The following is a 144,179-nucleotide window of genomic DNA, read 5'->3' as shown; positions in this document are numbered from 1 at the left end:
TCTCTCTTAGCGCGCTACGAAGACTCTTAAGTTAAACCTTAACTACAGGTTTACCTTTTCTAGGCGTGTTTCCTGAACTGTACCTTAGCGGGTTTCTTAAGGTATACCTTCTTACGTACGACGTTACCAGGTGCTGTCCATGGCGATGGTGCTGAATAGGTTGATATTGATTGCTCGACAATCAGTTGTTCACTTTATGTAATAGGTACTTCGCTGCGTTATGAGAGAGCAGTGTTATTTATTAAAGAAACATTTAAGAAATAGTTCAAGTTACATTTATTGGGAATATCTGGTAAAAATATTTCAAATTGCAAACAACTAAATATAAACCTTGTATATTTTATTTTATATCAAACCCATGCAAAACTCGCAACTTCATGTCCAAAAGTATAATGCATAAACTGCTCCAATGCATCCATTATTACTTCACTTTAAGGATAATTTATATTAGGGGTCGTGCAAGTCACCTGGCTTGGCATTACACTTAAATTATATAAAAACAAATTGTTGTTCATTAGTTCACCCGTTTATGTGCTTGGACACTGGATGCGCAGTTTACAATGCGGATAACGCTTAATGGACACATTCCTGGAGCCGCGGCTGTCTGTTTACCATAAATATAACATGAAATATATATATATATATATATTATATGATATATAAATATATATTATGATTGCTTTAGATTTTAGCTTTGATTAGTTTTAATGTGGAAATTTGTTGACTTAACATCAATAAAAATATTTAGGAAAATCAACAATTATGATTTTGTGATGAATGTGCTCCCGTGGCATGCGATTTTACTTGATTTGTTTTATTGCAGCTAAAATAACCGGTAACTAAAGTTTTAACGGATTTGAAATGCACAAAGTAACATTCGCTGTATAGCTACCTGCCATAGTTTCACTAATTCCTTCACCCAAAATGTTTTTTTAATAGTTTCTTTAGCCTGTAATAATAGTTCGAAGCTGATGTTCCTTTGGAAAAAATATTAAAAATCATTGTAATAATGTCTAATTATGTGAATGTTTTATTCTTTAAATAAAAAATGCCTAATTTAACACGGAGTGTACTTCAACTTTTTTTAACAGATATTTAGTTATATAGACTGCAATATACACAAGTTTTTATCACAGTGATGGCCCCTAGCGGAGTCAAGTGGGATAAGGTATAGCTAAGAGTGCTCCAGACCAACCTTCCGAACAAAAGACTTACAGAAGTGATACATAACTAACAACGTTTCGGGAAACACGTATTAACGATAAGGTACAGCTTAAGGTACAACTTAAGAATGACGTAGAGCTAAGAAGGTTTCGGGGAACGCAGCCCAGGGCTGGGTTTCCCGATAACGATTGAACTTAGCATTTAAGAGCGCTTTCTACGAGCTACTTAACGAACATTCGTTGTTCATTTACGTGTGTTTCCCAAAGATGCACGTAAAACGATCATTCGCAAGCTAGGTTTTAAGTGCTACTTACGAGTCACTATCCATTTGTCAAGTGCTGAAATGTCACCAATAGAATGACTCGAATTTGTAGCAGAAGCTTGTTTAGGCTAATGATCTTCAGCCGATGTGCACTAATATTTTAATAATATATTTTCATTATTGTTCAATGACTTTTTAAATGTTTTAATAATTTATTAAATATTATTTTCCGTATTTAGTTAGGACTCGTCCCACTGTGAAATGCCTTCTGCGTTTCTATTATAGTTTAGATTATTATTATTATTTGTTGTTTATTATCTATGTTTATTTATTATTATGGATTATTGCATTGTACCGTAAATATTTATTTGGTTTCTTTAATTAGATCCCATTTCCCTTCAAAACAATGTTTAGATGAATTATAGCAGCAATTGGTGTGAACCATTTATCAATTTGCTATACCAACTTTTACCAAAATACAAAAAACTTTTACCAACTTACAAAATACGTTTTCCTTCTTTATTAATTTATGTTTAGTCATTTCAATTTGATTTCTCATTTGAATTTTAAATATATTATATTATATATTTAATATAAAATAAACAAAGAACCCAATAAATAAATAAACATTTAAACCATTACATTATCGTCATTGCAGGAGTGTAATTTGCTGGTTGTCCTATAGGTGACCTTGTAACTCTGTTGTCTTACGATGAACTTATGAATGAACGATTACTCCAGAGCACTCGTAGATCTACGATGATTTTCAAGTGTGCAACTTTAGTTACGAAGCTCTTGGGAAACAGCCCGTAATTCTAAGATGATTCGTACGATCCTTTTTACGATCTACTTAGCCTTACGATGCTTTCGGGAAACCCGGCCCAGATTGTCGCCCTTTATGGTTTGTTTTCACTTTCAAATGATAGAAAAGAGGTCAAGTTTTTTTGCGCAGAATAAAAGCGTAGTGTCAATAAAATCATTGTATATATCATTTACAGCAGTAATCTTAAATTTGTAAGTTTTGTCATTTTTATGGTCATGAAAACTTTGAAGCTTTATTACACGACATTAGCCTTCACAGGCGGGGTCACAAATGATTCTGACTCTGACATTGAACCAAATGTGTTAACTTACCTGAATAAAATGCTGGAAGCAAAACTGAATGAGAGATTTGTCAATAAAACTGTCAACAAAGTGTCCATCTTCTTTAAGTTGTTCAAAATGATCCATCCAAAACTGTATGCACTGGCTTCTCAGTGTCAACCACCATCGTTCTATTATTTGGTTTCCAGTGCTTGGACCAAGTGTGACACATTCTTCATTTGCAGTTTCTTTGAGAAATGTTTGCATGTCTGCCATATGAGTATTTTCAGTTCCATGATCAATTCTAATTCTTTGTGGGCATCCTTTATTTTCATCAACAGCAGTTACGAAATATCCTGCAATTATTCGTGGGTCATTGTTAGTTTTGTAAGCCTCGAGCCAGATGATTTTTCTGGAAAAACCATCAGTGCATCCATTTATACATATTCTGTAAGGTTTTAATTTGTCATAGCCATCAATATGCCAAACATAATTTGGCCCGCGACTGGTCGACGTAGACGCGACTGGTCGACGTAGATGACCTCTCGAACGAAGATCCACACCTTGTCCATCTAAAAGTCACATTAATTGGCGAACCGTTTCTCGGTCTGTAACAGTGGTGGACAGTAACGAAGTAAATGTAATTCGTTACTGTACTTAAGTAGTTTTTTCGCGTATCTGTACTTTACTCAAGTACTTTTATTTTGGGAGACTTTTACTTTTACTTTACTCAGTGGATAAAAAAACGTAACTGGGCAAATTAAAGCTGCACAAAAAAACTAAGATGCACACGTGATGCGTCAAACCACCAATCAGGGGCTTCGTTTTGAACTTGTTTTTGTTGCCGCACTGTTTCACGTAAGCTACGCGAGTCACGCGAGTGCAGCAGCCAGCCAATGCATCGTTTGGAGAATGAAACTGCATTCAAAAACAACGGAGGAGATAACTGACCCGTCACAACAACAATGGCCTTATTTACGCGCGTTTTTTTAAGTCCTTGAATAAAAGAACGAGTCCTTCGTGTCTTCTCTGCCTGCCTTGAAACTGTGCTATTTCGTTTAAAAAAAATACTCTTTCAAATCTAAGGAAACGCGTAGAGGTAAGCCATTTTTATTCTGGTTATATTTTTAAATGAGCAATCTTAAAAGTAGCTTGCAGAAAACTGTTAATTGTGTTGCTAAAATATATACAACGTTATCATGAATGAACTTTAAGCTATGCAGGCTGAAGCTATTTTTAACCGTATAGTTAGCTGTTTCACTTAAGTTCATTGTATTTGAAGCTCAGTGTTCTGTTATTTTGAAATGACAATTAATCACTATCAACACTGTTGTAAAATATAAATGACATTTTGACTAGCCATGCAGTGTATGATGCTTAAACAGGCAGGTGGATTGGAGTGCTCCTTATTAACTGAGATTGTTATTAATATTTTCAAAAGTTTTGCTTCCAAAATATATAAATACATTTAATTATGTATTACAATATACATATGACATGCTAAAGCACATGAAACGTTTCTGAAATTATATTCTGTAAGGCTTGTTTTATTTGTCAAAGAAAGGGAGACTGATTTCTAGATAACGTTATGTATTTAATGTTTTGAAAACTATTGTGAACCTGTGCTTAAGTCAAGTTTTTATTTCACTTAAACTGTTAAATTATTTAACAAATAAATATTGAAATGAGACTTACTGCTCTCAAATCCTGTTATTTCATTTGATGCTAAAGGATTTTTTTTGTTTTTAAGGTTTTAGGCTTATGATAATTTTAATAGACATCAGTGTCTGATTTATTAATGTCCTTCTATTAATTGATTGGTTAGCCAAGAGAGTTATTTCACATAATTTTAGTTTTGTGACAAAAATGATACAGCCATAATAAATCTCAGTACTTTTGTACTTAAGTACATTTTGAGGCAGATACTTTTGTACTTTTACTCAAGTAAAAATTTTAAGCAAGTACTTCTACTTTTACTTGAGTAATATTTTACCCTGGGTATCTTTACTTTTTACTCAAGTACACGATTTGTGTAATTCGTCCACCACTGGTCTGTAATAATCCTAGACATCCAACATTTCTGGTGCATCCACCGATAGCCATGTTGACGCCCTGATGCCTGAAGCTGTTGGTGTATAAAATATGCCACTTCTGCATCATCTGTAACGTTCTTTCAAGAGTCCGGAGGCTTAGCTTTACGTTGTGTGACTCTTCCAATGAAATCAGGATCTCTCTATTTGTGAAACCACAACGAAAATAATACTCTATAATGGTATGCATGACCATACGCAAGATCCAAATGATTAATTGTGAGAAACTATGTCAGAATTATGAAATATATGGCATATTTCTGTAGAAAAATACAAGAATTGCAAGGGAAACAAAGTCGTAATTCTGGAATAAAAAGTCAAAATTCTGACTTGTGACTTTACATCTCAGAATTGTGACTTTACATCTCAGAATTGTGACTTTACATCTGACTTTACATCTCAGAATTGTGACTTTACATCTCAGAATTGTGACTTTACATCTCAGAATTCTGACTTAACATCTCAGAATTCTGACTTTACATCTCATATACTAAAAACCTTGATTATTCTGGTTAGTCACATTGTACTGCTATTATTTTGAACAAGACTGTATATGAAATATATATATATGAAATTGGAATTTATATTTATATGAAATTGCAATCAGCAGTGTTTGAAAGGCACAAGGCTGAAATCAATTGTGTTTTGAATGTGTGGTTCACAGTTTTGACAGCAGTGTGTTAGCATTTGAACAAAGTGCTGTAAATCCACTGTTTTGTTCAGGTTGTGGTTAAAGTCATGGGATAAGTGTGTAAAGTTTTGAAAACTGTGTTCAAGCAATGAAAAAACGAACTAGAGTTTGGTCCACATGAACTGCTGCTGTGCAGACTGTAGTTAGTGTTTTGCACATGTAGCTCCAGTTGTGCTCACTGTCGTTTAGCAATCGAAAAAAACTGTAATACACTTTTTACAGAACATATTAAATTGTTATGGACCCTAACATTTTGTGATCCATGACAATGGAATTAAAATAATGAAAAATGTACATGCAATTACATTAAAGCCCCACTGTGTAGGATCTACTCCCATCTAGCGGTAAAAATCTATATGACAACCAACAGATTATTACGCTCTAGCCCCCACCATTCGGAACGCGTTTTAACTAGTACGGTGGCCCTGTCATGTCAAGGTTAACATGGCTTCCAGTAGCTAAAGCTAAAGCAATGAAAAAAATGAACAATTTGCAATCGTGTGATCCGTCAAAGCACACAGATTTATGTTAAACATGTAAAAAGTCTGATTGTCATGATATGTCCGCTTAAAATCACATACAAAAACAACCATAAACGTAGCTTAGACACTCCTTTTTCATCCACGCGAGGAAAAATATCACAGGGGCTGTTACACTTGGTATTTAGATGTGTTTTCGTCGATCAGATCACAAGTGGACGAGAGAGACACGTACATTACGTTTACACTTGGTGTTTAAATCCGTCTCTTTTTGTCCATTTTCGACCGTTTCTTTCCAGATTACTGAGGAGATGGTCTGTGGACGAGTCCCTCTCCTGTCATTTAATCATCATGAGCTGGAGTAATGACAGGTTTAAATGGACGCGAAACTAATATGTCAGAGTCCAATGCTTAAGTAAACGTTACATGTCCGTGTATATGTAAGAGCTTTCTCTGATATTGGTGAAATTAGATTGGACAACTTTCACACGCTTGTAAAATGAAACGAACGACGCGCAGATCAGCTGCGTTTTATCAATGAAAGGCTAAAAATAGCGCTGTCACCGTGTCTTTGTGCTAGAGGTCAGAAAATATGAAAAACATTTATCTCAGTACCTCAGATTACATAAAGGGGCGGAGAGACGGCGTGTTCGAGGACACAAAAGCACATGCGTGTTTACACTAACTGCATAACCATGCTATAGTTAGCCAAGGAACTATAAAACTTCAAGTTTACAACATAGACTGTATAGATGTAAACGAATATGCTGAATTACCTGTGGTGAAGATATAAAGTAACTTATCAACGTCAGTGTCCACTGAGCCCCATCTTGGAAAACTAACTCCAATATTGACTTTGGTCTTGATGTTTTTCCTGTCGCGTTGTTGTTTAAAATCCCCGTTTCGCTTCCTTGGCGACTTGTTTTAATGTCCTCGAGAATATGTCTTCAACAGGCTTTCAAATCAAACCATTAGATCGCAGGTAACACGGCGTGCGGCCGAAGGATTCAGTCTACGCAGGTCGCAGGCTGCATACGTCATCAAGCCTGGTTTATTTAAATTAACTGAGCATTACATTCGCAAGTCATAAGCATATTACATCAATTTACAATTAACTAAGAATAATTGTCAGCTTTATAATTGTTAATATTCTGAAATAAGTCTGTCTTGATGACGTATACCGCCTATACATGCAACCTCCGTGCAACCAGTGTGAGTGTAGTCTGAAAGCGCGAAAGGCGGAGCTTGAATTTCAGGAATGTCCCTCGTCGGCGAATGTATTTCAAAGATGGAGGCACAACATGAATTCAGCCAGAGAGCGATACGGCGGTATGTATTTTAAATAGCAGATTCTACACTTACGAGAATACTTTGATTAGTGGGGTGGAAGTAATTACACATGAATGAGCACATACTTTTGAAAGAAAACATGGGGTTTTGCTAAGAATTAACTAAAAGAAGTACACAGTGGAGCTTTAACAAAAAATTGTCAAAATTTGTCAAAGGGCAGATAAATATAGTTAGATTCTGAACATCACTCCCTGTAAAACAACATGTAACCTCTAAATGATTACAATGCAAAAAAAAAAAGATTTTTAACTACATAAAGTATGCAGTTTTTCTCAAATATTTTTGGCCAAAAACTTTATGATTGTATTTTTTACCATCAGAGGACGCCATGGCCAAAGCATTCATGTATTGAGAAAAGTCATCACACCTCTTTAGACTCTTACACTTCCTGTTCAGCTCTCAACATGTAACCACAGTTTGGGTATCGAAAGAACTTCCTCTTTGTTGGTTTTAAAATGCTCATAGATCACTCACTAACATCTCTAAACACCTGCTTTACTTTCTATTCCTTTTATAACTCCTGAATTATTTGGAAAGTAACAATGAATTTTAACATTTAAGTTCTGCTTATAGATATTTACATAATACTGTACACCATAATACTGTACGGCAAATTAATGACACATGCTTAGTTTGACTCTTGGACAGCTGGCTTCTATCATTTCGGTCAAAGGAAGTCCCATGTCAAGTGCTACTGTAGCTCAATTGAGCCTTGTTTAAGTGCAAAGGTTGTGGGTTTTGAGGAACACACATACTGAAGAAATGTTTAAGTTAATGCACTGTTTGGTGCTTTGGATAAAAGCACCTGCCAAATGAAAACCTATGTTTAAAGGAGATTTATAAAGTGTACTGTTTCTTGATTAATCTTTCTTAACTAAAACAGAGCTAATATACTGTAGCTCTGTTGCGATTGAAGGGCAAAATCTAACAACTGACATGCCAGGACATGGAGCTTGCCCCACACCTCTTTATCAGTGAGCTGCAGTATATAAGTGGACACAAAATACTATTCTCAAAGCAGATTTTTTGTCAGAAGGACAGAGAACATATAAATCAATGTGGCCAACCTATGCAATACAGCTTACGTGCCACTTTCTTCGTCTAAGGGAACCGACGTTGTGTGCGCAACTGAAGATGTTTTCTTTCCATTATGATTCACTTGACATTGTTAATACCTAGTGCTTTTCTATTGGATAGTACTGTAGCAAAAACAGATAAAAAGCATTTTAGTTTCTCTTCCAACTGCCTTGGAGGAGGGTGCCCTAAATTGGGACCAGATTTTTGTGGTTTAACACAAACAAATGCTCAGGTTCCATCAGAGAGACTGCTTGGACAACTGACAGATATCTTTTATGGCTGACCTCAGTGCCAAAGCTGAATTGGTCCACACCATTTCTCCCTATGAGCCTTTCAAAACCCCTTCACCCTCATCCGAAGCCAGGTTGATTATAAAAATTCCTTTAGGAAACAGCATGGCTATGCAAAGTATTGGCTAAACCAAAGGACAAATCTTTAAATTTTTCAAAATGGACATAAAACCACCACCTATTGACTTCATACTCACTAGCATTCTGAATTACAATCTGTGTTACAACTCGGCGCAGTAACACCCTCCCTCTCCCATTATGAGAGTGAGAAGGGGAGCGGACTTTTCAGGCGAGTCGACGTACTCCCAAAAGTGCTATTACGCCATAAAATATAGTTCCTCTTTTAAATCCGCTTAGAAAAGCGCTATGTTTTATTTTGTACCACCAAACTTGCTCGTATAACTACTCGTCTTAAATAGGAAAAACGTTGACGTGTTTGGTCACTTCTAACTTTATCTCTAAATGGTACCATTGAATGAATGGGGCTAAGCTAAATCCTATCGAAGCGTTGCAGCGCGCTCCAGCGCTTACGTGCACGCACACAGATGATAGAGGGATGTATCAACATTTCTTAGTTAAGGTAATAACATATTTTAATATTGAAAATGAGTAGACTATTCCTTTAAAGGTAGTGTTAGGAACTTTGGGCACGTAGCCGGGCCGGGGTCTCAGGATTACGTAATAGTCTGTGAGCCCAAAACTGCTTGAATGAAGGCTGCTGCTGATGCTCCGTGGGAGCGGACATAGGAGGGCACCCTCAGCAAGGAGTAGGTTGAGGCACTGGGATGGGTGGATGCAGCAGGTTTCCGCTGTGGAAGAATGTGTGGGATAGCCTCAGTCTGCTTTTGTGCAGCTAAGAACTGCTGGGCAAAGTTCTTGACTGCATCACTGAAGAGGCCGGCCTGGGACACAAGGGCATTCAGGAAGAGGGTCTTCTCGGTGTCCCACATGTCTGCCAGGCACAGCCTGTACCACCGAAGTGGACATCCCACAACAAACCCTTGTGTGCAGGCTCGATAAGCACTGCCACTCAGACTGGACGAATGCTGACAGGCAGAGGAGATACAGCTTATCCCGCTATCTACAAGTACAGTGCAGTATTCATTAATCTCTGTAGGGAAATTGTGTTTGCAGCGAACACTCTGCAGCGAGAAGAATTTAAAAACTTGATTTAGGAACACAATATTGTCGGCCTGATGCTAGCAGTTCAAAAGTATTGGAGAGTGGGTGCCCTTATGTCATTCACAATGATGTTAGCCTTACTTAACACTTTTCCTTTATATATGTTCTCTATACTCTTAACTTTATTCCTAATAATTTACTTGCAGTTACTACAACCTTCCCTAATGATTTCCTCTGGGCCACGGAGGCATTCCCATACTGTACCAGCCAATTACACTAAATGACACAATGCTTTCAATAAAAGCTTCATAAAACATCAACAATATTCTACTATGGACATTTAAAGACAGTAATTTCTTTCAGAAATACATTGTTGTAGCTTTTTACTTACACTGTCAGACCATGCATCCCACTTTCATTTATTGTCCAGCATTACACCAGGGCATTTATAACTTTATTTGCTTCCCGTTAATTAGTGTAGGATGAATTTCACTTAGCGTTTTCTCTCTAAAATCAATAACCATTTCCTTAGTTTTTGAAATATTTTTTAAAATATTCGAATTTTCACACCAGTTTATAAAGACAGGCCCATGTTCATCCTCCTCTTCATTTAAAAGACTCACTAAAGCGGTGTCATCTGCGTACTTTACAATGTGTCTATTTTTGAAAGAACTCGCACAAGAGTTTGTATATAAATAAAATTATAAGGGGGATAAAACACATCCTTGGGGGGCTCCGACTGAGTTAATCAATTTATCTGGAGTAGACCCTTCTATTTTAACCTGCTAAATTTTAGAACTAAGAAAGTTTGTCACTCAACAAAAACTCTTTAGCCAAAGTGGCAGCTAATATACTTGGTGAGATACAATTAAAAGCTGAGGAGAAATCCACAAACAGAATTTTTGCATGAGTTTTTGGTTTCTCTGAGTGTAAATGCAGCAGATGCAATACAGTTATAATTGCATCCTCAACCCCTCCAGAGGCTTGATTTGCCAATTGCAGAGGATCTATGAGATGCTGTGTTACAGATACAATGTATTTCCTTATTAAATGCTCAAAACTCTTCATCACAAGTGATGTAAGTGCTATTGGACGGTAGTCATTTAATTCTAAGAACTTTCGCCACATTATTGTAGATGTTTTACATAAAACAGGGACGATATCAGAATTGTAAGATACTCTAAAAATTTCCGTTAAAACTGGCGCAAGCTGAGCTGCACAATGTTTTAAAACATTTCCAAATGTCTTGTCTGGACCTGGACTTTTCTGGGGGTTGCACTTTCTAAAAATTTGACTAACTTCCATTTCATTAATGTAGAAACCTGCAGAAGAAGCAATGGTTGGGCATAGTTGCATGGCGACTGACATCTCCACCAGGGGAACCACATAACCCTTGACTGCCCCAACTTGGAGGGTGGTGAGGGGGGAGAAGTTTTGAGCAGTTGAAGGTGCCGAGGCCCAGGATACACTGCACTATTTTTGCCATCCTATAAAATCATTACCTTATCACACGGTGTGACATGGAGCGTTTAAGATTAGGTACGACAAGCATGTAGACCAGGGGTGGGGAACCCTGGTCCTGGAGGGCCACTGTCCTGCAGAGTTTTGTTCCAACCGTAATTAAACACACCTGAAAAATCAAATTAAAGTCTTCAGGGTTACTTGGAAATGAAATTCAGGTGTGTTTGATTAAGGTTGGAACTAAACTCTGCAGGACAGTGGCCCTCCAGGACCCAGGGTTCCCCACTCCTGATGTAGACCATACAATGACACCTAATTGTAGGCTTTGACGGCTGCGACACATGTTAACGCAACGTCATCAGCATGCGTTACTGGTAAATAAATACTGGTACACAGGTCATACCAGCAAACACACTGTACATTTATCATGCTGAATTTCTGACACTTCTGATATTTCTGACATCATAGGCTATCTTTGGTCGCAAGACTGGGAAACGGACGTCTTTTAACCTCTCTCACTGTATGCAATAGGATGACCGATAAAGAGCCACGATCACAGAAATCGCGGTGATTGTTTCACGATGGCAATTTTTCTCTGGGACAGCCAATAATCTTGCAGTATATCCCGGCCTTAAGATGCAGAAGCAGAATAGACAACTGCTCGGCTTCAAAGCAAGAGTTGCATCTGCTGTGTATTTATAATCCCCCAGCCGGGCGAGGCCGGCAGAAGCAAATACTGCTTTCCAATATTCATTGGCCCTTTATAGTTACTTTCTAGTATTTTTAAGAGTGTGCAGTTTAAATTTATTACAGACATACCACATCCACCATGACGCATATGTTTTCACCAATGACCTACTAAGAACAATTTGAACCGGAAGTAAGCGATTACGAATGCAGGGCAAAATCACTTCCTTGCTTTTTCCCTAATTATCATCAAAACTGAATAAGCTTAGACAAAAAGTTTATTAATACAACAAATGAGCAAAACAAGATTCAAATTTAGAAATGAGCAGAATTTACATAAATATACAACTTTCAGAACTAAATTAGAACTGCTCTACTGATCAAAGAATAAAAAATAAATAAATAAACATTGAATTAAAAGCACAGTAGTTGTACAGTTTTGTCAATAGCTACGCTGCCCTTATAAATCTCACTAGAAATCACACTAGAAAACACAGTACTACTGACAGACTGTCTGTGTCACTTTCTCTCAGTCACGTAGAGCTTTGCGCATGCGTAGCTCATTTTATGCTGTGAATTACACAGGTGTCTGAAGTGCAGTAGTCGCTTGTCTCTTGAGTTAAAATGCCATCAATCATCACAGCCGAATCAGTCATGGGAGACGGGAGCAGTGTTCAGAACCAAATGGGTAAACTTCATTTCTACTATCAATCGATTTTTAAAAGGCATGTCTATTTACACAAAGTTGATTGATTGTTGGTTGATTTTGTGTACTTTTAATTCCTTTATAATGCATTGATAGCGCCACATAGTCATGTGTATAGTGGTGCGGTCTGAATAAAAAAAAATACAATTTCTTTTTACATGGATGGAAATAAATGTAATTTTAACTTCATTAGTTGTTAGTAGAGTCAGAACAATAACTATACATTTTCTAAAATGCAGTGTATTAAACACAGTAGCCTATTAAAGATGGAGTGTTTGTTATTTTCATAGTTTTTTAGTTTTGTCATGATTAAGAATGGACAATATGATATATGTATGTGTGCAGGAAATGTGTCTTTGTGTCGTGCGTTGTGAAATTATCGCGGTTTCTTTAGAACGGAAATGCAGCTGTGTGCTGTGCAGTGGGATGATGCACACATTTTCCTGTCTTTCTTCATTTTGTGTTTTAGCCAGACTGTTTAGGTTACATTATGTGGCAAAGCTAAAGACAATGTTATTTATTAAAAACAGTAAACAACTTAAATAAATGGTTACAAATTACACTATGTTAAACACTTACTTTAAACATTCTAGAAATGGTATATTAATAAAGTGTGATTAAATGTAAATTATTAACTACCAGTTTACAGCTTGCTTAAATAGGTAGTTTACACATTTGCATCCTGTTGAAATTAAACATACACACCATCACTTATTTTTAACAATAGTTTGGAGACGAAACAATGAATGTATTTATAGATACAAAATGCAATGCCATTCAAATGAAATAAAGCGCAAAGAGTAATTATGACCTCATGAATTATATCTTTATATTGTTATACATTTTGTGACCACTCATCTCTTTAGGTCAGTGTGCACCGCTGCTGTCTCCTGTTATCGGCAGTTTTATTGTGATTGCTGGAGATGGCACCAGTGTTGGCACAGTTATTAGGCTGCAGTGCCCCTCAAGACATCGTGTGGTCAGTGGCAGTCAGATGTCCTGTGTGTGGAGCAGTAATAACACACACTGGAGTGGTGGAATACCCGAATGTAAACGTAAGACAGTGACATACAGTACAAAAATATGCTCACAGACATACTGTACCATGCACTGCACTCTAAGCTGAGTATACTTAAAAAAATGAAGCAAACTTGTTGCCCTAAAAATTTAAGTAATGATTACTTAACAACTTTAAGTGAAGTTTACTTAAATATATAAACTGTTCTAACAACAATTTTAAGTTGAATAGACTTAATATTTTAATATTTCTTCTCATTTTCCTGCACTCTTAACCCGGATTAGTTGACATTACTAGAAATTTTCAAGGAAACCCATTGCACTAAATAACTTTATATTACTTTTGATGTTATAAATGGTATTATAACACAGAATTGATGACTGATTTTAAGTCAGTCATTGAATAAACGTGATTCTCCACAGAAACACAAACAAAACTGTGCTTTTGACATGCATTGTCAGTACTGTGGAGAGAAATACAATAAAATGTTCTGAAGAGGCTTCATGTACGGAAACACTGATCACCTGAACGGTGACTTTACAAAATTATAATTTACAACAAAACAACATCAATAATATAAGAGCTTAAACCTATATGACATTTTATTAACAAATTAAGTAGTGAAAGTTCTTATCAGTTTTTATTCTGTGAAAAAGCAGAAAATAATCAAAATATTCAGGCGCAAAGGATTATGGGTATTCCTCATAACATGAACTAATAATTTTAAGTTCATTCTACTTGAATGTTTTAGTTGAATGGATTTTGTAAGCTTAAAAGTTAAATCAACTAAACTTTTTTAAGCTTTGGCATCAAAACACAAAATATTTAAGTGATGTTTAGTTCACTACTTTAAGTAAAGACAATATCAGGGTTAACAGTGTGACACAAATTTGTAATGAAAAATATGCAATCACATTTACAAAAATTAGAAGTTTTTAAACTCTTTAGAATGATCTGCAGATTTTACCAATACTGGGGTTGGGTGATTCTCACGAAAACTTGGTTTTAAAAATGTCAAGCATGAAAATGTAAAAATTGCTTAAATTTACTTTTTTTCCCACCAGACATTGAAAAACAAAGTCTGGAGTAAATGGGAACATTAATTTAAAAACTTTTACTTATCATTTAACACTTTTTGTAACATAATTAAAAAAATTAGTCCTAAAAATCTCATTACCGCAACAGTCCGAAAACATCAACACTGACATATTTTCAAAATGGCATGACAAACCTTAAAGAACGTAATTTGGAGATTATGCACATGCATTTAAAATCAAAGTATTATGCTTCTATTAATTAAATTAACATTTAATAAGCATCTGTTGCGGTAATTATAATCAAAATGTCGTGTAAGCATTCTGACAAGACAATATTTCAAATTAACTGTAAAAAAAATGATCTTACCTGGTAGCCATCTTGAATTAACTGGTCCATGTGCTTGGTCACTCAAAATCAAACTTTATTAAAATTCTGTGTGTGTGCTTAAACTGCAAAAAGTGTTGTGGAGGATGAGAACATCAGGCATGGACACATAATTTCCCTAATTTTTCTTCATTTTTATTATACATGAATATTCTGTAAATATTTTAAATATTGTAAATATATACAACATAACGCATGTTCAAACACAGCAGGACACATTGCGGTAATGAGAATTTCAGCAGAAAATTAGATAAAATTTACAATTATAAATTCTTATGTTGAAATCACACATTGTGCAAGGTAGAACACAGTATTGTGTTAATTCTGATGCTTTTTAATGTTACTATATCACACATTTTAAAGCTAAAATCATTAGTGCCGTGGTGTTTCAATGGTTTCGTGAGAATCACCCGGTTACTGGTTTGATAAAGTTTTCAATAAGTAATGACAATATTATGTTATAATATTTTTATATATAATAATAATAATAATAATAATAATAATAATAATAATATTATGTTATCAAAACAAGTTAAGCATTTTTAACTTTATAAGTTACATCAATTCATCACTAGTCAAGATTTAAAATACTAAATTGAAATGACTTGTACAGCCAAGATGATTATGCTTACAAGTTTAAGACAAAAACATAACATTATATCGAGGGAGAAAGTGTATAAAATGCAGTCATACATTTACACCCTTCATACTGTTTATCCCTGTTCATCATAGCTTTTAGAAATGTGTTGTGATTTGAAATGTTTGTTAAATTGTGTTTAATTATGACTGTTGAAGTAAAATAGATTTAGAGCCAATTAAAAATATATCAGATATCGGTTTTGTACTTTTGGATCAACCAATAAAGTGAATTATAGCACTTTGTATGGGGAGGAAGAAAAATGTGACATGTCAAATATCAAAAAAAGAAGCGCTACCCGGACTCAAAAAATATATGTAAAAATCGAGGTGCTCTTTGGATAGGAGAATAGTGGTATAGCGGAGACGGGGAGGAACTCCAAGGCACTCTCTGGAAGAGTAAAAAGCCTTTATTAATCCGTCCTTATTGGTGAAGGCTTTTTACATTTTTGGAGAGTGGCTTGGAGTTTTTCTTTGTTTTTGCTAAAAATGTGATAAGCTTGGACTGATAAACTTAAACATTCAGGTCCAAATGAGATGTGTAAACAAATGCTTGATGTGTAGTTTAAGCTTTAGGTTTAAGCTAAATTCACAGAGTCAGGTATGGAAAATCAAATATTTCAAGTGCCAAAGAGAGTACTTTACAGTACATTCAATTAAAAAGTGATTCATTCCCAAGGTTGTGTGGCACATTCACCTAATGTGCAGTTTATTTGTAAAAACAAAAGCAAACATAAAAACTAAATTTGATTTAACCTGCACGACGTGGACATCCTGAAAAGTTGACTTGATTTAAAGCAGGGGTGCCCAAACTCGGTCTGGTGGGCCGGTGACCTGCAGAGTTTAGCTTTAAAGGTACATTCACATTAAAAGCGACTAGCAGTAGCAGAGCGACGCAATCTCATTAATTTCAATGGAAGCTCGGCGGCATCCCGCGACACGGGCGACAATGACAGTTGGCGGCTGGATGGGGCGTGTCTAGTTGCGCGACAAAGTTGAGAAAAGGCTTTGTGAAACACTGAAACAGTTTAATCAATTGTGCCGTAAGTTTTGAGGCTTCGAAACATCAATCCGAAACCGCCTCCACAGTGACACCTAGTGGTAATTTGCATGTCTTTACATGAAGCAGCCTTGGCAAGATTTTAGATGAGTGCTCACAAATTGTATCCCACAATCTTAGGATCGAACCAGGGAAATGCATGCGCTATACGTCATCGTAATAAAATTTAATGTTTTTTTGTTTTAACATTTGTTTGTTAACTACATGAGCTTTTAGGGTCATCATTGTCGATAACTATTGGCTATTCGGGACTATTTAATTAAAACATTGAATAGAGATATACCAAATAAATAATAAGAGATTCACAAAATATTAAGCCATAATATGCCACATTGCGATGTTTGTTCATAATTGTTCTGCTGTTGATGAACTCAGCCAACTTCTTTTTTACATATAATTTCTCAAGCCTTTGAAAAAATTCTCACACAAGGGACACTTGTTGTTGCTGACATGCATTTTTTTGTAAGTAGCCTAACTGTTACATACAAATGAGGACATTTTACTTCTTTCCAGTAATTGAGAGTATTTGATCTGAACGCATCTATGAGGTATTGTCAGATTTTTTTCCTACCTTGTCAGTCTAACGCAGATTCGACACGTACGCCACCTTTCGAAACACTTGTGAAATGCACCGCTTCATTTAGCCATAGTCACGTGACTTTGGTGTTTCGAATCACTTCATCACGTGACATGGGTATTTCGAATCACATTTCAGAGGAGTGTTTCGAAACATCTACGCTTCGGGATCTCGACACACAGTGTCGAAACGTCAGTTTTGCGGCAGCCATCCCTAACTGAAACACACAGGGCAAACACAGACAGGACTTGTAACAGCTAAGCTGCTATCACACATGTTATATTGTGCACTGTAAACACAATCAAAGCATCAAAAACACAGAAAGAACGGGACCTTTAAGTAACCTGAATCGATTAACATAACATAACAAACTTATCAACGAATAGACAAACAGTATCAAAGCTCGACCTGAGACAATGAAAAGATGATCAGGGCTACAGTACAGTACAGTATATCAATGACATTGAGACACACCTAAATGAATTAAGGGCATAATAACATGAAAGGACTACAAGAACCATGTGCATGACATAATAAACTTTACAAATACAAAACTTAAAGGCGGAGTCCATGATGTTTGAAAGCCAATGTTGATATTTGAAATCACCTAAACAAACACGCCCCTACCCCAATAGAATCTGGACCTTCTGTTGATAGACCCGCCCCACACATACGCAACCCGGCATTTGATTTTATTTGATTGGCTATAAGTGTGTTTTGGTAGTCGGCCCGTCTAATTTTCCAAAGCGTTTTTCAAACATCGTGGACTCCGCCTTTAAAATGAAAAAAGAAAAACAGAATTTTTTTTGTAAATTTTACTTATCGTGTGATATTTTTCGGGGTTTATACCTTATGTGATCATATCATACTCTTATTGTGTGTTGGGTTATGCATATTTTTTTCAGCTCTGACTCGGTTGGAGGATAAGGGGTTCCAGTTGGCTCTTCTTTTGTCTTTCATCAGCATAGTCATCATTATTTTCATGAGCATCATTTACATCACTTCCTGTTTGGTGAGGCATGTGAGACATGAGGAGAGGAGGAAGATGGAGAGGTAGGGAAAATACTGTGACTTTGTCTTAAAACGACAGTAGTGAGCTGACTCGTTTTGTTTGTTTCTGAACAGGGACAAAAACTGCATGCATGCTAGAGAGAGTTCACCCCCAAAAAAAATTTACTCACCTGTATACATTATTCCATAGAACACAAAAATAATTTTTAAGCAGAATCCTAGAGCTGTTTTTTTTCACAAACTAAAATGACAATATTCTGAAGCTGTTCCATAGCTTTGTGAAACATTTAAACGTAGAATCAGATATAATAACAGCGATAATGTACAAGCTTGGAATTACTTAAAGGTGAGCAAATGATTGCAAACATTTTATTTTTGGGTGAACTTTTATTTTAAGCAGCTTTAATGTAGACCTTTTTTTAACCAACATCAAGATTTTAGGTTAACTTTATTGTAATATGTTTAGGGGTGGTTTCCAGAAAAGGGTTTAGGACACTTAGTTTTTACAAACATACCTTACGAAAAACATTGATGTGCATCTTGGGATAAAACAATGGCACTGATCTATTTTAAGATATGTCAGTGCAAGTTGTATTTAGTTAAGACAGCATAAGCATCCATTTTAGTCTTGGACTAGACTTGAGCCTGTCAGAGAAACTGCCCCAAAGTGTTGAAGGTGTTGTATGTCAGCACCATTTAAAACGTCTTTTTGCCCTCAGTGTTTTATTGTACAATGTGTTATCTTTCAGGGAGTAGAAGACCTTATGCATAATAATCCAAAATAAATATCTCATATAATGTTATAAAAATAGATGTTTAGAAAACAAATGATTATAAAGACTAGTGATGGTGATGATGTCTGTTGCCATGTGTATTGTGTAGGATGAGAAAAAGGGAGGAAGCAACGTTTTGGCAACAAATGGATGGTGATGGTCTGGATCTTACCGGAGAGGTTCTTCACAGCCAGAAAATCAGAAATAACAACAACAACAACAACAACAACAATAGCATCAGGGAAGAGAGACAACACATGGAAACTACCATAACAACAGACAACCAAATATTTTCTCATGATGATCTGGTATTTCCTAAACACACTTTGAAATCCTTCTTTGAAGTCAAATAGCATTTAAAATCTGGTTTATTGTCTTAAACATTTTTTTTATTTTATATAAGAGAATTTTAATTTTATTCTTGCAAACTGATTGGATGATTCAAAGTGGTTTCTACTATATATGAGAGGTGTTTAAATGGGGTATGGGGATGAAAACATAATTTCAGATTTCTTTTCAATTAAGATTTCTTTTCAATAAAGTGCAGTAATAAATCATGCTTATTAAGTTAACATCCTTTTTAATTTATTGTTGATCTTTAACAATATTTTAAAGCAATTTTTTTGCATGCAATAGCATATCATTTCATATACAAATGGGCCCAAGCACATTCAATGAAACAAATAAAAAACTGCTGTAAGAGCAAGGTTCTGACTGTATTAAATTTTTATGCGTTACAGGTGCCATCTGCAGGAAACTACCTATATTCAATACATTCAGCCCTCTCACTGAGAACACCACTTTCCATAGACAACCAAACAGACATCAATTATCTCTCTCCTTTAAAAACTATCCTCTCAACTCAGTGAAAAGACACTTTTTTGTTTCCTAAAGAAGACACACTCTGAGATAGACAACACTTACAGTGCACATGTCCAAGTTCTAAAGACTATGATTGAATTATGCAAACTGGAACTTGTCATGAGACAAGTATTCAACTGAGAAACATTTTTATATGTTTTGAAAATTGAAAATATGTGTCGTTTAGCCTATCTGTCTTATTGTACTTTTGTTCATGCTGTGATCTAAACCACAAGCGGGTGTAGTGAAAACCCAGTGTCTAAAACAGTATTTATTGTTCAGTTAAATTTATTTTCACAATGTGGATTGTTGCTACAGAAGAAAACATTTGAGCACAAAACAGCAAAAGGGATATAGAATAATATATTTTGTGAATTGTGTATATTTGAAATAAGTTATGCATTAAAGTACACAATAAATGTTTTAAATTGTATATCTTACTGTTATCTATGACCCTTTAATGCAATAAATTGTATAGTTTGTACAGAAGAATAATAGCATTAGCTAATAGAACATTAAAATCTATGGAAGAAAAGCATTGGTTACACATTATTTCCCAGCCAATAGCACCACCATGTGGTTATTTGAAAAATTCAATTCACACTTTAGCTATGCTTTAGTTAGCTTTAAATAGAATGGTCTTTTATTGTCATTTAATTATATTATGAAACAAACACATAGCTTCTTATACGATTACATACACTGAACAAAATTATAAACGCAACACTTTTGCCCCCCATTTTATATATCCTAAGCTGAATTCAAAGATCTGACTTTTTATTTGTATACAAAAGGTCTATGTCTCTCAAATTTTGTTTACAATTCTGTCTAAATCTGTGTTAGTGAGCACTTCTCCTTTGCCAACATATTCCATCCACCTCACAGGTGTGGCATATCAAGATGCTGATGGCAAACAACTTAAAATGTTTAAAAACCAAGATCATTTGTCCTGGCAAAGACTAGTTTAAAAGAAAGGAGCTGCTTTTATTCATTTGTGTGTGTTGAAGTTTTATATTTTATACAAAACAACAAATACGCTGTGAAAATGATATAGCCTACCCTTATTCGCTTTATCCACACTATTCCTGGCGTAAATGCGGGTGACGCCATCTTGAGCTCAGATGGGTAAAACTTCCGGTGAGCCACTACAGCTAATAGTAGTCCTATTGCGAGGGATATGAGTCTGCCATTTTGACTGGCATTTTAATGCTTATTATGAAATCCAGGAAGGCCTGCATAATTTGTGCAGTTAGGGGGTTGCCATAATAGATGATACAAACGCAGTAAATCTCTACAAAATGGTTGTTTTAACTATTATACACGCACAAGAACTGAATGTTTATGTGGCGCACGTGCATCTATTAACTGTATCCACACATCCATCCAGTAAAACCTTTCATAGAAACTGGCAGTGAACAATAAATACAATAATTATTCAAAAACAACATATTATGCTGATAAAAATATGCTGATTTAGCTGGTTTATTTATTCTATATTATTACAAAAATGAGATTACAGTATATAGCCTATGACATAAACTGGTTATTAGTTAATGTTTATAATAGTTTGTGATGTGTTAACGCATACCGTTACTTTTGTTAAATGATTTTTTTAAACAAATAATTTCATAAGCTCATGTCTTATTTACTGTATAATAATATTTTCATAAGACAAAAACAATACTGAAAACATGTAATAGGAGTTTATATATATATAGGAGTCTCTGTATATTCCATGTATTAAACACTCGACTGACTGTCCCACTGTAGAGATACGGCATGTCTCTGTGCTTTTATATTTGATATGAAGACCTGTCACCCCCGAGGAACAACATGAAACGATTTAATTTATCTTGATGTATCAGGACACTTCTTAATTTCATCCTCACACTGGTTCATACATGAAATTATGGCCATAATCATCATGGAAATTGCCGGATCTGGTTCAGTGACAGTACGGGCTGGAAGTCGCACCCATAATTTGGGCAAAGCGTCATGGGGCGTAGGAATAGTGTGGATAAGGCCTTAATAAATCTTACTTGTTTATTATAGATCAGTGGTATTAGTCTAATACGACTACACTGTAAAAAAAAAATTTAAAAGAAATATACTGTATTATTTTACTGAAATTTTCTGGGTTTTTTACATTACGTGTAAATGTCATTAAAATAAAGAAAAAAACTTTTATTAAAAACATTAACCATAAAATAAAATTAATAAAATGTAATTTCACTTAATGAGAAATCATAGTTTTTTTAATTGGCTTGAATGTTAAATTACATTGAATTCTATGTAAAAATCACATATTTAAAATTAAGACAACTATATGTTTTATTAATATGAAACCTTAAATTTAAGGTAAATACATGTAAAAAAAAAAAACAATCGTAAAAAAACTATAAAAAGTCTGCCAGCAAAGTTGCCAAACACTTACCTTCAAATTACAGTAAAAAAAAAGTTATTCTACGGAATAATTCAATTTTTTTAAAATACAGATATTTACCGTAAAATGTTCTATATTTTTACAATTCCACTGCTGAAGAATGAAAAGAAAATCACATTAAAAATGTCTGTATAATGTAAAAGAAATGAATAAATCTGCATATAAACTGGATATTATTGCAGAAATACCTTAAAATGATACAATTAAAAGAAGTCTTCTTTTTTTACACAGTATTCTTTGGTAAATTCATAACATTATCAATTACATCCACAAGAACTATCTGTCAAAGTACAGATTTTTAGATGTAAAACACAAAAAAAGTTACATTACTTAAAATAGCGTATTTTAAAAGCTTTAGGCTTTTATTTTATGGGATTATCAAATCTATTAATATTAAATTCCTGTTAAATTTTGTTTCTGAAATGTAGAAAAAATAAGATCACATTATAATAGCTTGCAAAGCCATATTTTTATGGTCATTACTTTATATAAACCATATTGCACAGTAATTACAAGCACTTATCCAATATATCTATATACTTTTCCTATTAAAGTATAGGGTTTAATTTGAAAAAAAAAACCATACTTTTATAGTAATTAAAAGCAACTATCCAATATACGTAGTTATTATCCTATTTATGACCCTCTATGACAGGGGGCGGGACTATCAATCAAAAGCTGCACAAGCTGTCCAGTTTCTGGACTGTCGTATATTGCCTTAGACAGCGAGTGTCCGGACTGTGCTTGTTTTATGACGTGTCAATCAACTTATTGTTATTCCTCTGAGCGTGTGTGTTTTTTGTCACGCGAATGTTGTCATGTTTATTGCTGTCAAAAAAGTTTATTGTTTTAGACTGTCCAGTTTCTGCCATGTTTTATGACCGGGGTCTCTCTCTCCTCTCCCGGCCGCGCTTCTCGCCGCCCACTGCGTGTCTCACAGCGGGGTCCGGTGTTCAGCGGACCTGTGTGCTGCTTTAGACCACAATCTGTATATTTTAAAAAGTCTTTTCACGACCCCCGCTCACTATGTTCAGGCATATTAAAGCTCGCGGTGGTGATAGAGAACGAGCCGAGTGAGCGTTCATATCTGTCGTTTTAAAATAAACTTAATAAATGTAATTCTGTCCGCTGTTGCAAAATAAAGCGTTATTTTAGATTTAGGGGTTTCTTGAACCAAGTCTCTGATTAAAACATGTGAATGCGCGCACCGACGGTGACAGAGAACTTACGCTGATGCGCACGTATATCTGACCTTAATAAACTTTTAAATGTTTTAAGACGTTTTCACCTCATCTTCTGCGATTGTTTTTATTAATGTCTACTTAAAACCATGTGTGAATATGTGTATAGGCTATTACACAACTAATCTCATTATGTCTGCTCTGACAAAAATAAAGTATTAATTTAGATTTTAGGTGAAGTGGTAGCGTCCCAGCCAACATTGCAAGGTGGGGCCCACATATGGGCATCCTATGTGGGCCCTATATGGGTTTGTCCATGGGTTCCACTATGGCCCCACGTGGGTTGCCCACATGAATTTCATATAGAAACTGAGTGGGGCTTATGTGGGGCCCAGCTGGGCAACACACATGGGGCCCATATTGGCCCCACCTAATGAAGCCCACATTATTTACCAGGGCCCAGTATGGGTTTTTAATGGGTACTGGACTGGACCCTTATTATGAAATAATTATACTTTTAATGCTTAATTGTAATTTACTTAAATAATATATTTGTTTTAAACTGAAAACCTATAAAAGCAAATCATTTCAGTTCAGTAAATATCAGTAACATCACAAAACATGAAGGAGGTGCAATATGAGAAATCAAATAAAAAAACTGTAAAGGTTCAATATATCAAAATACTTTATTGTCAATTTATAACAATACAATGCTAAAATAATCATTAACATTTAAAAACTGCTAAGGCAGGTAATGACAAACAATTTAAAATAACACTTAAAATAAGCATTGAAAGAAGTCCAACTCTTAAAATACTTGAGACTAAAAAACAACATATATCAAACTCATGTGGGCAACCCATGTGGGCCCCATATGGGCTTCCTATGTGGGCCCTATATGGGTTTGTACACGGGTTCCACTATGGCCCCACCTCGGTTGCCCACATGAATTTGATATAGAAACAAAGTGGGGCTAATGTGGGGCCCAGCTGGGCAACACACATGGGGCCCATATTGGCCCCACCTAATGAAGCCCACATTATTTACTGTACTGGACTGGTCCCTTATTATGTAATAATTACACTTTTAATGCTTAATTGTAATTTACTTAAGTAATATATTTATTTTAAATTGAAAACCAATAAAAGCAAAATAATTTCAGTTCTGTAAATATCAGATTTCAGCATAAATATTCAACATTTCATTCATCTGTAACATCACAAAACATGAAGGAGGTTCAATATGAAAAATCTAATTGTAAGGTTTGGTGCTTTAATGAAAGCGAGTGGGATGAGAATCCATATGCAAAAGGTGTTTAATTGTAAAATCCCAATAAGGGCCAGCAAACAAATCCAATGGTAAATCCAAATCATAAATCCAAAGACAGGCAAAATATATCAGGGCAGGCGGCAAACAGGCATAAAATCCAAAATACAGGCAGAAGTGAAAAAACACAGGCAGATCCAGGTAACAGATAAACAGATAACAGAATACAGGCAGATATGCAGACAGGTATTGGCGATGTAATAATCAGCCAGGAACAGGTGAACAGGAAGTGACTTATATACAAAACAGACAGGAAGTGTGAAGCGTGACATGGCATGATGATTTCAAAATAAAAGTCAGAACAGAGCAGGATAACAAAATACAAGTACAAATAACAAAAATACACAGAATACAAAACAAAACCATTACAGAACCCCCCCTCTAAAGGGCGACTCCCGGAGCCCAACAAACAAATAATCAAGTCCAATAGAGGGTGGGTGGGCGGGCCAGGACCTCTTGGCAATGGCAGGGCAGTTCAGGAGAGGTCCTGGATCATGGGGCAGACATGGAGCAGGATCAAGGGGCAGACATGGAGCAGGATCAAGGGGCAGACATGGAGCAGGATCAAGGGGCAGACATGGAGCAGGATCAAGGGGCAGACATGGAGCAGGATCAAGGGGCAGACATGGAGCAGGATCAAGGGGCAGACATGGAGCAGGATCAAGGGGCAGACATGGAGCTATATCATGGGTCAGGAATAGACCTGGAACAGAAGGAGAGGAAGGGTCCGAGCACACTTCGGCCTCCGCCTTGGTGTCCTCTGGCTCCTTCCTGTGTCCGGGTACTACCCCCCCCAAAAAAAAAACTTGGGAGAGCTTCCACTGTCCAAGGTGGCGATGTCCCAGATGGTGAACCAGATGAGTCCTTAGAGCCAGGTGAATCGGATGAATTGGACGGGACCGGTGAATCAGGCAGGACAGACGAAATCCGATGAGTCGGGCAGATCAGATGAGTCGGGCAGATCAGATCAATCATAGGAGTCGAGTGAATCAAATGAGTCGGATGAATCGGAGGAATCGGATGAGTCGGATGAATCAGGCAGATCAGATGAGTCCAGGGGTTCGGGTTCAGGGCCTTGAGAAACACAGACCAAACGCACCACAGGGCTATGGCAAATTCTGAGAGTCTATAGTCTAGGAGACATACCTCAGTGGTAGATTCAGGCATGGCGGCCATCTTCTCGGCAGGTGCAGGGTGAATAATAGCTCTTCTAAGTGCAGGTGTGGTGGTGACGATGGCCTTCTGAATAACAGGTGCAGGAATGGTGATAGCTCTCTCACAAACGGGTGCAGGTGCAGAGACAGGCAGGATGGCGGCCATTTTGGGAACAGGCAGGATGGCAGCCATTTTAGGGACAGGCAGGATGGTGGCCCTCTTGGGAACAGGCAGGGTGGCGGCCATTTTAGGAACAGGCAGGGTGGCGGCCATTTTGTGAACAGGCATGGACAGAACAGGCATGACTTGGCTTTGTGTGTTGTGTAAATTCACTGGAGGTGTATCCGCAACACCCACAGTAAATGGTGAGCCACACAGCAACAAAGCAAAGTCAATATAACGTTCCAGGGACCAGGCAGACATATTATGGGGCATACACAAACGCAACCATTCATCCAGGGCATTGTAGAAAACTGGTTTTAAAGTGTCCTCATCAAAATGTACTTGATTACTCAATTCCAAAAAGTCACTTACATAATCCTCAATGGGCCGGTGGTTCTGAAGGAGTGCAAGTAGTGCAAAAACAGGTTTCATGTTGCTGGTGGGAAGTTACTGACCTTCGCTGGATTCCGGGTTATGGCTGATTATTCTGTAAGGTTTGGTGCTTTAATGAAAGCGAGTGAGATGAGAATCCATATGCAAAGGGTGTTTAATTGTAAAATCCCAATAAGGGCCAGCAAACAAATCCAATGGTAAATCCAAAATTGTAAATCCAAAGACAGGCAAAATATATCAGGGCAGGCGGCAAACAGTAGGGATGGCTCCCGCGAAACTGACGTTTCGACACTGTGTCGAGATCCCGAAGCGTAAATGTTTCGAAACACTGCTCCGAAATGTGATTCGAAACACCCATGTCACGTGATATAGTGATTCGAAACACCAAGCGGTGCATTTCACAAGTATTTCGAAAGGTGGCGTACCTGTCGAATCTGCGTCGAATCTTAAACTGACAGGGTAGGAAACAAATCTGACAATACCTCATAGATGCCTTTTTGGCAAGATCAAATACTATAAATTACTGAAAAGAAGTAATTTTTCCTCATATGTATGTAACACTTACAAAAAAATGCATGTCAGCAAAGTGTCCCTTGTGTGAGAATGTTTTCAAAGGCTGGAGAAATTATATGTAAAAAAGAAGCTGGTTTAGTTTATCAACACAGAACAATTTATATATTTGAATAAAGATCTTTATATGTAAACAATGTGGCATATTATGGCTTGATATATTTTATAAATCTCTTATTATTTATTTGGTATATCTCTATTCCATTTTTTTTATTAAATAGACCTGAATAGCCTATAGTTATCGACAATTGTGAGCCTAAAAGCTCATGTAGTTGTCAAACAGATGTTAAAACAACAACAAAAAGCATTTTATTATGATGACGTAGCGCATGCATTTCCCGGGTTCGATCCTAAGATCTACGCATGAGAGTCGAGAGCACTATTCACTCTCCCATCCTATCGCTTGTGTGTCAATCAAACAACATGTGTCATACAATTTGTCAGCGCTAATCTAAAATCTTGTCAAGGCTGCTTTATGTAAAGACATGCAAACGATCGCTAGGTGTCACTGTGGAGGCGGTTTCGGATTGACGTTTCGAAGCCTCGAAACATACGGCACAATTGATTCAACTGTTTCAGTGTTTCACGAAGCCTCGCTCTGCCCACCACTAGCAAACAGGCATAAAATCCAAAATACAGGCAGAAGTCAAAAACACAGGCAGATCCAGGTAACAGATAAACAGATAACAGAATACAGGCAGATATACAGACAGGTATTGGCGATGTAATAATCAGCCAGGAACAGGTGAACAGGAAGTGACTTATATACAAAACAGACAGGAAGTGTGAAGCGTGACATGGCATGAAGATTTCAAAATAAAAGTCAGAACAGAGCAGGATAACAAAATACAAGTACAAATAACAAAAATACACAGAATGCAAAACAAAACCATTAGGGGCCTACACAAATAAAAAACTGCAAAGGTTCAATAAATCAAAATACTTTGTCAATTTATAACACTTTCAATGCTAAAATAATCATGAACATTTCAAAACTGCTAAGGCAGGTAATTACTAACAATTTAACATAACACTTAAAAAAAGCATTGAAAGAAGTCAAACTCTTAAAATACTTCGAACTCAAAAACAACACAAACATTGCTCACTCTTTTGGAGATGGTCTTCTGATCATCAATTAATCTTTGCTCAACAGTTTTATGAAGAACTTCCAAAGCATCCACAGCCAAACTCATTAAATGTCCTTGCACGTTTGCTTTGATTCATCCCTGTGCAGTCCGTGAACTTGTACCGTAGTATTACATTTTCTAAAAACACAACTCAGGATAAATTACAAGTGTAACAGTTGTGAGAGACTCCTGCTGCTCCAGTAGAAACGGTATCCTTGCGCCTGAGCGGAAATTCTTGTAGTTTAAATGTTTATCATCTTTATAATTGTAATTTTAAAAGTCTGCCTATTTTAGCAAAGATTATTTAAAATATGATATTATATTATGTGAAAAAAATCACAATTAAAAACATTTGAAGGAGGACTACTTTGTCAAGCGTAATGTGTCGTAGCAGTGAGCAGATCGTAATGAGGTCTCCTTATATGAAACACCTGACTCCACTAATCAGGCTTCTTTCAGAATGTTTGAAACATTTCTTTATGTACACTAACAAACTGATGAACTTTCTGACATTTCTTATTTTCACTCATGCTCAGCTGTGCAAATTAAAATTAATAATTGGCAATAATTAACATTACAAATATCACAATTAAATGTAAACAATAATGCATTTTTATTTAAATGTTTTATACTGATCACATCCTATCTGTGATATTATTTGCTCTTTGTATAAAAGTGACTATCAACCAAAAGTAATAATTTTAAGAGTTTAAATGTATATAAAATGTATTTTAAGCATGAAATTATTTTGCCCATCCCATATGGGCAGAGCCGGATTAAATAAATGGACTACACTAGGCAGGCTGCATTTTTTGCCCCCCCCCATCGAGGTTATTTATGAATTGAAATCTGAAACTTACCAAAGTTACTAATAAAAGTTAATTCACATTTTACATAGCCTAGTCTTTGGTTACAAATTGGTTGTTTGTATGCCAAATTAAGTCATGTGTTGTATATTAACCAGTCTATCAGACATTTTTTTGCTAAATGTATTATTTATACGTCATTACACGGCTCTATATAATGTTATTAAATTATCCTCACCTTATCCATTGGGAGTGTCATTGTTAAGGCAGTAGTACCAGTAAATAACCAATAGGTGTCAGTAATCCGCGGGAGAGCTTCGCTGCATATTTCTCTTCAAGATTGAGAATCGCAACGAAATCCTCGTTGAGCAACAGGTCCACTGAGGTAAAGTTCCTCAAAACACTGGTTATTTATGTTTCAGTTATATGAATTATATAATAACAGTTTTTATACAGTTTTTTATACAGTTTTATCTCGAAGTAATAGTGCTAAAGTCTAATGTATCGTTTCTGAGGCTGCTAGATTTTTCTTTACGCTATTCACGTTTGTGAAGTGAATTTAAAGCACATATTGCTTGCATTTGACTTAGCTAGCCACTATCCATTGGTTTTGTTATCATGTTTGGTATCTTACGTGATTTTCGTGGGGCTTAAAGAAAAAAAATCTTGACCCCGCTAGTTCTGCCATTGCAGTCATGAATTATTATGCAAGGAACTGTTTTTTTTTTGCCTCGTTATTATACGTAAACATGCCTTAGGCTTCGTTCATACTGCAAACATTAATGCTCAATTCCGATTTTTTTTTTAAATTCGATTTTTTGGCAAGGCCGTTCACATTTCCAATTAAATTCGACCTTTTGTGATCTCCTGTGTGAACGTGAAATGACCCAGAAGTGACCCGCATGCGCAGAAGAGTACTCAACGGTCAACGACGTCACTCGTTGTTTGCGGAAGTAGTTAACGTTAAAAATGTATGTCAACAACAGTGTTGTGAACAGCGGTGCTCTTTTTGCAAAGTTATTTTCCCAACGGAGTCAGCACAGTTTCAATCTTCTTGCTTTAAGAAGAAAATTAAAAAGAAGGAGGAGAGCAAGGTTTTTGGCCATGGCGTTTTGTGGAGCAGTGTTAGCAACGTCGGTACAGAGAAACGTGTGGGTGCGGAGTCGCAGCCAGGAGTGGTGGGATACTGATGTGAGTGGCTTCACTAATACAGAATTCATCAGTAACTTTCGAATGACCAGATTCACATTCGATTATGTTTGTGAGCGCCTTCGATTAAATCTGTCAGGGGAAGAGACATGTCTGCGGCGGCCCATAACAGTGCAGAAACGCGTTGGAGTGTATTGGCTAGCAACAGGTGCGTGCTATCGTACGATAGCTAACTGTTCGGCATAGCCAAGTCTACAGTCTGCTCCATTGTACACGAGTTCTGCGAAGCAGTTCGCCGTGTCCTCATGCCCCAGTACATAAAACTGCCCAAAGGGGATGACCTGCAAGAGGTCATTGAAGGCGTTGAAGTTTCCCTCAGTGTTGAGGAGCTATTGATGGGAGTCATATCCCCATCATTGCTCCAGAGGATAACCACGCAGAGTATTTCAACCGCAAAGGGTGGCACTCAGTTCTGCTCCAGGGTGTCATGGATCATCGGTTTTGGTAAGAAATATAGATATTGTTTTTATAATAGTTTAAAAGTACTGTACTTGCCTCAATTTATTTTGGTAGAGCCATACATCTGCAAGAATATTATCCTTGAAAATACTGTACATAGGACACTGTACACTGTTCAGTAATTTAACACTGTCTTCCAACAGCTTCACCAACATCTATGCTGGATGGCCAGGGAGTGTCCATGATGCGAGGGTACTCCGGAATTCCCATGTGTACTCACTCGCAGAGAGAGGGGAGCTTTTTCCACCAGTGAGTAATCTAGTAATAGTGATTTATAACGTATACAATGTCTTTAATTATTTTGCTTTTAAATCTTAAGGACACTGAGGAGATAATGGGCGTTCAAGTGCCAATCATGCTGCTCGGTGACCCGGCTTATCCCCTTCGAAGCTGGCTGTTAAAAGGATACTGCGACACAGGGACCCTGACAGCTGAGCAGAATTACTTCAATGAGCGCCACAGCAGAGCCAGGATGACTGTGGAGTGCGCTTTCGACCGACTGAAGGGCGGGTGGAGGTGCCTTGCTAAACGGCTGGATGTGGACGTTTCCCTGTAGAGGCCTGCACTCCCGCGGGAGTCCCGCGGGACTCGCGGGTCCCGATGCAAAACAGTGCGGCGCGGGACAAATTTTGAATGGTCATTGCGGGAGCGGGCGGGATGATAGAGATGCACTTGCGGGTGTGGGCGGGAGGGATGATACGCTGCACTCCCGCAAATTAAATATTAGTTAATATTACAAATCTTTAGATTTATTTATGTTAAAAGATGGGTAAATGTTTTCTGTCTATTAGTTTTTGTTAAACGTTCTGTTTAATAAGCGAGTCATTTTACTAATTTTGTTCCGTTTTAACAAAAAATAAAAAATTAAAAAAATATTAAGCATTCGTAGTAGTAGCCTACTGGGTAGGATTTTAAACGTCTTTGCCAAATATATTTTCGTTTAAAATATGCGGTGTGTTTAATGTATTCAGAAGGTGAAAAAAATCCTCACCTGCATATCCCTAAATCCAACACATCTTTGTAAGAACGTAAGTTAAGTGTCCATGTTATTTTTACATTCTGACTTTAAAGAACAATTTGGAAAAAGAGATCAGAGCAGACGAGCGTGTAAATGCTGCAATTACACTTGCTCTGACAGCAGCTTATTTTTAAAAGACGCTGTATTTTATTGCTCTATTCGCCAAGTGTATTTTAATTGGCCACACTATGAAATTTATATATAAATTCAGAACTTTTTAAAATATTATTCAATTAAACTTATTCAAAAACTACTGAAAGGAAATAAATGTGTTTGTTTCTATTTTTTGGTGGGTCTTGAGATTACCTGTTGGGTTGAAAAAGTTTGTAAACCCCTATAATACATATGCAAGATTGATCAAAGCTTTATCAAATCTTTTTTATTTTTTTATTAGTAATTATACCATGTTATTCATGTATATAGGTAAATAACGTCGTAAGATACGCATACTTTGTGTCCAAAAAGAATTAATATAGTGGATTTTTTTTTACTTATAACATCATATATGAAACTTACTTTATTTTCCAATAAACTGATGAGTTTTGCAATAGATGATTTATGACTATTCACAGACGATTCATTGTTACATCTATGACTTTAAAAATTACGATTTGTATATCCTTTTCTTTTTAGAGACTGTTCGCATCAAGTTGCCAAGTTTATTTTAAATCTTGATGCGCGGCAAGCGCACTCAATTATAGACGCGTCTGAAACAAAACTCATATTTACAGGCGAACGCTTTGAAAAGAAGAAATTCAGTGCGTCCTGCGTTTTCCATTCATTTTAGATATTAAGTTAATGGACTCGAATGCAAAAATTCTTCCAATAAGTGGTCGGGACTCAGGACACAATCAATTTTGGGCATAAAGTGGTGGGGCTGCTGTGACTGCAGGCAGCCTATGACAGCAACCTTCAACCTGGTGGCATGACAACAACCGGCCTCGTTGCCAAAAAACAGACCGGCCCATCAGGAATTCTCCTTGTCCGATTAGCCATCTAGGCCTGTTACCATGTATTGGTAAGGAATTATATGTGCACGCAGGGCCGGTTTTTGCTATGGGCAATGTGGGCGAACGCCCAGGGCGCAATCTATGTGAGGGCGCACGAGCGCCCTAAAAAAATATATATATAAAAAAAACGCTGACTTCCATGTCAAGTTAGTGCTGAGAAACACAGGTTGTGTGCGTGTCAGAAGAGGCACGGGTGAGGGGGGCGGGGAATCAACTTGCGAATGCAAGTCCCTCGCTCGCCTTAAGGGGGGCGAGCGAGGGATTGACTGATCCCAGGGATTCCCAGGCCACACAACACAAACTGCTGCGTCTGCTTCCAAATAAATTGTATTTTTCATTCCTAAAATTAACATAGACCCATATACACCTACGAACATGTAATTAATTGGGTTATGTAAAAAACTTCTGTAGAGTCATCTACGTGACTCCGTCACGTGACTCCGGTTGATTGACGGGCAAAACGGACGTTGTTGTTGTCAAAATGTAATGCAAAGTTAATGATGTCGAGTCTTCATCTTCATCATCATGGATCAAATTAAAAGACCAAAGTAGCCATCTCAGTTGCCCGGTTTAGAAAAAGAAGAAAAGAAGATGAGGAGAAACGGGCAAAAGATAAAGGTATGCCGATTTCTATGAGTGACGACGTGAGTGAGTGACAGTAGGAAATAGGCTATTTATATTAGCCTCGCACTCTTGCTAATATGTTGCTATTAGCCACAGAATACGATTGTATTTGGTTTTAGTTTTGCTGAACTAGCAACTATTAGAATTGAGGCATCATGTCATGCAACTAAATTCACTCTATAGGCAACACAGTCTAGTTTATGTGTGCAACACAAAAAGTGCAAATTCACACAGACCTCCTGACTGTGTAATTTTTTATTGCTTTACGCTATATGTGTCAAATTAAATAACTAAGTTCTAATATACATTGACATGGCATTTTGTAAGCTACAGTGATATAGCTTTCTAAATAATTTGTAGTGTTTGCTTAGTTTATAGGATGTTAACAAATACTAATAAAATGTGTCATTTTAATTGTAACTGATGCATGTGTGAAATAAGTGTATCTAACTTACATAATTGTATCTTAATTGTAAATTCAGGGGCACTTCTGAAATATTTTAGAGCTAGAGCACCCACTGGCCAAAATGAGGAGTCAGATACTTCCACAGCAGCAACTGTGTGTGTGTGTGTGTGTGTGTGCGCGCGCGCGCGTGCGTGTGCATGAGTTGGTGTTTATACTGTATTACATGTTTTTCTCTGTTCTTGTTACCTTTTTGTATTTAAACATTTAAGTCAAATTATCCAACAAATCACAGTTCATGAAAACGATTTCACAGGACAATCACATAGATTTAAAAGAGAAAAATAACATATCTTTTTGCATTTTACTGTAATATGTTACAATAGCTGCAATAAGTTTTTAAATAACATTTTCAATACGGCTATTGCGGTTTCCTTTTTATTAAGAGAAACAGTGTGGCTATAATGGTGCAAACAAATACAATGCAACATATTGCATATCAATAACCTTCACACTTCAACCTGAACATTGTGCAAAACTGCATCATTAACTGGCATTAATGTTTTAGAACCATTCATAAACTTGTAAAGTGGGTTTCATCATCTTTAGACTGGAAAGGTGGCTGATGATCCTCGTTGTCGAAAGCCTGTTTATCCTGAGTATTTGCCGGTGCCTGGAAAAAGGACTGAAATGAGGATGTGTATTATTGAAGGGCAGTGGTTGATTTAAATCTTGAAAGAAGGGCAGGGGCTGGGTGGGAGATGGAGAGGAAGCCACAGGAAACCTTGTGGAATGATGAGTAGGAGGACGAATTGAGTTGTAAATCTGAGATGGCTGAATTGGTGCTTGGTAGAAAGCCCATAAACTGAGATATCATGGCGAACATTTTACTATCATGCTCATGCTGAGCTGCTTGCATCTTCAACAAAAGATCTGTGTCGTCATCTTTAAGGGCACTGGTAATCTTGTCAGCAAACACCTCCAGCGTTGCCACCATCTTTGATTTTCTTTTTCTGCTCCTGGCAGTAGTAGCTGTAAAAAAAAATCAGATCAAAATAAGGATTACCATGTTTAATTTTTTTATTAGTATAACAGTAAAAACGCCAAGCATTCCAGTTTATATCTAGTAGTAGTTATGATTATTTATGGCCATTTATAAACAATACTAAGCTGTTCAGGAGTGGAAGCCAGTTCAACGTTTAATTCAAACAAATTAATTTTATATCACATGTTTTAGGTCGAAGGTTGCCAAGACTTCTCACAACCTCTTAAATTCCACTTTACCTGAGTGCATTTTCTTGGGCTTTACCCAAATTTAAAAGCTTACACCCTACAGACCAGACTAACACCTCATTTGAAAGCTATAACACTGATCTAACATTGTCATTTGGCCATCAATTTTTGACTTATTTAATGATCACTAATCTGACAATTTTTTTGTTGCACTTTCATCATATTCTTATTTCGTTTTGTCACGTTTTAATCAATTTTTTGTCATGTTTTTGTTACTTTTAGTTGAATTTTTGTAAAATTTTCATTGCTTTTTTTCCAAGAAGCTTTTAGATTTGGGTAATGACAAACTGTAGAAAATGTATTCGGTTCAGGTGGGGAATAAGAGGTTAGTTGAGTTGGAAATTCAAAATACAGCCAAAAACATACAAGCAGTGGGTGTGGAAGATGCATGGCTGTTCACAGATGTATCTTCACTTGCTGTAGAACTTTCATCACAGGTAGAGGCAGAAGGCGAAAGAGCTAGAAGGGTCCCATCACCTGTGTATGCATTTAACAAACTGTCACACATCGTATTTCAATGTTATAAAGTTAAGTCACAGTAGCCATGTGCAAATAACCCACCTGTATCACCAAAAGAGCGACTAGCTACGCTGGCCGCGACAGCTGCGGGACCTGGGCTCTCCTCCTCGGGCTCTTCTTGGACAAAGCAGCTGTCCAACAGTTCTAGTGGCTGAACGCTGGGCTTATCCCCCAAAATGCGGTCCAACTCCTCGTAAAATGGACAGGTGATACGTTGACGGCCACTTCGTTTGTTCCAGTCTTTAACCTCCTTGTATTTGGCTCGGAGGCTTTTAATTTTTCGCTGGCATTGAAGCCAGGATCGTCTGTAACCACGCTCGGCCATTTCGCGGGAAATATTTTCGTATACCGCCCGGTTCCGATAAGAGCCCTCGAGTTTGGCCTGAATAGAGCTGTCACCCCAAATATTAATCAAATCTGTGACCTCGCTTCCCTTCCATTGACTGGACTCAGCGGCATCGTCCGCCATGGTTGTTGTTTCTTCCTCTCCTTCCCGCCTACTTCAACGCAGAATTATAACGTTTGTAGCGTATCAATGACTTACGGGTCAGATACATGTGGCCTGGTAGTTCAGACGGAGGTTGCATTTCAAAAGATCGGATACGTATCGGATTCAGGACCACATACCCAAGTGGCCTGGGTCACATTTGAAAAGATCGGATCTGTGTTGTTCAGACTGTCATGAAAAGATCAGATACAGGTCGCATGGGGCAAAAAAAAATCGGAATTGGGTCGTTTCAGCCTGCAGTATGAACGAAGCTACGTTCATACTGCAGGGCTTAATGCTCAATTCCGAATTTTTTTAAAAATTTGATTTTTTTGCAAGGCCGTTCACATTTCCAATTAAATGCGACCTTTTGTGATCTCCTGTGTGAACGTGAAATGACCCAGAAGTGACCCGCATGCGCAGAAGAGTACTCAATGGTCAATGACGTCACTTGTTAACTAACGTTAAACATGGATGTCAACAACAGTGTAGTCCAGGGCCGCTGGAGGTCATTTTGATCAGGGGGTGCTGTGAATTATTTTTTTAACAAAAAACTTATGAGCCTATAGGCCTATTTAAAATACATTTTAAAAATAAATACATTGAGTTTCACTACTTTATTGTCATATACACTTCAGTGCACACAGCCAGGGTCTGAAACACACAGACATCATCAGTTATCAGATAAATATATGCGCTATTAATCAGAAACAGAAATACTTTTAATAATCCCAGGGGGAATTACTTTAGTTACAACTTCAGATATACATACATACAACATATTTACATACAACATATAATATTATAACAACATATAATATTAATTAAACTTTACAATTTTTAATGTCCATGCGGACGAACATATTTTACTTTCGTAAGATCGTAAGATCTTTTTTTACTAAGTAGTACTATTACTGTCTTTTTTTAACTTATAAATAATTCATAAATTGAAAAAAAATAATAATGGGTTTTGTTCTGATATTGTATACTTTAAAAAAATATACATGGTGTATAATTACATATTTAGAATATATAAGGCTTTATATAAGGTTTGTACTCTAAAAATACTATTTGTTACAAACAAGAGATGAGTTCTCATCTCACCAAATCCACAGATTATATACAATAAATTCGTGAGGTAGCATTTAAAAACATTTAAAAATAGATGCATTTGTTTAAAGCAAAGCATTTATTTACTTAGCTACAGATGAAGCAGCTCTTTGCGCCTTCTAACGTCTCATAATCAGTCCCCATTTATGTCCAAGAGACTTAATAATAATCTTTTACATTTTAATCCTTTAATTTTTCATATTAAAAAGCGTTTTTATGCTGCTTCGCATCCATGTATGTGAAAAGCAAACCCGCGTTGTCATCCCGTTAATACTGTATGCGCATATTATCAACGCGCTCTTTACTCTAGCAAAAGACACTAGCATCGCGCATTGCGCCGGTTGTATAATAAATTCCAAAGTCTCTCATGAGCTAGGGGACGAATGCCCAGGGAGTTCAGAATTTCTGTGTGGGAATGGATTAGCCAAAGGTGTGTGAGTCTATTCTGGTTCATGGTGCTGATGCCCGTATCTTCAAAAGACGCAAGGCGGAGAAAGTACGCTCGGATGAGGCCACGGAGATGCACAGACAGTAATGAAATTAAAATCCAAAATACACGTAATAACCTACGTGTGTCAAAAATAATATTCATAAGTAATATATAAATTGTGCAAAAAAATCTCCCCAATAACAAAGGGGATCCTGCCTTGGAAACTCCGGCTACAATTCAGTGTGTTTTATTCAATTTGGAGATTTAGTGCGTCAAAGCAGTCATGACAAAAAAAACGACAAATGAGAAATGACAAATACTTTGTGATCGTTACTGTAAATAATAAAAACAAAGCTTTATATACAAATCATTAAACGTTAATTTATAACAAGAAAAACACTGAAATTAATGATTTTATAGACACTACGCGTAGCAGATATTTTCCGTTTCAGCACCGAAATTTAAAGAAACGGCTTACCTCTGTTTAAATACATTTAACATTTTAAAAACTTATACCCGTCGAAAAACATCTGTGTTTGTATGTTTAGTTTGATGAACTTCTAAATATGAGACGCAGAGCACCTAGCCCGTTCGGCTAATTGCATGCGCAAGCATTGCCAGCACGCAATAGCGCAACATCGATACAACGAAAAGCAATCCAAAATTTACAGACTTAAATTAGATCAGAATTTACGTTTATGATAAATAATTTTTTTTTTTATAAAATAAAGTCAGAAGTAACAAAGTGCAGAACAAATGTGCAAAATGCATCAAGTGCACGGAAACAAAACACATGCCAAATAGATAAATCAGATAACCCAGAGTGATTTAGAAATAAAATAAAAAAATTAAAGAAATTATTAAAAGAACGAAAGTATAACCAGAATTGCCAGCTTTGTCTTTTAATGTAGAAACAAAGAGGCAATGGTTTATTAACATAGAAACCTCTTATGGACGTGTAGCCCGGTCACAGGGGTTGTTGGATTTATTAACGCATTTTAAAAATATTTATTGAAAGCTGCTACTTCACATATTATTTGCAGCATTGTAATAATATGCTGTATATTAATATAGTGGGAGAAAGCTGTTATATGTGAAATCAGATAACGTGTGCACCCATATGGCCAAAATTGAATGATCCTCATTTCATAACACATCTGCGACGATACGACTGTGAGATTTGTAGTCGAATCAGGCTTCTCCTATCGATGCATTGAATCTTCGACTATTCGGGGTCACACCTACAATCTTCTTGTTTTAAAAAAAAATAAAAAGAAGGAGGAGAGCAAGGTTTTTGGCCATGGCAACGTCTGCCATGGTTGTTGTTTGTTTCAGCCTACCTCAACACAGAATTATGACGTATGGGTCGGATACATGTGGCCTGGCCATTCAGACAGAGGACGCATTTCAAAAGATCGGATACGTATCGGATTCAGGACCACATACCCAAGTGGCCTGGGTCACATTGGAAAAGATCGGATCTGTGTCGTTCAGACTGTCATGAAAAGATCAGATACAGGTCACATAGGGGCAAAAAAATCAGAATTGGGTCTTTCAGCCTGCAGTGTGAACGAAGTCGAGTTCCTTTAAAGGGCGTTTTGCAGGTAAAATTTTTCAACGAATTTGTGCAATTTGCTTGTTGATAATAAACATTTAAACTGTTATCCATTGTATTTTATGTTGTTGGGTATCACAAAACCCGAAAAAGTATGAAAAAGTACAGCAATTTGCAATGATTCTCCTCTCCCTCACAACGCACTGTATGACGTCACGCTGGGGAGAGAATTGACCAAAGCCGCCTTGAGAGCATTGAGAATGACTATAGAAAGACGAGTAAAGTACAGTTCTGATAGCGCAGATAATAGATAAATACATACATACATACATACATACATAGATAGATAGATACATAGATACATAGATAGATAGATAGATAAGATAGATAGACAGATAGATAGGCAGACAGACAGACAGATGGATAGGCTAGTATAGAGAGATAGGCAGACAGCCAGATAGCATAAGGTTAGCATATCTTCGTGTAGAAAGTAAACAAACAATTAACATACTCGTGCATGCTGGCTTGAGGGGGTCCATGATCCTGCCTGAAATGGGTGTAACTTTATGCGATCTTCAGCACAAACGGTTTTGGCAGCATGTCTCTAATCCTGGAAGGTGAGTGAAGCACGTCACGTCTGTTCGCGGGGACCAGCGACCCAAACGCACTCACTTTCTTACAGCCAGTAGCGGAATGGCAATCGAGAGAGTCGGGACTTTCCCGGGCCGATCTGATAATAGTTATACATTTCGAGTTATATTAGCAACACCGTCTGGCGGCGTGATGTGCGCCGGTTCCCGCAGCCCGCTGGTCAAACTGTGCAGGCAGCCTCTCTGCTCAATAAAGTATATAAAAGTGCTCAACCTGTTCGGCAGGTCCAAACATGTACAGGATTTATAAAAATACGGTGATCAATGAGCGGTTCCTCCTCAAATGGCTTAGCCTGTCGTGATGTAAAAAGCCGCCGAACGCCTGTTTATTACAGTATGTATGCGGTCGGATCCGAGTGTGCTGCAGCTGCTGACTGCTGCTGCGTATAAAATGATCGTGTGATTCGTTATAATCGCATAAACAATATAACAAAGCATCCTTTTATTTCACAATACAATATATTTGAGATATTATTTGATAGACTAGTAAGTGTGGATTAAGGATGTTTAAAAATCTCTAGCCTGGTGGTCAGGACATGAATGGATCAAATCAGCAGATTTGCGAAGTTTTATTTATCTCCACATATATCATAAATAATAATTAGCAAGGTAACTTTGCAGTATAACACATTATATATTTCCTACGATGTATATATGATTTCCAAATTATATACGTAAGTATTAAACAGCAATAAATGTCTCATCTATCTCTATGGCTCTGGCTGAGTCTTTCTCCACTTCTCCCCAACGTGACGTCATCGCAGAATTGCGTTAAAAAAACCGTTAATACCAAAAACGTAAAAAAAGTGGTCTTTAAGACCATTTTTGAGACATTTTAAAAATTATACACATATCTTGAGTGATTTATGTACCCATTAATCGACAGTGGTGGTTAACCTGCAACATACACTTTAAGGACACAGACATGGTTGCTGCAAAAAATAAATAAATAAAGGACAAACGATCATTTCCCTACGTTATAGGTACAGAGTGGAACGATGAACTTGAAAATCAACCATTCTGATGACTGGCGTCCCCATCCGAGTCACCACCTCAGACAACAACAGTCATAAACTCACAAACACAAATACACTCAGTAATGCACTTAATAAAGAAAGACTTAACTATGATTTTATTAACCTATGATATCAGTTATTGATGTATTTTAAATATTTACGTATCATAGGCTTATCGTACATGCATTGAAGTTTTAAAATGTATCTAATATAATACTTTAATTAAATTGAATGTTTTGGATACCACCATTAAATTATTTTGTGCATGTAAAACACAAGTAGCAATGTTTTTATTGAATTCAATTTTGAATTAAATTAAATGTTTTGCATACCACCATTAAATTATTTTGTGAATGTTAAACACAAGTAAATGTTTTATTTATTGGAGATAAAATGGCTGTTTAAATAATATAATACTTCTGTTTGTTAGGCACTAACAAGTGAAAATAGTTAGGTTTAAGTACATTTATTAAAACTCGATAGCTGTAATGCTTCTGTGCAGAAGGAAGCCCGTGAGCCACGAAGGTAAGTTTGCGAGCAGATTCATTTCCACTTATTAGACAGCAGTCCGCTCATTGTGTTTTGTATTGCATCACTTATAGATCGTAAACCTTTAAAATCGAGTTTAGTAAGATGTATACTACACTCAGCTTTGGTTAACTATTGAAGCATCGACTTTAAGGCTCAATGTGAACGCAGTATTTGTTGAACACTGCTGGCAGCGGCGACGTCTGTGTCCGTACCATTTTTATCAATGAGAGCATCAGCTCGTATGTCTCTGCTCCCGAGTCATAAAGCTCGTCTTTAATGAAACAATGTTTAATAACTTAAAAAATACGGCGTTTTTTAAATTTCTGGAAAAATAATGGTTTTGGAGATACGGGGATTCCGCTCGACAGCGGCGAAATTGTAGATGGGACATTTGTAAAAAAAAAAAAAATTCCCCCTCTGTCTGGGCCCCATCCCACCAATCGGGCCCTAGGCACGTGCCTAGTTTGCCTTTGCGTTAATCCGGCTCTGCATATGGGTCCCATATTATCATCCAACATGGGCATACCTATATGGGACCCACATAGCCAACCCACATGGGACCCATATATATTGCCCATGTTAAGCCCATGGTCACATGAAACCCATGTTGCCCATATGGGACCCACGTGGGGCCCACATATCAATGTTAATTAAATGTAAAAAAAAGAATGCATTTTTATTTAAAATGTTTTATACTGATCAAATCATTTCTGTTATATTATTTGCTATTTGTTTAAAAGTGACAATCAACCAAAAGTTATTATTTTAAGATTCTAAATGTATAAAGATGTATTTCAAGCATAAAAATGTTTTGCCCACATAGGTGCCATGAGGGGCCCACATTATTATCCCACATGGGCAAACCTATATGGGGCCCACGTAGGGAAACCCACATGGGACCCACATAGTCAACCCACAAGGGACCCATATATATTGCCCATGTTAAGCCCATGGCCACATGAAACCCATGATGCCCATATGGGACCCACGTGGGGCCCACATATCAATGTTAATTAAATATAAAAAAAAATAATGCATTTTCATTTAAAATGTTTTATACTGATCAAATCATATCTGTTATATTTTTTGCTCTGTGTATAAAAGTGACAATCAACCAAAAGTTATTATTTTAAGTGTATAAAGATGTATTTCAAGCATAAAAATGTTTTGCCCACATAGGAGCCATGAGGGCCCCACATTATTATCCCACATGGGCAAACCTGGGTCCCACATAGGGAGACCCACATGGGACCCACATATATTGCCCACGTGAAGCCCATGCCCACATGTAACCCATGCTGCCCAGATGGGACCCACGTGGGGCCCACATATCAATGTTGGCTGGGGTGTATTTTATGACAAATACAGCTTGATATAAACGTTTGTTTTGACAAGAGCTTCTTTAAAGTCACGCAAGAATCAAATATTTTAGTTGCATCTGGTTAAACTTAAATCTGGTATTTTCTATCGATCTATTTCTTTAGTTTTTCTGATCAGTCACAAACTTCCACAAGCTGGTCTGCGTGTGTGTCTGGGGGCGTGAGAGAATTCACAGCAGGGGCGGATTGTAAAGTAGTTAGAGTCTTTTAAAACCGTGTTGGTAAAATGTAATGCTGTCCGCTCTGCCAAAATAAAGCATTATTTTAGATTTAGGGATTTCTTGAACCAAGTCTCTGATTAAAACATGTGAATGCGCGCACCGACGGTGACAGAGAACTTACACTGATGAGCGCTTATATCTGATCTTAATAAACTTTTAAATGTTTTAAGACGTTTTCATCTAATCTTCTAGGTTTTGTATTTATTTAATTAATACTTTAAACCAGGGGTGAATACAACAAATCTTATATTGTCTGCTCTGACAAAAATAAAGTATTATTTTAGACTTTAGGTGAAGTGGCAGCGTGTATTTTATGACAAATACTGTTTAATATAAACGTTTTTTTTTTGTCAAGAGCTTCTTTAAAGTCACGCAAGAATCAAATATTTTAGTTGTATCTGGTTAAACTTAAATCTGATATTATCTATTTAAGTATTTTTCTGAACAGTCAACTTACAGAAGCTGCTCTTATGACCGTGTGTGTGTGTCATAGTTTTGCAATACCAATACATAAAATTACATCCTAACCCAAACCCCAAATCTAACCCCAGAAATAGAAAATAAACAGGAAAAACAATACTTAAAATAACATTAAAAATAAAGTTGTGCGATCCGGGACACGAAAAACTATTTATAGAAATAAATGTGGTCACACGAAAAAAGCAGAAAAGCGTGTCCATGAATACGAATAAATATAAAATATTTCGTAATTATACCACAGAATGCCTTGAGATAGGGTTGCAACACCAACTGATAAGGAATATAAATGAATATATTGACATTACTTATAAAATGTATTCATATATTTACAATAAATCTTTATAATCTTTTCTCTGGAAATCATGTTTTGAATGTTTTAGGTAGCCTAATTGGCTTCGTTTATTTACTATTTATGTATATATTTATTAAGGCATTCTAACATCTCTGATATATTCATGGCAAGAACCGGTTAATCTATACACAGTTACAAGGTGATCTACACACAGTCGAGAACAATTTTGCAATAATGTTTCTTATTTAGGCCTATGTTTTATTACTCTGAGTTTGGGAAATATGATTTTATGAGCAAAAATTTAAACTGTAGGCAGTTACTATAGCCCTATTTCGACGAAATTGTTTTCATGAGGATGTCTTTAGAAATATGTATGCCTCCTTCGTGATAAATCTAGTACGTTTGGATGAAGATTTCGCGGTGGATACGGGAGTTTCGAAACACCCAAATGCGCCGCACATTCATGTTGTTAATGATCATTCACATTGCTTAAAAAAAAAGAAAGACACTTCACTGAATCAGTGTAAACGCAAAGCGCGTGACCATACGGTGTTGATCTAAAAGGATGCGCTCTGTCTTACCAACAAAAATCCTGCAATGTTTGATAATTTTAGCCAAGCCAATGCGGGTGATCTCCGACAATAAAGAAACTTGAAGCTCAATCAGGAGCAGTTCGCCAGAACTGTTTCTGGATATTTTAAGTTTCACTGTTTTTAGAAATTGGTTAGTTATTATTTACTATTAGGTCTAAATTATTTTCTTTGTGTGTTTATTAAATCTGTGTACTGTATAAGAGACGGTAAGATTCTGTACACATCAATTATTTATCACATCAAATATAATAAATAATTCCGGACAATCCTGTATTTTATGTGATATGTGGCAACGCTAGCTGTTGCTGCAGCATCCATAAAACTTTTCACTTTTACCTCCATGACTTTAAGAAGTTTAGGAAAAGTTATGACTGTATTACACTTGGCTGAACATTTATCTACCTCCTCTAGTCGGCGCTGTATATAATGGGAAGCGCGCTTTACCAAACATCTAAAATAAAATAACATAACATGAAACAGTCCAGGTGCAGATAAATATTTCTGAAATAAATATTTATTCAAAACTTAGGTTACACAGAAGATAGCTCAATCTAGGACCTGTACATTTAGATCAGTAGGCTACAGCAGCGGAGGACTTTTATTTTGTTGAACAGACTTGAGGAACAACGGATGATGTCACATATTCACATTTTGGTTGACCAATTGGCGGAGAGGTGCGTCTAGCGACCGCCCACGTGTCACAACGAATTTTAGAGTGGTTTATTCGTTTTGTACCAAAAACCTAAAAATCAACCCGAAATCTAGTTTTTCGTCTTTCGGTAAAAAAACGAACAAAGGGGCCGTTTTCTCGTTTCTGCTTATTTCATTTGAAGTTGAAAAACAAACTATCAAAAGGTACACGGACCCGGTCCATGTAGGTTTTGATAGTTTGTTTTTTGTTTAAACAAAAAAACAAAAACCGCTAAAAAAAGAGCTGTTCTTTTGTTTTTGGTTTCTGAATCTAAAAACGAAAAACGACTAAACCAAATTCAAATAACGGTCCGATTTTGGTTTTTGGAAATTCCTTTTTTCATTTCTCCGTTTGAAGATCTACATTAAAAGAAAGACAGGTTAGCCACGTGACGCTGAAGTTATAGTAAATACAGCCTATCAAAATAAAAGCCGGTCATAATAATATGCAGCACTAACGTAAGACCAGAGTAACGTTAGAAGAAAAAAAATCAATAAATAAATAGGCTTAGTTGTTACTGTTAGCGCAGAGTTGTTACTGTTAGCCACCTGCTGGTAGAAAGGGGGAACAGTTTGGTGGAAACCACATTAAATATTAATTTAATTATATAATATAGCGCTAACAGTAACAACAAAGCCTATTTATTTATAGATTTTTTTTTTTCTAACGTTACTCTGGTGTTACGTTAGTGCTGCATGACCGGCTTTTATTTTGATAGGCTCTATTTACTATAACTTCCGCGTCACGTGGCCAACCTGTCTTTCTTTTAATGTAGATCTTCAAACAGAGAAATGAAAAAAGGAATTTCCAAAAACCAAAATCGAACCGTTATTTGAATTTGGTTTAGTCGTTTTTCGTTTTTAGATTCAGAAACCAAAAACGGAAGAACGGCTAATATTTTAGCGGTTTTTGTTTTTTTGTTTGAAACGACAAACAAAAAACGTGTGGTTTCTCGTTATTTTGTTTTTTGGTTTAAACGAAAAAACAAACTATCAAAACGTACACGGACCTGTTGTAACAGAGCGGCAGGTAGTAGATGTTATGAGTTTTCTTTGAAGCCTACTCCAGTCTAAAGCGTGTCAGAGATTTACACGGAGATTCACGCCACGCTATACGGACACATCGTCGATCTCGCTGTATCACCACTAAGCCTGCGATCTGCTGAGAAACTGGTCAGTGCCTCCCTGCATACTCTGTTTACACACACACACACACACACACACACACACACACACACACACACACACATACACGCACACATGTTTGCAGTATACTCACGTAAATAAACATTCACGTAAACTCCGCACTTTTTCCTCTATAAGAGTTAAAGCGTCAGTACTCTTTGAATATAGGTGTTTTGTATGCAAAATGTTTATTTGTTTACAATTGAAATTAGTTTAGTTTATTTATTTTTATTTTTCTCTTCTTTCCCGGCGTACATGCTTACTGTACATGAAAATAGTGAGACTGCTTCTGTGTAAAGGACACCCACTATTTCCAGCATTATTCTTCTTCTATACTATTTCAAGACTGTTTGTTGAGATGACATTTCAGAGACTTTAAAGGACTGTCTTGGGGTATTTAAAACCTTTAATTTTCTTTCCTGTATCTACATCCAATATCACTGTGCTTACTGTGTAATGTACTGGGTTTAAACTGACTTAAAATATGCACATTCATGTGAAACAATGATGGGTTAAAATGAGTGGTTATATTTTTTTTCCTGTATTTACATCCAATATAACCGGGCTTAGTGTGTTTGTATTTTGAGCAAGTCGTCAAAGGCCTAAACCCTGCTATTACACATCACTGTTTAAAGGCTTATCACTGTGTTGTGAATTTAAATGTTTTGTTTGTTGTTGTTTTTTTTTTACTCTTCCATATTATAAAGAAATAATATCATACTCTGTTGGTTGTTTTCTCTGACAAATACAAAGTATTATTATTATCATTTTTTGTATGTAACTGGTGGGTTTTTTTTTAAAACTGAGCTATCCGGAACATTACAATTGACAGTAAATGCTGTCTGGCGCCCGAACTCCAAATGTATTTTCTATAACCTGTAGTTACCGGGTGTTGCCACCGTTACAGAAGTGGCGCTCAAACAGGGACGTGAATAACGTGAATAACCTGAATGACGTAAAAGGGTTTGAAACCCATTGGTTTTGAATAATGCATTACCCATGTATATTTTTTTTGTGAACTAAGCATTCTTTGGAAATTGTTTTGCTGAATAAAATCAGTGTACAGGGGAAAGTGATGGTAAACTTTTGCTGAAATTGATTTAATCTTATTTTACTTTTGTTTTTGTTTGTGAGTGTGTGGGGTACAAAAAGGGGAAAAAATCAACTCAGGCACACTAAAGTGTAATCCGACTTTATTTCATTCCACTACATATCCCATTAATTTCATACATACATACATTACAAACATGGCCACTACTCCTCTTTCCCCCTCAACCTCTGTGGTCATAGATCCTGTAGACATAGCTACACCAGTCTGGCCACCAGTGCCACCAAAGCTAGTTCCCTTGATACGTGCCTCCACATCCCAAACACCGACACAGTTCAGTAGTTCCTTCCCAAGGCCTCAGGTGGACTTTGCCTCTGCACCACTAGGTGGCTCTATTCCTTTCCAGTCAGATCCTATGCAACTTTGCTCATCTTCTGATGGTTCCCCATCATCTCCAGTACTACAGCATGGACTGCCTGGTTATCTTCCCACACCTGGGAGAGAAATACCTCAGCTTACAGCTCAAGTTCAGGGAAATTGGGATTATGTGATGAATTGTTTGAAATACCAGAATAAAGCTACACAAGATCTTACCCATGAAGTCACAAAAACCATGTCTTTACATGATACACAGCTTACCACTCTGACAGCAAAAGTAGAGTCGAATCATCAGCACCTTCTAAACACCATAATGCGACATAAACATGATGAAGAGGAACACACAGATCAGCTGATCAAAGCCATAAAGGTGATGGTGACAGGAGAGCTACAGAAGAGTGAAAGTACCATGCTTTCCGAAATCCGATTTATGGTGGAACAAGCTCAGCTAGAGTTGCAGAGAGATTTTCGAACCACCATGGAGAACTCACAGAAGGAGTATCAACAGCTAACTAAAGAGATTCGTCAATGTAGCACTCAAATGCAGGACTTGGACAATCACTTCAAAGAGCTACAAATAGAAGTGGATGAGTGTTTTCATTCTCCCAAGGAAACTGTGATAAACCAACAAAGTACAGCAGCACAAACATCTTCTCAAACTCTTCCATCTTCTTCATCTTCAGTGACTGCACCCATAGTGCATCAAACCCCCATTGTTAAGACAGATCATTTAAGGTTAACTTTCCCAACGTTCGGAAGACCATCAGATGACTCTGATCCTTTGTTATATTTAGCACGCTGTCAGGATTTCTTGGTCTTACACCCCTTGGATAATGCAGATATATTGGCTACTTTCCGCACGGTTCTGTATGGCACTGCTCGGGACTGGTGGGAGGTTGCTCGATTGTCCGTTGCAAATTGGAATGAATTCGAAGCCGCGTTTCTTTCCGCATTTCTCTCTGAAGACTATGAAGATGAATTAGCAGAACGGGTTCGAACTAAAACACAAGGAGAAAGGGAATCAATCCGGGATTTCGCTTTTACGTATAGAGCTTTGTGTAAACGATGGAAACCTGCCCTTACAGAAAGTGAGTTAGTGAAATTGATACTTAAGAATACCAAACCTTACCTTGCAAGTCAACTTCGCAGTAGGGTAAACACTGTGGATGAATTAGTGAAATTAGGCTTACAACTGGAAAAGGATCATGCACACCAACTGCACTATGAGGGTCGGATGACACACTCCAATACCCAAAGACCTACCTCTAATCGGCCAACTGATAAACCGCCAGTACAATGTTGGAGATGCAAAGGAGAACACCCACCTGGAAATTGTCCATTATATTCTACTCTTCAATTTACACAGCCTTCCCATCAGCCTCAGACTACTGGGAATAAACGCTCTAGCTCTGCTCAATCTCAGAAGACCGGTGGTCTACAATCTAATAATGCCATGACTGTCTCAATTCCTACAGAGACATCAACTACATCTGAAACATTTCCTACCCCGGCCACAAATGAAAGTGTTCCTATACCACAACAGTTAGTTGTTCCAATTGGTATCAGAGCCTGGGAAGGAAAGGCTATCATCGATACAGGATCAAGTTATACTCTTCTTCATGAATACTTATGGAAGGAGCTTCATCCTCTTGACAAACTTCAACCCTGGACACTTGGCCCACTCTACTTAGCTAATGGTGAGGCTGAAGTACCCTTAGGTTGGCTAAATACCCAAGTCACACTGCACAACAAAGTTTTTCACTTGCGGGTTGCTGTTCTTACATCTAAAGCCCTAGCATACTCCGTAGTGTTGGGACTGGACTTCATTTTTTCCAGTGGACTTCAGATAAATGTAGCTGACCGAAAGTATGCATTTCAGTCAAATTCTAATGAAGAATATCCTTTCCAGCCAGGACAAGCTAGTGTTCCAAAGGAAAAATTTCATCAGACAAAAAGAAAACAACACTTCAAAAGGTCCAACCAGACACTTTCACTACTGAGCAGTATCCCCCCAACATACCTTCCCACAGTATCTCCTGAAATCGCAGATGACACAACTTTAATTTCAGCTGCAGTTTCAAAAGCACACTTACCACCAGAAGGAAAAGAACAGTTATTGCATCTTTTAACATCTAATTCAAAAGTTTGTACTCACCAGCTCGGTAGGACTACCGTTCTTCAGCATCACATTTACACTACCCATCCTGTACCCATAAAACAACGAGCATATCGGGTAACGCTTGAAAAGCAAGCAGTTATTGCAGAACAATTAAAGGAAATGTTGGAGAAGGGCATTGTGGAACCTTCACGTTCTGCATGGGCATCACCGGTTGTGTTGGTCCCCAAGAAAGATGGAACTGTCAGATTCTGTGTAGATTATCGCAAAGTTAATGCTATCACCGAAATGGATGCTTATCCATTACCAAATATCACTGAAATCCTAGAATCTCTTTCAGGTGCAGCCATATTTTCTACCATTGATCTGAATAGCGGTTACTGGCAGGTAATGATGGACCAAGAGAGCAAGACCAAAACTGCCTTCACCACTGCCTCAGGCTTATATGAATTTAATGTCATGCCTTTTGGGTTGAAAAATGCTCCGGCAACGTTCCAGAGGTTAATGGAAACTGTCCTGGGAGAGCTGCGAGGGAAGATATGCTTCGTGTATATTGATGACATAACCATATATTCACCCTCTCTGACTCAGCACTTTCATGATTTACAAACTGTTCTTACCCATTTGCATTCCGCTGGTCTAACCATTAACCTCAAAAAGAGTAAATTCTGTCTTCAGGAATTAACCTTTCTTGGACATGTAGTCAGTCTTCAAGGTGTCTCTGCTGATCCAAGCAAAGTAGAAGCTATCAGATCCTATCCGGTGCCTAAGAACCTAAAAGAAGTTCAGCGATTCCTGGGGTTAGCTGGATGGTATCACCGTTTCGTACCACATTTTTCTCAACTGGCTGAACCCATAAATGCCTTAAAGAAAAAAGGACACAGATTTGAGTGGACCCCTCTATGTCAGTCAGCCTTTAATCAGTTAAAAGCTTGTTTAATCTCTCCACCCATCCTCGGTCATCCAGACCTTAGGCAACCCTTTGTAGTATACACTGATGCCAGTGATTCTGGACTGGGAGCTGTGTTAACTCAAAGAAAAGGGACAACCCATGAAGAAGTGATTGCCTACGCAAGTCGTGCTTTGAACAAAGCCGAGTCTCATTACTCCACAACTGAAAAAGAATGCCTCGCTGTGGTTTGGGCTTTAGAGAGATGGCAACATTATTTGGAGCCTAAAATGTTCACCATTGTGACGGACCATTCAGCATTGCAGTGGGTAATGAACTCCACTAAAACAACTAGCCGACTGATCCGATGGGCTCTACGCTTACAAAAATTCGACTTTGTGGTTGAGTTCCGAAAAGGAAAACTTAACGCTGCACCAGACGCATTATCACGGATGCATGTCAAGCCAGGTTGTTGTATAATCTCTGCTCAGAAAGATGATCTGGAATTGCCCATTCCTCTTGATGTACTCTGGCAAGAGCAACACAAGGATCCAGAGATCACTGAGATTTTTCAAAAAATGGCAGAAATTGACTATGCTCTGAAAGAAAATTTTGAAGTGGTAGAAGACAAACTGTATTATGTCACTCACCTGAACAGCAACCAAACCCATTACAGAGTGTACGTTCCCCGCAGTTTAGTTGAGACCATCTTGCAGTATTACCATTCCCATCCATTAAGTGGACACGTCGGAATCTACAAAACCTACAAAAGGTTACACAGTGTAGCTTATTGGCCTGGAATGTGGACAGATGTAAAGCAGTATGTCAAGAAATGTGTAAAATGCCAGACTCTCAAGAGTGATAACAAAAAACCTGCTGGTAAAATTCAACAAGTTACTACAACACATCCAAATCACATGATCGGAGTTGACATTATGGGACCCTTACCCCGTAGTACTCACCAAAATGAACATCTACTAGTCTTTGTAGATTATTACTCACGGTGGATTGAATTGTATCCCATGCGGAAAGCTACAGCACAAACTGTTGCAGATCTTCTCCGAAGAGAGATTCTAACCCGCTGGGGAGTTCCTGATTTTCTCTTATCAGATCGAGGATCTCAGTTTATGTCTGCTGTATTCAAAGAAGTGTGTGAAAAGTGGGGAGTAACTCAAAAAATGACTACTGCTTATCACCCCCAAACAAATATGACAGAACGCGTCAACAGGACCTTAAAGCAAATGATTGCGTCATACGTCAATGAAAATCACAAAAAATGGGATCAGTACTTACCTGAGTTAAGATTTGCTGTCAACACAGCAGTCCAGGAAACTATCGGGATGACACCAGCCGAACTCCACCTTGGTAGGAAGCTGCCAGGGCCCATGGACAAATTGTTACAAGGTACCGATCTTTGTCCCACTGAACCCTCGTACGATCTGGTGAAACACTTAGCTCAACTGAAAAGCAGAGCAAACGAGTGCTGTAAAAAAGCCCAGGTACGACAACTTAGAAGTTACAACAAGAAACGACGTGACGTTTCCTTTAAGGAAAAGGATAGAGTGTGGGTGAGAGCATTTCCACAGTCAAGTGCAGCTCGCAGTTTCAGCGCCAAACTTGCTTCAAAATGGAAAGGACCCTATCGGGTAATCATGGAGTTGGGGCCATTGAATTATCGAGTAGCTTTGGAGGCTACTGGAGAGGATGTTCGCACAGTCCATGTGTGTAACTTAAAACCTTGCTTTCCTACGGCTGAAGAGTTGGAGGTCAAGGAAAAACAGCGTCTCTTTGAAATCTTCCAGGAATCCACGGACGATGAGGAAGAGTTCCAGGGATTTTGATGATACTTCCTTTTCTAACAACCTTGGGTTGTTTCTTTTAGGGGGGGAGAAGGTGTAACAGAGCGGCAGGTAGTAGATGTTATGAGTTTTTTTCATCTACCTTTTACTCTGCTAACCCGTCATGACGGGGGCGTGAGAAAGCAAAATATTCTGAATAAAAGGGGAAAATAGCACGTCTAGGTGGCAGTGTTCCAAAAGCAGATCTTCAGCAGGATACGTGATCGTAAGCGGGGTGACGTGACGAGTGACGCCTCACGTGAGTTCAGTCTGTGTTTCCGGACATGCTGCGGTTTGTTTGGAGAGGAGTGATGAGATCGGTAACTTTCCGAAAGAGTTTTCTTTGAAGCCTACTCCAGTCTAAAGCGTGTCAGAGATTTACACGGAGATTCACGCCACGCTATACGGACACATCGTCGATCTCGCTGTATCACCACTAAGCCTGCGATCTGCTGAGAAACTGGTCAGTGCCTCCCTGCATACTCTGTTTACACACACACACACACACACACACACACACACACACACACACACACACACACACACACATACATACACACATACACGCACACATGTTTGCAGTATACTCACGTAAATAAACATTCACGTAAACTCCGCACTTTTTCCTCTATAAGAGTTAAAGCGTCAGTACTCTTTGAATATAGGTGTTTTGTATGCAAAATGTTTATTTGTTTACAATTGAAATTAGTTTAGTTTATTTATTTTTATTTTTCTCTTCTTTCCCGGCGTACATGCTTACTGTACATGAAAATAGTGAGACTGCTTCTGTGTAAAGGACACCCACTATTTCCAGCATTATTCTTCTTCTATACTATTTCAAGACTGTTTGTTGAGATGACATTTCAGAGACTTTAAAGGACTGTCTTGGGGTATTTAAAACCTTTAATTTTCTTTCCTGTATCTACATCCAATATCACTGTGCTTACTGTGTAATGTACTGGGTTTAAACTGACTTAAAATATGCACATTCATGTGAAACAATGATGGGTTAAAATGAGTGGTTATATTTTTTTTCCTGTATTTACATCCAATATAACCGGGCTTAGTGTGTTTGTATTTTGAGCAAGTCGTCAAAGGCCTAAACCCTGCTATTACACATCACTGTTTAAAGGCTTATCACTGTGTTGTGAATTTAAATGTTTTGTTTGTTGTTGTTTTTTTTTTACTCTTCCATATTATAAAGAAATAATATCATACTCTGTTGGTTGTTTTCTCTGACAAATACAAAGTATTATTATTATCATTTTTTGTATGTAACTGGTGGGTTTTTTTTTAAAACTGAGCTATCCGGAACATTACAATTGACAGTAAATGCTGTCTGGCGCCCGAACTCCAAATGTATTTTCTATAACCTGTAGTTACCGGGTGTTGCCACCGTTACACTGTACCACAGTCCATTATAAATATATCAAATATTAGCAAATTGACATTGTAGGTTGTCATTATAGTACTGATATTAGCCATTATTTGAACTTGTGATAAAACACTGCCACGAATACTGTGTATATCACCCCACGTTGCACTTTATGTATTCTGAAAGTAATCATTATTGGTCACTTGATATACTTGAACACTGTCATGTGAAATTAAAATCCTTACTTATATTTAACCATGACATGGGGAAACTTTACTCTTGTTGGTGATTATGCTCATCTTATAGCTATAGCTTTTAAAGGACAAGTTCGGTATTTTACACTTAAAGCCCTGTTTTCATATTGTTTATGATGAAATAGAACGGTTTTGCCTGAAATTTGGACATATGATGCTGGCCCGAGAATTTATGGGTGTTTCTTGTATCACCTCCCACCTCTATAATGGGTTTATAGGTGCATTAATGGGTTTATATTCCTAAAATGCATTAAAGGGGCGGTGAATTTGTCGATTTTTTTGTTTTATACTGTTGTCTGATGTCTACTTATGATTTTTGCGTGGTTTTTACATTCAAAAACAATAAGTTATACATTATTTTGTAACATGGATTAGTGGCTCTCTGGAGAAAAGCTTTGTGTGAAGGGGCGGGCCGCATTGAAGACCTGAACGTAAACACCCACTGCTATGATTGGACAGCTTCATTACCCGTCATTACATGTGGGGAAATGTTATAAAAACATTCATGTGTAAAAATAGCAGCTGAACACATATGTTTGACCCACAAAAGATTCTGGGTGCTAAAGATGATACACATAAATGACAATACGTATAGTAAAGTATACACAAAACTTTAAACTGGACGTGACTAAAGTACCGTAAACAACACAGTAAGCGCATCAGAATCTAAATTGCGGCTGATAAATCCTTCTTTATCAATAACTTTGTATACAGTATTGTTCAAAATAATAGCAGTACAATGTGACTAACCAGAATAATCAAGGTTTTTAGTATATTTTTTTATTGCTACGTGGCAAACAAGTTACCAGTAGGTTCAGTAGATTCTCAGAAAACAAATGAGACCCAGCATTCATGATATGCACGCTCTTAAGGCTGTGCAATTGGGCAATTAGTTGAATTAGTTGAAAGGGGTGTGTTCAAAAAAATAGCAGTGTGGCATTCAATCACTGAGGTCATCAATTTTGTGAAGAAGCAGGTGTGAATCAGGTGGCCCCTATTTAAGGATCAAGCCAACACTTGTTGAACATGCATTTGAAAGCTGAGGAAAATGGGTCGTTCAAAACATTGTTCAGAAGAACAGCGACCTTTGATTAAAAAGTTGATTGGAGAGGGGAAAACCTATAAAGAGGTGCAAAAAATGATAGGTTGTTCAGCTAAAATGATCTCCAATGCCTTAAAATGGAGAGCAAAACCAGAGAGACGTGGAAGAAAACGGAAGACAACCATCAAAATGGATAGAAGAATAACCAGAATTGCAAAGGCTCAGCCAATGATCACCTCCAGGATGATCAAAGACAGTCTGGAGTTACCTGTAAGTACTGTGACAGTTAGAATATGTCTGTGTGAAGCTAATCTATTTTCAAGAATCCCCCGCAAAGTCCCTCTGTTAAAAAAAAGGCATGTGCAGAAGAGGTTACAATTTGCCAAAGAACACATGAACTGGCCTAAAGAGAAATGGAGGAACATTTTGTGGACTGATGAGAGTAAAATTGTTCTTTTTGGGTCCAAGGGCCACAGGCAGTTTGTGAGACGACCCCCAAACTCTGAATTCAAGCCACAGTACACAGTAAAGACAGTGAAGCATGGAGGTGCAAGCATCATGATATGGGCATGTTTCTCCTACTATGATGTTGGGCCTATTTATCGCATACCAGGGATCATGGATCTTTTTGCATATGTTAAAATACTTAAAGAGGTCATGTTGCCCTATGCTGAAGAGGACATGCCCTTGAAATGGTTGTTTCAACAAGACAATGACCCAAAACACACTAGTAAACGGGCAAAGTCTTGGTTCCAAACCAACAAAATTAATGTTATGGAGTGGCCAGCCCAATCTCCAGACCTTAATCCAATTGAGAACTTGTGGGGTGATATCAAAAATGCTGTTTCTGAAGCAAAACCAAGAAATGTGAATGAATTGTGGAATGTTGTTAAAGAATTATGGAGTGGAATAACAGCTGAGAGGTGCCACAAGTTGGTTGACTCCATGCCACACAGATGTCAAGCAGTTTTAAAAAACTGTGGTCATACAACTAAATATTAGTTTAGTGATTCACAGGATTGCTAAATCCCAGAAAAAAAAATGTTTGTACAAAATATTGGTTTTGAGTTTGTACAGTCAAAGGTAGTCACTGCTATTTTTTTGAAACCACCCCTTTCAACTAATTGCCCAATTGCACAGCCTTAAGAGCGTGCATATCATGAATGCTGGGTCTTGTTTGTTTTCTGAGAATCTACTGAACCTACTGGTAACTTGTTTGCCACGTAGCAATAAAAAATATACTAAAAACCTTGATTATTCTTAGTCACATTGTACTGCTATTATTTTGAACAATACTGTATTTCTACCGTTAAATTACAATCGTATTGTTAAGTGTTGTACCTTTATTAATCGTTTAATGTTTTTAGTAAATTAAAACAGTCAAACATATGTGTTTAGACACGGATGTTACAACAGGACATATTAAGCGATCTCTTCTAACAAAGCAATAATCAAACGCAGTAACTTAACTCATTCACCGCCAGCCTTTTTGAGAAATGTTGCCCACCTGCATTTTTGTGATTTTAACAAAATTTTCACAAAATTCCTTGCAGGAAAAATTATTTTCTATAAATATATAAACATACAAATTATATCAAATTAAAGAACACACCCTCTGCTTTCAAACAAACAATAAACAAACAAACAAACAAACAAAATGGGGAAAAAACGTTTCATTATATATTTACTTTTTCTACTTAATTTAACCACTGATATATGGATATCTCTCTTCAAAAATACAACATTTTGAGCAAAAAGCTTAAAAAATTGCGTTTTTGTAAAGAAATTTATGTTAGCGATCAGACTCAGAATGACTATCAAACATAAAGGCAGTTCAAATAAATCATTAAATCTTTTTAACTTCCGTTTTTGATAAATTCGGCATCTGGTGGATAAAAGCGGTATTACACTTTCACTTTGAAATTTGTACAGATAGGCATATTTATTAGTTAAATATGAATTCATAAATGACGAGATAACTCGTCAATGGCAGTTAATGAGTTAAATAAAGTAAAATGTCTTACTTGCTGTGTCATTTTCGTCAGATCCAATATTAGTGGTGCTTTTATCACAGTCTCTCTGCAAATCCAGCATCGACTTGCTTCTTTAAAAATGAATCCGCACAGTACACAAGGTAATCAAACACTCCCCACGCGAGCTTGAACTCCTTCATAAACAACCTTTATCCACGCATTCCTAATGTTTTGTTTCGAGCCTCCGAATTAAAGTATTTAGCTTCTGTGTTGTTCCCACGCGGTTCTTCCACAACCGAAGACTCCGTTTTCATGGAAACTCTATCATCACCACGTCAAAATAAAAGTCTCTCAGAAAAAATGTATTTAAAAGTTATTTTGGTTACATTTGGCAATCTTTAAAGACATGTTTACTGATTGTTGAGACACACGTGTGTCACGCGAAACTGTGGGCGGGGCTACAAAAGTGGTCATTGTATTTGGCTTTGGGGAGGTGCTTCAATTCTACTTTGACGTCATATTTTTTCGAATTCCACACTCTGGTGTAATTACTGGCTTGGTGCCAAAAACTGTTATATTTCAGTAGCATGGACGTTTTCAGTTTTCAAACTTGCAGGATGTTCATTTAACGATGAGGACCTCTCATATAACAAATTATCAAGCTAAAATTGAGTATTTGATTCACCGCTCCTTTAAACTTTCATTTACAAAAAACTCACCGAGTGGTCAGGGGTGTTCACTGATATGCTCACACAAAAATTGCTGCAAAAGACGCATTCCAACAGGTTTTATCGTAGTTTTTGCCAATTCCATTGACTTGTATTAGATGTGCTGTGAGGTATGGTATTACTCAGCGCCGGGAACCCGTTTGTATTCTTGCAATTGGCAAAGGTGGATTATCGCCACCACCTGGGCTGGAGTGTCTATTATTCAAGCTATTATTCACCCGGAGGAATATACGGGTGTGAGGAGTTTGGAAAAATAGGTCCACAAGTTTACAACGAACGGTAAAACACCTGTTGGAAAGCATCTTTTGCAGCGATTTTTATGTGAGCATTTCAGTGAACACCCCTGACCACTTGGTGAGTTTCACGTCTTTGTAAATGAAAGTTTAATGCATTTTAGGAAGGATTGTTCCAGTGCACCTATAGACCCATTATAGAGGTTGGAGGTGATACAAGAAACACCCGAAAAATTCTCGGGCCAACATCATATGTCTAAATTTCAGTCAAAACCGTTCTATTTCATCATAAACAATCTGAAAACAGGGCTTTAAGTGTAAAATACCAAACTTGTCCTTTAATCAATGGTTTTCACGTACATTGATAGAGTTACCATTGCTAACTTACCTGTCTAGGAGAAAGCAGGCAACTTCAGCATCATTTTTAAAACATTTGTCTTGTATTAACCCCATCCTTCTGGGAAATGCCAAGCAATATTTATCCTCGATTTATATCGTCGTCTGAACATGATCATCTTTTCTCTTCTGACAGGTCTGTCTTGCATAACACAATATGTGGGGTATTCCATTCGATCCAATTTCACTTCTCTTCTTCTAATAAGTTAAATATTGCTTCTAATAAACCATATTAAAACAACAAAAACAACGACGACTGCTAGTACTCCTGCTGCTGCTTCTTCGTGGGTTTTCAACGCGACAATGGGAGCTGTGGCAGCCACCTCCAATTGTCATGATTCTGCCATCTTGTCCTTTGTTTAATCTAGTCTTGTGGCAGGATCATGGCAGACCCATGTTTTGTGTCGGATCACGTGGTCTCAGTGTTGGTTTTACTAGACCACGTGTTCCCTGTGTCTTGTCACTTTTACCCCACTCCCATCCTCATCTTTATTGTTTAACCCATGTCACCTGTTGTCCTCATTAGTTCTCCTCTATTTAAGGTTCTTGTGTTTGTTGCTCTGTGCTTGTTCATTGTTGTTTCATGCTTGTGAGTACTTTGTCAAGTTTAGTCTAGTCAAATCCTGTGTATTTAGTGTTCAGTGTTACCCAGTTTAGTAGTGATGGGCAGTCCGGCTCTTTCCATGGATTCGGCTCTTTTGGCTCAAGCTCCGACTCTACATTTTAGTGATGGCAGTCCAGCTCTTTTCATAGATTCGGTTCTTCTGGCTCGGCTCCCTTAAGGCCGGGATACACTGCACGATAATTGGCTGTCCCAGACGAAAGATTGCCATCGTGAAACTATCGTCGCGATTTCTGTGATCGTGGCTCTCCATCGGTGGTCCTATGTCGTACAGTGAGAGAGGTTCAAAGACATCAGTTTTCCTGGTCTTGCGTCCAAAGATAGCCTACGAGAGTTTTCTGGCAGTGTCAGAAATTCGGCATGATCACCGCACAGTGTGTTTGCTGCTACGACCTGCGCGCCGGTATTTGTTTACCACGAGCACATGCTGGTGATGTTGCGCAACCTGTGACGCAGCCGCCGAAGCTTCCGTGTCATCATCGTACAGTCTACATGCCTCTCGTACCCGAGTTTAAACGATACATGTCGCACAGTGTGATAAGGTAATGATCTTATAAGAGGACAAAAATCGTGCAGTGTATTCCAGGCTTTAGAAGAGCCGGCTCTTACGGTCCCACCCCTGCCTGCGTCTGAAGATTCGGCTCTGCTCGTTCGCTACAAAGAATCAGCTCTTACAGCCGGTGTCGTGAGCAATTCGGTCCCCCCGGGCAATTCGGTCTCCCCTAGGACCCCGCGCGACTCCATTGGCTGAAAGAACTCCTCATGGGTAGTTTTCTTAGCGCCTTATTACAATTCCTACAAAATCGCGTTATGATTTATGTAGTTAGAACGTTGTTAAAATTACAATTGATGTCTTTTAAATGATATGTTTCATATAGTAGTATATAAATGAGGCTATAGGTGGGAGATCTACACATTGCTTGTGTCATTTTATTATTAAGATTATTATACTGCACCATTTACACTTTGGACTGTCTACTTATACAATTACTTACTCATTAATTACTTATACAAAACACGATTACTACATAGTTGAATCACACATTTAAATTATAATTATAAGCCATGATTACTACACTTTTACTATTAAAAATATATATTCCGTAAGGTATGTTAATAATTTACAAAAAATAAAAGTATTGTTTTTGTAAAGCAGATGATGACACAAAAGTACTGACGTGTCTGCAACATAAATATTAGTTTATTATATTGTTTTTTTTAGTTAACTTTTATTTTTTAAAAATGTAATGTTTCTATTTTATACAACATAATTGGCTTGCTAGCCGCGTATGCAGACGAGATATTGCAATGACACATTTTTGAGCAGGCATTAGTGCTAGATACCAATCGGGGTCCTAGGGGAGACCGAATTGCTCGGGGGGACTGGATTGCTCTTTTTTTTTTTTTTTATTAAACAGAAAAAAACAACAATTGTCATCATTGCCATGTTACAATAAAATAATATGCCAGAGTCCAGTCTTTCAGTCCAAACCAAGTGCCAAGTCCTTAAACACAGCAATTGTTCTCATAGCTTTCAGGTTTTTAGAGGATTCAAGTGTATCAAAATATATTTTCATTTCATGTTTAAATCTTAAGAAAAGGGGTTTGCACTTTGAGAATTTACACTTATGAATATGATATTTTGCTAGCAGAAACAAAAGGTTTATAAAATAAATATAATTTTTCTTTTCATTCTCATGAAAGCCAAAAATTACATTTCTGTATGAAAACTTAAAAGTTGGATAAATATAACATTTAATATAATCACACAAGTCACACCAGAATGTCATTGTATAAGAGCAATTCCAAAATAAATGTAGAGTAGTTTCAGGTTTCTTTAAACAGAAAGAACAGAGGTTATTAATATCATTCTTAAGTCTTTTGAGAGAGCATTTATCTGGGTAGACCCTATGAATTAACTTAAAGGTAATTTCTCTCACTTTGTTAATGATTAAATACTTGTGAGGTAAAGTCCAAACCTTTTTCCAGGGAATGTCACTTACAAGTCCATTCCAATAAGAAATTACATATGGCGTAGAAACAGATTGCTCTTGAAACAAACCTCTGATTTTCTTATTGTTTTTTGTCTTCGATAAAGAAAAGCACTGTTTACCTACAAATGTTTCACATAGATCCATTGGGTGACATAAAGATGAAAAAGAAAACCCTTTAAAAAGCATAAGAACGCCTTGTGGCACTGCATCAGCCACTATCGCAAATTCTTTTGGAGTAATAGGAATTCCATGCTTTACTAAAAATTCTGAATAATTACAGATTGAACCATTCTGATTGAAAAGCTGAGATACGAAAATAATTCCATTTTTAAACCAACTGTCAAAGAAAAGAGATTTACGTTTATACAGAAGATCCTTATTATTCCAAATTATATATGAATGAGGTGTAAAATTGTGTTTAAAAATTAGGGACCAAGCTAATAAAATTTGTCTATGAAAAAGGGATAATTTGATAGGGATTTTCATAATGCTATAATTACAGGTTAAAATAAACTTTAAACCACCAAGTTTTGAAAAAATAACAGTAGGGATCAAATTCCAGATAGAAGTGGGCTTATTAATAAAGTTTTTAATCCAATTTATTTTAAAGGTGTTGTTTAAAGTGGTAAAATCAAGAAAATTCAGACCCCCCTTATCAATGGTATTCATAAGTACAGACTTCCTAACAAAATGAGTTTTATTCTTCCATACAAAGTTGAGGAGCATTGTATCAATTCTTTTAAGAATGGCTGTGTCGACACTTAAAGAAAGTGCGGCATATGTTAATCTCGACAAGCCCTCAGCTTTGGCAAGTAAAATTCTGCCCTTTAACGACAGATCTCGCTGGAGCCATGCACAAAGTTTTCTCTGTGTACTCTCAATCAGTGGATTAAAATTGATGGAGCATCTTCCCAATTCATTTTTTGTAATGATAATACCTAAATAAGATACCTGATCCCGTACTTTAATATTACAAATTTCTGTCAAACTACATTCTTTGATGGACATCAATTCACATTTAGAAAGGTTTAAGGATAATCCTGAAGCCTTGGAGAATTGCTGGATATTCTTTAGTGCTAATGAAACTTGGTTAGCATCTTGCAAAAAAAGCGTGGTATCATCAGCCAATTGACTGATGAGTATTTGTTTGTTAGCAATAGATATACCGCGAAGACTACTATTAGAAATGTAAGATGCAAATATCTGAGAAACTAATAAAAACAAATAAGGAGATATTGGACACCCTTGTCTAATACCACGTGTCAAATAAATCCTAGGAGAAGTACCGTATTTTAATTTAATTGTACTATTACAGTTATAATAAAGAGTTCTTACCGCTTTACAAAAATATTCACCAAAACCAAACTTTCGCAATGATTTAAAAATAAAATGATGTTCTACTGAATCGAAGGCTTTGTAAAAATCCAGGAAAAGAATAAAACTATTATGTTCCACCAAATTGCTATAATCAAATAAATCTAAAACTAATCTAATGTTGTTCATTATGTGCCGGTCCTTCATAAATCCGGACTGAGTCTCATCTATAATACTATGCAAACATTCTTTTAATCTTTTAGCAAAAACTATGGCAAAAATTTTATAATCATTGTTGAGGAGTGTGATGGGTCGGTAATTGTCTAAAATGTTGAGATCTTTCTTTGGTTTGGGAATTAGTGTGATGATACCCTGCGTTAAAGGGGGACTGGATTGCTCATGACACCGGCTTGTTCGCGAACGACACATCACTACAGTTTAGTGTCATCTATCATATTTAGTTATCCTGTTTATGTTGTATTGCCCCCTCGTGGGTTGTTGATTTTCTGTTTGTCACAATAAATTCCCATTTTCTACATCCGTGTTTGCACTTGAGTTCCATCTTACACTCGTGACACCAATAACACCAACGAAGAAGAACAACAACATATTGACAAAACACTCTCTGTAGAGCAGTTTGTCCGCTCACGGCTTCTGTAGAAACATGATAGCAACGTCCATGTAAGGGGACCCACGGTGTATGTAATTAAAAACGTCTCGATCTAAGGTAATAAAAACATAGGCCTATTTGTTTTTTATGTAAGGTAATTAAACACCACTGAAAACATAGATATGTGTAATTAATTTTCTATCAATACAGCCTTCTAAATCTTCCACATTACACCATAAAAAGTTGAAATAACAAAATATATTGCTAATAAGTTGATCCAACTTTTTACAGTGTATATTATGCTAAATTTATATACCATTTAAGTAGGCTGTCAGTCTTGATACATTGTATGCCAATAAAAAATATTGGTACCGTTCAAGTACTTGAATACGTTTTGCTAATATAGATCTCATCCATTTTATATTATAATATACATTGTTTAAAAAACTATTCTCTTTATATTTCATAATGTTCATAATTCCTATTTACTGTCTATATACTAACATGTATTTGCTGCTGAAAATGCAACAAGAAATTGGTAAAAAGTGCTATAAATACATTTGAATGAAAATAATTCCAACACATTCTTTGTTGTAAAGTGCATGATCTACGCCTCTGCAGCCCTCTTGTTACGAAAATGAACTCTTTTTTTCTACAGAATTCAGCAGGGAAAGTAGCCTATATCTCCTCTAGGTGGCGAAATCATACTATTATTGCAAGCAGAAAATGCTCATGAAAATGAATTAGCCTATTACACGGCAACCAATTCAGAAAGTCCATGTTAATGTCACGTGTGGCAAAAATATTCATAAGGACTGTATTGGGATTTAAATATTAAAATTATATTGATGTTGATTAACGGTGATATTTTGATGTTCATCGGTGTTTGAAAGTCTCATTACCTGTCAGAAGGCTAAATATAAAAATATATTCAACAGATTTTGCGCAGCACAAATGCATGTTTTGACTCTCAAAAAAGAAGTGAGAGATTGAACTTTGTTGAGTAATGTCTGGCTCGTGATCCCAGTGGTTATCTGACCGGAAACAGATCATGTAGCCCAGTACAGCATTGACCCATATGTACTGCACCCGCCCCGCCGCCCCCGCCATTGTTTTCCATTTCCTACATTCTTACTTGATTTCTCTTAAAGTTACAGTTTTTATGCTGGGAAGTAAAATTTACAAGCTGGTTGGAGTAAGCAATTTCCAGGAGTATTAATAATTGTAACACTAATATTTTTTAATTAGTTTATAATTACATTAATACAAAACCTGTAAATATGACGGATTAAAATTGAGTCTTGAAAATTGCTAAATTGCACTTGGTCTCACCACATCTAAAATTTGTGCTTTATGCAACCTGTAATTAACTATTCTCAGTTTGACATACACATGTCTTAGAAGTATTTATGATAACAAAGAACATATCAAATTTTCTGTCAGACGATGTTAATGTTGTCGTGTCGGCAAGAAATTATAGCCACATGGTAACATTTTAACGGCTACGGTTTAGGGTTAGATTTCCATAAAATGACATCCTTACCTAAACAAACTCTAACCCCAACGTCAGGCGACAATTGGTTAAAGTTTAGAAAATATAAAAGAATAAGTCTTGTATCTTTTTTTTTTATAAACCAATACTTAAAGTGACAAATACTTAAAGTGACATATAACGGCAAGCACCAAATCTTAACCCTAAACCGAAGCGACAATGGTTTGAAAATAGGACAAAAAAGTTGAGTAACCAATACGTGACAGTGACACAAACAGAAAGCGTGACATGCTCACGTTCAAACACGGCAAAACGTGACATTTTCACGTTGGTCCATACGTGAAATAGTCACGTAATTGCGTGATATAGGGTTGCTCTGCACAGTGCTTAATTTGGATCTGTGTGACTATTTGGAAAAAAATAAGAAACGTTGTGACAATAGCAACAACTCACTTAGACATGAGCATAAGATCGCAGTTATATGACAACTTTCACATAATTTAAATTAAATTAAATGTGGGAAGCAAAGTCTGAAAGAACGCATCACATTGCATTCTTAAATAATCATGGAAATGTCAATGGTTTTTCAGATGTACCTTGATGTTCTTTAATAAATGTGGGACCTTTGAAATGTTCAAGCTGGAATCTTGTAGATAATTAAATTTCTGGTTTTCGCCATAAAGAGCTATTTCTGCCTGTTCTTATTAACAACTTTCATTGTATGACCCAATTTAGTCATGATACACAATATTAAAAATAATCTTTATTTAATGAAGCCTATGGATTTAAATAAAAAGTGAGGCACATTGAGAATCTTGACAAGGCATTTTACAAAGCACCCAATTCTTTTAAACATTTTAGAGTACAAGGCTCAGTTCCATGGTCCAAACAGTACCAAAGTATTACCCTTTTATATCCAGGGTGCCAGCATATAATTAAAAAATAACAGCCTACTCATAAAATTAGGGAACAGATGTGTTATTATGTTTCTATTTAAAGAAACTGGACAGATAAGAGTGTGTTAATGTGCAGACAATGTTGTGTAGCTTTGTTTTCTCGCCCTAAAGGAAGCTGAGACTCCTCAATCACGTCATTCGGTGCTCAGGCGTTCGGCAGGAAGCAGTCTTTCCTCCCGGAGAGTTGCGCTCTTTTCCGCTTGCTCAATGCTCTTCTCCGTCCATAACCCGCGGAAGCCAGGCAGAAGGAAAAATGCCGACTTCTATAACGGAGAGAGTGTCTCTTAAAGTCTTTTTAGCCGTGTTTTTAACGGCTGTGCAAACGCGCACGTTCAGTGCGCTTCAGATTCAACAGGCGTTTGCGTCTCCAAACGCCACCAATAATTTCGTGGTAGACGCGGTGTCACGCAGGGTTTACCTGGCCTCAGTTAACAGCCTGTACCAACTGAACGCGACGCTCGCGCTAGAAGTGGAGACGCGAACTGGACCCGTGCGCGACAACCCGCTATGCCACGCGCCGCAGCTGCCGCAAGCGATGTGCGAGTACGAGAAAACTCTCACGGACAACCACAACAAGCTCCTCGCGCTGGACCGCGAGCAGAGAGTGCTGGTTACGTGCGGTTCGGTGTACCAGGGCTTCTGCGAGCTGCGCAGCATGGATAATACGTCCCAAGTGGCAGTCAAGTTTCCACAGGAAGGAGCCACCGTGTTCCCCAGCATGCTCAACATCGTTGCCAATCACGAGAACGCGAGCACCGTAGGGCTCATCTTTCGAAGTCACGGCGGAGCGCCGCGGCTGCTTGTGGGAGCCACCTACACGGGCATGGGAACCGAGTACTTCCCCAAAAATCACAGCAAAGAAGACCTGCGCTTCGAGAACACACCAGAAATCGCAATCCGTTCTCTGAACATAAACGATCTCAACCGACTGTTTACCTACGACATCAACCCATCAGAAGATAACGTCTTTAAAATCAAACAAGAAGTTAAGCAGAAGAACAAGCTTAACTTTGTCCATGCTTTCATTCAGAAGACTTACTCCTACATCGCTATTAACAACGATGCCAACACCGGTCTCAAAGAAAGCCAGCCCAACAGCATCCTCGCGCGCATCTGCCTGGATACGGACGGTCCACGCAGGTCCTCATCCACGGAGAGCCGCAAACTCACCGAATCGTACATCCAAATGGGAATTCAGTGTGGATGTAGTGGAAATATATACAACCGACTCATCTCCATCTATCCAGTGGATGTCAGCACTGAAAAGTCAAGGACACCAGAACCCTATTTTTTTGGGGTGTTTGCCAGGGCGGGCAGGCAGTCAGCCGTGTGCGCGTTTCGGGTGGCGGATGTGGAGGAGATGATTCGGCAGGGCCGCCGCAACTGCTCAAGTGGCCCGAACAGCGACGTGCAGGTGCTGGACAGCGTCATCCAGGGCTCAGGGGCCGAGTGCGAGGTCAAAGGGGCCATCGTGGTAAGGGTGATTCTTTGAACTTTGGGAATACATTTTTCTTTAACAAACATTATTTTTAACTGCTGGGTATCGAAAATAAATATACAATAGCCCCATATGAAATTGTGACTTTAATCACATTAATATTTCAATGCACACCCTTTGTACACTAATGGCCATGTGTCCACATTGGTAACATTGCCACACATGCAACAAAAAGTGCAGGAAATCTGTGTTGCTGACCAGCCACAAAAACGGAAACAAATACAAAACATTATATACAATATGAACACAACATTCAGACAAAACATTATATACCACATAAAGACAACATTAATTTAAATTTTAATTTAATTTAGATCTAAAATCTCAATGCTCACAGACATCTAATAATATGACAAGCTGATAGCAATAACATATAATACACAACAAATTCTACTAAACCCCATCCCAATATTAAACTGTAAAGTTATGTATAAATCAGAATTTAGGGCACTTTGACTGATCTGGTGGTGTGCCTGTAAAAGGCCTTTTCATCAATAAGGACAATTGTAGTACTGTGAGGCACATTCTTACAATCAAACGTTTATTCATTTAGCAGATGCTTTTCGCCAAAGCGACTTACAAATGAAATAGCATTGTAGCATTGTGTCCATTCTTATTTTGTCAGATCAGTTAATGTTGCAGCATAATAAGATATATTTGAAATATCTATTTCAAATTAATTATGCATGTACTGTAAATTAATGTTACAAAACTTTCTTTTTATTTAAATTGAATAAGTGTTTGTCAAGAACTTTCTTAGATCTTTCATGATTAAATATAATTTAGTGAAATGCATAAAACATTGAACCCTGTGTGTTCTTTTATTAATTATCTTACTATGATTTTGGGAATGATTATCAATATGTGTGTGAGTTAAAAGCCATGTAGTCCATTTCCTGCATCACAGTATGCTGTGCACTCATATTATTTTCATTATGTGAACTTGAAGTTTCATTAAAACCATATGGCAATCTGATGCTTATTTAGAACGCTCTTTGTTTTCTTCTATCTGCCTTTTGGATACGTATTTTTTACATTATGCTGGCTTTCCCATGAACACTGTGTGCACACCCCCTTCTACTGATATCTATGTTATGACATCACATTATCCCCACTACACCACCTTATCATGTGCCATTGTAACGTGACGGTAAAACGTAGTGTTCAGAGAGACTGTTTATTTTTATCTGATAGATTACATTCTGAGAGCACAGGAGGTCACAGTGCTGAGGGGAGAAACTCGTGAGAAAAATCCACCCGCTGAATTCTTTTTCTCTCCCCCGCTTCAGTTCTCTTCACCCTGAATTGAACCTTTTACTCACATCAAATTCAACACATACTTCTCATTGAATGTCACTTTGGTGAAACGTGTTATAAATAAAGACTAAATTCACTCTGAACAATTAAACAATAGATAAATCAGTGTGTAACAAAGGTTCAGGATATTCTCATCTGTTCATAAATTCATTATTCCCCATAATGTCAGTGTAATCTTTTTTTTACTAAGGCCACCATGATCACTATTATTGCTTATTTTACGTCTATAACTTTTTCAGTTGCAGCAAGAACAGCTGAATTGTGGTGCCGCTCACCTCCAACATCCATTGGCTCTGAGAAAACCCTTGAGGGTCCAACCCCTCTATGAAGCTCCAGGGGTCACCTCTGTTGCTGTTGACAATGTGCATAACCACACAGTGGTATTTTTGGGAACAAGCAATGGGCGACTACGTAAGCTGAGACGCACATATTTACAAACCTGCAAAAGCATAGTTCTTTCTGTGTTTCACATTCACATCTGTGATTGTTTGCAGTGTACATACTGTATGCACACAGCATTAATGTCACAGTGCACAGAACACACAAGTGTTACGTTTAGTGTGCACTAAAAGATGTTTGCCTTGCCCAGTAAACCTTTTTAAAAGCATTCCTATCTGATCAGGTGGTTCAAGCCTAATGTCCTAGTGACTTTTCTGTGTTTGTCCTGTTCTTGTTTACACAGAAGCTCAGCTCTTTGAGGTTAAAGTAACAGTTTTATTTTCTGAATTGTGTATCGCATGCAGTTGGGAAGGCCCCTTTTTAGGCAAGATTAACTCAAGTTTGTATGGTGTTTCCGTTAAATAAAAAAAACATGCAGGTGCGACTGTACATTACAGTTTTTTACAGATGCTGGGACACATTTCTCAATGCTTGGGTCACTTTTGCAAAACTCTTGACACAGTTCTCCTAACAAACTTTCAGCTTGGCAAAGCAGTTCATTTCACATTCAAAATGCACTACAACTACCAAAACACTATATTCAGGTCTCAATTCTCAAATCAACTCATTCTTCCAGAACACTAGCAAAGGTTGACAGCCAATAAACACACTTTGTCACCCACAAAACAATGACCTAAAACACATAACAACATGTAGCATTATACAATGTTTTCTTGTGTAAAACAAGGACACATCTCTGTTTGTAATTCACTGTAATATATGTTACTGGAATGAATCGGACATGATGCAGAATTCTTCAATATTTTATGTAGTTTATTTTTAATTTTTTTGCACTGAGTAATTTGTATTCACACCATCCACAGATACAGATACAGTAGTAATGCTAATCTACTCGGTCGTCTCCATTTGGCCAATTATTTTTATAGCATTTAATTTTAAGATTTAAAATATATTTCACAAAAATATTACTGTAGAAATGTAGTGAAGTGCTGTCTTATTCAGTTTTGTATTATGTTATTGTTTTGAACATATGTTTAACAGTTTTGAAAACAGTATGTAAGCATGTGCAAATTGGCCTTTATGTATAAAGAGTTTTGGCAGTTGTTGTGTCTGAGTGAGAAAAGAATTCATGAAATTTGAAAGATGTAGTCATTGAATGCATTTTGTGCCAAAGCAATGATCACTGATCCTCAGTTTAACCCACATAGACTTCTGTTGTGCTCACTGTGTGAAGAGTTTTGCGAAAGTGACCTAAGTATTGAGAAATGTGTCCTAGAGTCTGTAAAAAACTGTAAGATCACTGGTTGAATGGCCCACTTGGAGATTATTTAGAGAAAGAGGGTTGGGTGTTTGTTAATAGCTTCTGTAGTTTGTGTCTTTCTCAAAGTCCTAACATCGCTCATCAGTGTCAAAATGTTTACTATAACCATCACATCAAAGATGTTTTTTATTTGTATGTACACTGTATGTAATGTAAAAGATTTATGATGCATAATTTAATGATTTTGATTTAGCTTCTGAATAGAATGGTGAATTCAAGAATTTGCTTATATATTTATTTATTAATATTCCAGTTTATTGTGAAGAAATTGACCAATGCTACAAACATCCAGCAAAGCATAGTCATGCCCCTGGTTGCTTGGCTTTCCTTATATCCTTTCAGTAAATTCACTTGGCCTAGGAAATGACTCATAAACTTAAAGTGGTTCATCATCATCCTCTAGAAAAGTGCTTCACATCCTGATATTTTAATTTTATTTCAATGATAAAGGTAATTGTAAATGTAAAAGAGAGAAAGAGAGAGAGAGAGAGGTTGGGGGGCTCAGCCTGTCGTATACAGTATGTACGGGCCCAAGCAACATGGTACTGCTCAAGAACGTAACTGCTTTGATTCTGATGTGTTGTTATAATGTCGCACATTTAACACAAAGACATTTTGCAAACCCAAAGCTCTGCCAAAAGATTATTCGTATGCATGCATGCTGCAAAACATCTGCAAGCAGCAAAACCCCCAAGCAGAAAGAAAAAAAAATCCTAAATTAGGGCAAAATTCCAGGAACATGTGTCATACTTGGTAATTCACCTTTCAGTAGTTATTTAAAATCTATGATTCAGTGCTGCTGTGTAGCCATGGAAAAATGCTCTTGAGTCTTGCAAGCTCTTTGTGAGCAATGCTCATATTCAGTATTTACTCACAGATAAGGAGTATGTGGCTGCAGGGGGCCCGTAAAAAGGTTTTATGTTTCCCTGGCGGAACACAGGTGCGTCTGTTACAGATGTAATGGGTTGTAAGAGTGTGTTTACCTCACACAAACTATTAATAATAAATATAATAAATAAGATTAATAAAAGGTTTAGAAGTGTTGTTTATTGTCAGTTTGTGTTAACTAATGTACTAATGTAACTATTTAACACATTAATTGATACTGTAATTATGGACATATTTAAATGAGCCATTATTTTTACTTGTTAAATGTATTAACTTTTTTCAGAATTGGTCTTGGACTTTGAATGGTTGAAAGTTATAGTTATACACATTACACCAATCTCTTACATTTACTCTATGCTTACATAAACTCTTTCATTGCAGGTAAAATGCCTGTTTTGCATAATAGACCCTTTTACAGTTGGTAAACATTGTGACGTATTTGTGTGGGCGGGGCTTAGCTGGAGGCAAAAGAGCCGCAGAGGCAGGCTTAAGATAGCACGTTTTAGGAGGGATTTATTAAACATGGATGCAGAAGCAGTTTTGGAACTGTCCGAATATGTACAGTTACTGATTCAGCGGGACCGTGACAGCTATTTTTGTAAATTAACTCTTGCAATTTTAACCAGGTTTTGGATATTTCCTAGACAACATATGAATTACTTACAGGTGGTTTGGGTAATTTTGTCTAGGCCAACTGTCTAATGTAACCTATCGCTGGGCTAACTATGATTAGCAATGTGGATTATTTTAAGAGACTATTCAAAGGATGGCACACACATCTATCGCTGTATGTTTGTTTAACATTTAAGCTAAACAATAGCGCGGTTGGCGACTTTTCACCTATAAAACAGAAACTTGCTGATTTGTACTAGATAAAACCAACACAACAGTACATATGCATAGATTATTTTACCTGGGGGCGCCACTGGATATGAAGTGTGCACTGCAAACACGAGCATTATTTATGATCGTCTCCGTCTAGTCTGTATGCCGTATTGCATGCAACCACAAATGTCTTCTTGATTTCTGTGAAGAAATGTCTGCCGGGATCCGGTAAAACTTTATTTTTGAACCGAAAGTGCTGTTCATTCTAATCTGGCAGCCAAAAACACAACAAGATGACATTTTAAAGTCAAAAACGCAAACTTATAGCGCGCCGGCTATGAGTTGCTACTTATTTTTGGCCTCCAGCTAGAGCGGTGACGTCACAATGACGTGGGCGATTAAGGGGTCTATAAGGGTGTATGCGTGTGTGCGCGCTAGGGCTGTCAAAATTATTCAAAAATGACGTTTGAATATTCTCCCTAAAAAACCCACGAATATTCGAACTATTCGAATATCTGGTTGCCCATTTTTTCAACGACGTTAACGACGCATTACGTCAATAACAGGACAAATTAATATAAAGAAACATAATTACTTCTATAGGTAGTCTATTTAAGTTTAAACATATTTGACAACGTATATTACAAACACAAAACAAGTAAATCAAGAGACATCAAAATGATATGGTACCTCGGTTACATTGCTTGACAAAACTCCCTGAAGCCTGCTCCATCCACTACACTGATCAGTCTCATGTCCTTACAAATGAACGAAATTAATTTCTCCGTTATGACCTCTTGTCCTGTGGCAGACAAATAGCTTGTGGCGGGTGATGCAAAGTAAGTGTTAAGACGTGACTGTTTAGCTGGAGTTCCACACATTGTTGTCTTGTACACACTGCAAACTTTCAGGACTGACAACCGCATTTAAATGTGAAAATGTGATGATTGACACGGAGATACCCATAGTAACGGTCTGCCGTCTCACATGCTTATCACTCACAGCTTTGATGAAAATAATTTAACAGCATTATGTTTAGCAATAAACCTCCGTCGTGTCGTTGTGTATTGTACGCAGTTGTGAGGCTGCACGCGCTCTTGCAGTGTTGCCAGGTCCTCGTCTTTTTTGTACTCTCATACCATTTTAGCGCTTAACCGTTTATGGCTTTTGGCTCATGAAGCGATCAAGTTTTTGGTGTTGTTAAAATGTGAAGGTGCCAGTCCGAATATTTTGATTTTTGAGGTAAAGCGTTTGGATTTTTCTTGTTCGCTGTTTTTCTAGTGCAAGATCTGGCAACACTGAGCAGCAAACGCTTGTGCCTCTGTCATTCTCTGTACTGCACATACAGAAGACTTTTCCCCCTTGTAATAATTTATTTCTTCAGAAGAGAGACCTGTCATGTCCATGATGCACGTTTAAACACTTTCTTAACTACTAGTTGTTCAGTTCGGTTATGTAGGCTACACACTATGCAAAGGTTCTGTAAACGCAGTTGTCACTGCAGTTTGCAGGAGTTAATGCGGTTGTAGAATGCGATTGTCAGTCCCGTAAATTACTGAAGTGTGTGTGTACAGAACAGGATTAAGCATTAAAAGTTGAAGTGACAAACGAATTAATATGCAGTGTGTACAAGATGCAATGCTCATTTGGGTGCACATTTTCGAGATGTGACATCATGTTGCTAGTGGTCGAATGGTATGCTAACAACTTTATCTCGCGGCTCAACAATTTTACCTCCTACCGACCAAAATCCAAAGTACTGTCAGACATAGCTTTTTAGATTTTTGGGGGTTAAAATCGCTTTCTCTGCTGCGGTCGACTTTCTGCCATCTTCCATGCAAGACGCCAACTTGTAACAGTGACAGACAGTGTGACTACTGTGACCTGTCCCTGAACCAGGCGAACTAGTGCGCCCACTCACAAAGCAGACAGCCACGCCTCTACTACCGCGGGCTTTAAAATTTATTCGAATATTAATTTTCATATTCGAAATTCGTTTTTTTTACTATTCGAATATATATTCGAATTTAGAATATTCGTTGAGAGCCCTAGTGCGCGCGCGTGTGCAGGGTGGTTTCATGACAGTGCTGATGGGAGTGTGTGTAATGTGATTTGGGATAGTGAGATAAGCTTATTTGGGGATCTGTGTTAGTAGAGTCAAATTAAATTTGAGCCCAACCTCTGCTCATGTACCAGCTTAAAATCTAACCATCTATTCTCCTGTCTGTTTGTCTGTACATACTCATATAATGTATACCAGCAAATTAATGAATACAGGCAGCTGCACAGTACAGATTTAAGCAAGCTTTGTATTCTTTTTTTAAACAAAACTTTAATTTTTAACATAACAATACAATAGAATAATAATCACAGGTAACATAACCGCTACAACACACATGCATCCGATGAAACCATCTATAGACTCTTTGATAAGGAGATCTGCTGATAGAAGACAAGCTGCTGTTATTACTGTCCTGTAGGTGTAACCCAGCTATTCCCATTTATGTGGCGTATATGTGTGTGTTCAGTTAGGTCGACTCACAAACACACTTTCTGTATGTGCTCTCTGTTTCCTGCATCTGTGTGTATGTTTATGTGCTCATTTCATAACTGTGATTGTCTGGTGGTCATATCTTTTCATAAATGTAGAAGAGACTGTAAGAAGAATGGACCAATATGACACCAGAGCAGTGTGAGATATTAGTGATGTCCTTCAATCGCAGATGTGTCATTGAAAGCAAAGTCCTCTACACTTCCTACTCATTTTTGAGAACTGTACCCCTCAAAATCTTTAATTGTAATCTTCTTCTGTGCTAATGGCTACTATTCTCTCATTTTAATTACAGTGGTTTTTACAAAATAAAGGCTTTTTATAGGTTATACTATTAGAATTAAAATTTTGGTGAAAATTACATAAATATGATTAAGAAATGTGTTTAACAGTGTGTTAACCATTAGGCATTTCTTTTACAGCTGTCTCTGCTGGGTAACCTCTCTGTAGCTAACCAGTGGTCACTGAAACTTCCTGCTAATGACCCAGTGCATCACATCATGACCTTTGATCCCATCGACAAAAACTACATGTATCTCATGACAACACACCATGTGAGTATGCCTTCAATTGGAGTTGGAAATATCATAACTACAAGTTCTAAACCCATGAAACATTTACTAGTGGGAAACTTGAGATTATAGTCGATACATGAGTTGTGAAGTTGTACATAGCATGTTGTTTCCCAGCATAATGGAAGGCAAGCCTGTTGTTAGTGATAATAAATTATTATTCAGTATTACATGCTGTATTTCAATGATTTTAAATGTGCAGTGTTTAAAACGCCTTAAGAAAAATAAATAGTTCAATTGATTCCCTATCAGTGTATGAGTGAGCAAAATAATTCAGTGTGACTTTTGTAAGGCGAACCTGTCTGGGCACTTTATAGTTGTTTAAATTGATGTGACATAAATGAATTATTCATAAAGTCCACACGAAAACGTTTTTGTTCCATTCTGCATAGATTTGTTAAAATTACACTACATCCATGTAATTTGATGACTTCACTGTGATTCATGTTGTTTTAACAAACACACGACACAGAGTGAGTTTTCTAAGTGCATCTGAAGGCAGCATAAAACCTTATTACAAAATTATGCATTGTGCACATAGTTTTTATTTCTGTGAAGCTGCTAGCTGCAAAAAAAAAATGTGACCTCTGCATTTAACACATCCCAGTGAGTTGTGAACACACACACCTGGAGCAGTGGGCAGCTATCACTGCAGCACCCAGGAAACAACTGGGGTTAAGGTGCCTTTTGGATTAGAGAGCCCAACTCTCTAACCAGTAGGCTATGAATGCCCCAAAAAAGTACATGTAGTGAATATGTACTCTCACAATGTGAGCTCACAATGTACAGTTCCATTTAAATACCACAGGATTGTAAGTTTTGTTTGATTTAAAGTTTTTGCTTTGTAAAGAAATGTATACATACCTGTAGGCATAACATATATTTCCCTACAATATTAATATTATTATTATTATTTTAAATCAGTCAAGTGTGTATGACATGCCGCCATAATTTTATGATAATTAGCATATGCACACTATATTCATCAAACGAAGATGTGAGAAAAGATGAGGTGTTTGGGGTGTAAATTTGGCACTTAAGGTGATAATAAGAAGTTCTGTGTATAATCATATAGGTGAGAACATTGATGGAGGGTGTAAAGCTGAACACATGACTGTGTAAGACAGCAGCGTGTTAGTGTGATACTTATGAGTGCTTGCTTTATAGTGTTAAAATGTATTTGTGCTGGTGATTGAATGTAACACTGTGTTTATCATTGCCCAGCTCGTGCGTGTGAAGGTGACGAGTTGTGCCCAGTACAGCTCCTGTAGTGAGTGCCTGAGTGCCAGCGATGCCTACTGTGGCTGGTGTACATTGGAGAGAAGGTAAATCAAGTTGCTTCAGAACCAGCTGATGGTGATATGGTTATTATTAGATTTAGTACCTACCTTTAATAATAGCACTGTAATTTATGTATACGTGATTTTATCCTCTCTTATTGATCGAGTTTCTGTATTTGTAATTTTGGCTTGTATGTGAATGCATTTACTTTGAGATTGTGTCTGTTTACGTCTATGATGGAACTGTAAGGACCATACTGAAAAATGAAAAAAACTATTTTGAAAGACGCACATAATTTAGTCTTTAGTTTTATACGCAAATAATGGCAATTTAGTATTTAAGCCATCAATATATATTCATAAATAAAAAATTTATTTAACATTTGTAAGAGGAAAGATTCATTGGCAGAATTTATTAAAGGAAAACATCAGAGAAGTTGTGCAGGTAAGCAAGTGTCAAAACCAAAATGAGAAAATCTAATATAAACCGGTATAGTATTTATACAGGAGGTAAGGATCTACATTGGAAATAGGCATACATGATAAGTTCAATATTCAGGAAAAACTGTGAACCCTTGTGTTGTAGGAGTTTTGTACTCTACTGGATAATTGTAAGGCGACTGGATTTGAATTGTAAGTTTTATATATTGGGGATTAATCAGGGGGTCCCGGGAAGATAGTCACACTGTTTGTCTGTTTGTTAGATGATTTGTTGAATATAGACTACTGACAGATCATCAGCCTTTGTATTCTTTATACAAAGAAGCGCTCCAGCGCTTACGTGCACGCACACAGATGATAGAGGGATGTATCAACAGTTCTTAGTTTTTAAAGTAATAACATATTTTAATATTGAAAATGAGTAGACTATTCCTTTAAAATGTTCGGGGTTTTATGATAATTATTTGTTTTTACCAAAGCCATTTATATCCCTCCAGAACACTTGGAATATACAGCAGAAATTTCATAGAATTGTTTTAGTCACAATCCAATTCATTTTAACTTACTATTAGTCTTGACAAGAGATGAGTTACTTATTTCAACTACATTTTATAAGTTATAACAATGAACGACCAATGTCGCACACCTGTGTGTTCCGGTTAGGTGCGTTGGATAAAGAGACAATAATAGTCCACCAAACATATATACACAAGAGATATCCCGCAAACTAATAACTTGCAAAAAATGCCTGAAGAAGATCTTACGATCGAAACGTCGCAATAAATTAAAATTTTGCAAGTTATTAGTGTGCGGGATATCTCTTGTGTATATAAGTTATAACAACTCATCTTTAGTCAAGATAAATAATAGTAAGTTAAAATGACTTGTACATCTGAGTTGATTAAACAAGAATATTTAAGACGGCAAATTATTTTTTAGTATTAGTAATAATTACTAAACATTATTCATGGACTAAATTTTATTTATGACCTGCCTTTTGTATAAATTAGTCAACATTTACTGTTGGGCCTCATTTACAGTATGAAACACGAGCAGAATAATTTTTTACTCTTTATTTTGGGAAAAACACAGAGCTCTCTACTTCCTTTTTTACACAACCGTCCAATCACAGTAGAGGAGAGGGGCAGGACAAACACTACATTGACCAACCATCAGTAATATTCTTCAAAATAAGATACTAGTAAAGTTTACTCATATATTTACGAAGGTTTCATAAATGAGGCCCATTGTTTTGTTGACTTTTGTGTTACAATGTTAGCAAGTGCCAGGGTCAATTTGCATAGCTAAGACGTAATGTTTTCTAATGGCTGATAGGTTTGGAACTGTTGCAAGTTTGGTGCATTGCAAATATTGTTTCATTCTGTTTAAAACATCTTTTTAAACAGAAAAAGTCAGATATGTCCATGACTGGACAACATAATGTTTCTAGTCACCATGGTGTGCTAAGAAAATGTTAATATCCATGGGAATATACTTCAGAGATAGTTTACACAAAAAATTACTTTAAAGAAACATTTTTTTTATTAAAGCTTAAAGCAACACTATGTAGTTTCCATGTAAAAATGACTTACAGCTCCCCCTTGTGGTTGAAAAGCGCAACAGTACCTGGTATCAGACACTCTTCTGCAGGCAGGGGGACGGGCGGGGCTGTGTGCTCTACCCTCCACCCCCACTTTCAGAGTGTGCTTGTAGCAGCTAGGAGGCTGCTCAGGTTGCAGCAACAGTACAATTTGTCCAGTTAAAAGTTGTTCTATCACTGAAATAATTTTGGAGAAATTATTTAAAGGTAAAAAACTACATAGTGTTGCTTTAAAAGAAGAAACATTGTAGATTCATTTTCACCGCTTTCTTTGCCCAAGTTTGCCACCACTGTATGTAATCAGGAGACAGATGTAAGTGTAATATTCAAATGATTTGTTGGTCTAGTCCAGGGGTGTCCAGTCCTGCTCCTGGAGGGCCAGGATCTCTGCAGAGTTTTGCTCCAACCCTAATCAAACACACCTGACCAAGCTAATCAAGTTCATACTAGAAACTTTCAGGCAGGTGTGTTGAGGGAAGTTTCAGCCAATCTCTGCAAGTCACTGTCTCACCAGGACTGAGTTTGGACACCCCTGGTCTAAAACATTCACTTAAAAAGTAAAAAAGAAATCCACTGTGAAATTTCCTGTTTATGCCATGCTTGCAAAGGTGGTTCTATACGATCCCCATGTTTTTCTACATTTTCATTGAGTCAGGCTCAAATTGACAATGCAAAATCGACACTATTGGTAGTGTTGAAGCCTAAAAAGCCGACCCTATTGTAGTAATGGGAAGGACATTTCAAAAAGACGCTCAAAGCATGTGCCAAGTCACAACAGACTGGGTCAGCTTGACCAGTAATAGTAGACTGAGCATCGGAACTACAACAGAGTTTTGAGATGGGAAGAAAAATGCAGGGGTTTTTCAAACCATTTACTAACAATTAATTGTGACAACCTATTGTAGTAGACCCCAAAACAAAATATAGGACCCTTATACGCTTTGGGATCTGGTGTTAATGTCAACAAAGAATTCCAGGAAAATCTAACAGCTGAAAAATACCAGTAACAAGCGTGGGTGATTTGACAAAATGCACATTTGTTTTGGGCTAGATATCCTGTAGCCAAGATTATCATTATGTCAGTGGTTTTCCTGAATGTTTGGAATTTAAAGAAAAAGTTAGTGGGTGAAAGGTACAAATAAAGAACTGTTTTTATCGTATTTCATTTTTGGGGATATGATATGATAATAATTTATGCAGTGATCTGCATTCTTAGATGATACATTTGTAAATCGTGACCTCAGTTTGCAATTTGTACTCACAGATAAATATGAGTTCTGGACGATCCTGAGTCATGGTAAAGTTTGGCCAGCATGTCTAGTAAAAAAAAGTATTTTTCATAGTTGTAGGTTGTGCTTTTTTAGTACACATTTATAAACCTCACACCTTTTGACACACAGCTTTTGGTAAAAAAAAAACTGCAGTAATTGTGCATCAGTGTCTGCTGTTTTAGCAAAATGTGGCTAATACCTGGAAAAGTTTAAAGAACTGGAAATAATAACAAATGAGCAGTTAATAAAAGGAATTCTCCACCAAGTGAGATATAGGAACACAAATCATGATAATGTTTATGTGCATAGCTGAGCTTATTGCCTAATAAAATGCTGTAGGAGAATGTTCCCTCTGGTGATTCCACTTCCACAGCGATATAAACAGAAACTCATGGTTCACAGCTTTGTGGGTGACAATGCCCTTGATATATTTCACACCACCTTGTTTTTAACATGAGTGTTAAACATGGGACAACGCAATTCTTCCTTTTTCCAAAACGCACGTCTTCCATTGCTAAGCAACCATGAGCCAGCCCTCCATGACAGCGAGGAAAACGGAACATGGAATCGGATTTTAATCGCTCATCTGCACCTTATGTTAATCATATCACTTTCAACATGTGATCAATTAATCTGGTTTGGACTTTGGAGTGTTTGCCCAGAAAAGAGCTGTCGCTCAAAATTATGAGAAGTAGGGGCAGGGAAGTAGGCTAGTGTAGTATGAGAAGTAGTTTGCGTCAGCTTCCAATGGCGATACCTCAGGAGCATGCAACACATACTAAACTATGGATGCGAAAAAGACCAGATTAGAAAAAGTTCAAGTTCGAGTTTGAACATGTGTGAACATACAGTGGAACAAAATGCCGTGTCTCGCAGGACCGCGGCACTACATAAGTAAACATAAATGTAAACATATAACACTGGACGTTCAAACAATTTTGAATAGAAAATTATTATTATTATTATTATTTTTATTGTTAAACAGGAAAAGATTAAAACAATCGAGCCTGACTCAGTATAAAACTGGTTTTCAGCAAGTTCCTGCTCTGCAGAACATAAAAACCACACAGACAACAAACTTCAAAACAAGACAACAACCATACAAACACACAGACTAAGAGAGGGAGCATTAGGGTGAGGCCATAGAACCACATCAGTGGTCACAGATGTACTTGTCCATCAGGTGGCGAGCATATGTTCTTTTAAATAGTCTCAGTGATGTTATGGTCCTGATATACTGTGGGATCTCATTCCAGGCTTTGGTAAGCACATGAAAAAAGATCTCTGTCCATAGCTGTTCCTAAAAGCCGGTAAAGGCAAAAGTCCATTTTTGACAGATCTAGTCATACGTTCAGACCTATAGCTAAGTTTTGGAACCAACGCAGTAAGCGCTACTGAAGTGTATCCATTTAAAATGTTATAATACAGGTTTATCCCATGGCTTATTGTGTAGTTCTGAAATGTCAAAGCATTAGACAGGGATAATGCAAAACAATGGTGAGTCCAGCCTGGTAGCTTGTTGTGGATCTTATGAGCTCTATTATAGAGTCTTATTACTTGTTCAAGGATTTCATTTGTTGTAAGTGACCAAACAGGCAAACAATACGACAGAGTGGACATAATAATGGCATGAAGATATGTTTTTCGAAACAGAAAGAGACAAATATGGTCTGATTTTACAATAAACAAATAACTTTTGATTTAACTTTCTGGTTAGAATTTGTACATGCTCACAATAAGTGAGATGTGAATCGAGAGAGACTCCCAGATATTTGTACGTGGATACAACTAAGAGCTTTTGATTAGAAAAGATAATGGGATTGGCTACACTGTTAAAAATTTGATGTAATTATGCAGCTGGTTGCCAGTAACTTACTGTAGAAGATAAAGACTGAAAATGTTTCATGTTCATTTAACTTTGAACAAACTGTTGCCAGTAAATAACATACATTTAAAATCTACAGTAAGTTACTGGCAGCTAGTTGCCAGTAATACGCAGTAATACTGTAATTTTTACAGAATTTCTTTACAGTGTATAGATAGCTTTCTCCTAGACGAAAAAAATACATACATTCTGTTTTCTTAATATTAAGTGTTAAATGGTTATCTTGCAGCCAGTTATGTAAATGTAAGTTTTTGATTAATTGTGTCAATGTTACAACCAGACAAAAGAATAACAGTATCATCAGCATATAACAAAGAAGTGGAAAAATGAAACACATGTGGAAGATCATTAACATACATACGAAAAAGTAAAGGACCTAAAATACTGCCCTGTGGAACTCCCATAAAACACGCTCGTGGCTGTGATGTTACTGAGCCAATTTTTACAGTCTGACATCTGTCACTTAAGTATGATGTAAACATGTCTATTGCAGAAGAGGACAAATGAAAAGATAAAAGTTTATTTAACAAAATTTGATGGTTGACTGTATCAAAAGCTTTTCGAAAATCTATATATATCGCTCCAGTGACCTGACCCTTGTTTAAAGACGCACGTATATGCTCAGTAAAAAACAGCAGAGCAGTTGTAGTTGACCGCGCGTGTCAAAAGCAATGCTGGCAATCATTGAGCAGGTTATTATTTTCAAGGTAATTGGTTAATTGATTATAAAGTGTTTTTTCAAGTAACTTGGAGACAGTTGGGAGAATTACAATAGGGCGGTAGTTGGAAATATTAGTGGGATCATCAGACTTAAAAATCATGGTTCATACTAGCTGTGTGGGATAGAAACTACTGTTTATATTTTAAGTACTATTATATGTTACATAATAGAATATAAACAGTATGTTTATAGAAATATTGTGCTTTTTGAATGTTAAAATAGCTTTACACGGGTGTTTATAGCAAACCATGCAGTGTATGTGTGTGTGTGTGTGTGTGTGTGTGTGTGTGTGTGTGTGTGTGTGTGTGTGTGTGTGTGTACCTGGTAATTATCACGTTGTGGGGACCAATTGTCCCCACAAAGATAGGAATACCAGTGTTTTTGTGACCTTGTGGGGACATTTTGATGTCCCCATGAGGAAACAAGCTTATAAATCAAACAAAATGATGTTTCTTGAAAATGTGAAGTAGTAGAATGGTTTCTGTGTTGGTTGGGGTTAGGGAATGGGGTAGGTAAGGGGAGTAGAATATACAGTTTGTACAGTATAAAATGCATTACGTCTATGGAATGTCCCCACAAAAGATGGAAACCAGAATGTGTGTGTGTGTTTGCAGGGGATGGTTCCTGTGTGGGTTTGTTCCTGTTGACCCAATTATAGATAAAATAACATAGCCAGCATTTTTCTAGAGTGCAAAAATTTGAAATAATAAACATTTTATTTATTTGTTTAGCAGACATGATTATCAAAAAACATCAAAAGAAATTTTTAATAGCAAGATAAGTTTTATTGTGAAATGTAATGAGTATCCGTTTATTGCATGTGTATTTCTATATTGAATGAACCGTCTGGCATGTATATTCTCATGTGACCTGCAGGTGTTCGATTCAGAAGGACTGCTTTAGCGGATCTTTGGCACGTTCATGGATCAGCATTGGGGACGGTGTTCATCAGTGTCCATCAATGACCATCACTCCATCTGAAATCAGCCTATCTACTAACATCACGGTATTTTGCATTAATACACATAAACACACAAATAACAAAAGGGCCAATTAACCAAACTGCATTTCAATGCTTTAATACATTTCACCTAAACATGAAAAGCTGCTGGTAGCAATATCAACAACAGCCCTTCTTTTCTAAAATCTTGACCTCAAAACACATATCAGATGAAACAAAAAACAGATAAAAACTGAAATATCATCATTAAGAGCTTTAAAAAAAATGACCAAACCAAGTCAAATTTATGAATAGGAAACTCAGGTCTATAGATAATGCATGAGTTGCTGAGTTGTGACGTTGTATTAACATTTTGAATTTGGTGGCTTCTCAGTTCCCAAAGCCTCATTGCATAGAAGGTTAAGGGATTGACATGGAAGCAGTGCAACAATAGCAAATACATCAATCGCATTAATTCAAAGTTTGCATTACTTTATTTATGAGCAATAACTCTCCAATATGCTTATTTTACTGTTGATGTAGTTTATATAACTTTGATTTGTTTGGTTTAGCCACATTGTTTTTCTTCTCTTCGTTGTCTGTGTAGTGGGAGTTTTACACAGAATTAAGGTCATTGGGTTGAATTTTTTGCTCTGATGGATGGAACAAAGATTTTAGATTCACTCTGTCAACTGCCACAGGATATAATGTTTTTTTTTTATAAACTTCATCTTTAGCTAGTACAAATCTTTAAAACATGCTTTTGAGTAATATGCTAACTGTAAAAGTGCTGTGATTGTTTTGATGTGCTTCTCGTGCTCAATTAAAGTGACAGTGAATTGTTTTTTTTTTGTTGCTTTTTTTGACTTTTCATAAACAGGGAAACATAAACAAACACAAGCTGTTCAATTATAAGTGTCAGAAATAATAAATAAATTAAAAAATTAAAAAATAAATAAATATATTTACATATTATACATACATATTTAAATAGAAAATATATAATATAAAAAAAAATTAGTGTATGATTGTCTGCGTAAATACATGCATATTTAAACATAGGAGGAAAGAGATATAGATATAGACAGTGAACGGTCAAATAAACATGTAAAATTATCAATTTCAGGACAAAAGCATAAAGTAAGCATATCAGATCCAGGAGGCACCATGGTCCTTTTAAAGGTCATGTTCTTCCTGATCCCATTTTTAACCCTAGTTAGTGTGTAATGTTGCTATAATAGCATAAATAATACCTGTAAAATGATAAAGCTCAAAGTTCACCACCAGGTGATATATAGGCCTTTCAAAGCCTACAACGAACGGCCGGTTTGGACTACAGCCCTCTACTTCCTGCTTTAATGATGTCACTAGACATGGGCGCGGGAAGTGGGGGTGCTGTCAACGGTCCGGCCCGGCCAGAGGATAGTAACAGAAAATAACTATCCTGGCAGAGAATCTAAACTCTACTGTTTTGCAATAGGCTATATAGTTTGTATGTATGCACCGTCAGCTCAGCTGTACATTATGGATGGGAGTTGCGAGTGAGTTTTTAAAAGAAAACATAGGTAGAGTGGTCTGCAGAATTATAAGCTTGTGAACAACTGAATTCTATAATTCCTATAACTATAACCATTTTTGCATGGTAGCTGATGTTGGCTGTGAAAAATGAAAATGAACACCAAAAAACACTATTGCTAGTTTATTTTTGCCAGAATCACAAAAGCATGTTTAAAATATTTGGATTGTGTTTAGCCATTTTAGCTAATCTATGTTTTTTCTTACTTTAGGGAAGTACAATATTTGTTTCACAGTCTGAGAATAATGTTTTTAGATACCTATTCAAATAAAGGCCATGCAGACAAGAATGTTATTTATGTATTTATTTATTTATGTATTCATTCCTAATGCCATTCCAGCATCTATTCCCTGTATTTGAGTTAAGAATATTTAAGTTTATTTGAGAGTAATTGGGTGAGTTTCTGTTTTGGAAGATTCTAACAGCTGTTGATTTTTCTGGCCAGAGGAAATGACTCTTAAGCCCAAACAGGAAATAGGAAACAGGAAGCAGGCGCCACTGTCAGGAAATCTACCATCCTGATGACAATAGAGTTCAGTGTTGTGTGTGATTGCTAGATGAGTGTCTGTTGAAAGAAGGTTTATGGCCTAGTTTCTTATTCTTCAGGTTTCCAGTTAAAGTATTTTTTTCCCCTGTAATACGTACTGTAATAGATACAGATATATCACTTCGGGGTTCAATATCAATTCTCATTATTCATTTCTAATTCGTTACTCATTATAAACTCATATTTAAATGTAACAAATACTACTATTATGCAGTTGTCATTAAAATAATGTCACAATGCAATTAAATTTTAAAAAGCTTCTAATCATCGCCATCCCTGTCAAAAATGAAATGATGATATTAATATGCTCTCGGCACGTGTTATACCCTCATCAAATACTTTCACTTCAACTCCGCTAAATCACGGCCTGAGGCCATTCAGAAATACCGGTTTGCAAAATCCATAAAATTTTCATTTACAAGAAAACATGTGAGACTCACTTCAAATATTCACATCTTACATTTAAAAAAATATAACACATACATGGTCTTGTGAGATTTGCCATACTGTTGAGCCAGTAATGTTTAAGAATGGATCTGAAATTGAGAAGTAATGATAAATTTAGAAATGTGTCATATGCTCATCTTCCCCCCTTTTTGTTTTCAGGATGTGGGCATTCTGATCAACGGAAGTGTTCCAGATTTACAGGGTCTTAGGGTGGAATGTGATTACGGAGTTGGCATAACTACAATTGCAACTGTACATCTGGACTCTAGCACTCCTCAAATCCAGACTTGCCCTCTACCCCATCCTGACACATATCCCACAATCCCCTTTGGCGAAGGTATTTTTGTTACAGTAAGCACATGTGTCAAATAATGCTTTGTAAGAGTTTCTGAATCTTTGTATGAAAACTCTTATAAGAAAATATTTCACTTAAAGACAGAAATTAACAGAAAAAATATACATTAAGAAAAATGTTTAATGTTCCATCCTACCCTAATATGTTAATTTTTAAGCTTCTGTTAGGCAACCTAAAGATGACTGTGCAAAGGAACTCCTCAGGGTATTTGTAAACAAAGGTTAGAAGGTCCAGAGACTTGTTTTAAAAAGAAGGTTTAGTGAAAACTCAGTATGTTAACTCTGAAATGAGGGAAACATTTGAGTCTTTTGTTTTAAAATGAGAAAGCAACCTGAGAAACGACTCCAAATAAAAAACACAGACTTAACATTACGATGGGTTCCAGTATTAAGAGAGAGGTTTACTTCCTGCTTTGTCCAAAACAATCGCATCCTAAGGATGAAAGCGCGCCCAAGCTCGGATCGATAAAGTACAGCGTGCGTGCGTGCGTGCGTGCGTGCATGCTGCTGGGGGAGTAGGGAGGGGGGACAATCACGCTGGGGCATGGTTTGGTTTGGTTTGGTTTTTTGCTATTAAAGGTATAACCACAACCACGGATTTGTTTCCATATTTTGCTTTAAATTATGACATTAAATTTGTCTTTCATTAGATCACATTACAGTGCCTGTAGCGATCAAGGTTAATGGCATTCCTGTGGTTTCTGGAAGCTTTATCATTTATGAGTGTGAACGGACTGGACAAATTCACTTCAAAACTGCGTAAGTTGAAGCATGCACCATGACACACTAAAACACATGCACCCACTTATAGTGAATATTTTTCTCAGTTTGAGCGTGATGTTTTTAGATACTGTATCTACATAAACAAAGGCCATGCAAAGATATGCTGACTTTTTGATGTATAGCTGAACACATCCCCATTTTACAATATATGACCTTTTCATATATTTCACTCTTATGAGATATATGAAACGGTCATTTATTTCAACAAAAAAGTACAAATAATTTATTTATTATAAATAAAAGTGATATTACAGTTAACAGTTAACACAATCGTTTTTGCAATCGAGCTTGTCAGTCTGACCAAGGCAGTCTTTGCCTGTTCATTTTTTAGTTGTTAGCATACCCACACTAGACATTTTTGACCGTCACTTTCTCTTACTTTTTTGAACCTTGGTCATAAACTATTCAATGTATTTAATAATTTTACTGTTTTTTATTTTTACTACATCTATATATTGTACTGTTAACATCAATACACAGTATTGTCTGTTTGTTTCGCCATGTGTTTTTATAGCTGCATTGCAACAATGCAAAATTGTGAAAAACGCTAAATAAACTTAAATTGAATGAGCACCAGAAATGTACCAAGCTTGACCAGTAAGATTAGACTGAGGGCACGTGCACATTATCCCAACAAATTAATCGTGCCCTGGCCGGCTTCCAGAAGTCGGCCTGGACAAGTTTCGCTTGGGCTCACAACGAGCTGTGTGATCGCAAATTGCGCCAATGAGCGTTTCAAAAGAAGAGACGACAATTGTGCGACCACTCACCTTCATCTGCCTTAATAAAAACCTTCTGATGCACGCAACAGGGTTACGTGAATGTCAGAGCTGCACATGCAACAGATCAACTAAGCGATATGATGATGAGGCATGTGAGAGGATTTGTGTCATCGAGCATTAAACAACTCAGAAAACAAAAAAAACACAGACTTAACATTACGATGGGTTCCAGTGTTAAAGGTCCTGTTCTTTCTGTGTTTTTGAAGCTTTGATTGTGTTTACAGAGCGCAATATAACATGTGTTTATGTTTCACATGTAAAAAACGCGGTACTTTTCACAAAATTGACTTATCTGTATAGCACTGTTTTCACCGTCCTCAAAACGGGCTGATGTCTTCCTTATTCTATAAAGTCCCTCCTTCAGAAATACGTAACGAGTTCTGATTGTGTAGTTTGTTTAGTGTGTTGTAATTCTATAGCAGCTTAGCTTGCCGTTAGCTTAGCTGGCGACTGACGTATTCCTGTGGGCGGAGTTTAGTAAAAAACTGTTCTAATGACGTCATTAAAGCAGGAAGTAGAGGGCTGTAGTCCAAACCGGCCGTTTGCTGTAGGCCTTGAAAGGCGAATTCTGTTAAAGAAAATATATCGCCTGGCAGTGAACTTTGAGCTCTATCATTTTACAGGTATTATTTATGCTATTATAGCAACATTACACACTAACTTGGGTTTACAAAATGGGATCACAAAGAACGTGACCTTTAAGAGAGCGCTTTACTTCCTGTTTTCTTCAAAACAATTGCATCCTAATGACGAAGCGTGCCTGGGCTCGGATCGGTCAAAGTGTTTCTGTATAGCTCAGTGGTAGAGCACTGCGTTTGCAGCGCAAAAGGTCATAGGTTCAAACCCAGGGAACACAAGTACTGATAAAAAAGTATAGCTTGTAATTCCCTGTAAGTCGCTTTGGATAAAAGCGCCAAATGCATAAATATAAAGTGTGTATTTCTGGGGGAGTAGGGAGGGGGGTCAACACTCGAACTCGTCAGGCGGGACTAAGATCCCTGCGGAAAGAAAACCCTCTAGGGGTCTACCACTAAGGCGATGGATAAAAAGACGCGAGGTCTATAAAAAATACACTCTCATAGCAACACTAGAGAGGCTCGGAACGAACTCTGCTAAGGGAAATGTGGTAAATCGGAAACTTTCCACGGAAATACTCACAAAGAAACCACTAGGGGGCGCAATGTGGGCGCTAGCCTCACCCAGGTTCTAAAGGATACATCTAGTGAGAGGCTGGCAGCTGATGCTCCGCAACATCGGCCACCAAGCGGTGGAGAAGACAAAAAACAGTTTTTTGTAACGTTTTTGCCTTGATGGCCTTCCATAATAGTGCGGTTGTGCAGCACCATAAAAAGAAAGGCTCCAAGCCGACACAGGAGCCGTTCCTCGATGTTCTCACTGATCTGACGAGAGTACTCGAGAGGATACCGGCTCAACACGAACACTGTAGAATCTAGTGAACGTATTGGGTGTCGCCCAGCCAGCAGCTCTACAAATATCTGAAAGCGAGGAACCACGAGCCAAAGCCCAAGATGAAGCCATGCTTCTGGTTGAATGGGCTCTCAAACCAAAAGGGCAAGGAATGCCCTGTTTCTCATAAGCCAGGGCGATTGTGTCTACAATCCAATGAGACATCCTCTGTGTAGTGACAGCTTTCCCTTTCTGCTGACCACCGTAACAGACAAAGAGCTGTTCTGAGGTCCGAAAGCTTTGAATGCGATCCACATACACACGTAGTGCACGTACAGGACATAACAAAGCCATGGCTGGGTCTGCCTCCTCCGAAGGCAGCGCATTTAAGTTCACCACCTGATCTCTGAAGGTCACACCCGACTGCCCCTGAAGACCTGGAGGAGGAAGAGGAATTCGCTCATTTTGTGGTTTTGTGGGTGCCGGCTGAAAAGCCGGCGGAACGGAAATTAACGAAAACCAAGGATTCCCCACCCGGTCCTCCTCCGGGGGGGGAGTGGTGCGTTCACCATCTCCCGAAAAGCGATCCCCTCCACCTCCAGGTCGCCTGTCTCAGAGCCGCTTAGATTTATGCTTTCAGCGGGCAGGGCGGGCTGCTGACGGCCGGTTCCTCGCTTCCTAGGACGGTCCCTGGGTGGCAGAGACCTGTTGTGCGAAGTCCTCCACCGTCTCGCCGAACAGGCATGCCTGGGACACCGGGGCATTTAAAAGCCGGGTTTTATCGGCGTCCCGCATGTCCGCAAGGCACAGCCAGAGGTGGCGCTCCTGGACCACCAAGGTGAACATAGCATGACCGACGGCTTGTGCGGTGGTCTTGGTCGCACGTAGCGCCAGATCCGTAGCCGCACACAGGTCTTTAAAGACCGCCGAATCGTGACCTCCCTCTTGCAGGTCCTTCAGAGTCTTAGCCTGTTGAACCTGCAACAAACCCATGGCATGTAAGGCTGAGGCCACCTCCCCACAAGCCCGGTATGCAGACTCCCTCAGGGCTGACAAATGTCTGCAGGCTTGCGAGGGAAGGGTAGGACAGTCCTTCCAGTAGGAGACCCTGGCAGGACACAACTGCATCGCTACCGAACGCTTCACTGTTGGGATACCGGCATACCCTTTAGCGGCCCCGCCATCGAGGGAGGTGAGGGGTGATGGCTGATGCGGACGGTTCCAGGAGGAAAACGGGGTTTTCCACATCCGAGTCAGCTCATCATGCACCTCGGGAAAAAAAGGTACCGGTGGGGAAGACTGTGAAGCCCGTGCAGCCCCAAAGTACCAATCATCTAGGCGGGACAGTACAGGAGGGGGAGGAGCTCTCCACTCCAACCCGACCGCCTCCGCAGCCCGAGCGAGCATGGCTGTCATCTCCGGGTCAAGATCGGGAACCGCAACCCTTCCCAAAGGAGGGAGAGAATCCGGATCAACGTCCGAAAATGACGCCCCCCCCCCCCCCTCCGATGTTACGACAGACACGGTATCCTCAGGAGGCCCGAAAGAGGTAGAAAGCGATGCAGAACACGCGCTCTCCGTCTCCATCGGAACCTCAGATGGTTGCGGATCCAGTGGCTGAGAGCTCTTTTAGGGGAAATCACTCTTTTAGCTGTGTAGTTGATGAAGCACACAGGGAGGAGAACGCACACACTCAACTAAAAAGTTTGAAAGAGATCACTAAGATCAAGAGAAACAGGTGGAAACACTCGCGAGCCCCGCTGTGGTGCCTTCGCCCAACCAACTGACATGCAGAGATCTATTCCTTTCTTAAGATAAAGAGCAGCTTCTCGTGAGCAGTGTCACTGCCAGCTTTCGAAGCTAAAAAGCTGATTTGATAACTGCACCTTCGGTTGTTAAATACCTGTGCGGCGGGGCGGCGCCGGCAGATGCAATTATCTGCATGCCAAGTTCATTGGCATTTTAAAGGTTTCTCGAAGCAGATAGGTCACCCGCGAAGCGGTTCCCAATTTGCCGGTCACAACGTGATGTCGTAGTGACTGACTGAAAGGGAACAACATAGCATTTGAGACAAACTGGGTAGAAAGGTGCTGCAAAAATGTGAAAAATAATGTGTAGAAAGCAGAAGGCTAATTCTAGTATGTCGCAAAAACAAAATCAAGACTTTGTAAAGCTGCCTAATAGGATAACTTTAAATTGACAGCCTATATAATACAAATTAACTATACTCTAAAGCAGGGGCATGCAACGTCAGTCCTGGAGTGCTGATGTCCTGCAGAGTTTAGCTCCAGCTCTAATCAAGCACACCTGAAATAGCTAATCAAGGTCTAAAGGGTCACCTGAAACTACACGTAGGCAAGGTTTTATAAGGGTTGGAGCTGAAATCTGCACGACATCGGCACAGGACCGACGTTGTCTACCCCTGCTCTAAAGTATGATTGGATAATCATGCCACCCATATGTGCCGTATACAGCTAAATAAATTTTTTTATGTTTAATCTGATTAGTCTTCAGTGGTGAACTTTAAATGGGAATAACTATTATAAAGTTTTGGGATATGCTACATGACAAACAGTTGTGCTTCAGTGTGAATGCATTTACATGTGGGCATTTACAGATGTGCAGTGTGACACGATGAAGGTGATAATGAGCTCAGAGACACAGGAGAGGCACATCGCTCATCTGAAACAACATATACAGTACTTCATTGACTTCATGTTAGGGCTGAAACATAAGCACCAGCACAGGCTTTTTTCTCAACTCTATTATCACTTCATTGAGTAGTTTAAACACTCTATTTAAACACAAATACACCTGTACACCTAATATTCGCCTTTTTAAGATGTTATACAAGTCTCAGGTGTCCCCCAGAAACCAGAATGTGTCAGTATATGTATATTGAAATCAATATTTTACTGATTTATGAAAGGTGAGACACTGTCTGGTCATCTGGGATTTCAGTATGGAGAGAAAGATAATGTTTGTGATTTTCCATAGTTTTAAGGCACACTGTGGAGTGTATTGCATTGTTAGTTATTTGCTTTAGGCACCTAGTTGAGCATTTGTACATAAAAGCGATGACTTAACAGGCAGATTGCTATGGTACACCACTGATGGCATTTCACTCAGGATCTATGCTAATAGGGCATAGTTTATTACCAGTCCTGGGTGGGGTTTGTTTTACTGTGACATCACATTGGACAGAAATCTTGCAGGAAATTTTGTGCCCCTGTTTTTAGTTTACGGGGGATTGAAAAAATAGGAGTGGGTGGATTTTTACTATTATAGAGTGGTTGTGTACACTTTTATTTTTTAATACCAATTTGCAGAATAGGTCCTTTTTTAACAAAATTAAATCCATTTATACAAAAAAAAATTTTAAATTATTACAAAAAAATTACTAATAAACTACATTTTTTGTTTAAAAGTGTGTACCGGACTGAAAGAGATAAAGTAAATCAGCTATTTTCTTCTAAAAAAATATTTTTTTTAGAAGAAAATAGGTTATTTGAGGAACATTTGAGTTATTATTTCTTAGAAAGAATGGCATGATAGCAAACTCTGTTTGTGATAAGGACTTTAAATATGACATCTGGTTACTCTCACACACATATGCACACACACAGTCAGGTCCCCAGAGAGACACAAAATACATCGAACAACCACTCACTATCAGGAATTACTCACCCTTGTCATAAGAGATGCTATCTGCCATCTCAGTAACATTTGCCACACCCCACTGAGTCAAACGCACATTCACACCCTCACAGTGGTGCTTAAGCTTATCTTAAACAAGCACACACTGCCTCTTGCTGCCCCTAATAGCATGGTAATGAATGGTTCACTAAGTTTGTTGGATCCACTTACACTTTTACTTGTGTATGTGAGTCATCCTGTGACTCCATTTGACCTTTTCAAACAATAGTTCATCCCCATTTGAACTCTGACCCTTAACGTCTTAGTCTAAGCTTTGTGTCTCTATCACCTTATTCACACAGCACTTTGGTCCCAGAAAATACAGTAAAATTGCAAACAAGCTTCTTTGTAACAGAAAAAAAATCCTGTAAATGTTCTGTGATCACTCCCAAAAAGAAGACCTAGTAACATTGCCGCAAGATACCCGGAAAGCCCTCAGTTTGAATGCGACGCAGAAACAATGCCATAAGGGGCTCTTTTAAACCAGGGGTTTACATGTAGATTAACATTCACAACGAGAAATGTCTGTAAAACTGAACTAAAGCAGACAGCTCGTCACTCTCCACGCTAAAACAGAGATCATTCAGCAACATAAAAGAATAGCAGGTCACTCGCTCAAATGAGCTTATAAAAAACAAAAATGCCTGTGCGTCATCGCAACGAGATATATCGTTCAGCTCTTCAAAATGTTTTTTTTAAAATGCACACTTACATTCACAATGAGAAATGTATGCAAACTGGACTAAAGGGGGCTTGTCAAATATCCACTCTGAAGCTAAGATCATTCTCCAGCATACTAGAATGGCACGTCACGTTCTCCTTTATAGTCTTATCATAAACAAAAATGCATGCGAGTGGTTTCTGGAGAGAGAAATAATGGATAATAAGCAAACTTCAGACGCTGCAGAGAAATCTGCCGAACGCAAACACAGATTCCAGCAAATCATTGGCAGTGTGAATTAACCAAAAGTGTTAAGTTGTGTGTACTGTTTCAATCATAATTGTCTGTGTCTTCCTTTCAGGTGCACAAGCTGTTTGAGCTCTGCATGGCGTTGTTACTGGGACCGGCAGCTCAATTCATGTTTCTCCAATAAAAATACTACACAGGATATTATAGAGGTGAGCACTAACTCTGTCAACCACATCATTGTAGCATTATTTCATATGACTGTTATTTCATCAAACTGTTAACGTTAGGTTACACCACAAAAAGAGCTGCACAGCTGTTTACACTTTATATATTATTTGTACCCTATGGTACATATTGAATGATACAGATGAGTTTTGTTCCAAAAGCCTTCCAAGATACCTCATTTTATTAAAGGCAGTGCGGCTTATATCTTTTGTCAACAATCTAATCCCAGAAATGATTAGGATGGCCAACAGCACACATGATATATTGTTGATTATGAATAGGCAATGCTTATATTTCATTTAATACTGACTGGTATTATTACAGTTCAAAGTTAGCTAGGTTTCTTGTGATAATAGTAGTGATAAAAACAAAGTGCCTATTTGCAATTTCGGTTGCAAGACAATTGCTACAACAGTTTAGGGAGTCAGTCAAGGAGAAAGTACTGCGTCCACGACTCAACCAAACCTCATAAAACATAAACCCACCCACCTCCCCCATGTCCAATAAACCACATGTTGACACAATGAGCTATGTTACAAGCTGCAAGACTTTCAACACGCTGACAAAAAGGGTTTTGTGCTTCTCTGAAAAAATTCTGGTGAATTAATAATCCATACACTAGCATTAATAACCCATGAGGTCATATAGAGAGAGAGAGAGAGAGAGAGAGAGGGAGAGGGAGAGGGAGAGAGAGTTTAACGTGTTAAAGAAATAGGTATTATGTTTCTTTACTAATTCTCTTATCATTTATCATCATGCCATACAAATATACATGTTTCCTTTCTTCAGCTGAACTCAAATATTTTTTATAAATATCTCTATCAATAAAAATAAATCTCTTTATGTGTATGTAGTGGGAGTGAACAGGACCCAAAATTTTGATTGTCCAAGAAGCTAATTTGGTGGCACGTAACTTCAAATTACATTTACAAATTACACACTGACAGGAATGTATTAATTATTCGTAAAAATCCATGAGTCTGGCTATTTTGGATTTTATTATGGAGATAAAAATTAGGATCGGGTGTTTTTGGTCATTTTAAATTATGATACGAGTGTATATTAGCATGATTTTTTGTTAATTCCCTATGAAATTTGAGATCGGTTGAAACTGGAAGCGCTGCATGATGTCAGACTTAATAACCCCATTGTGGTAAGGGTTGATTTCTGACACAAGCTCTAATTAGAGTATTAACCAAACACAACAAACTGGGCCAGCGTGACTAATCAAAATAGACATTGGGGGGTGGCAAAAGAGAGTTTAAAACAGACTGGGAAGAGAAATGCAGCAATACAGTGTGAATTAAGTATAGTTTTTCAAACATTGGTGACCATTTCATTTTTTTCTCTCCAGGATTCCACAGCTTGTCCCAGTATGGTGGCTTATAAAGTTCTCCCATCACCCACAGGATCATCTCAGGTTTTCACTTTGGATCTCAACAACGTAGAACATGTAGGAATTAAAAGCTTATTTTTTTTTACTAATATGAACCCGCTAGCATCACTTTTGGTAATATGGTCTGGAAGCTATTTTTTTTTTTTTTAAGTTTTGATGTTGTGGGGTTCGCAGGGCTCACATCTCCTTTTTCTGTTTAGTCACTATTCAAGTCTTTGTGGCTCTGTAAACAACCCATTAATCTGAGGGCATGTTAACACCACAGTGATTGTAGTAATTAAAAAAAAAATGTGTAAACACCACAAAATTGTCAAAATGATTATTTATAATAAACTAAGTACTCTTGCATGCCTATAGACAGAATGTTTTATAGGCATGCACATGACCATTTTTCTGTTTTCACAGATTTGCATTTATAACATTTACACGGAAACAATAACATTGTCAGTTTCAAAAACGTGCACTTTTTAAAAGTTTGGATTTTTAGGACCCCAACAAACTGCCAAAAAGTTTCAGTTTTTTGTTGAAAACACTGTTGTTGGCCCCACGAGCGTTTAAAAAAAAGGTGTTAAAAAACCTGTGTTCAGTTTTTTCCCTACTGGAAATCAGAAGTTTCCAAAATTTTATCCATATTATTATTATTATTATTATTATTATTATTATTATTATTATTATTATTATTATTATTATTATTATTATTATTAACTATAATAATATTAATTATTATTATTATTCGTATTATATTAATTATTAATAACACTTATGCTGCCCTTTTGATCTACATTGTAAAGTTTGTCCAAATATTTTTTTAAAGTGTGCATTTATATGGCAAAAAACAAGATGGCATTACTGTATGTTTTTGCCAGGAGGACTGGGCATAGCAATTTTGGCTTATCCAATGCTGTGTGTTTGGAGCCAAGTTTCCATTCAACCTTGTGTCATTCCAAAGCCATTTGACAAAGGAACATTTGGGATTTTCCTGAGCTTTTCTATTCAGTGAAACTAGATATGCATATGCAGAAGCAGGTTTGAGAATTAAGTAAAGATAGTTATCAATAAACAACAATGTGAAGCTATTATATGACTTTAAAGAGTAATAAAGGCTTAATTCATAAAGTTCAAAGATGTTTTTTATTCGTAAATGTTGTGAGAATCATGTAAGACAAAGAGAGAAAACTTTGTACATTCCAAACTTGGAATATAAAAAGTCTGGTACAAGCTTATTCTGTTTCACCAAATAAAAAGCATGTACTGAAGCTGAGGAAATAGGAATCTAGACATGAGAGCGGTTTGTTTGAGAACACCAACAGCGGTTAGTCAAGAGAGTTCTTTTGTCTGTGTGTGGGTCTTGTGATGTTGTTTCAACATGCCTTTATTCCCTCAGGAGACTGATTTGATTGGACATAGCTATGGCTCTGGTTGTCATGCTACTGTGTCTTTGTGTGTGTAGGGCACTGAGATGGAGTGTGACTTTGGCAACGGGCAGCTGTACACGGCTGAATGGCATGATGGGCAGTCATCTGTGAACTGCAGTGGAGTGACAGTAAGTTCATCTTATAACAGCAGAAGCCATGAATAACTTTATAGTCAACATTTTGCTACATTTTACAGGTTGTCCTGAGTTCATGTTATTCCATAAGAAAATAAATAGTAGCTAGTTAGTTTTTTTAAGGATGTGGTATGTCAACTGCCAACTTTCCAATCTATTTCCTGGATGAAATCATGCCCTGCCTTAAAACTTGTTGAAAATAAGGAATCTTACTGTATGTCACCTGCATCACAAAGCCAATTTGCACAGATTTGCAGATTATTTGCTGGAAATAATGTAATTAAAAGTAGTTTACTGACAAATTAAATGTGTGTTTAATATGTTTTGTACAGCTGGAAACTACATTGTGGAGTGAGACATTTTATTTAAACCTAAGAAGAAAGGGAACAGGCAAATATATAGACAGCCCACAACCAATGACAGGTATGTAGCCTACTTACTCTCTCCTTTACACACACACATATAATATGTTGATAAATGGAACACTTTGAGAAACATATTAATCCAGAGGACAAGATGATGCAGGGCTGAAAGACTTGGAGCACTGAATGATTGGTATTGGGTGTGGCAGTTTCCACTTTTCAGGGGATCGGGTGATGTGTTATAGTTATCTCTGTGTAAGCAGTGCAAGAGCTGTGCAGGGGTGTGCAGCAGAGGCAATAGCTTTATCTAAATTTGTATCTGACACACTGTCTGCCAATTATTTCCCTCTTGTTCGTAAGAATTTGTTATATGTTTTAAAGACATTTCTCTATTGCCTTTTCCGAAAGCACTAGTACTGTAGGTTATTTCTATTGAGCGATGGACTACAGTATGCCCCTTAGAGACTGTTCCTTATCACTGATTCAGTTTTTTTTTCATAGACAGGATCATAAGGTCAAGTTTGGAGGCCTTATGGTGATGTCAATGCTACAGTGTATTTGTAGATGATGTTGTCCTGAGGGCCTCATCATGAGGGCTGTGACCTACAGCACTTGCTGAAGTGGTTTGTGGCTGAGTGTGAAGTGTCAGGGATTAGGACGAGCACCTTCAAATCTGGGTGTCAGCTAGAAAAAGATGTATTGTTCTGTTCTGGTAGGGGGTCAGAGTGTGAGGTTGTTAGTTGTATCTGTAAAGGGATGGCAATAAAGCAGTCATTGTACGGGACCTTTACAGTGAAACTAGAGCTGAAAAGGGATTTAGCAGTTGTTCATATCCTTGTATATAGTCGTTGATGTTAAGTCCAAAACTTTGCAGTATAGCCTCTCCTTTCAATGCTAAAAGAAACCGGTTGAATTAGTTTGGAAATCTTGGGCCATATTACAGAAGTTTATATCTTAAGTCTTAAAGGAATAGTCTACTCATTTTCAATATTAAAATATGTTATTACTAAGAATTGTTGATACATCCCTCTATCATCTGTGTGTGTGCACGTAAGCGCTGGAGTAATAGCACTTTTGGGAGTACTTCGACTCGCCTGAAAAGTCCGCTCCCCTTCTCACTCTCATAATGGGAGAGGGAGGGTGTTACTGCGCCGAGTCAAAGTACTCCCAAAAGTGCTATTACGCCATAAAATATAGTTACTCTTTTAAATCCGCTTAGAAAAGCGCTACGTTTTATTTTGTACCACCAAACTTGCTTGTATAACTACTCGTCTTAAATAGGAAAAACGTTGACGTGTTTGGTCACCTCCAACCCCATCTCCAAATGGTACCAACGAATGAATGGGGCCAAGCTAAATGCTATCGAAGCGTCGCAGCGCGCTCCAGCGCTTGCGTGCGCGCACGCAGATGGTGGAGGGATGTATCAACAATTCTTAGTTAAGGTAATAACGTATTTTAATATTGAAAATGAGTAGACTAAGATCTAAAACTATTTGTTTGAAATGGCTTTTAAATTAAAATCACCATGGTTACTTAAGGAGATAAGATAAGATTCTGAGCAATGTTGTTTCTGTAATACAGATCAGGATGTCTTGGTGGTATGCAAGTGGTATTTCATGCCTTGCCCACGTACAGATTATTCACATTTTACAAACAGCTGATGAGTTTAATCTTTAATAACTTAAAGTATGTTGTTGTTTTTTGCGTTGAGTTTCAGCCACTAATTCAGTAATCCACAAATCGTCCATTACTCGACAATGTGGAGACAGTAAGAAAGTATTTGCAAATGTGGATTACAGATACAAAAGCTTATTGTTTGGGACAGATTGCTGTCTGGATGCTTTCTGTATCGCCCATCACCGTGTGAATTCTGCTGCCATTTGCACTGATATCAGGCCATTCGGCCATCAGTACAAAAATAATGGAAAGGCATGCGCCACTAGTCCCTACTGGCAGTGTGAATGCAACTGGGAAATCATCCCAGTTCTCGTTCTGGTAAATTAGTACCCAAACTATGCGGTCCGAAAGCCCTTTATTTCTTATGACTTTCCAGGGAATGCCATGTCACTGCCCAGAGAGTCACAGTCTGAGAGAAAGAAGTGCACCTTGTACAATGGGTTTTGAAGGCCAAGGGATAAAACCTGATTGCCTGAAGCTGATACTGAGGCTAGGGTCTCTAGATCTCCATTAACAAATGAAAACACAAAACAGGGCCAGAGCAAAACAGGGCCAGATGAAGCCAGCATGCACACAGAAATTAGATGAAGGCCATGTGCTTCCCCACACTGAACACAGGATTTAGACTCCATGAACTAAAGTTACAAGAACCATTCTTGACAAAACATGAAACAACACTGTTAAAAATAAACCGTACATTTTACGGTAGAAAACCGGCAGCTGTGGTTGCCAGATCTTTACCGTCAAAAATACGGTAGCAATGTTATTGGTTTTACGGGATTGCACCCATTGTACTGTATATTTTACAAATTTATAAATGTTTTTTTACAGTTTATAACTGTCTATTTAACATGTTTATGTTGCTAAAACAGTTTATATCTGGCAAATTCAAGGGTTAACATTGTAATATTTATGGTTCATTACCATTTTTACAGCTCAAAACTATTTATTGTAAAGGTTTATGTTGTACAAATGACATTTCGGTACCATCTATTTTACAGCTCAGAACTGTCTAATTTAAATGCTACACTGTAAAAAAATCTGTAAAATAGATTACCAGTATTATTTCCATTATGTTTATAGACATTTCCTTTAATTCCTTTAAAATACTGTAAATTTACAGTACATTCTCCGTAGTCTTTACAGACACTTTAATCCGCCTATGAAACGCAACAATGGTGACATTCAACAACAAAGCTTCATGCTGCAATGCATGCTGGGTACCAGGATTGTAGAAAACTCATTCATAACTCCCATCATGCATTGTGACATGACAAAATTGTGCAACTTTCTTACCATTTACTGTCACCATCGTTGAGATTTGTATCCAAAGTGTTGATGTCTCTCTGAAGCAAAAAAAAGAAACTAACTAAAGCATTACAGCAGTCTTGTTCAAAGCAGTGTCATTTTTTCAACTGAGCATCACTTTTTTGTGCTTTATATCTTTATTGTTCTTTTATCATTTTATGTTCATAAAATATTTATAAAATTTTATGCATGTAAAATTATATGCATGACATACAAGCAATCAATAGATCACATGATAGTTTTTCCTACTCCCTCTAGCAATAAACAAGTGGTCTTAATAAAGCACTGTTGCAATTGCTAAAAGAGGAGAGCTATGTCAATAAGGGGCACAAGGACAAATGCCTAACTAAAGGAAACACTAATTACAATAATGGTGACTTCAAATGAATCTTAAACAACCACAAACTGGAGATTTAATGGGATAAATTTGGTGGAAAATATCCATTTGACTTGTGATTACATCACGTCAGAAAGAATATTTGTCTACTAAATCACGTGTGTGGATGCTGGAATAGTTGAGGACTTGTATCTTGTTTTGACAGCAGTTGTAAACTTATGTTTAGAAAATAATTGTAATTTTATGTTTAAAAGTAAATTTAGTGTGATAAAAGTAGAAACTTGATGACAAATGCCTGCATGATGACCACTATAGTGCAGACTGATATTATTCAAATTTTTAAACTCTATCAACAAGGATTTAGTAAAATATAAACAGATGGTTCAGTATATTGGTAACAAATATATTCTCTAAAAGTTTTAATGTTACACCAATAACGCATAATGCCATATCTATTACGCTGATATTGCTCAAGAATTTTTTTTTTCATTTTTATGGTAATACAGTATCTTGTTAATTTTACTGCAATAAACCATATTTTTATATGTTTTTTACTGTTAAATGTAAGGTCTTAGTCTGTAAAACTAATTAAAGTTTTTCACAGTGAATCCTACGGTTATCACATGTTTTGTGAAATACGGTTTTATTCTGTATCACTTATACGGTATTTTACTGTTTAATTTACAGACATTTTTTACAGTGAAGAACATTATGGAGCATGGGAGTCAGGATTCCAACCACATGGCAACTTAATAGTGGTGGAATCCAAATTTGAAGCTCCAACACAATTGAAGCAGAACAAGGAGATAAAAGAAGTCATGTGCTGACAACAGACAAATCACAGCCATGCTTATATAGAGTCCTACACGAGGGATATATTATTTAATTTCAAGATGTATACAGGCAGAACCTCAAAATACTTGAGTATAAAGCATAATTGGTTTATGCTCAAGAAAAGTTTAAATGTCACCACATTAATAATGTACTAATGTGCGGTCAGTCATAAATAACTCTTCATACATGAATGCATTCAATTCCTAACTTTTCTCTATGTGTTTGCATGCTTTTAGTGGAGGTATACAGCTGCACTGTGGGGGACAGTGACTGCTCGCAGTGTTGGGGTCGTGAGACACAGGGTCACCTGTGTGCCTGGTGTGATAATAGCTGTCGCCCGAGAGACCAGTGCCAAATTATTACAACACACTGCCCAGACCCTCAGATACAGAAGGTACGCCACTGTCACAACACAAACATATAGCTCCACAAGGCATCTCTTTAACCAGTTTAACGGACCAGCAATGAGATTAAATGTAGTGAAAACTGTTTTGTAGTGAAAGTTTTTGAACATTGTGCTTAGATTTGCTTAGAACAGTGGTTCTCAAACTTTTTACACATTTGGCTCAAGTACCACCATAGTGCAAGTGTAATAGGCCTAACTATTCAGAGCTATGAACAGTTTAAAAATAAAGTTTTATTCCTAATAAGAATATGTATTATTTATTTTTATTTCTTATACAAATATTTATTATTGGCAGCCGTTAAAGCGTTTGAACATTAACACTGCACTCTGCTAACAAGTAAATAAAAACTTAAATAAGATTAATGATTAACTTAAAATGTGCCCAAAAGTTAAATAAAAACTGTACTGTACTTAAATGTTAAAAATCTGTACTTAAATATATTTATAGATTAATCACACCCCACTTGTTAATTAGCAACATTAAGAATATACGGTAATATTTTTGTTAAACATTTTTTGTTAAACATCATTTACTATATGCCACAAAGTAAATCATCAGACTGAACAAATTCAGTAACTTTGTGCATTTAAATGTAAATACATAAATGTGGTGCATTTTAAAAGTAAACTAGTCACTAGATTTATGAGGAATTTTATGTTCTTGTAAACAATGTCATGCTCTGTTAGGAAACTCTTTGGTTGCATATATGAATGGTAATAATATGACAAAGAAAAATTACAGAATAATTAGTGAGAGCATTTAATACAGATTTATTATCGATTTCTAAACTCCACAGCAATTTTTGCTCCCTGAAATTGAAGTGGATACTGTAACATGCATAGTTGATTTGGCAAAGCATCTGTCACATTCAGAGCCCTGCGCTTCACACACGCAGGAAAATCAGATCCATGCGCATGCTTGTGTGTTCATCTTGGCGCGTTCATCTTCACGGTAGAAGGTTGGAAAAACACGGGTTACAGGTTGCCTGGAACGCAGCATTAATAGGCTGGCGAACTCGTGAATTTACATTAAATTTACTGATTCCTAAGCATACCACTAGGTGAGAGCTTGCGTACTACACTTTGAGAACCACTGGCTTAGAAAGTTTAAATGTTGCTGTGTAAAGTGACAGATAATACGGTCTGTGGAACTCTTACTTCAAGAATGGAAGGGAATTTTAAAATGTTTTAGTTTTTAGTAGGCTGAGAGCCCTTTTGGAGTCAATCTGAACAGCTGTTAGGCTTTTAGACAAAAAGAAAGCCATACTTCAAAACAGCAGTATCAATAAATAAAGCTCTAACACTTTTGACCCATATTTCTTGGATAAATCATTATGACACACATTGCAAACCACTTTGTAAGCGAGGGGCTCGGTATGTGTGATCTAGATTCATTGCAGCTTGGAGAGAAGACAATAGAACCAAAACCACACAGTATTAGAGAGTGTGTTTGTGCTGGCTGCATTCCAGTGTTTTTTCATCTTCTCATAGTTTATGTTAAGAATGCACTTTAAAAATAGACTACAATAAAAATTGTCCAGCTCCAAGCGATTGAAAATGCAGTTAAGCTGCTTTTTTGAAGAAGTATTTAACTTTTGGGAAGCTTTAGGGAAGTGATTCTGTGTGTCCTAATAATACATCAGACTTATTTTCTGGAACAGATTGCTGAAAACAACAGCCTGCATTCTGTCATCTTTTCACAGTTTCTCTTTTTACCCTGTCTCTCACTTCAGTACGAGGTGTAAATGAAGTGAAACGTAGTTAAAATTATGTGAACTGGGTATAATTTTACCGAGAGATATAATTATAACTTAGAAGTGTAGGCCTTCAGAGAGTGTGTTTGACAGGTTTTAATTTTACAGATGTGTTTTTATTTTACGCCTTGAGTATTAGTTTAAAATGCAGTGCTTTTTTTGTGTAAGCAGCATTTAAACTTCTTTTGCATTTAGGCATTTGGTAGATGCTTTTATTCAAAGTGACTTGCATTGCATTTAACCTTTATATTTGATCAGTCCCCTGTGGACTGAACCCACAACCTTATGTGCTGCAAAAAATGTTACCCACAGAGCTACAGTAAAACTTCTTAGTGCACCCCCTTCTTATGTTAACTAATTTGACTGAAAACTCTATAGTATACAGTTATAGAATAACATTTCATATCAATACATTTAACAATATATGGATAAAAATGACTAATTTGATGTTTGAATAGAAGTAAAGTTGTTTATAATGTAAAAGGGTGTTGGTTTAATAACCTTTCGTATTTTGTGTATTTTAAGACAGACAGAAATATTTAACCTCCTTTAAAGTGTGGTTATTAGTGCATGTTTACAATGCCATTCATGTGTGTATATGGACACAAAGATACATAAACAGTAACATACTGTGCAATCATCACATGCACATTATTACTCATCGACGATTCTTGTGATTAATGATCTTGCTTCTGCTAATATTAGCCTGAGGTCAGCACAGTCTGCCAAGCATTACTGTGGGAATTTTAGTCTAGACATCACTTTCTGTGTTCTCTGCTAAAACTTACTGAGCTGTCTTACTGTCTACTGTCTCCTAAAGGCATCTTTAACTCCGCTCTATATAGCAACTACTGTATATAGCACTCAACAAGTGAGGTGCCATAAACACCTCATACTCAATACACACATGTTGGCATTTTTTTATCATCTTGGGTGCACTCTTAAAGGTCACATTCTTTCTGATCCCATTTTTTAAATCCTAGTTATGATTGCATAAATAATACCTGTAAAATGTTAAAGCTCAAAGTTCACCTCAGACGATATATTTTCTTTAAAGGCGGAGTCCACGATGTTTGAAAGCCAATGTTGATATTTGAAATCACCTAAACAAACACGCCCCTACCCCAATAGAATCTGGACCTTCTGTTGATAGACCCGCCACACACATACGCAACCCGGCAAGGATGTCGGTTTATAGACACGCTCCTTACTGCTGATTGGCTATAAGTGTGTTTTGGTAGTCGGCCTGTCTCCTTTTCCAAAGCGTTTTTTCAAATATCGTGGACTCCGCCTTTAATGTAGTTCTAAACGTAGGTTCAAGAGGAGCCTAAACATTCAGGCCTGTCAATCATCATCATCATGGGCGTATATAAGTCAGTCTTCTGGCCTTCGCGTCCAGCTGCAATTTTATCCGGCATCCCTCCTCCTCCCCATCTCCTTCACTCTCTCTTTTTTCCTCTTTGCATGTTATATTGCACACTGTAAACACAACCAAAGCTTCCAAAACACAAAAAGAACGGAACCTTTAAAAATTTATTTTCACCCAGTGTTGGGTCAAAAAAGGACAAAGCCAGCCAGACACACAGCATCCCAACTTGAAAAACCTCCACACACCCCTCCTTACATGTGATTAAAGGTAATTTCTGTTGTTGCAAAAATGACACAATATTGTTTAAGGAACAGTATGTAAGAAATTGATATCAATTAATCATAAAATGGCCCTGATATGTCACTAGACATTAAGAAATCATTTTCATTTAAAAAACTTATATTACTGACAACAGTGAAATTGCAGCCCTCAACTGATGTTTATGTTGTCATTTTGTGTATTGGCCACCAGTTGTGTGATCGCAGTACAAGTTTTAGCCACAAGTTTTGTGATTGCAATACCAGTTTTGGCTACAATCCTACATACTGTTCCTTAAATTAAGTCCTGTTGCATTTTTTTGTATAGATTGAACCTCTCAGAGGGCCACTGATGGGCGGGACGCTTCTCACAGTGCAGGGTAAAAATCTTGGACACAGCGCAGATCATGTGAATGTGTCTATTGGCAATGTGCCCTGTAAGATACTGCCTGAATACTACACTGTTTCAGTAAAGTAAGTACACACTCATGTGTATATGAGTTGCAGTTTTTCCTTTATATCTAAATACATACATACAGTATTTGCAAGTATCTTGAAAATGTTTTCCGACTTCTACCCATTACTTGCAATGTACTGAATCCGAAATTACTAAATATGTGACAGTGAACTGTTATTATTTGTTATTATATCAAATTCATTATTGTACAAATCTGTTTTTTTTTTCAAACTACGATTGGCTTATGACAGTTCAAAACTGGTAAGCTATATGCTGGTTCACACTACTCCATCAAATCCATCAACATTTCAAACATTCCTAACTTGGATTTTAACCTGTTATTTTCACAAGTGCCTCCACAAATACCAGTAGGGTTATCACACTAAGCAGTATTTGAAGGGACAGGGTCAACCAGCCTTAATTTGACAATGTTATTTTAAAGAACATACTATTATGTTTATTTTCAACTAAACTTAACTTAGCACCCTCTTCTATATGTTACATTATTAATACGCTCGCTTGTAAAGTTTATTCATAGCCGCTGTACTTTGCTACTTATGTTGTCTGTCACAGAGAACTGATCTACAGATCTAAGATTTGTGTGTTGCCACAGGTTGATTTGTGAGACTGCTGCATCATGGAAAAGTATGAGTGATTACGTTACAGTGAGCATAGACAGTAATGCTGTTGGCGTTTCAAAGGAAATGTTCTCTTTTGTGGTAAGTACAAACCTGATCTAATTGTAGATCAGCATCTACAATTATCTACATATTCTATGTATATTTCTACTTTTATTTTATAGACAAGTCTCATAACATTATTTGTGCATCTTTAAAAGCTGCCCTAAAATTATACGTATTCTAAAAGTGTTTTGACTGCTAACATATACCCATAAGATTGTTTGGTATGCATCATCATTATTAAAAAATTTTTTTTGCTTGTCTAAATGTGAATGGGCTGGGTGATAAATCCGTGGGCATCCCCTTACTAAAGGCGGTTAAACTGACAGTAAACTAGGGAATATCAGGTTAGTTACTGCAGGTGACTCATCCGTTTTGCCTAGCTTGTTGGTGAACTACGGCTCTGTGTAGTAAATGCCGCCCCATCCAGTTTAATTAACCGCTGTATTCGGCTGCTTATGTTGTCCATCAACGATTTTGTGTTTTCTCCTGCATCTATTAATGTAAATCGAAACAATTAAACAATTGTAAAAGCGCTATATAATAAAATTGAATTGAATCTGAGAGCAGGTAGTGTCGATTTACTGTACTACTAATCAAGGATCCGGCTTTACAGATGAGATACGCATAGAATCGTAGACGGTTTATTGCCAACCCCTACTATATGTCAAATGATGCCCTGTTTGGAAGCATACGCACAATTGAGGTGACTGATTAAGAATATTAATAACACACACTTAAAGTCAGTTTGATTCGGTACAATAGGTCGTTGTGACCTGAATTTGCATTGACACTGAGGAATCTGATCCCAAATCAGATTTCTGGGTATGCATGGTTCGACTTTGTTTTGTTGCATGTGAGAAGAAGGGAAGTTTCTTTCGTTTCTTCTTTTTGCAAACCTTTTGTGTAGTGACATAAACTGTGCCATAGGGCATCACAAGCATGTTTTGTCACAGTGCCACCTACTGGTCAATATGATATCAAAAGCTAAGATCAGCCAAATACTGTGTTTAAATGCTGTTAAATTTCTGTGAAATGCTAAATGTGCGTCTGCAAACAAAAATATTTTTGACATGGCAATTCTCAATGTTCCTGTATTGTCTGCCTATGCCACAGGAGCCCAAACTATTAAACGTTATGCCCAGACAAGGTCCCCTCGCTGGTGGAACTAGACTCACTATTGAGGGTGAATTTCTGGATGCTGGATCCACGATTAATGTCAAGGTCAACAGTACTCAGAACTGTGTCATCTTGATGTGAGTGTGGTGTTTTATTACACATGGATTTCTCTTTTTTTCTATGTGTATAGCATTAGTACAACATTTCTCTGTGATTCTTTAGGCAGTCTAGTTATATGATCAAGTGTGTGATGCCACCAGTGGTGCCCCCTGTCGCAGAGAGTGTATCGGTGTGTGTGGTGTATGACGGCCAGCCATGTCACAGTGGTTCACCAAATTTTACATTTTCCTATGAGAAAAACCCTACAATCAATGACATTAAACCCACCAAAAGCTACATCAGGTGAGACAACCGAACAAACAAACAGCAATAGGATGTAATTCATTGTTTAATTATACTGTATATACTGTATATAAGTTTTATGTACATAAAAATAAGCCCTAGTTATACTGGTCCTGACTGCTTTTAAATTACACAATGATTTTCTACTCATGTTATTTTTTCATGTGGTTGTGTTGTAGTGGTGGTCGCAACATCTCAGTCATTGGACACAGCTTTCATCTGGTCCAGTCTGTGACAATGGAGGTTTCTGGAATAGGACAGACGGTACTGTAATGTGGTGATATTTTAGTGAATATGTGTTTGTGTATTTAGTCATGCTCATGTCATTTGCACTGTGTTCTGTAGAACTGCTCCTGTGTTTCATCTACTTTGATTGTGTGTCAGTCTCCTGCGGCCAGTCAATCCCAGCAGGCCACGGCTCAATTCTATTTCAATGAGGTGCTCTACAGAAGAGATGATGCATCTTTATCAGGTCAAAGGCTAGAAGAGGATGATATGCCCCATACCGATCACTTTCGCTTTGACTACGTTGAAGACCCACAGTTTTATACGGCAAACAAAGAGAAACTCATTAAACATCATCCTGGAGAACCTCTCATCCTTATCATTAATGTAAGTGACATTATATGTGCCCTTCTACTGTAGACACACATGGAATCTACTGTTTAATAAAATGCACACTTTAGTTATTATAGTTTAAAATTTTCAATTACTATGTACAGTGTTTTTATATTTATACTTTACACTGTAATGCCAGATAAGTTGAATTAACTTAAAATTTTACCTAAAATTTTCAGCTTTTCCAACATTGATTTGAATTTCAATGCACTAAATTCCATGTACATTTTGTAAACTTGAAAAAAATGTGTTATATATCAAAATGATCTATTAAATTGTTCCACGTCGTAGTTTCAAGTTTAATGAAGAGACGTGCATTGTGTTGTAGGCTAGTAGCTGTGTCTGTAAGTCAAAATGCCAAGGAGTTGTTGCGTGGAAAATAGTACCAACAGAGTCAGTGCTGGGTGCCTGATGTTAACATACCAGTAGATGCGACTATTACATTATAATTCATACATGTATCACAGTAACGCTGCAAAAATAAAGACAGAAAAACAGATCCAACTAAAATCAAGTTTTATTTATATACAAACAATAAAGAACGCTTCAATAATTAAGGTTGTTGCAGTAGTGGATCAGCTCACCAATCGGGCTTTCTGCCTCCTGGATGCGCGCACCCTGTAATGTTTGTGAACCTGCAACCTGTCTATTGGATGCACGCGTGTTGTTGCGGTTATGTGCCTGAACCGAAGTTAACTTCTGCTCTGTATTTATTTATGGGTCTGGCTAGTGGCTAAACTGATCTCTGAAACAAATACCTTGTCGGAAATAAAATGTTTTGGTTTGCTAAAGGCAGGGGGAGACGATGAGCATGAATCACAACTGTGTGGAGAGGTTTGGCAGTCAGGCAAGAATTGTTTTTTTCCCTGGTAATCAGAATTCTATGTGATTCTATGTGGAGGTTTACCGGAAGTTGCGTTTAGTTTAAAAAAAGCTGTTTGTTTATGTTGTTGTTGCTGAAACCATCTATACAGTGGGGAGAACAAGTATTTGATACACTGCAGATTTTTCAGGTTTTCCTACTTACAAAGCAAGTAGAGGTCTGTAATTTTTATCATAGGTACACTTCAACTGTGAGAGATAGAATCTAAAACAAAAAACTTTGTATGATTTGTAAATAATTAATTTGCATTTTATTGTATGACATAAGTATCTGATCACCTACCACCAAGGAAGAATTCCGGCTCTCACAGACCTGTTAGTTTTTCTTTAAGAAGCCCTCCTGTTCTCCACTTACCTGTATTAACTGAACCTGTTTGAAGTTGTTACCTGTATAAAAGCCACCTGTCCACACACTCAATCAAACAGACTACAAACCCTCCACAATGACCTGTGTAAGGACATCAGGGATAAAATTGTAGACCTGCACAAGGCTGGGATGGGCTACAGGACAATAGGCAAACAGCTTGGTGAGAAGGCAACAACTGTTGGCGCAATTATTAGAAAATGGAAGACGTTGAAGATGACGGTCAATCTCCCTCAGTCTGGGGCATCATGCAAGATCTCACCTCTTGGGGCATCAATGATCATGAGGAAGTTAAGGGAACAGCCCAGAACTACACGGCAGGATCTGCTCAATGACCTGAAGAGAGCTGGGACCACAGTCTCATAGAAAACTATTAGTGACACACTACGCCAGGGTTCCCCAAATCTTACCCTGGAGGGCCAGAGCACTGCAGAGTTTAGCTCCAACCCTGATCAAACACACCTGAGCAAGCTAATCAAGGCCTTCACAGGTAGGTAAGTTTGATTAGGGTTGGACCTAAACTCTGTAGTGCTCCGGCCCTACAGGGTAAGATTTGGGGAACCCTGCACTACGCTGTCATGGATTAAAATCCTGCAGCGCACACAAGGTCCCCCTGCTCAGCACATGTCCAGGCCCTTCTGAAGTTTGCCAATCACCATCTGGATGGTCCAGAGGAGGAATGGGAGATGGTCATGTGGTCTGATGAGACAAAAATAGAGCTTTTTGGAGTAAACTCGACTCGCCGTGTTTGGAGGAAGAACACCATCCCATCCCAACCGTGAAGCATGGAAGTGGAAACATCATTCTTTGGGGATGTTTTTCTGCAAAGGGGACAGGACGACTGCACCGTATTGAGGGGAGGATGGAGGTTTTACATTGTTTTACATTCAGTCACAGTTGAAGTGTACCTGTGATAAAAATTACAGGCCTTTACATGCTTTGTAAGTGGGAAAACCTGCAAAATTGGCACTGTGTCAAATACTTGTTATCCCCACTATTTTCCCAATATTTAATTCAGAAATCTTGCTTTTACATTTATGCACTTATTTCCATATTTAATCCCCATGTTCTTGATATGAAATATATATATATATTAATTTAGATTATTTGATTTTGTTCATTTTCCTAGTTCAGTTTTTAGATATTAATTTAACCACAATAAAGACCAGTTATATTTGTGTGCGTTCTAAGAAATCTTTAGAAAGAACATTCTAAAAAATCCTAGGTTATTTTCAATCCAACGTTGGGTCAAAAAGGGACGACCCCAGCCATTGGGTTAAATTAACTTCCTAAGACCTGGTGTGTCCACATATGTGGTGGACATCACATTTTTTGTTGTTTGCACCATAATACCTAATTCTGTGTAACTGGAACCTGTTGTACACAAACTTGGACAATTACACTGCTTCATGTACAAAGAAAAATATTGGTGATTTTATTTATTGGTTCTTCCTAACCCCAAATAGCTGGAAGAAATCTAAAATGCAAGCCAAACCAAAGCTCGAGTCTTAGGAGGTTCACCAAGAAAATGTTAATGTGAACCCAAATAACGAATGTCCCTTTAAAACCCAACGTTTTTATTAGACAGCATATAGCTGATGCGAGTGGTTTTACAGATGTTCAAGAATGTTCTTCTGTCAAAGACAATTAAAAGGTGAAAATGTTTAAATTGCAGAAAGGGCCAAGTGAGTTGGATTTGACACCAGAGGAATACTCTGTGACGATTGGCAGGGACCTCTGTGACATCACGTTCCATAATGACCAGCTCTTCCATTGCACCATCAACAGATCATTGAGTGCCAGCACTGGAGATCTGCCCGTAACTGTGAGTCTCTCCTGAAAACCCCGTCTCACATACATCACCTGTAGTCTCAACCTCAAGCGAAAAATTTGGGTGTAACTCTTTTACCGCCAGCGTTTTTTAAAAAAGTTGCCAGCCAGCGCCAGCGTTTTTCATGATTTTCACAAAAGTTTAATGCCTTCCAGAAAATGTTCTTCTTCAAATATATAAACATACAATATACCAAATGAAAGAACAGACCCTCTGCTTTCAAACAAAAAAAAACGTATCATCCTACCTTCAGTAGTTTTTTTGCAATCAGCTTTTGAATATGGGTAGGTTTCTGCAAAAACACCACATTTAGAGCAAAAAGCAGAGATAATTAAATTTTTGTGATGGACTTTTCATAGAGATCCCATTCAGAGCGATCTTTAAAACAGACACGGACATGCAGCAGCTTGTCATAGGGCAATACTTCCGGTTTTAAAAAGTTGCGGAAGGGTGCCACCTAGTGGATAATAGCGGTATTGCAGAAAGACGGATATACTCGTCATTGGCGGGGAAGCGTTTTCTCTTGATTGACAAGATATCATGTCAGTGGCGGGGAAAGAGTTAAACAGCATGTAAAAACAAAATGCTATTAGTGTGACAGTAAGCACATGTTAAGACCTGCTCATCACTCATCTCTTCATATTTTATCTCTGCAAAAAAATTTAATATGAAAACAAGCGTTAATAATGTGTCCACAGACATCTGGGCTCACCTCATATCGGCATTTGTTTTGATGTCAGAAATTCCTTGAACTTTGTTTAGTCTAATTATGACTCAAAGACAGTTATTGGTATATCTGTTGGTCACAGTAGTGAAAAGGCCTGAGCACTGTTAATGATACATTTCAACTGAGTCAACAAGCAATGAAAAAAATGTTTACTCTTTACTTCAGTTTTTTACACATCTTCCCCAAGTAAAGTCTGTAGCAAAACCACTTCACATACAATATCAAATGAAACAGCATTTATATGTATTATATATTAGTGCTTTGAATAGATTTGTTATTTTACTTTCACATTAAAGGAATGAGGAATGGCCCAGGCTGGGTTTATACAGTACTTGCATTACCCATCCATAAGCAGTAGTTTCATTCTTACGGTGAAATCTGCTAAAAAGTCTCTCTTATTTGCTCCGATCTATTTCAGTAACTTTTTTGACCATGCTGCACATTGACAACACTACGGTTTATAGACTTTAGAGAAACCACACAGTTCCTTTCGCAAAATCATTAACTGTGTCAAGAGGCATGCTTTTAAAAAATAATGATAATATTTGTCCAATATGAGCAAACCATGCTGGCAAACCATCCTTATGTTGGGCAATAATATATTGTTGCTTACAATTCTGTTGCTCTTAGTCATTTAATAGTCATTTGTGTGGTATAGTGTTCCTGTATAGCTCAGTGGTAGAGCATTGTGTTTGCAGCGCAAAGGATCATGGGTTTGAACCCAGGGAACACACATACTGATAAAAATGTATACCTGGTAATCCACTGTAAGTCGCTTTGGATAAAAGCGTCTGCCAACTGCATAAATATAGAAATATAGTAGTATAATATAATGTGATTAGCTCTGACTCTAAATTAGATTTTCTAGGTTGTGTTTGATGGTGTGAATTTAAGTAAATACACACTTGGGGGCGGTTTCCCGCACAGGGATTAGACTAGTCCTATACTAAAATAAGAGTTGTCCAAACTGAAAACAACTTGCACTGACATATCTTAAAATACATGAGTGCCTTTTGTTTTGCCTCAAAATGCACACAAGTAATGCTTGTAGTAAGGCATGTTTGTTAAAACTAGTTATATTTCCTAATTAAACTAAGGCCTAGTCCTGGTTTAAGCTAATCTCTGTCTGGGAAACCACAACGTAGAGTTTATCTCTATATTGACTTATTTGTAAGGTTTTTGTGTTTTATTAAGATGCACGTTTAATCATCTAAAAGCTCTAACAGAGCTGCTTGTGTGTTTTAGGTAAAAGTGGGTCATTTTCATAAGGTCATAGCGATGGTGCAGATGGGTGGAGGCAGTGAACTGGCCATTGTGGTCTCCATCGTGGTCTGCTGTGTGCTGCTCTTGCTTTGCACCGTGGGTATGTTATTTATATACATCTTATGGGTATCAGTTAGCACGGATAATTAAACATACAAACACTTCTTGGAACATTCTCAAATCATGTTCATCCTTATCAGCTCGAGCGCACGCTGCCATTAAAGAAAGAATGGATATACCAATACAAATCACTTTTTAAATTCATGTCAGGTTTTTCACAGACAAGGCTTAGCTAAAGCCAGGACAATGCTTTAATTAAATTAAGATGTTTAAGCATCTTTTTAAACATGCCTTAGACAAAGATATTAATGGTTTGTATCTTGAGACAAATCAATGGCACTGGCAGATTTTAAGATCTGTCAGTGCAAGTTGTTTTCAGTTGAGACAGCTCAAATTTGTGTTTTAGTCCAGGACCTTATGCCTTATGCTTTGTCTGTGAAGCCGAATAACTGTTATATATATTTAGCATACATTTTTTTTAAAAGCCTTTTAGATCCACTGTATGTGTGGGTCCACTTGAACAAGTGTTGAATCTTGTAGAAGCAATAAAGTTGTTAAACATTATCCTGGAGAACCTTGTTAAAGACAGCATGTTTTTATGTGTAGCACTGGTGGTGTATTGCACAAAAAGCCGCAGGGCAGAGAGGTATTGGCAGAAGACTCTGTTACAGATGGAAGAGATGGAGTCGCAGATCAGAGAAGAGATACGTAAAGGTAACTAATGGATGCTTATTTTTGGCAGCAGTGAACAAAATAGTTATATTATCACACACACACACACACACACACACACACACACACACACACACACACACACACACACACACACACACACACACACACACACACACACACACACACACATTCTGGTTTCCATGTTTTGTGGGGTCATTCCATAGACGTAATGCATTTTATACCACACAAACTGTATATTCTATTCTCCTTACCTACCCTATTCCCTAACCCCAACCATCACAGAAAACTTTCTTGTACATTAGATTTTCAATAAACATCATTTTGTTTGATTTATAAGCTTGTTTCCTCAAGGTCACAAAAACACTGGTATTCCTATCTTTGTGGGGACCAATTGGTCCCCACAACGTGATAATTACCAGGTACACACACACACACTTTTAGAGATCATGTAAAATGGTGGCATTGAGATATGGCTTTCCAGGCACACACTTTGAGGTACACATCATGTGAGTAAATCTTTTTTCGTGTCTTCTTGTGTTTAAGTGTTTTAATTGGCAATGTCTAAAAGTGAAATATGTGAAATAAACATTTGTGACAACGCAGCACTGGCCCGATCATGCAAGTGTCAGTTCTGTGCTGTTCCCGTTTCTGTCTTTTAAACTTTGAAGCTTAAACAGTGCATGAAAGATGCTTCGTCTCATAATGCTCACTTGTGATCAGTGTTGGGTGTAACTAGTTAGTAAGTAATAAGTTACTGTAATTTAATTACTTTTCCTTAAAAAAGTAGGGTAATGGATTACTCTTATTTTTCTAGTAATTTAATTCCAGTTACTTCAAATGAAATTGAAGTAAATACTGTGTATGGACTGTAAAACAATTATATGTAATTCAGAAGTGGATTTAACAACAGAATATTAGGTCTACGGTAAAAATACATGATTTTAATGTATCCTTCTCATTTTAAATACATGGTGAGTTAATAAGAATAATTGTAACACTCCATTGTAGTTTACAATTCTCACTATTAACTAGTTAATAGCCTTAATATTACTGAGATACTGTCTGTTTATTAATACTTAAAAGATATTAATGTCTGATTGTGCAAAATCTTATTCTACATCCTTAATCCTTAATTCCTACCATTAGTTAAACTAAACAACTACTTTACCAAATATGAATAAGCAGTAATTAGTAGAATATTGAGGGAAAAATAGTTAATAGACTAACTTTTTTCACTGGAAGCACAGTGGCCCCCAACTGAAAATTTTAGGGGCGCAACCAGAAAATGTAGGGGCACACACTGTAAACAACATGCTAACCAAATATTCGCATTTCTACTAATTTTCACTGTATTACTAATAAATACTTTAATGATAGATGCAGAAAGTACAATGTGCTGTTTCAAATTCAGTGTCACATTACAAAAAAAAGGTCAAATTTACTGGTCGCACATGTGCGACTGGATGTAAAATTCATTGGCACACTCTCAAATTTTGGTGGCAAAATGGCACCATTTGGTGGCAGTCTGGAGCCCTGAATAGTCTAATAGTAACTAGTCTAATAGTTAATAACTTATAGTGAGAATTGGACCTTAAAAATTGTGAGCAGAATAATTTATGTACTTGGTCGAGCTATTTCAAGCCTACTTTGTATAATTTCACTAAATAGGATTTAGGAAGTAATAAATAAGAAAAATACTTTTTTAGAGAGTAATTTGTACAGTAATCTAATTACATGATTGAAAATGTAATTAGTAACTAGTAATTAATTACTTTTTTGAGTAACTTACCCAACACTGCTTGTGATTGTGTTAATGTTACTTCACTCAAATCTAAGTAACTAACAAAAATAAATGGCCATGAATGGTGGCGGCAAGTTGAAAAGTGGGGGGTTCCTCGCATATTATTTGCCCATGAACACACTCGCATTGTTTCATAACATTATGATCTGTAAATAATGTCCAAGATGTTCTTTGGTATGTAATAAAAATAAAGTAAATGGGAACTGGATTTATCATGCACAAAAACACCAAAAAAGTCATTGTTATTCATTTTCTATTTTCCAAGGCATAGTAATATCTGAAACAGAAATTTCTCATCATCCCTGCAACTCTTTTTTAAATGTTTTAACTTGTATCTTTTACTTTTGCAATGTTTGGTTGTGAGTGTGGCCCGAGGGGCATGAGCTTTCAGAATTGCAACATTTCACTGGCTCACTTCTTCCATTATATTCTTGGTTTCCATGGTTATTTAATCTATAAATATACACAGACATCCTGTGTTGAAACAATAAGAGGATGTCTCACTTCCTGTTGTCCCAGTTAATCCACCTACACCAGGACCTTCCACACAGACACTGATCTGATATCAGCCTAAATCATGTGCTGAACTCTTGAAATGAAAGACAAACACTGTTCTCAGAACTGTGGTAATTGTGGAAATGTTACCATTGCATCACACACAGCTGCGTGTTTGTACCCGCACAACATTTTGTAGACTAGTGGTTTTGTTAAAAGTTTACGTTAAATCTGAAGGGACTTTTAAGCCCCATAGGTCCCTAAGGTCTGATTAAAAAATGGGTTAACTGTGTCCCGAGGACCAAACAAAAGCGAAGGGGTGATGTGGCTTTTTCCGTGGCTGCTCCTTGCCACTCCATATTAGATCTTAGGGTCTTTTAAAAACTATTTAAAAATTCCCCTTTTAGGTCCCCTTTTAACTACATTTTTTTAGATCGAAAGTGCTCTATACAACATTAAGGATTCTTTGATGAAAACAGCGTGCTGATATAACATACTCATTTCTTTACTTGATTATTTTTTTCTGCGAGTTGATGGTTGGTTTTTGTCTGTCTATATTGTTTTGTGATGTTCTTTTATGATGTGCTTTTGCATTCTTTTTATGTATTTATTGTTGGATGGTTGTACAGCACTTTGGTACAACGTCCTGTTGTTGAAATGGTGCTTTATAAATAAACAACAACAACAACAACAACTACTACTACTACAACTACTACTACTACTATTACTACTATTACTACTACTACTACCTTTAAATGTCTTTGTGTGTGTTGGGGTCAGGTTTTCACAACTTCATTGTGGCAAGCAAGCACAAGTATACCAGCACAAACCTATCAGCTACACTGTGGGGGAAGTCCGTTTTCCCTTTGAGGGAAAAATATAAACATCATATGTTTTTAAAAGACAATTTGTACTGAGGAGATAGAAAATAGCAAAAAGAACAAGTCAAACGAAAAGTGTTTCTATCCTTTTCCAAGTGTGTTGCTGACATATTTTCATTATTCAGGTTTTGCAGAACTACAGACTGATATGACAGATCTGACCAAAGAACTGAACCGCACACAGGGAATCCCATTTTTGGAGTACAAGCAGTTTGTGACACGCACCTTCTTTCCTAAGGTAAAGCATGTTGTCCACATGTTGGGTTTAATATTAACTATTAACTACAGGTGTCTGTACATTCACAAGTATATCAAACTAAATGGTAACACTTTACAATAGGGTTCTATATGCTACTTTTATTTCATTACATTAGTTAAAACAAACTAACAATACACAAAACAGCATTTACTAATGTTAATTTCAACATTTGTTGAATGCAAAGAGAACAAAACTCCACATAACAGACAAAGAGTAGGCAAATTGTTCGGTGGTAAACATTTTGTCAAACTTAAAGGAATTGTTGTGTTTGTGAAGATGTGTTCTGACTATGAGAGACGTCTGGTTCAGCCTGTCTATGAGAACAGTCCTCTTGGTCCACGGGTGGTATCTGAAACTCATCCTCTACTGCCCGATTGTCAGGTGAGATGCTGTCCCTTGTGAGAGAACTGTTTTAGTTGAAATTCATATGAATTCACATTACTTGATTTATACACAAACAAAACAAATGTATGTAAAACATAACCATGAAGCCATCAGTGTGGCATAAGCAGATCATGAAATGTAAGATTGTAAATTTACATTCAAATTCTTCACCCTGTTGTCAAATCATAATAAATGAATTGACATACACATTTAAAATGAATATTCACATTATTTTCCAAAGTTTGGCCAGCTATTTTTTAAGCTTGTTCTCTTGAGGTTGTTGTAGGTCAACAGACGGTACAGTACAATTCAACAGTAATTAAATATGTTTGTGTAATTCAACATCTCAAAGGCAACTCTTTTTGCCAGCAACCCAAATTCTCTTGCCCTTAAGGTTCCTCATATAACCTCACGCACAAGGTTTTGGCTGAGCTTTGTCCAGATGTTTTGAGGACATTTTACACAATGGTTGGGAATTTAAATTTCTCATCCAGTCAACAAGACTACAAACAAAAATGTTGTAAATATGCCCCTTGTATGTCCAAAATCAGTCAAAGTATACTTTGGACTTAAGACTCTCTTCTTTGCTTTACAAATACATCAAATGTTAGCTTTTCAGTTAACATAGTATAAGGGTGTTTTCACACTGACACTGTTTAAGTCGGCCCAAATGAGCTTTCGGCCCTCGTACAGTTCTTTGGGTCAGTGCGAGACGGCTCTAAACAGGTGTTTTCAGGGCAGCTTTTGCCGAACTCTGGTGCTGTGAAAGCTGCTCGACCTTGGGCCGAATCATTTACAGGAAGTTCTCCACATTTTTAACCCATTGGGCTTCTGTCATGACGTGAGCCATTTGTTATATTATGGGTAAACAACAAATAGGGCAATCTTGGTCCATTGCAGATAATGCAATGTCCCCTGGTTTAGGCTGACGATTTCATAAATGCACAACTGTCCTCCACACACAAAAGTAGTGACATTTACGTTATTTTTTGCAAATGGCTCTGTGAGAGGGCCTTAATGGAGTTTAAAGCCAGTTGTGCAAATATATATATATATATGATACAGTATATGAAAAATGTAACCCAAATTATTCACAATGGATCCTTTTCTATGTTGAAGTCTTCAAACAGCACACGACCCAATATGGACGAGGGCATCACACTGTTTTCCACTCTTCTCAGCAACAAACACTTTTTGGTCACATTTGTTCATGCACTGGAGCAGCAGAAAGACTTTGCAGTGCGAGACAGGTGAGTACAGAGAAAAACAATCAAAATGGTTTATTCAAGCTAACAAATTGTGGTGACCATTTTTAATATTTTTTGTTCATTATCATCTCTGTCTGATTAGCTACATCAGTAGATAAAAGCTATGTACTGGATCTTACACTATCCACACCAACGTGTCATAATAGAAATGTTGGTTTGTTGTCATTGTGTGCATGTTTTCATTGATGTTTAGGTGCAATCTAGCCTCTCTGCTTACTATCGCCCTCCATGGTAAACTTGAGTACTACACCAGCATTATGAAGGACTTGTTGGTGGATTTGATTGATGCTTCAGCCTCCAAAAACCCCAAATTGATGCTCCGACGAACAGAGTCAGTGGTGGAGAAGATGCTCACCAACTGGATGTCCATCTGCATGTACAGCTACCTTAAGGTGCTCAAGTATAGTAAAGTAGGAAATTATTGGAAATATGATTTTTTTTACCTAACTAGGGATGTTTCTGCTGGCAAAAAACAAAGGCTAAGGTGCTTGCGCTGGTCAGCCAGCTCAAGCTTTGTTTTGGAACATAATTGAACAGCAAAACTGGGTCCTCACTTACCAACAGGTTTGACCACAAAGGATGACCTTTGCAGAAAGTTCCTTGATTTTTGATAGCAACTTCTTTTCAAAAGCTGCATTTTCATATCAACTGATAGGTTAACAATATAGGTTAAAACAACCCCGCATTTTGGGTTGTAACAACCCAGCATAGGTTAAATTACAACACAATGGGTTAAGTTTGTGTATTGCCTTATGCATTCCCAACATCCATAAAATGTTGATGATTTGTCCCCACTAGGAAACTGTAGGTGAACCATTCTTTCTGCTGCTGTGCGCCATCAAACAGCAAATCAACAAGGGTTCGATTGATGCCATCACTGGAAAGGCACGCTATACACTTAACGAAGAGTGGCTTCTGAGGGAAAACATTGAAGCCAAACCACAGGTGAGCTTAAATTGACATCACTTCAGACAAATTATTCTGTTCACACTGACTCTTAATTCAAATCGTATGCTTGTCTTTTTCACTTTTTATTTACACAATAATCGACATCCCATTAATGAAGTTGTTTGGGAATAAATTAATATTTTGTCAACTGACTCCTTGTGACTTGTTTGGGTTCCAGAACGTTAACGTGTCGTTCCAAGGGTTCGGCATGGACTCCGTGACCGTACGTGTGATGAATACAGACACTATCTGCCAGGTGAAAGAAAAGATACTTGAAGCATTTTACAAGAACCTGCCCTTCTCTCAGTGGCCAAGAGAAGAGGATGTTGACCTGGGTAAATTATCATCTCATAAAATGTCAATAATAATTTATGATCATAAGATGATAGAAGGGACGTTAACAAATGACACTTTATTTGGGCTATTTCTTGTGTGTAATAGCTTTTGGACCTCATAGCATCTTAGGTAAAAATAGTTTGGATTCGATTTTTTTACCATTTAAAATTGTTACATTAAGCATTTTATTTATGCTTTTTTAGGCTTTTATACCGAGTGAATTACAGTGCATTCAATATAGTCTGAGTTGATTCTCTTACTTATTGCAAGTTGTATCAAGAGTGTGGTTGGTTCTGTCTCGCACAGAATGGTTTCCAGAGGGCAAGAGGAGTCGAATTCTACAAGATCTGGATGACACATCTCTAATGGAAGATGGCAGAAAAAAACTCAATACCATTTTTCACTATCAGGTGTGTGTGTGTGTGTGTGTGTGTGTGTGTGTGTGTGTGTGTGTGTGTGTGTGTAAACCATTACTCACAAAGTTTTAGTCATCCTTTTGCAAGTTTCTGAAATAAAACAATTTAAGGGCTCTTATTTTCCATTTCTGTTACATATGGAATTTTGTAAAACTCATTCCAGATCCTAGATGGGGCATCACTGGCCATGAGTATGAAAGATAAGAGAGAGAACACACTGGGCAGAGGTAATGACCATCAAACTGTCAGTTTTTTCTTTAACAAATGCTATTTGTGCTCCATAGTCTTGGTAATTTATTTTCTTCATTCATTTTCTTACGTCTAATTTTGTTTCTCCACTTCACAGTTAAAGATCTGGACACAGAGAAATATGTTCATTTGGTAGGTGTTTATCTTCTCTAGAGGATAATGTTATTCCCCAGATGCTGCTCAGAATAATTGGAGGATACTGAACATATTTCTTACATATATTTCACTTAGAGTTTTAATTCTGAGAGCAGCCTGTTGTCAGTCCTCTTGGCATTCCTGCACCTCCCCTTCTCCTCCTTTAATATTGCCTGTGTAATCAGTGGTTATTAGTGGTTCAGAGGGGCAAATCGAAGCTCAAGTTGTGTTTTATTCCTGAGCTCCTTCATAGCAGACAGCAAGCTGAAACTGTTTACCATTTACACTATAGATTATATCAGGGATGAAACTACAGATGTCAGCAGTAGCGTCTATTCCAATCACTAAATTTTTTATTTAACAGTATTTATTTGTTTGACTTCATGTGGTGCAAATGACAAAATAATTGGCATGGCATTGAGAGGGATCTGTGTTTTAATTTCATGTTTTGATTTTTGTGTGTACAGTGGTAATTTAAATTTCAGCACTAAAAGTGGTTCACTGGCTTGTAATGTCACGTAGTGCCATATAGCACCTACTGTGTGTATGTGTAGCACCTGTGTAGAACTAAAAGTGGTTCACTGGCTTGTAATGTCACGTAGTGCCATATAGCACCTACTGTATGTATGTGTAGCACCTGTGTAGAATCATATTGTGCTATATCAGCCCAGTATTGTTCTTTATAGGTGGTTTATAGGTGCTATGTAGCAAAAAATGGTTCCCCTATGATTAGGAGCTTTTAGTGCTTTTAGTGTAAAAATGTTGCTGGTAACTTTGGAAAACCATAAGTCAAAGTGGCTGATGAGCAACAAAGTTTAAGCCCTGATGGGATAGCATGTGTGGATAGCATAGCTAATATTATGGCAATTTTCATTTATCCCAACAAAGCATATATGTTTGAATTTCGTTATATGTATATTTATATGTATTAGTACTAGTAGCATGTAATAAAATTTAATACAAGTTATAAAATTTAAGTTATCATCTGAAACATTACCCATAATGCTGATGGCTGATGTCACTGCAGGTTCTGCCACATGATGAGCAAATAGAGACCAGAAAGTCCCACAGGCACAGCCACAGAAAGAAAGTGTTACCCGAGATCTACCTGACACGTCTGCTCTCTACCAAGGTGACTTAAAGTTTTTATAATATATTATTGTTTAATATTTTTTCATTTTGAACCTGCATGGTCATGGGTTTTATTGCATGGATTTGAAAACAATAGCAAAACAGACAATATCAAACAGAAAAATCAACAGACAATATAAGTAGCAAGATACAGCGGCTATGAATAAACTTTACAACGAGCATATTAATAATGTAACGTGTAGTAGTGGGTGCTAAGTTAAGCCAATGTCGGCTGACTCCCCCTAGGAGAAAAACCTTAGCCAGGAGGGAAAAAAGTCCTAGGAGAAAAAAACCCTTGGGAGATAGTATATATAATGTAAACAGATAAGGAGATTAAATGGGTTCCGCCGGTGGTTGTTGGTCAGGCATTGGCTGGGCATCATGTTGAAGGACGGCCAGTAGCTCAGTGGTGTGTTAACCTCCACGGCAGCCGGAATGGGGTCTGTTTGTCTCAATGTCCTCGGGATCGAGGACGAGACAGGGAGAGAGAAACAAAATCCTGTTAGTCTAGGTGCCGTTTGCATGTAATGCAAGTGTCACACAGTGCTGTGGTTTAATATCTGCTCGTTTCCAGACAGGCTAGCTATTGTGGCATTAGTATATCACCCTGACAAGTTATGTGAATGCTTTGTTCCGTACAGGCTAACTATTGAGAGATTAGTACATTTACTAGACAAAGTTATGTGAATGCTTTGTTAAAGAGAAAAGCCTTTAGTTTAGATTTAACTCCCTGGGGTCTAAAAAGCCGCGTTTTGACGTGTTTTCTCCTTATCATAGCAGAATCAACTTAAAATACTCCATCATTAATAATCATACACATGCGGTCGTGGCCAAAAATATTAGCACCCTTGGTAAATATGATCAAATAAGGCTGTGAAAATTCATCTGCATTGTTAATCCTTTTGATTTTTCATTAAAAAAATTCACAAAAATGTATTCTTTCATTGGATAATAAGAATTTAAAATGGGGGGAAATATGATTATGAAATAAATGTTTTTCTCTAATACACATTGTCCAAAATGATTAGCACCCTTTTATTCAATACTTTTTAAAACCTCCATTTGCCAGTTTAATAGGTCTAAATTTTCTATAATGCCTGATGAGGTAAGAAATCACCTAACAAGAGATCAGAGACCATTCCTACATCCAGAATCACTCCAGACCTTTTAGATTCCCAGCTACATGTTGGTGCTTCTCCTCTTCAGTTCACTCCTCTCATTTTCTGTGGGGTTCAGGTCAGAAGAGTGGAATGGCTTTAGCAGAAGCTTGGTTTTGAGCTCAGTGACCCATTTTTGTGTTGTTTTTGAGGTTTTGGTTGTGTTTTGGTTATTGTACAGTTAGAGGATCCAAACATGGCCCATTATAAGAATTCTAACAGAGTCAGTCACTTACGGATTTTTTATCTGTTGGTATTTGATAGAATCCATGATGCCATGAATTTTACCAAGATGTCCAGAACCACCAGCAGAAATATAGGCCCACAACATCAAAAACACAGCAGTATATTTCATAGTACACATGGGGTAATATTTTTTCTGAGTGTTAACCCAACCCATCTTTAGGGTTTGCTGCTAAAAGCTCATTTTTTAGTTTCATCTGACCATAGAAGCTATTCCCATTTAAAGTGAATATGCTTTAGTTTGTTTTTGAATGAGCTAGGAGAATTTTTCTTGTAACCCTCCCAAACAACATGTGTTGATGTAGGTTCTGTTTGACAATTTTTTAAAAGGTTTTCTGAAGCAGAGCCTCAACAATTTTCTGCAATTCTTCAGCTGTGACCCTAAGATAGTCTTTAGCTACTCAAACTCTCCTTCTCACCGCACATTAGGACCATATAGGCTTAGGTCCTCTTTCAGACAGTTTTGTTACATTTTCTGTTGGTTGGAAATTCTTAATTATTGCCCTTATGATGGAAATGGTCATTTTCACTGCTCTAGCTCTTTTCTTAAAGCCGCTTCACCAATTTGTGAAGATCAATTATCTTTTGCTGCACATCAGAAATATATTCTTTGTTTTTTCTCATTGTGATGGATGATTAAGGGAATTTAGGCTTTGTTTCCCCTCCTCTTTATATTTTTGTGAAACAGAAGGCAGAGCTGAATGATTTTGTGTTTACAATCATGCTGGAGTTCTGAAAATTGTGAAAATGAATGGGAATATACTTCAGAGATATTTTACCAATAAGAATTTCTAGGGGTGCTAATAATTGTGTCCAACGAGTATTTGAGAAAAACATTAATTTCATAATGATATTTCCCCTCCATTTTAAATTCCTATTATCCAATGAAAGGATACATTTTTGTTTTTAAATAAAAAATCAAAAGGATTAACAATGCAGATGAATTTTTTACAGCCTTATTTAATCATATTTACCAAGGGTGCTAATATTTTTGGCCACGACTGTACATGTTATTGATCATTTGAAACTGTGAAGGGTCTTCTTTAATCTGTGTACATTCACAATAACAACAAATCTTTGTGTTTTTGTCAAATAAAGAAAATAAACAGGATGCACATTTAGACATTTGTGTCTCTGCCAGCTGTCTCTCAAAACACGTTACAAATATCAGTTGAAACTCCGTGAATACTCATCACACAAACATGCTACACACATCCAATGAAAGTCCGAAATGTCACGCCCACAGGTGGTACCCGGTGTTCACATGGTAATAAACAGACAAATAGTTCAAACAATGACAAACAAAGCATAAAGTTTTATCAGATTTCAAGACTTTACTTTGTGTTTGGATCATAAACCACACCCTTAGTTATGAATGTAATTATGAATGTATTCCCTTAAAGTGCTACTGCTTTGTGTCTTGCTTGTACAGGGAACCCTTCAGAAGTTTTTAGATGATCTTTTTCAAGCCATCCTCAGCATTCCGCCTGAGAAACCACCATTCGCTGTGAAATACTTCTTTGACTTTTTAGAAGAACAGGCAGACCAACGCGGCATCACAGACCCAGACACGCTTCATATTTGGAAGACTAATAGGTAATGGTTTAAAACATTAGCAAGATGTTAAAATCAGATATTAAAACAAAGTTGACAGTTAAAAAAAATTGAATTAGATGGAAATGTTCCTAAAATGTATGCATCAGCTTTAGGGCTCTAATAGTCTCTGTATTTATCTATCTACAGTTTGCCTCTGCGGTTCTGGGTGAACATACTGAAGAACCCTCAGTTTGTTTTTGACATTGATAAGACGGATCACATGGATGCTTGCCTGTCAGTTATTGCTCAGGCTTTCATTGATGCATGCTCACTCTCTGACCTACAGCTAGGCAAAGTAAGAACATAAACACATCTCCAGATATATGTCTTCCAATACTCGCATGTGCCTTTAGATAATATTTGTGTGTCATAATCTTCTAAAGCAATATGCCAGTTGACGAATCACATGCCATCTAATGATGTTTGGTGTGTTCACGACTTGCAGTACTCACTGGATGGTTTAAATGCCGAGGTCATAATAGAGGTTCCAAAAATGGTTTACCATACATTGGTCATTACATCACTTTCACTTTCCTTCACTTTAAAATGTCAGTGCAACAAAAAATATAGAGGTCATGGAGAGAATGCAGATTTTCCATAGCGCAAACACAACCTGATAATGTAATTCATTTTAGGCCGAAATATTACACATAATCTTACACATAATAAACATTTCAGGTTTCCTGGACAGGAATTAGCTTAATCCAGGACTAGACCTTAGTTTAATTAGGAAAAAGAACTAGTTTTAACAAACATGCCTTTACTAAAAACATTACTTGTGAGAAGAACGCCAGTCAGGTTTCATTTCAGCGAATAAGCCTGTCTTGTAGATGGAGCTCGCGCTGTAGATATAGTGTTAGATACCAATCACTTAGAACCTCTGCGTCCCGTCCAAATACCACACATGGAGGTTGTACAGGTCAGGGCGTGGGTGCCATAATGTGCCCCCTGCTTAAAAAAGAAGGCCCTTCGTCAAGGAAATCTTCCAGAAGGGGTCTGTCGCGAGGAGCAAGAGTTCTGGAAACCAATGCCTGGTTGACCAATACAGCGCAACAAACAGAACACACTCCTCGTCCTCCCTTATTTGCACAACGTCTGTGCAATAAGGCTCACTGGGGGAAATGTGTATTTGCACAGCTGTGCCCCAGTGCATCCATGTCAAGTGTTGTCATATCCCCAAGAGCTTCTGAAATTGTTTCAGATGTTTCAGAAGTCAAGATGGACCATGCACGCTCTTCTGTTAGACGTGTGGTTAAATCGACCGAATCCAGTTCCATACCGAGAAAAGAGATCTTCTGCGTGGGGCAAAGTTTGCTCTTTTCCAGTCATCCAGGCGGGACGGTTCGGGTGGAGGTGGTTGATTCCACTTAATCTTTAAAAAGGTGCCACCCGATCCATGACACGAGAGAACGTCTGCCTTCAAAAAGGTACAAGTTAAATACTCGTGCAGTAGGGCAGCACTCACTTACAGGTTGTGGCTAGAAGACGCATGTTGCTACAAATAAAGTGGGTACTGAACCATCTTTCATTTGCCAAACGTTTAGTAAATCCCTCTGTGAAAAAGTCTCTTTAACCACTAAATCTTTACAGCCAAACGTTTAGTATATCCCTCCTTGAAAAAGTAATTTTAACCACAGATTCTTCATATATCTTCATCTTTTGGTAGTGAAAACAACACAAACTGAAAACACGGGATGATATGATGTTTACACAGGTCATAGTTTTCGTTTCTCCTGCGGGCAAGGCTGTAGGCGGAGATTATTGTGCAAAGTGTTGATATTACGTGGATAAAGTCAGGCAGGGGATTCAATCCATATGACGACTCGTTTCAACGATTCAGAGTCGACTCTCTACTTTAGAAGCCAATAACTTTATTAATCGTGCACTTTTTGGTTTAACTACTTTGCACATTGCTTACATTGATAGACAGCTAGATGCAATACAGGTCAGTTTCGATTTTGGATCTGTGTGGCTCTTTAAATTATTCAGTTCAGTCAGTGACAAACATCAGATGTTGCCAATGATAATGTAAGTCCTACCTTCATCATGCAAACATAACCAATCAGAGTGAGGCTGCCGCTAAACTTCGTGGTTGAAGTTTACAGTGGATGAGCAGGAGACTGATTGACTGACTAAGAGCTGTTGTTTCTCAAGAGATGTTCTTTAAAGGGGCTATGGCACAAGACTTTTTTAAGATGTCAAATAAATATTTGGTGTCCCCAGAGCACATATGTGAAGTTTTACATACCCCACAGATAATGTATTATAGCATGTTAAAATTGCCACTTTGTAGGTGTGTATAAAAATGTGCCATTTTGGGTGTGTCCTTTTAAATGCAAATGAGCGGTTTGTTGTTTTCTCTCTCTCCTTTTCTCTGCACTAAATGGCAGTGCTGTGGTTGGATAATGCAGATTAAGGGGCGGTATTTTTATAATAAGAGCTCGTTATGAGATCATAAGGAGAGCCAAATTTCAACTACCTATTTTCTCATGTGCTTGTAGACAGGGCCTGAAATTAACACCCGACCACGCGCCAAATGCGGGTGGATTTTGCAATTGGCGGGTAACACTGTCAATCTACCGGTCACATTGGCGGGTATAGTGCAAATTAGTGATGCTCGAGTCAATGTATAAACAACCCGCTCCCGACCGACGTTTTCAACTAACCCGCCTGTAATTGTTTAAAATAGTTAATTGGCACCTTAATTTCAAACGACCCGACCGACCGCGGCCCAAATATCATTAAAATATTTTGAATGGCTCGTAACGACGGGTGACCGCAGGAACCCGCTCATTTCTTATCAACCAACGCATCACTGATGCGAATTGAGTGATTCATTGAGAGGATGTGAATGCTGTTTCGCAACGTTCATGCGATTGGATAGAAGATGAGGCTCTCTGACTACGTTTGGATGTGCGAGTAAGTATTAAACTGTTGGTGAGATAGGATGAATGTAATGCTGACATAAGCTGTACAGTCACAGCTGCACAGATGTGTAGTGCTGTGACGGATCAGAACTCTTGATGTGTAAACTTTAGAGAGTTGTGTCTTATATTGTAGTACATTAACATACATTTTGCGAATAGACTCATGAAAAACAATGTATGTGGGGCGTTTATGTGCGCAGTTTGGAATTTCACCTCCGTCTGTGTATGTGCGCAAGCGGGTTTCAGGTTTAAGGGCACTCAGTAGGGCACATCAGAGAGACGCGTTCCTTAATGTTTTAAGTGTATGTATAGAGAGTCAAAAACAATCTGTGCTTGTCTTAAAGAGACAGTAATCTCAATTAACCTACTTAAGTCTGTGTCATTAATGATAATCAGACAACGAGAAAATCACTTTTGTAGCTCTAAAAAATAATTATATTTAATTCATACAATAAAGACAGTGTTATCATTCACTATCCAGGCAAAAAAAAAAACTTGCTGGTAAAAAGTCACTGTGGCAGGTGAATTTCTAAATCCGCTGCCACAGTGGCTGGTGGTCAAAAAAGTTAACTTCAGGCCCTGCTTGTAGAGAATGGTTTACCAAAACAAGTTACTGGGTTGATCTTTTTCACATTTTCTATGTTGATAGAAGCACTGGGGACCCAATCATAGCAGTTTAACATGGCAATAGTCAGATTTTTATGCCATGGCCCCTAACAAAACAAGTTAGTTGTTGTCATCTCGAAGCCCGCTTTACAAGAAGACTTGAAGACTTGTTGCTACCACTGCCTGTGTTTTCACGTCATTTTCCATTTCAGAAAGCAATCAAACACGGGCGTTTCACAGGTGGAGCTGATCAGTTGGTCCGCTCACGGTGCCCATGTGCCCATCCGCTAAAGATGAAAATATTTGCACAAAATGCTTACACTACTGTGTGAAACGCGTCTTTTTGTGCTGTTGTGTTTTAAATAACACACCGGATAAAGGGACCCAACACATGTATTACTGTCCTGCCTAGCAGTGTGATTTATTACACTAAAGATTACATGAGTACAACAAACTGTACTAATACAGTGCCATGATATCTTCAACCAAAATAAGGTCACTGAGTAATTTAAGTAGTTTGATTTGTACATTTGACTGCATTCTTTTTCATTTCTGAAATTTTACTTCAAGTCTTTGATAACAGATTGATAAAAGTATTGAAAAAAGCTATTATATTGCTGGTCACTAAAATGATATTTACTATTATGTAACAATTTCTTATCTTTTGTTATTAATGTATTGGTTGCATGGTGATTTAAGCTTTTTTTCTTAAGTTACAGGCTATGGCTCAATGGCACTGTTTTGATGCAATATTTATATAAATACTTGCCTGCATGCACATTTCTTATACAGTACATGACATGGGTTGAGGGTGGTGGTGGGGGGTCTCACATATATATTTTTAGGGGGCCCAGAATTCTCTAGCTACAGCCCTGGTAATAATGAAGTCTCTTTAGGAAAGGCAACTAATAATTATTAAACTAATGTTATTATTACAATATAACAAGCATATCTTTCACCCAGTTTTAAATCACACATGTTATAGCATATATCATTGTTTTTGTCTGTTGTTTTGTCCATTTATTACAGGATTCTCCCACCAATAAGTTACTGTATGCCAAAGAGATCCCAGAGTATAAAAAGAGGGTTCAGTGTTACTACAAACAGATTCAAGAGATGGCACCACTGAGCGAGCAGGAAATGAATGCTCACCTTGCTGAGGAATCACGGGTAAGCAGAATAGACCCTTCCTGTTACAGTTCACATTTCTTCAGACTTACAAAAATGCATCTATTGCAAACCCCAGTGAGCTGCCTGAGTCGGCAACCTTTAATGGCATCAAAGGTATGACCATAAAATGAAAGAATGTATATTTGTAATATACATTAGGTACATACCAAAAGAAGCACTTTAAATTGATTATTTACGAGATTTAATTTCATGTTATGATGTTTCCTTAGAAATCAGCTGTCTTTATAGGAGTAGACAGGCTGCTTATGAAAGACAGCTAGGTTTTCAAACACAACCAACGTGTTTTGTGCAACATACTAATTACCCATCACATGTTCTTGTTGCTCTATACAGAGATACAGGAATGAGTTCAACACGACTCTGGCTTTAACTGAAATCTACAAATATGCCAAGAAATATCGCAATCAGGTGAGAATCAGGTTTCATTTTGTTTATTGTTATGAAAGCGATGCAGTATGATGACCTTCCACGTGTAATTACATCATTTTATTTTATTGTGCATGTGTGAGCACGCTGATGCCCTGGACTGATTTTACGGTCCATTCTTTAGTCATAACTGGGCTTATATAGTGCCATGAAAGACTCTGATTGCAGCCTGTGTGATCATGCTCATTTTGTCATAGCAGCTGCTGTATGAATAGAGGCTGTTTGGCAAAAAGCGATTGCATGGGGGTTTGGAAAACAAACGGTAACCCTGATTTTTGTTAACATGCGGCATGCATAACACTGCATGTGTGAAGCAGCCAGGATGTTTTTGGTTTCTCTATCACTTTTTTGTCATGGTCAAAAGAGATTTGAAATGTTTAGCACAGATCTAAGATTTCACCGACTGTGAAAAAATGAAGAGAGGCAATAATGCACTACAATCAGAACAATAGATCCCTATGAAGCCATTCATAGGGCTTTATTTATGAAGTGTGCGTACACTGCACTTGATGCGTCACTGTGAGATGCACATAACAAAAGTGCACATAACATAATATTGTGACCCTGGACCACAAAACCAGTCATAAGGGTAAAAATGATTTTTATTGAGATTTATACATAAATATTTAAACTTAAAAATATGTTTGTTTGAACAGTAGAATATTTGGCTGAGACAACTATTTAAAAATCTGGGGTCTCATTTATAAAGCGTGCATACTCACAAAACGGGGGTGAACACGTGTGTACGCCAGTTCCCACGCAAAGGTTGTGATCTTTAAAAAAATGAACCTAATGGGAGAATGGGTTTGCAGGGTGGGATCTGAGGATGATTCATGTACGCACACTTGCAGGTGATCTGTGAGGATAGAGGTAAGGAAGATATTTTGATAAATGATGGCAAGCACACAGTTGAGGGTACCCAAATGAATTACATATTTGTTTATCCTACTATTGAAGTCAATGGTAACAATCAGACTGTTTGTACTGTATTATTTACTTCTGCAACAATGCAACCTTTTTAAAAGTGATAAAATAGATTTTAAATTCACTTAAATATTAGAATGATATATTGATTTAAAATTATATATTGGTTGTCAAGGTTATTTTTTTATTTTACTGTTAAAACAGGCATTACACATAAACGGGTCACTGGTGACCCACCTGCGGAGGATGTGTCATGTAGAGATAACACTGTCTAAACAAACACTCCGATAGAGAATTGGCTCACTGGGATTTGAATACAAGTCAGGCCTTTCTCATTTCCCAGTCTCATTCCACCTATTTCACCAAGAGTTTCCTCTCCCTGTTTGCATAAAGGCCATAGAAATTCAAAAACATTGAAGAATATATAGTGTATACTTAATGGTGATCTTTCTCTTGTCTCAGGTGGTGTATGCCCTAGAGTCTAACCCTACCGCTCGACGCACTCAACTGCAGCACAAGTTCGAGCAGGTCATTGCACTAGTGGAAGACAACATCTACGAGTGTAGCAGTGAGGCCTGAGTCAATCAAATCACAAAGCCCAGAGAACTGAGCCAATCAGAAGCCAGCTCCTGTGCCTCCGAACCAATGAAACACATTTCACGTTCCTGTTGAAAATGAAATGTGGCCTTATTTAAGTTAAGAAAATTACAACTTAACCACTGTCTAATTGAATGTATTCCTTTATGTGCAACATCCACAGAGTAAGAAAATATTATTCTACTGATTCTTGCTAAAATTGGTTTAGCTGGTCATTTTCATTTGAAAAACAATCCAGATACAGGGTGTGTAATATTGACTTAGTTGAGGTTAATCGAAGACTCAGGGGCCCTGAGGTCCTGCGGCTAAATAACGCACTGACCCCACACTCGGGGAGAGCCAACGATAATGCACTGGATTATCTATTACATTTTTATAGCAATATATATAGCTGTTTATATGATGATTTTATTGTGTGATTGATGATTCAATGTGAATAAGGTTTCTGGTGGGATATTTGTATTCTTCCATATTTTTAAATGGCAGAATTGTTTTTGTCAGTCCAAACAAATCAGACCACAACATTATGATATGCATATGAATGGGACCATGTTGCATATGTTTTATTATTTGAAGGGTTTAGGTTTGGGGGTTGAAACCAAAGCAAAAATATATGCATAATTCTGTATATATTCTTCTGAAAAATGTATTACATGTCTTTAATTTGGACAAATAGGGAAATTCTATTGAATAAAGCCGTAAACATAACTAAACAGTTGTTTCATATGCATTGTCATGTTCAAAGAGAAGACGAAGTAAACAAAGTATTGTTTATATATACAAAATCCCCAGTTTTGTTTTCAGTTAAATGAATATATAAGATACCATACACAAGCCCCTCCAAAAATATTGGGACAGTGAGGCCAATTCCTTTATTTTTGCTGTAGCCTGAAATGATTTGGGTTTGACATTAAAAGATGATCAAAAGATACCAAACAAGAGATTTGCAACTTTTATTTACAGGTATTTACATCTGGATCTGACAAACAATGATTATTCAAACAATGAAGTGAAAATATAATTTTATTTACACTAAATTTGTGCTCCAGTAGTTCCTTGGCTGCCATTTTATTTTTTCGAACTCGACCAATCACATTCAAAACTGTACACCCACTCCTATGAGTGTATAATTGTGGGACAGGACAATGGTGGTATCTCAAGAGACAGGAAGTAAACCTAACATTGAATTCGGACATGCCTTGAAGCCTTCCTGCCTCTGAAGGCTGCCGCAGAAGGCAGCAATTTAAAGTTTTCGGACACAGCCTTTATGTTCACAAGTACAGAGGCTACATCAGACGATACAAACCACTAATTAGCAAGAATAGGAAGGCCAGGCTGTAATTTGCCAAAAAGTACAGAGATGAGCCTCTTAAGATTGACTCGGCCAGTCAAGGTTAATCTTTGTCTCATCAGACTAAAGTCTATAGAGCAGCAGGGCTATTCAAATCTTACACTGGAGGGCTGAGCACTGCAGAGTTTAGCTCCAACTGTGATCAAACACACCTGAGCAAACTAATCAAGGTCTTCATGATAACTAGACAATCACAGATGGTTAAGTTTGATTAAGGTTGGAGCTAAACTTTGTAGTGCTCGGCCCTGGTTTGGTGATGTCAGTGGGTCACAGGCCTGAAAAATTTCTCAACCACACCATTAGCTTGACTGTAAAATATCAAATATTTATGAAAATTTCACATAAATGCTCTCTGTGGCAGTCATACCTTTTGTGTGTGTCTCTGTGTGTGTGTGTGTGTGTGTGTGTGTGTGTGTGTGTGTGTGTGTGTGTGTGTGTGATTGAGCATGTATTTTCTATATTGCATTTGTGCTCTAGTACTAGGCCTACTTTTCTTTGTTGAAATCTTCAGATTTATTCTAGATGCATTGATTATTTTTTTATGTTTAAGAAAAAAAGTTTTTTTTGCATTTTTTATTAATTTCAATTGGGGTAATTTTTACCCCCAAATTTGGTAATTTTTTACACATCTTTAGAACGACAGAATTTTTATATGAATATTGACAGATACTGTAGTCTAGAAAAGTCACAAAACTTTATTCCACTGAGATAAAGGAAACCATGTTTTTTTAACCAAAGAAAGGTGGTTTGGGGTAAGATTGACCCTAAGGGACTTATTAGGGTTAATTAATGTCATGATGAGCTAAATGTTTTCAGTTAGTTAATAGTCTAAACTGCAGGCAGATCAGTTCAGCAGCCGGACTCTACTAGGACGCCATGCTGTTGTAATAGACACTTACGAAAAAGAAGTTTATTCAAGTGTGCTCTTTTAAACTAAAAAATTAAGAAAGTATACTTTTAGTTTACTTTACTTCTCAGAAATATACTTAAATTGTACTAAAGTATACTTGACCTATACTGACAGAAATGTCTAAGTATATTTGCCCTATACTTGTTTACTGACATATACTTAAAAGTATAAAGTAAAAATGCAACAACGAAAACTACATCAAGAAAGCTGCAAAAAAGCCATATGAATAGCCCTGGTGAGCCCATCTTTAAATATTTAAGCAATATCGCTCAAATAGGAGTGTGATATAGCTCTATATCATCACGGCTGTGATTAGGCCAGAGGCACGAGGCCGTAGCACACGTTTGAAAAACGAAAACTAGAAAACAACAACGGAGTTATTTTAAAAGCCTCTTTGTTTGAGAACTACTTTTTCCGCCACGGATTTGAGGGCGGCCAGAATGACAGGTAACACTTTCGGCTGCTTTGAATCTCATAATTACTCAATGGACGGATAGGCGTTTCTTTATATTAACGTTTTTTGGTCACAAAGTGTAGTTTTAAGATTAGTTCAGTCGAGAATATATATGTATTATATTTAAATATATAGTCGATTATTAAAGATAGCGCCTGTTTGAACGTTTGCTTAGTGAGATTCGGTACGTATGAGAACCAAAGCATGAGCGGACGTCAGTGTTCACTCGCCCCGCTGACCACCGCCCTCTCTGGGCTACATCTCTGACAGGGATTCCTGGCTCAATTGTTGGCCTTGTTTGTTTTTGATGGTCAAAATGATGAGATCAAATCAGCAGTATTTGGTGTCATGATAAAACTATTACTTGTTTTCTTATTCATATTTAGTGTCTTTTGTGTTGTTATTGTTTTGGCGCGAGGTAAAAGTTAATAAAACTATACTTCTATAATGTTACTATTGGTTTACCATTTCATCTTAACACGATACGAGCACTCGGTTATTATTAGACTTCGTTCTTTTCAGTACTATATAAAACTGTTTTTTATAAGTGTCAGAGAGATGTTTTTGCATGCTGCTTATAAATATATCAGTGGCGATATCTCATAACATGTTTTAATAGGCACGTCGCGATTAAATAAATGATCAATGTCCACATTTAAAAGCTGCGGTGCTTACCTTGCAGTTCCACGGTGTTTTCGCGTTCTGATAAGAGATATAGCTCCAGAAAAAAATGAGTGTTTACATTCCTCTTTCCAAGTGTTAATCGTCCACACGACACATCAAGACATTACTCCCGTTAACTTTAACGTAACATCCAAGAGCGCTGATCTTTGACGGAATAATAACTTCCGATTGGGGATTCACAGACTGATTTACGAGCTAGTGAACTAATGAGACACACGGAGAGTGATTCAAAACAGCGCGGTTATGTGCGCCCAAGTACACCTGGCTGCAGCCTGCAGTTTTTCCATTCAGAGATGAGCCTGTTTAGAGGACCTCCATTCACTAGGTGGCGGAATGATACGAAAGGTGAAGCGGTTACTGTGCCGTTATCAGTAGAATATTGCACGCCTCTTAGCCAATCAGATTCGAGAACCAGAAAGAATTGTTGTATAAAATGAAAGTATGCCTTCAATTAAACTTTTAATATACTTCAAAATTATTATAATTTAGTATATTTTCTAAAAGTATACTTTAAAATTTGCACAGAACTTTAACTCCAAGTATATTTTTAAAGTTATATTTTAAACTTATTTTAAAGTTTATTTTAGGTATACTTCATATGTTTGCTTAAAGTTATCATTATAATAATGCACTGACAGCATATTTATAAAATACATTATTTAGGATCCTTTAGAAACAGTATATTTTAAGTCCATTTTTAAAGGATATGTAGTGTACAAATTTATTTTTATGGAGAATCTTTAGTATTAGTAAACTAGTAGGTTATTAATTTTGTGCTGCAGGTATACTTGCAAGTATTCTTTTACTATACCTTTAGTTAACTAGTAGTTTACTAGTCATACTGAAAGTGTACATACTAGTTTACTAAGAGTACACTAACAGAACACTTGCAAGTTATTAATTGTGTGATGCAGGTATACATGCCAGTACTCTTTTACTATACTTTTAGTTAACTAGTAGTATACTACTCAACTTTATGTGAAGTATGACCGCATAAGCCCAATTCTGGCATCTTTACACTGGCTACCAGTTAAATATCGTATACAGTCTTGTTCAAAATAATAGCAGTACAATGTGACTAACCAGAATAATCAAGGTTTTTAGTATATTTTTTTATTGCTACGTGGCAAACAAGTTACCAGTAGGTTCAGTAGATTCTCAGAAAACAAATGAGACCCAGCATTCATGATATGCACGCTCTTAAGGCTGTGCAATTGGGCAATTAGTTGAATTAGTTGAAAGGGGTGTGTTCAAAAAAATAGCAGTGTGGCATTCAATCACTGAGGTCATCAATTTTGTGAAGAAACAGGTGTGAATCAGGTGGCCCCTATTTAAGGATGAAGCCAACACTTGTTGAACATGCATTTGAAAGCTGAGGAAAATGGGTCGTTCAAGACATTGTTCAGAAGAACAGCGTACTTTGATTAAAAAGTTGATTGGAGAGGGGAAAACCTATAAAGAGGTGCAAAAAATGATAGGCTGTTCAGCTAAAATGATCTCCAATGCCTTAAAATGGAGAGCAAAACCAGAGAGACGTGGAAGAAAACGGAGGACAACCATCAAAATGGATAGAAGAATAACCAGAATGGCAAAGGCTCAGCCAATGATCACCTCCAGGATGATCAAAGACAGTCTGGAGTTACCTGTAAGTACTGTGACAGTTAGAAGACGTCTGTGTGAAGCTAATCTATTTTCAAAAATCCCCCGCAAAGTCCCTCTGTTAAAAAAAAGGCATGTGCAGAAGAGGTTACAATTTGCCAAAGAACACATCAACTGGCCTAAAGAGAAATGGAGGAACATTTTGTGGACTGATGAGAGTAACATTTTTCTTTTTGGTTCCAAGGGCCACAGGCAGTTTGTGAGACGACCCCCAAACTCTGAATTCAAGCCACAGTACACCGTGAAGACAGTGAAGCATGGAGGTGCAAGCATCATGATATGGGCATGTTTCTCCTACTATGGTGTTGGGCCTATTTATCGCATACCAGGGATCATGGATCAGTTTGCATATGTTAAAATACTTGAAGAGGTCATGTTGCCCTATGCTGAAGAGGACATGCCCTTGAAATGGTTGTTTCAACAAGACAATGACCCAAAAACACACTAGTAAACAGGCAAAGTCTTGGTTCCAAACCAACAAAATTAATGTTATGGAGTGGCCAGCCCAATCTCCAGACCTTAATCCAATTGAGAACTTGTGGGGTGATATCAAAAATGCTGTTTCTGAAGCAAAACCAAGAAATGTGAATGAATTGTGGAATGTTGTTAAAGAATCATGGAGTGGAATACCAGCTGAGAGGTGCAACAAGTTGGTTGACTCCATGCCACACAGATGTCAAGCAGTTTTAAAAAACTGTGGTCATACAACTAAATATTAGTTTAGTGATTCACAGGATTGCTAAATCCCAGAAAAAAAAATGTTTGTACAAAATAGTTTTGAGTTTGTACAGTCAAAGGTAGACACTGCTATTTTTTTGAACACACCCCTTTCAACTAATTGCCCAATTGCACAGCCTTAAGAACGTGCATATCATGAATGCTGGGTCTTGTTTGTTTTCTGAGAATCTTCTGAACCTACTGGTAACTTGTTTGCCACGTAGCAATAAAAAAATATACTAAAAACCTTGATTATTCTGGTTAGTCACATTGTACTGCTATTATTTTGAACAAGACTGTACAATTTAAAATATTACTAATCACCTACAAAGCCTTAAATGGCCTAGCACCCTCATATCTTAGAGAATTATTATCAGAATACAATCCATCACGTGCATTGCGGTCACAAAATTCTGGCCTCTTAATTATCCCTAAAATATCAAAAGTGTCTAAAGGTGGCAGATCCTTTTCCTACTTAGCCCCTAAGCTCTGGAATGATTTACCAACCGACGTCCGAAAATAGTAGATAGATAACTTTAAATCTAGACTTAAAACTTTTCTCTTTAACAAGGCTTTCAAATAGTTGTTTTAACAATGGTACTTATCTCCTAATAGCTAGCTTGTACAACCTAATAAATAAATAAATAAATTAATGAATAAATTAAAACCTTTTTTTTTCGTCAACACTTCAAAGCATGGTAAATCTCATTAATACTCTTTAGTAATATGCTGAAACTTTGAATTGGTTTTCGACCGAGTCTTGGCCGGCTTGCAATTTTGGCCTTTTCCCATGACCTTAAAATAGTATGTCATACAGAACCGTTTGCCACTGTACGTTAGCATTAACGACGGCAGTGGGGCCTCTGGCCTTAGTCAAACGAGTTCTGTTTCCGTTTCTAAAATCATTAACTATATGTAATACACTTAACCAGCAATAGTTAGCCTGTCCGGAACCGAGCTGACTAAAACCACATTACTGTGTGACACTTGTTTTCTATGTGAACGGCCCCTACGCTAATAAGATTTTGTGTCTCTCTCCCTGTCTCGTCCTTGATCCCGAGGACGAGACAAACAGATCCAGTTCCGGTACATGTGAAAGTCGGCACACAACTGATCTACTAGCTGTTCTTCAACGTGATGTCCAGCTGATGCCTGACCAAAGACCACCGGCAGAACCCGCTTAATCTCCGCTTAATCTCCTTCCGTTTCAATGTGTATATATATATATATACCTCCCAAGGGTTTTTTCCTCCTATGACTTTTTTTACTTCCCCGGCTAAAATTCCGGGGGGTTTTTTTCTCCTAGGGGGTTTTTCAACCCGGGGAGGCAGCCTTTTTGGGCTTAACTTCTATACGTTACATTAGTAATACGTTTGTTTATAATGTTGATTTATAGCCGTAGCAAATTTAACTGCTTGTGCTATCGTTTATTATGTTGTGCTATCTGTCGATTTTCTGTGCTTTTCACTGCATCTATTATGTAAAGCTGCTTTGATACAATTACCAAATGATTGCTTCGTGTATTCTAGTGGCGCCGTTCTAGTGGCAGCCTGCAACAGCAGCAGCTCCGTGTTTGTTTGTTATTGTTGGTCTCTTACCACTTTTTTTTCTAGCGTTTACATCGTTAACATCGGTATATTTAAACTAATTGTATGACAATGCTGGTTGTTAAGCAGTTGAATCACTTTTTACTGCTTTTTAGTATACTTTGTTTGCTTGCTGTGGCGTGCATTCATGGCGAGCACCCCGAGGCTATTGTTTACTCGCGCGACCAACTGATTGCGCTTGGGAATATCACCCTACCCCACGGTGGCTTACCGACGATACCAAAAGAACTGAGGAGGAAACGCCGTGGATGCCGCGCAGGAGTTTTACAGAGAGCAAAGAAGAGGAGGTTTAAGCCTTACCTTCCATCAGTTGTCATGGGAAATGTAAGATCTCTTGTAAACAAAACGGACGAACTGTCTGCATTGGTGAAAAATCAGAGGGAATATAGGGAATGCAGCATTATGTGCTTTACGGAGACATGGATGCACGAACATATCCCGGACTCCACTGCTACAGTGGATGGCTTTCAAACAGTGCGGGCGGACAGAGACTCGGCGAGCGGTAAGAAGAAAGGAGGGGGGCTCGCTGTTCTGGTTAACAACAAGTGGTGCAATCCCAAACATATTTATGTTAAGGAACGTCTCTGTCAGCCAGACATTGAATTGATTGCCATTGGTTTAAGGCCATTTTATCTGCCACGGGAGTTTACCTCCACCATCTTTGTTGCTGTTTACATTCCACCTACGGCAAGCGCAGAGACAGCGTGTGACGTCATACATACGGTCATAGCAAAATTGCAAACACAGCAACCAAATGCTTTTATTGCTATATCGGGAGACTTCAACCATGTGTCTCTAAAATCAACTTTACCCACTTTTTATCAGTTTGTAGAATGTTTAACCAGAGATGACAGAACACTGGATTTATTGTATGCCAATGTCAAGGATGCTTATAACTCCACTGCCCTCCCCCCACTTGGACGATCAGACCACAACCTCGTCTTGCTTACTCCACTTTATAAACCTGTGGTACAGCGACAACCTGTAACTACTAGAACAGTGAGGAGATGGACTCAGGAGGGGGTCGAAAACCTGCGCAGTGCACTGGACATCACTGACTGGGATGTACTATGCGAACAAGGGGACATTGATAGTATGGTGGATTGTGTAACTGATTACATCAACTTCTGTGTGGACAATACCATCCCCGCTAGTGTGGTACGTTGCTTCCCTAACAATAAACCTTGGATCACAAAGGATCTGAAAGCGCTGTTAAATGACAAGAAAAGAGCTTTCAGTAGGGGAGACAAGGAAGAGGTGAAGCGGGTACAAAAACTGCTGAAACGAATGCTGAGAGAGGGCAAAGATTCCTACAGGAGGAAACTGGAGGAGAAACTGCAGAAGAACAAGATGAAAGAAGTATGGAGTGGTATGAGGGAAATCACTGGTCTTAAACAACCAGTACGAATAATGGAGAGTGACCCAGTGATGGCTGACAGGCTAAACATGTTCTTTAACAGGTTTAACTCAGAACCTGCTGAAATACCACATCACCTATCCTACATCAAACATCCTGCAATGACCCATCACCCATCCTCCCACATTCATCATCCGGAAACATTAACATCTGTTCTCAGCACATCCCTCCACCAAAACTGCCCACAGCTGATACCCACATATACATCGTTTGATAACAACATTCCACTTACTAGACTGACAATCACTGAGGAACAGGTTAAGAGGGAGCTAGGAAGGCTTCACCAGGGCAAGTCTGCAGGCCCAGATGGTATTTGTTCTAAGATCCTGAGAGTTTGTGCTGACGAACTGAGTGGAATACTCCAGCGCCTTTTTAACTTGAGTCTAAGCCTAAAAAGGGTACCATTACTCTGGAAAACATCATGTCTGGTGCCAGTGCCAAAAAAGGGGCGCCCCGCCGATCTCAATGACTACAGACCAGTAGCGCTAACATCACACATAATGAAGACTATGGAGAGGATAGTCTTATCACATCTGAGATCACTGGTCATCTCATCATTGGATCCCCTGCAATTTGCTTACTGTTCCAAGGTTGGAGTAGAGGATGCCATTATATACATGCTGCAGAGGATCTATCCACATTTGGATAAACCTGGCTGCTCTGTGAGGATCTTGTTCTTTGACTTTTCCAGCGCCTTTAACACCATCCATCCAGCATTATTAGGAAAAAAACTGGCTGATATGCAGGCTGATACGTCAATGATTTCCTGGGTCATAGATTACCTTACAGGCAGACCACAGTTTGTAAGGCTTCGTAACTGTGTGTCCCAGCATGTGGTTAGCAACATAGGCGCTCCTCAAGGTACAGTTCTGTCACCATTTCTTTTCACTCTCTATACCTCTGACTTCCAGTACAACACACAGTTATGTCACTTACAAAAGTTCTCAGATGACACTGCTGTTGTGGGGTGTATTGAGGAGGGGCAGGAGATGGAATATAGAACACTTATCACCAGCTTTGTGGAGTGGTGTGAAGCTAATCGCCTGCAGCTTAACGTGACAAAAACTAAGGAAATGGTAATCGACTTCAGGAGGAAAAAGGCCCAACTCACCCCTATCTGTATAAGTGACTGTGATGTAGAGATTGTGGACTCATACAAATACCTGGGTGTTCACATTGACAATAAGCTTAACTGGACTCAGAACACAGAGGCAATATACAGGAAGGGACAAAGTCGCCTGTACTTCTTAAGGAGGCTACGATCGTTTAATGTATGCAAAAAAATGCTTACCATGTTCTACCAGTCTGTGGTAGCCAGCTCCTTGTTCTATGCAGTGTTATGCTGGGGTTCGGGTGTAAAAGTAAAACATACTAACCAGCTAAATAAACTTATTAAGAAAGCAAGTTCAATCATTGGAGAGGAACTAGTCCCTCTGGAGGTAGTTGCTGAGAAGAGGATAATGTCCAAATTGCTTACCATTCTAGACAACACCTCTCACCCTCTACATGATGTGTTTGTTAACTTGAGGAGTAATTTTAGCTGGAGACTGATCCCACCCAGGTGCAAAAGTGAGCGTTACAGGAAATCATTTGTTCCCACTGCAATAAGACTGTACAATGCATCCAGTATTCACTAGCATTTACAAATAGTCACTTTCTGTTGTACATATACGGGTATATTTTTGGTGAATCACTTTCAGAGTACATTATGTATTTTTATGTACTTTCATATCCTCTATGTATATGTTTTGTTTGTTTTTATGCCTGGCTGCTAATGCAAACCAATTTCCCCCAGAGGGATTAATAAAGTACCTATCTATCTATCTATCTATCTATCTAAATAAAATTGAATTGAATTGAAAATTGAACTTAACATATATATTAGGGCCAGGACTTTAATGCGTTAATTAAGATTAATTAATTACACAAAAAACAATGCATTAAACATTTTTAATCGCACTTATTTTTGCACAGCAGAACATTTCTCATTGGATGAGTTTCGGCGGACCGATTATACTGGAGCACCAACTAGCGTTCATGACTTTAGACAACAACAAACCACAGTGAACATGAATGAAGAAGCTAGCTGATGACATCGCTTTGGTTGGTCCCGTGGATGGGAAACGGATGGAAGCGTCGACAACAAGGAATTCACATATCACCGCAGCACATCGAGCCTCAAGTATCATCTCAATGCAAAACATATAGCAGCTAGCGTGGACGTTAGCCCGACTCTGAGTACAACAACTTGGTTGAACAAAAATAAACAATATTTTGTTGCTTAAGCTTATGTATTCAGTCAATAACTTCTCAATGTTCTCAGGTCAAATACCAAAAAACTAATTTAAAAAGCATTAATGTAAGAAAATTTTGATATTTAAAAAAATATAAGCAAATAGCAATCAAAACCCAAAGTAATATTTGAGGTAGCGGCAGGCTTTATATATAAAATATCATCATTTATATGGTGCTTTCAATTGAGAGGTGGTTGTCCCAAACCCCAAGGTCTGAATTTCACCATAGGAAAAAATATGAAATAATTAAAAAAAAAATTATCATTGTTTTAGGAAGTATCATTTTGAATCCTTTTGTTAATTAAAACCAACAATATATTTATTAGATATTTTCAGTAAAAATCATGTAAAATCATGTAAAAAAACACTGTCCCACATTTTGACCTCACTACCGAAACATTGCATAGTTTGGTCAATAATATAATAATGCTTTAAGCCACTCCCCTCCATTTTGCAGAAACTTAGTCTGTGCCTCTCTCCCTTGTGGTGACATGGTGATTAGATCAGTCCCATGGTTTTGAAGTAAATGTGATCAAAAGTTTGGAAATCAGTGTGTGAATTTATGAACATCACTACCGATCACACATTTTCAATGATTAATTAAGTTTTTTTGATTTTTTTTCTACTGGTCATTTAGGTTTTACTCATGTTTCAATGTAGAGAACTGTGCTAGCTGACTACGTACTGATTAGCATCTTAGCAGTAGGATCAAAGTTAGCTTAAATCGTCACTATCGAAACAGTCACAACTGAAACATTTGTTGACGTTTCGATTGTGACGTGATTGTTTCGGTGGTGACAAAATGACACTTACTTCTTTATTTTAATAGATTAATAGAAACTTTCAAGTGCACATATATTCTTTTTTCAGTACAAATAATTTGTCAGTCATATTTCTGTAATGTTGTATGTGATTTGACTAGGACTACAAACTAAGATAAAATGAACTAGGCCAGATTAATTTAATTAATTCATACAGTAGTAGCCTGACTCATTATTGATATAAATGAAGGCTATATGATTCTACCTCTGGTCTCTAGGAAAACTTTCTGCGGGACTTTGACTGATTGCTTTATATAATTGACATAACAGATAGCACTTATCAGTATCATTGTAAATTGACATGTCATTGTTAAGT

The 144,179-nt window shown here is 37.4% G+C and overlaps 4 protein-coding genes across 4 annotated transcripts; 3 read left to right on the top strand and 1 right to left on the bottom strand.

Moving 5' to 3' along the window:
• Window positions 1-12,288: 12,288 nt before the first annotated feature.
• susd3 (sushi domain containing 3) lies at window positions 12,289-20,329 on the top strand. The gene is made up of 5 exons (XM_055168938.2): window positions 12,289-12,444; window positions 13,329-13,517; window positions 18,081-18,228; window positions 19,069-19,267; window positions 19,700-20,329. Exons 1-5 carry the CDS (start codon window positions 12,381-12,383, stop codon window positions 19,826-19,828), a joined length of 729 nt encoding a protein of 242 aa, XP_055024913.2. The 5' UTR covers window positions 12,289-12,380; the 3' UTR covers window positions 19,829-20,329.
• Window positions 20,330-33,969: 13,640 nt separating this feature from the next.
• Window positions 33,970-35,972, bottom strand: LOC141363885 (uncharacterized). Its single transcript, XM_073867403.1, has 3 exons — window positions 35,561-35,972; window positions 35,366-35,476; window positions 33,970-34,738 (listed from the first exon to the last, which is right to left on the bottom strand). Exons 1-3 carry the CDS (start codon window positions 35,841-35,843, stop codon window positions 34,410-34,412), a joined length of 723 nt encoding a protein of 240 aa, XP_073723504.1. The 5' UTR covers window positions 35,844-35,972; the 3' UTR covers window positions 33,970-34,409.
• A 29,575-nt stretch (window positions 35,973-65,547) lies between these two features.
• Window positions 65,548-132,878, top strand: plxnd1 (plexin D1). Its single transcript, XM_073867401.1, has 36 exons — window positions 65,548-66,869; window positions 68,450-68,629; window positions 74,620-74,748; window positions 75,991-76,091; window positions 82,841-82,970; window positions 85,634-85,811; window positions 86,479-86,587; window positions 93,519-93,615; window positions 94,986-95,084; window positions 96,478-96,570; window positions 96,909-96,999; window positions 101,331-101,488; window positions 105,209-105,354; window positions 105,951-106,056; window positions 107,134-107,273; window positions 107,359-107,538; window positions 107,718-107,802; window positions 107,884-108,150; window positions 111,078-111,227; window positions 113,206-113,323; window positions 113,890-113,997; window positions 117,282-117,394; window positions 117,692-117,796; window positions 118,919-119,049; window positions 119,261-119,459; window positions 119,866-120,012; window positions 120,194-120,350; window positions 120,658-120,761; window positions 120,931-120,994; window positions 121,114-121,148; window positions 122,179-122,283; window positions 125,115-125,278; window positions 125,426-125,573; window positions 129,841-129,981; window positions 130,336-130,410; window positions 131,815-132,878. Exons 1-36 carry the CDS (start codon window positions 65,649-65,651, stop codon window positions 131,929-131,931), a joined length of 5,691 nt encoding a protein of 1,896 aa, XP_073723502.1. The 5' UTR covers window positions 65,548-65,648; the 3' UTR covers window positions 131,932-132,878.
• A 5,126-nt stretch (window positions 132,879-138,004) lies between these two features.
• On the top strand, window positions 138,005-142,460 carry LOC141363884 (uncharacterized). Its single transcript, XM_073867400.1, has one exon. It carries the CDS (start codon window positions 139,377-139,379, stop codon window positions 142,383-142,385), a length of 3,009 nt encoding a protein of 1,002 aa, XP_073723501.1. The 5' UTR covers window positions 138,005-139,376; the 3' UTR covers window positions 142,386-142,460.
• The last annotated feature ends 1,719 nt before the right edge of the window (window positions 142,461-144,179 follow it).

The sequence above is a fragment of the Misgurnus anguillicaudatus genome, chromosome 5 (genome assembly GCF_027580225.2).
Source record: "Misgurnus anguillicaudatus chromosome 5, ASM2758022v2, whole genome shotgun sequence".
In the NCBI taxonomy this organism is placed as follows: domain Eukaryota; kingdom Metazoa; phylum Chordata; class Actinopteri; order Cypriniformes; family Cobitidae; genus Misgurnus; species Misgurnus anguillicaudatus.
Note: the sequence above shows the minus strand (reverse complement) of the source record. Positions and strands in the feature narration are given on the sequence as shown.

What these genes read in the sequence shown, in the direction of transcription:
- susd3 (XM_055168938.2), top strand. Translation starts at nt 12,381, where the DNA reads ATGCCATCAATCATCACAGCCGAATCAGTCATGGGAGACGGGAGCAGT. An exon ending in CAGTGTTCAGAACCAAATGG is followed by an intron (nt 12,445 to 13,328) that starts GTAAACTTCATT and finishes TCATCTCTTTAG; the next exon opens with GTCAGTGTGCACCGCTGCTG. An exon ending in TATTTTCTCATGATGATCTG is followed by an intron (nt 19,268 to 19,699) that starts GTATTTCCTAAA and finishes TATGCGTTACAG; the next exon opens with GTGCCATCTGCAGGAAACTA.
- plxnd1 (XM_073867401.1), top strand. Translation starts at nt 65,649, where the DNA reads ATGCCGACTTCTATAACGGAGAGAGTGTCTCTTAAAGTCTTTTTAGCC. An exon ending in CCCACCAAAAGCTACATCAG is followed by an intron (nt 107,539 to 107,717) that starts GTGAGACAACCG and finishes GTTGTGTTGTAG; the next exon opens with TGGTGGTCGCAACATCTCAG. An exon ending in GCTCTTGCTTTGCACCGTGG is followed by an intron (nt 113,324 to 113,889) that starts GTATGTTATTTA and finishes TTTTATGTGTAG; the next exon opens with CACTGGTGGTGTATTGCACA.
- LOC141363884 (XM_073867400.1), top strand. Translation starts at nt 139,377, where the DNA reads ATGACAATGCTGGTTGTTAAGCAGTTGAATCACTTTTTACTGCTTTTT.
- LOC141363885 (XM_073867403.1), bottom strand. Translation starts at nt 35,843, where the DNA reads ATGGCCGAGCGTGGTTACAGACGATCCTGGCTTCAATGCCAGCGAAAA. An exon ending in TCGCTCTTTTGGTGATACAG is followed by an intron (nt 35,477 to 35,560) that starts GTGGGTTATTTG and finishes ATGCATACACAG; the next exon opens with GTGATGGGACCCTTCTAGCT. An exon ending in ATCTTCCACACCCACTGCTT is followed by an intron (nt 34,739 to 35,365) that starts GTATGTTTTTGG and finishes TTTTTTTTACAG; the next exon opens with CTACTACTGCCAGGAGCAGA.